This window comes from Ixodes scapularis, unplaced genomic scaffold (genome assembly GCF_016920785.2).
Source record: "Ixodes scapularis isolate PalLabHiFi unplaced genomic scaffold, ASM1692078v2 PGA_scaffold6__148_contigs__length_123643588, whole genome shotgun sequence".
In the NCBI taxonomy this organism is placed as follows: Eukaryota; Metazoa; Arthropoda; class Arachnida; order Ixodida; family Ixodidae; genus Ixodes; species Ixodes scapularis.
In genome coordinates this window covers 108,327,813-108,453,611 of record NW_024609881.1, presented here as the reverse complement: position 1 = coordinate 108,453,611, position 125,799 = coordinate 108,327,813, and the positions used below count along the sequence as shown (strand labels likewise).

The 125,799-nt window shown below is 46.9% G+C and overlaps 3 protein-coding genes across 3 annotated transcripts; all 3 read right to left on the bottom strand.

Annotated features, from left to right (window-relative positions):
* Positions 1–36,940: 36,940 nt before the first annotated feature.
* On the bottom strand, positions 36,941–62,662 carry LOC120842652. The gene is made up of 13 exons (XM_040213802.3): positions 62,573–62,662; positions 58,743–58,810; positions 55,040–55,155; positions 52,996–53,013; positions 52,497–52,520; positions 50,951–51,004; positions 48,519–48,689; positions 46,809–47,011; positions 46,078–46,172; positions 43,371–43,488; positions 41,345–41,503; positions 38,989–39,105; positions 36,941–37,152 (listed from the first exon to the last, which is right to left on the bottom strand). The coding sequence occupies exons 2-13, from the start codon at positions 58,769–58,771 to the stop codon at positions 37,003–37,005; spliced, it is 1,254 nt and encodes a 417-aa protein (XP_040069736.2). The 5' UTR covers positions 58,772–58,810; positions 62,573–62,662; the 3' UTR covers positions 36,941–37,002.
* Positions 62,663–70,000: 7,338 nt separating this feature from the next.
* Positions 70,001–77,273, bottom strand: LOC120842653 (calcium-activated chloride channel regulator 2). The gene is made up of 3 exons (XM_040213803.3): positions 77,083–77,273; positions 74,875–74,998; positions 70,001–70,680 (listed from the first exon to the last, which is right to left on the bottom strand). The coding sequence occupies exons 1-3, from the start codon at positions 77,207–77,209 to the stop codon at positions 70,311–70,313; spliced, it is 621 nt and encodes a 206-aa protein (XP_040069737.1). The 5' UTR covers positions 77,210–77,273; the 3' UTR covers positions 70,001–70,310.
* A 1,338-nt stretch (positions 77,274–78,611) lies between these two features.
* Positions 78,612–122,523, bottom strand: LOC115308212. The gene is made up of 9 exons (XM_040502186.2): positions 122,385–122,523; positions 115,454–115,690; positions 107,164–107,463; positions 98,166–98,378; positions 88,652–88,916; positions 84,763–85,224; positions 81,529–81,626; positions 79,129–79,431; positions 78,612–79,001 (listed from the first exon to the last, which is right to left on the bottom strand). Exons 1-9 carry the CDS (start codon positions 122,391–122,393, stop codon positions 78,612–78,614), a joined length of 2,277 nt encoding a protein of 758 aa, XP_040358120.1. The 5' UTR covers positions 122,394–122,523.
* Positions 122,524–125,799: the final 3,276 nt, after the last annotated feature.

Below are 125,799 nucleotides of genomic sequence, written 5' to 3'. Positions count from 1 at the left end.
CAGGCAGCGTGCGCCATCTGTTGGCAGAGGCCAAGAGTCTTTACTGGCAACGCTGACAATGTGACGTCATTTTATATAATATGGAGCAATATGGAGGCAGTGCAGCTTGTTCGTGACGGGTTACGAAATGTTCGATGTGGTAAAATGAGTGCAGAATTAAGCTTATGCCCTTCTTCGAAGATGTAACGTATACACGTGAGAAAACACGAAAATCCTTTCGACCAGTCGTTATGTAACACCCAGATGTTTCGGCCACTAAGTGCGTGTCGCTTGTGTGGGTAGCGAGCTTGCCAGGGATTTTTCTCCGCACTGACACCAGTCGTGACGTCTTTTTGTTTAACCTTTTTGAAGATACCAAGAGTGCGCGTGGATAGCTTTAATAGGCGCTGAAGATGCGCGAAAGAGGCGATTCTGAAAACTGTGAGTATGATTTCACGCTCCGTTAAGCGGTACTTTGAAAATAATGTTCTGCAGTCCTTGCGCAGAAAGTTGAAAACAATAATCTCGATGTTCATGATACTGGAATTCAAATAAAATCAATTTATGTTTTTTTTTTTTTAAATACAGAACCGCTTTAGTTTTTCTTTAATATGTACCTTACCTTCATTGATGTACTTGCGGACGATGATCTTAAACACCTCGTTGGTCTCCTCAAACCATTTCTTGAAGAAAGCCATCTCTGTCACGGTGAACAGGCGGTACCTATTTTTCATCAGCTCTCCGCAGACGGACTCCAGAATATCCTTCGCAACTGCAAAACGGGGACGACATTGTTTTGCGCACGTTTTGAGAGTTCGTAAGTATACTGAATTCTCCTGTCAATAAATCGCGCTTCTGTATGCCGTAATATTCCGACAGATAGCCCACCCGAAAGCGAGAACAAATAAGGTGAAAATGAGGAGCATGCCAACAAGGTAAAAATGTTACAAAAAAATGTTTAAAAAATTAGATTTTTTGTATTCCGTGACTCGCTAAACTTGTTTTCACATTAAGGGGAAATGGAGCATCGACAACTGTCTTTTCCAATCAGTAATGTTTGCTTATCTCCCCGCCATATCTAACTAACGCCATTTCGGCGGTGGTCACCATTGGCCATGGGGTACTGCAATTACTAAAAACAAGCTATATTTCCGTGTTTTTTTGGTTTTTTTTTTTTTTTACGATGATATAAATATGTGAAAAAGGGGTGATTTGTGTTTCGTTGGTGGATCACCTTTCGGGATATTATGGTGTGTCGCATGCCAGCCTATAAAAAGCCGTCTTCAAAAAAAAAAAACACACACACACAAAAAAAAACTTGTATTTATTAGGCTAGGTGGCGCAAGCTGCCGCCCATTACAAAGGGTATGGCCATTACCATACATCTATCCATCCATAAGTCATACTTACATATTTGTAAGTAAGCATCGAACAACATCGGTGATCGCCAATGTTGCTCGATGTACTTTTGAAAGAGGGTCTATTGAACTGGTGCAACGCAAACCGGAATACCCGTGTGAAAGATTCCACAAGCGCGCCCCCTCCTGTAAGTTACGCGATACTAGATAGAGCGAATAATAAAAAAAAAAAAAACGAATAAGATCCGCATAGCGAACACGAAACGGCCAATAAGACACTCACGCAGGTAGTTCTCTTGAAAGCGCCTCGTCCAGCCGATGTCAAGGTGCGTGTGAGCGACGAAGTGGAGGTTGGTCACTCCGGGCCGCGGCTTTGGACACATCTACAACATGGAACGGGACACTCGTTTTGAAGTCGAAAACAAAAATAAGCGGCACCGTTGCAAGACTCTCAAAATAAATGTCCGCTTTCCTTCCAGCGCTCGCTAGTTCTACCATGCGGCGAGACAGAGTACCATGTAAAATAATACGTCCTTGGCACATCGGAAGAGCGCAAAAAGCTCGGCATGCGCCAATCAGAGGGCGACCTAGGGGACCCGTAGAGATCAGTCAATGATTGGGCAGCCATTCAATGGTCCAGGTTGAGGGAAAACAAACGCACGTAGGCGCATTTGAACCGGGGGGGGGGGGGGGGGGGTTTAAAGAAACGCCCGATGTCCGAAAGGAGCAGGCAAACTTGCCCGCCGTGTAGTCTACCAAGCACAATCTTATCGTGTCGCAGCCAATCAGGTTGCGGTATTAGCCAACAAGAACATCAAAGAAACAATAACGAATTAGGATTAAGCGTGACCATTAATTAAGCCACGTTCAGTGCTTCTTAAATCGTTTTTTTTTAACAAATTGATATGGTAATTTCGCAGATAGGTGCGAGACTGTATGATACCTATATTGCAGTAGGAATGGGAAATGGCTTCTTCACCCGAGTCAGGAATTACGAAGACAAATGTTTTTTTTTTTCTTTCTTCTATATTACCTAAGCCTATAGGTTTTCGTTCAAACATCGAATGACACGGGGGCCCGTCACTGCGAAATTTATTTTGGCAAAGTGGTATAAAATATAACTCAGTTTTGTTTTTCTATATACCCCTTCCCCCCATTCTTCTCTTCACAGTGAGCATGGTAAAACGTCATGCACAATGCCACAGCTCAGACTTTTTTTTTTATCTTTGAACTGTCATTTGCTGAGTTCCGTCTGTAAATCGCCAAAAAAAGATTATGTGCTTTGCGGAGAAGTAAACACGGCGAACTTTTGGACTGCCGATTTATGAACGCCACCACGGTCCACAATGCTATCTGATTATTTGAATATCTTTCATTCCCTGTTCCAAACTGGTTTTCTATTTTGTTTTCTTACCTCAAAAGTGCAGTGGGGCTTTGGGCCCCGGGTTTTGGCATACAGGGTGTCGACGTCGTCTTGAGGAGACGCCACCACGCGTGTTGCGACGCATGCCAGAAACTGTACCACTTGGCCGAATCTCATTCTTTCGGCGGCTTTGACCTGAATGCGATGAAATAATAAAAAAGAAAAACACTCGTTAAAATTAAAATAATGCTTATCTTCTCTGCCAATGGATTTTTGCAAAAATCGTTATGAAGTTATACATTCTAAAAATGTATGTAAGTTCACATCTTTGGACAACACGGAGACAGCCGATCACGGTGAACAATAGAAGAATGCCAGCGAATGACGGAACTGCGATTGCGAGGAGAGCTTAAAAATGCAAGTTTGCGCAAGGGCAATGAGAAAGTATAATACCACGTCACTATAATCCACGTCATTCACTATACTCAACATTCATTCCTTCGTGCTACATTGTCAAGGCTAGCCAAGCATCCGTAGTGAATAGCTCCAACTCTGTCGAAGCTATTCTCGGCGTCAGCTATTTTACGCTGCGTCACCATGGCTAGCGTAGCTCCCAAAGGAATCCAACTTTGTCAAAGCTAAACCTCGTTTCAGCTGTAGTCCAGATGCAAACGACGCTACACAGGTCACTAGGACTTTCTTGCCTAAAATTGGTTCAGCGATGACAAAACAGGTGCAGGAACATGACGGACAGCATGATGGTCGGCTTTTGACACTGACTGTTCCCCCCAACCCGTAGCGTGGGCCGCGTCTGCACTCAAAAGCCGGTTCTCACATGCAGCGAAGCCCTGATGCAGCGAATCCCGGAGAAAAGCTCACCGGAGAAAAGCTCACCGGAGAAAGGCTCACCGGAGATAAGCTCACCGGAGATAAGCTCACCGCAAAACCGGCGGATGCGGAGAATAGCTCACCGATTTTTTTCTTCTTTTTACATGGAGGCTGTTGAATCATGCGTAACATATAACAATTTATTATCATCAAAATTCGTCAGCTTTGCAAAAAAGAAAATGTATTTTTTTGAATTATTTGTTCATCTTATTGGGTATATGGCCCCCAAATTAATAATTGCGGGCGAGTGTTTTCTGTGGCTTACTCTCTATAGAGAGTAAGCCACAGAGAGTAAGCCAACGAAAGCCGAACTGAAAACTTTCTGAACTTCAAGAGCAATAAAAAGTTTGAAAACTTAATGATGTCTGCCTAAAACCTAAACACCAAAACTGTAAATGCCGAAAATCCGAAAGTGTATGAGCAAGAACGCAATGCCTGAAATTCTCTTTGAAGCTTTTATTAACCTTTGAAAACAGGATAAAACAGTCAGTATAGGATATCGAGGCTTCTTTCTTCCACGGACATGCACTTTTCCCAGCCGTTCGTGCTGGTGTTTTCTCGCGTTGTCTTGTTGTGATAGTGCTCTTCTACGGTGAGCCACCCATGACCTTCAGAGCTGCACACTGACACCTTTGTTCCTTGCGACCTATATAGGAACTAGTCTTCTGTAAGGTAGCGAATAGAGCGAGTTGGTAAACGTTATACATGATGAAAACGGCTCAAACGACGACGAGGGAGTGAAGACAACAAACGCGACAGGACGAAGCTGTTTTCGCAACTAAAGTTTTGTTAGTGAAATTAACAAAAAGAGAAAAGTGTAGGCGACACTGACTACATCAACAAATACCTACTTTAACCATTAGGCACTACAGAATATTTGGAGCTGAAACGGTTCACACACCGCTAGGCCATCCTCTCGACGTCAGCCTCGCCGTAGCTTTACTCGTCCTGAGACGACCTTCGTCACGATTGCGTTGGATGTCACGTGGTCTCCGCTGGGCCTTCTCCGAGCGCTTGCCAGAGTGGGCCGTTTATAACGAAAAATACAGCCACCAGGCCCAAAATACAAACGTGCGATTGTCATTTACGGATATTCTGGATCATATTCAACCTATTTTTGAACACGACGGATATATTTCAAATTTCGTTGAAGTATCCCTTTAATGGGTAGACATAAAGCTATAGTTGCCTATCTCTACTCACACATCGAACTCGCTGGACTGCCAAACGCCGCGGTCCAGCGTTCCGCGTTCAAACGCGTTCTTGAAATGAAAAAGAAAACAGCCACGTCTTGTGTCAACGACACAAGCGAGTTTAGAAACTTGCCGGTGTCGTTCGACGTTTTCGGTCTACGATCTATGTCGACGTGTTTGATCTACGACATGTACTTCGAAAATAACACCCCCAATGTTTTAAAGGAACTTACTAGTTCGACAGGAGAAGAGTTTGAAATAATATCGCATGGAAGGTCACAGTACTTATTTTTGGGGCGAAAGAAAAGAGCTTTCGGTTTATTGTCCCTTATTTTTAGATTATTTGAACTAGCCCAAGTTTCTAAGTTTTTTATGGTGTCATTAGCTATGCCCACGACTTCCCTGCCGAGACTTCATACTTTAGGAGCTTCTGGACGCGGATGGCCCTTCGACGCAAATAATCATGTACTCAGAGTAGCAGAGAGCGAAACGAAGGAGGGGGGCTAAACAGTGCCATCCCACGCCAAATTTCTGTTCACAAGGACATCGGGCTTACAGGATGGCGACCCCGCCTCGACACTTGAGAAGCGGTCCCGTCGCCCGAGGAGGGACGCTTTTGTGTGCGCAGCCTCTCCTGCTCTGTTCGGAAATTCGCGACTCCAGCGAACTATAGGGGGCGCCACCACCAAACAAACATGGCGGCTGAGTCCAGGTCGCGGCGGCTGGGCCGGGCCGCCTGAACAGGTGGCGCGTTCAATTTAACAGATTTTCTTTTGTTTAATGCCCAATTTTATAGGTATTTGAACTGAGACGGTTTAGTGTAGCCGGTGCAGATAAACTTGCAAAGCATAGTTTTGTTTTGCCGGTGTTTTTTTGTTATTTTCGTGTCAAACTTTCGTTTCGGAGATTTCGTTCAAAACCGAAACTATGGGCTCCGGAGAGATGGTAATATACTAATCAGTTTTGATCATCTAAGGAAAGCGGCGATGACTATAGAATTGTTCCACAGAGGGTAACTTTTCAGCTAACACGCATGCCTCGACCATGCGACTTATCTGTCCGCGAAATCGAGCTTTTGTGCGTATCCGCGTTTACGAAACAGCTCCAGTCGTCTGCTCGGCCAACAACACAGGCTGCAGGAAAATTACGAAAATTAAGCAACCGCTTCTTGAGCCAAGGACCATGTTAACCCGCCGGCGCCCCACTAAGCAGCTGATACTCGTATTTCGATTCAGGTTTTAGTAGCAATCGAGAAGTCATTTTGACGAGCGGGTTATGTATTATATTACGTACTATGGAGTCCCACTAAAGCGATATTAGTATATCCTTCGGGTTGAAATATGAGCTTAGTTGACTAGCTATTAGGTGAGCTGCTGAATAAAAGTATATTTGACAGACGGAGATATACTGCTTAAACTTAGCCAAATGGTTCTATAGCCGGCAGCACGGAGACAAACTGAAGAGAGTCTTCATTGAAGATCCACGCAGAACCTCTCTGAATTGAACTTTGCTTCGAATCCTGAACGGAGAAAATTAGTATTTTTTTGTGGCCGGTCAACCTGACGAATGTAGACGTATATTGCTGCTGGCTTCGACGACCTCGTAATATAAATATTGGAGGCGCGATAGGTCAAAATGCCGTGACAGCATCTAACGTTGCAAGACTTGTCTCCCACCTTTTGAAAACAGATAATTTCCCTCATTCATCATTTGCAGCGAGCAAGTTTTCCTGAATCAAGTAATTGCGAAATCAGCCCAACTCCTTCAGTGCGGTCCAGAGGCTTTTTCGGCGAAAAGCAGCCAAGATGAATACCCAACGCACCGACCGGCGTGGGTGGCTCAAACTTGAAGCTAACCGAACACAACCAAACTCAAGAAAAGCAGCTATCGAACCTTCGTATTCACTTGACTGCAACATTGATGTTCCCTCCAGTATCAGTTACCAAGCAGTCGTCACTTTGAATGTGATTCGAGACAGACAAGAAATCAAAAAGTTTTTCAGTGATTCCTCTCCATCCAAGAAATCGAAAGCACGCGACCGTGTGCTGTGGAGTAAACGGGCTTTCAAACACGTAATAGAAGAAAACAATCTACTGAGGCTTCACCACACTAATGATCACTCAGGCAAACTTAAGAAATATTCGGACCTTCGTCAAATTACATTGTTCGCCACCGCGCCGACAACACGTCTCTGCGAAAGCCACCAGAGACGCGGAGGGGCGCGGAGCGACCTGGACCGGCTGGTTCCCGGTTTTCCCGCTTGGCGGCGTCCGTTTTGCTGGAGTCGCGAATACCACTGGGAGTGAAATTCGCTTCGTCGGTTCTCTTCGCAGCCTTGGCCCGACGGACGGTGTACGCTAAGCGGATTTGTTTTCCCGATACCCTATTCACGCCGTAGGCTGAAAATGGGGTGGAAGATACGCGCTTGTTAAACCACTCATACCGTCATCTCTTTGCCACGTGATCACGTTCTCACGCACAGAGAGGGGAGTCAGGTGAGGAAAGAAAGGCGGGTGATTGATTCTACAAGCCCGTCGCTTCTACCGTACTGTCAGCTTAAGGGTCAACAGAGTAGAACCCAGGTAGTACGCGGATTTTTAAGCTTTAGAGCTTACGTTGACATAATCTTCTGCTTTATTGTGCTTACTCCCTATTGTGAATTATCTATTATTGACTGTACAATACGCGTGTCCACAATCGGGGGAAGTTTACTATAACCGAAGGGAGAAAAGGTAACAAAAAAAAAATAACTAACGAAGCAGCCAGTCTGCTTTCTGCTCTTGCAAGCAGTTTGGAGCGGATGCACATTTTTCTCTGCACCCTTCCCGGATGCTCTGAACTGCTGTAGTAAAAACGAGAACACTGTGGATTGGTAGCTCCTCTGAGACTCATTCGCCGTAGGACGTGTATTTAGTCATTTCAATGCATATAGATTTGATGTGAACTTCTTGGAGCGGTGTTTAGGCGCACAAACTATTAATTTCACAATGAGTGCGCCAAGTACATTTTATTTTTATTCATTGTCTTTCTTCCCACCACCGATTTTTATCACGATGTAACAATATTACATTGTTTTATTCAGAGTTTTCAAAATAAACGCCCGGAAATACATATTTATTAAAAAAAAAAAAGAAATAACAACAACAAAAGACAAGATATGAGGACCTTATAAGTTGCAAGGATACCGAGGTTGTGAGCGACGCTCACAAAACTGCTTGGCAAAGGGTCGCCCGCGGTTCGAACCATCCATGTTGAGTTCAGGAGAACGACACTGAGCATGAACGTCACTGAGCCGATCGGAACAAAAAGAAACTCAAGCTAAACACAAGACGTGCCATGGATGATGGCACACTAAATATTATATCAGTAGGCATTTACTTAAGGTAACAAAATGACGAGAAAAACAAATAATATGCGCATTTTTCACCGCTTATATTGAAGGCACATTTCCTGTTCGATTTACAAGTTCATACGCGGAGTAAATAAACTCTTCCACGTGGTATCATCAAGGCCTTCGCGTGAAAATATTTGTTACGACTTGTGAGGGCTAATGACGGGCTGAGCGGCCATTTTGCTTCGGCGGCGGTGATCCGAGCACATCATGTATGCGACATTAGAACTAGAGATTCCGTGAACTTTTTGCGAAGCTTCGAAAGGATTGCAAAGGCTTTTTTGCGCGGAGGTTTCCGATTGTTTTCAACCTTCCAATTTTTCGCGCTATTAAATTCGACAGTTTTGAATTTACTACGCTCAGAAATTCGACGATTTTCGAACTTTCGACCCTGCTAAATTCAAAAGTTCAACGAACTTCGAACTTTTAAACAAAAGTTCGAGAAAGTTCCAACCCAGTTCACCACTATATATAGGGGCGAACTGTTGCCTCGAACGTACACGTTCGAGGCAACAAATATCAATAATGCGAGGTGTCAATGTATGAAGTGAAGTTGAAATTGCACTCAGATTCTTACCGTTAACTGATCCTGCCACTAACGAAATGCTTGTAAAAAATTGGTTTGCTCTTTATGTTTATACAGCCTTGATGGAGATGCGCCTCAACGGGTAATCGGTCTCTTAGCTGTAGATGAGAAATTTGGCCAGTGCGGTACAACCGCTAACCCGGGGTTTTTAACGTGCATCACGCAGTGGTCATCACACGAACGCGTGCCGGTACGAAACTCATCCAGATCGAAACGGGCGGGGGTGGCGGGGACTCGAACCCAGGAGGTTCCCAGCGCGAGCTTTCGCTCCACGCTCCGAGCTGAGACGCGTTAGCCCACTCGGCCACTTCCTCCCCAATGCTTGTAAAGCACCGATTCATCACTTTAGGGTGGCCTCGTACCCCGCACCTTCTTCTTTTGACTTCCGCGCAGAGCCTCTCGCGCGCACAACTCCGTAGGTTGCCCCGAGGTAACCTGTAGGCCAACAGATCCTTTATCTGCATGCTCAAAATTCAACCGGGGCGCTTCGCTGGGAGCGTCCTTCGTAGCATTAGTTGTTTTTGAACGCGAGTCCCTCGATTCCCTCGCGTCAAGGGAAGACGCGCGCGGAGAGTGTCACCGATGCGCTGCAGTGAACGCTGAACCGGCGCTTACTTCATTATCATTAGTGACCGGCTACATTTTAGGGCGTCCAATACTTCCATTCGTCGAATAAGAAAAGTTTCAGGGAGCGGCATTATGGTTTGGTCGAGAACAACCGATCGTGACCTGATCAGTTGTATTAGTCCTGGGGATCCCTAATGGAGCCTGGTTGCCTCCTATACCCTGAGTAGTGTAGAGTGCTGTGCCTGTGTTCAATGTTTTCTCCATCCCACGGGTCATCCTGCCGAAAATAAACGCCCAGTGCAACTGAAAATATTTGAGAAGCCTGGATGCCTTCATGTGACTGCGTTGTACCGCATATTTAGTTGTCTTATGCCAGCGTTGCATTTAGGCGACGTTTCAACAGATTGCTATTAGTTCGCAAGTAGGAAGTACGTTCACCCGACCGCGTCGGGTTTTTTCGATGAACCGCTCAACCAGTTCAACGCTTGTTTCATAAGTTTCGAAAAATAACGAGCAATACAGATAATACCGTCAGTACCACAGCACTGAGAAGGAATGAGTATTTTATAACACAACGTGGAGGGCGCGAGTGAGCTGATGTAAGCTTATAATAATCTGGGCAACGTTTTTAGTAAAATTGGGAACACATTTCGCTAACTTTCTAGATGAATTCATGAAAACTTAGTTCGTGCAGAATTCGATTTTCATTCGTGAAATTCAGACTTGGAACTTGAAATCAAACCTTTTAAAATTTTCGACTTTGCAGTTAGAAAAAAATTCGAAATATTACATTTTTTTTTTTCGAACTTCAATATCAAATAAATTGAAATTTGTATGTGTAAACGAATTTCTCACGGCTAGGCATTTACGTAAACCTGACAAAATTGGTGTCGAAGATGACTACGTCATAATTGCGCGATGCACACGCCTTTGAAATTAAAGCGCCCTTTGGAGCCTGGTTGGAAATTCCGAGGTTAAATATCTGTTTTCATGCTCTAAGCTACCTTTTACTACGGCAGATACCCAGATTTGAAATGCTACGACCGGCTATATGAAAACAATATATTGGGGCCCATGGTAGTCGCCTAAACATATTCAAAAATTGCCTTTCGTTTTTTTTTTTTTTTTTTATGTTATTACACGGGAACACTACCGGTCGTTGCTTAGGACTAGCATATGATCGAACTTGTCTCATGCAAAATGTAATAATTAATTTAGAGTTAGTCTTCATTTGATACGTCATGGAGCTGCGAGCTCAGTTTTTCCGGTAATTCGTGCAAGCGCGTCCGGCCTTCACGATAGGAAGTTTCTCCTGGGTTCGCGTCGTCGTAGAGCCGTCCAGGCGCCTATTTACTCAATCAAGCGCATGGACGTAATCAATAAAAGCTGTGCGTCGGAGGTCATAGCTAGTTATCGTTATCGTTAGTTAACGTTATTCAAATAACGTTGATTCCGACCCGCCGCGTGCGGCAAACACGCTTGACGAGAGCGACCGCAAAGCGGCACACGCGTCCGTCTTGGCGTCACTGCGTGATAGCGTCGCGCTCCTTGGAAACGCTGCAAGACGCGCTAACGACCATTCTGACGCAAGGAGATGGGGCTGCCTGGATCCATCACCAATGACCCATGAGACGGGGGCGTAAGCCTTGTCTTCTAGGTGGTGCACACGTTTTTCTCAATTCCCGAGGAATCAAGGAGCATGCTGCGAAAGTATAGACCTTTCCAGCGGCAGTCTTGAACGAAGCGATTTACAGCGCGCGTCCCTGGTTCTGAGAGTGTACGTCAGTGTTGCCCGACTGCGCTGAGCTGTGGAGTTTCTCGTCAGTGGGCTATAGCAGCCTGCGTAGGCGCAATTCCGGACACTGGTGGCGGTTGAATTGCCGCGTTTTCTTTTTTATTTTGAGTTCTGTGGCGATTATAATTTATAGAGGTCTTTAAGAAAGCAGTGCTCTATTTTTGGAAACAAAAACAAAGAAATGAAAGCTGTTTTGGTGAGTCCGTGCGCGACAGAACAAATGCAACTGGAATGTTTGTTACATTTTATGTTCATTGTTTTACGGCACCGTAAAGTCAGCCGTGTCAATCTATAAAGGTCAAAATATTTGACCGCACAGGATATCCGTACTGCATGGATATTCCCCGCCCACAACATAAAATTAAATGAGTCTCATCAATCGAACAAAAAATATATTGTACGTATCCCACGGTACCGCGTTATCCGAACAGGATTTGAGAAAGGTCTCAAATAACACAGCATATCCAATATACAGTGTCGACGATAGTCACTTCACGACGATCGGACGGAATCCGGCGTGTTTTGGGGAACATGTAGAGGAGAGCTCCTTTTATGCACAGCTCCAAAGCAAATGAACGAATGTGCTTATTCCGTCGCCACACCCCGGACCCGACCCTATCCGCTAGTTTTTGCGAAGACCCGGAACACAGCCTGGAAGGCTTTTTGGAGATTATCTCGACGGAAATAATCCTCCAAGCACGTCGAACTGCCTGCGTCGCGGGCTGCTTGACGTTCGCTCTCTTCGTTCACTTCCTGCGAAGGCCGAGCGGGCTACGAGCCCTGGTATTCCCTGGTTCTCACAGTGGAAGATAACATACAAAGGGTAAGCATCCTAAACAGGCGAATAAGTGAAAACTTCCAAGGAAAGCCGCCGAACTCGAATGCAAAATGCAGGTGGGGAGTCACGCTGACCGGGTTTCCACAGCTCAGGCGGGTGCCAGAAATATCTGGCTGATAGGGGTCGCTCGATTCGCAAAATGGCGGCGGCCAGAGCGCTCTTTTTGCAAAGGTCTATACTCTCTCAGGAGTTGTGTGCAGCAAACGCAAAGGCATTGGCGCGGGCACGTGGCTTTCAGATCTGCTTTCTCTTCGCGAGTGCTCGTGAAAGGAAAGCAAATATGAAAGCCAGGCCCTCGCGTCTGTGCTTTTGCCTCTGCTGCACGTAACTCATGAGATGGAGTATGGTTACACGCACTGCACGTGCTGGCCTCCTCAACGGTAGCTTGTTCTTGCGTTTACTCATCACAGAGCATGGCCCGTGTCTCATTGTGCTTCGGCAATTCTTTTCAACCATGATTTAGTGAAGATTGACTCTGAGTCTGTGGCCATGTGGCTATGCACAACCACGAACGCAGCACTGCATTGAAGATGTAGCGAGTTTTTTTGTAAAAATTTGAATAAAAGCGCATGATCGAACGCCAGATATTGACGGTTCATAAACCAGAGAGTGGCGAAATAAAGCGTCTAGTACAACGTAAAATTACAGTGGTGGTTGCCAGAGTAATCTACGTAAAGCAATATCTATTTTAATGCGTATTAATTTATGAAACCGGACTGAAGCGGTCCCGAACTCGTTCGAACAACCACGCGATGTGGCTTTCTGGATCTCGACAATCTAAAAAGAGTGCGAAGGGCACTGCCACGGCGCATCTTCGAATTTTACTCTGAAAGGGTATTGTGTGGGGCGTCACACTGTATCCCTTACCGCTCATTCCCACTGGAAGCGGATCCGCGTTCGCAAAGCGGTTGCAAACGCGGTCGTACAAAGATCCAGTACAATTGCACGCTCACTTGATGTCATCGAGTGCGCGTGCAATTGTACTGGATCTTTATACAACCGCGTTCGCAACTGCTTTGCGAACGCGGATCCGCTTCCAGGGTGAATAAGCGGTTAGTGTAGTGCCCAAATGCGCACAGCTACATATACGGCTCTGCAGGTGCGCACTAACATATTTGATGACATTTTTCGAGCTCGGAGAGAAAAAATAAAACGGCAATGTTTATTTGCGTTGAGAGCCTCGCGCATAGCACACTTCGGCTTCTGTGTTGGTGTATATCCAGCATGGGCGAAAATGATTGAACTCACTTTAAACTGACCGCATAAATAGGTTTCTTAACCTATCGCGCTGGGATTTACTAAAGAGATGCCTTAAGTTGGTTGAGGCTTTCGGTAAAATCGTGAAAAGATTGTATCACCCGAGTAAGTAAAAAAATTAAAAAAAACTATGTTTTCAATATACTTTGCAGGTGCACCAAAAGTAAGTTTTATTGTGGCGCTTGTTTCAGCAAAACGAAGTGAAGAATAGGTAAGTCAGTAATATTTTCTTTCCACTTGACAAATTTTTCAATCGTAGTAAACGCCAGAATAGCCCACAACGATGGTCTTATGATTTTGAGATAAAAGGCTTCGCGATAAATTGTTCATAGACAAACCCAGTTTCTATTTTCTTTCTTTTGACTCCGGAGATTTCATGCATCCATACTCTCAATTATTGAATACACCAGCTTCGAGCACGTCTCTAGTAAATCCCAACGCGACAAGTTAACCAATTTATGCAGTCAGTCTGAAGTGCTTTGAATCCATTTCGCCCAGGATGTATATGTCTGAGATTTGCTTTTTTCATTATTTTACGTGATGACGGGTTAACGAAATACGCGGCTTGGGATGAGTCCAACGTGCATTATTCGAGTACACGCCCTGCTGCCTAACAATACGTTTTTTTCTCCTTGTGCCCTTGTGTTTAGGATTAGTTTCGTTTGAGACCAGGTGGCTCAGCTCAAAAAAGCTGAAGCCTGACCTTGGCGAGGCCGGCGGCGAACATGACCGCTTGCCCCAGAAACAGAGAGCGACTGATGTAGTCTCTGCGACCTCGTAACCCCCCCCCCCCCCCCCCCCCCTACACACACACTCCTTACATTCTTTCTTGAACGGACCTGCGCCCGGCGTCCGGCATCCGCGTGCGTGCGTATGTGCGTCCGCGTTTGTGAGTATGTACGCGTGTTCCCAGCGCCTGCTTCAGAGCATACATCGAAGTGGCAGCGCGAGCTCTCGCTACAAATCGTGTGGCCTGAAAACGCGATCTACTAATGGGTTTGACCGCATTTACGACATTAAAAGTGTAGAGATATAGTCTGTCAGTACACCTTTATTGGTAGAGATATAGCAAAAAAAAAAGAAAACTAAAAGGGAGAGTAGTAACCAAGAAATGTATTGGGTTGAATCCCTGCCATCCTGCATTGACGAGGTCACGTTTATGAGAGGGTGCAAAACTATTGCACTGAGAGGGGGGGTGGGGGCGGATTTAACGGATGTTGTAGTTTATGGTGAAAAGATTAATTTTGTTTTGTTTTGGTTATTTGTCTTTCCGTGATTCCACTCAGATATCTACGTGTGTGTATGTCCATCAACAATCCCGTCTTTGAATATGCATGTGAGTGTGTGTGTGTGCCTGCGTGTGTATGCACGTGTGCGTTTCTGTGTGTGCGTATATTTGTCTCCGAGGATATAAGCGATATTAAAGCCATTCGTGATTTCGCATCGCCGACCTTGAGCAAGCTGAACGTGTGCTAACTTTAGCGAACTCCCGCGCCTCCCACGCGTCCTCAAATTTCCTGATCTAGGGATTTTCAATGACTCTCACAAAGTCTCTAATAGAAAACAAACGTTCAAAGTGTCGGTGCAACAATTTTTGTACTTTCTGTGAACTACACATAGAACGAATCCCTAACGTTTATGATCGATGAAACATGCGCTCGTTTTTCTCCGCACGTAATAAACGTCGCAGAAAAAATAAAGAAGAACAAGCAGCGTTGACCCCCTCAACTGCCAGCTAGAACAAGCGGCCACGTGATCTGGAGCCGATTATATGCCGCCAATGTTGATCATAGCCACGCGCTGGAGTCGACAAAGCAGGAGACAAGTGTTGAGTTCCAGACATTGCTATGGTTCGCCTATTGTCGCCTTTGCAGCGATTGGACATGGACCATAACCCGAATGCTTGTCGAGCTATCGACTATAGAGCCCAAATGAAGTGCTGACGCAGTGATCGGGTCCCATCTATGAGCCGCATTCGACTACCGTCTCTGGGGGATACTGCGATCCCCCAGCTACGTCGTCAAGTTTTGCGAAGGAGAGATTGAAAGAATACGCTCGCTTTTACCCTTGAAGTTACACCATAACAAGGAAGTTTCTTAGACAATGGCGTTGAGTGCGGGTATTACTGAGTCCCCCTAGTGCCAGTAAGCTAATCTAAAGTGAAAAATATTTCAAATGAATACCGCTGCACCGCCCCTTTAATCTCACTTATTAGATAGCCAATCGGGAAAAAAATTAGTTTGCTAATTAGTATGTTTTTTTGTATGCAATTTTTAATGTCCGCTGTGGCTTCAGTTAGTTTCCCCGAAAAGAGTTTATTATCTTCCTAACTTCACAAGATTTCAAGCTTTCTAAATTATTTGCAGAAACATCCGATATAAGAGGCTATGATTTAAGTTAAATAGTGAGTAGAGCCGGAGTATGAATTTTTTCTAATTTGTTTTTATCGTGATAAGGAATATGCAGATCTTATCAGAGCGTTACTGCGGGCTACAGTGGCCACTGGCCTCGGTACGGTTTCTGGCGCGTGCAGGAGGGCCCGCTCCAAAGTCACAGTGCGTGCTAACGGCAGCAATACCTCGAGGGAGGCAATGCTATTCTAAATCCCCCTTTTATCACAATAAAATTACTAGCAAACTAACCCGTTCATCGAAATCTTCTTTTTTTTAAATAATCTTCTGCATTTATTTGGGTTCCAGTTCAATATTGGTTCTAGAGCGTTCAGGGCTTTGGGCCCCAGTTCAATATTGGTTCTAGAGCGCGACCCCTTTGACAAAAGTTTTGGGCGCCAGGTTTGCTATCATATTTGAGAGTTTAGAGTACGCTGAGGTTTGAACCCTAGGTGCCTCAGCGCGGCGCCTTTGCCCATATTTTCGGACCACGCCCCCTTTTTGGCCGTTTTTGATGGGAGAGAGTATGTTCTAATTATAATAACTCGCGAAGTAATCCGATTCCCGAAATGCTCCACTGGATTCTAAAACTAGACCAAGTCTGCTATCATATGTGTGGAGTTAGAGTACTCTGAGGTTTGAACCCTAGGTGCCTCAGTGCGGCGCCTTTGCCCAAATTTTCGGACCACGCCCCCTTTTTGGCCCTTTTTGAAGGGAGAGAGTATGTTCTAATTAAAATAACTCGCGAAGTAATCCGATTCCCGAAATGCTCCCTTGGATTCTAAAACTAGACCATGTCTGCTCTCATATGTGTGGGGCTAGAGTACTCTGAGGGTTGAACCCTAGGTGCCTGAGCGCGGCGCCTTTGCCCAAATTTTCGGACCACGCCCCCTTTTTCGCCGTTTTTGAAGGGAGAGAGTATGTTCTAATTAAAATAACTCGCGAAGTAATCCGATTCCCGAAATGCTCCCTTGGATTCTAAAACTAGACCATGTTTGCTCTCATATGTGTGGGGCTAGAGTACCCTGAGGGTTGAACCCTAGGTGCCTGAGCGCGGCGCCTTTGCCCAAATTTTCGGACCACGCCCCCTTTTTCGCCGTTTTTGAAGGGAGAGAGTATGTTCTAATTAAAATAACTCGCGAAGTAATCCGATTCCCGAAATGCTCCCTTGGATTCTAAAACTAGACCATGTCTGCTCTCATATGTGTGGGGCTAGAGTACCCTGAGGGTTGAACCCTAGGTGCCTGAGCGCGGCGCCTTTGCCCATATTTTCGGACCACGCCCCCTTTTTGGCCGTTTTTGATGGGAGAGAGTATGTTCTAATTATAATAACTCGCGAAGTAATCCGATTCCCGAAATGCTCCCTTGGATTCTAAAACTAGACCATGTCTGCTCTCATATGTGTGGGGCTAGAGTACTCTGAGGGTTGAACCCTAGGTGCCTGAGCGCGGCGCCTTTGCCCAAATTTTCGGACCACGCCCCCTTTTTCGCCGTTTTTGAAGGGAGAGAGTATGTTCTAATTAAAATAACTCGCGAAGTAATCCGATTCCCGAAATGCTCCCTTGGATTCTAAAACTAGACCATGTCTGCTCTCATATGTGTGGGGCTAGAGTACCCTGAGGGTTGAACCCTAGGTGCCTGAGCGCGGCGCCTTTGCCCAAATTTTCGGACCACGCCCCCTTTTTGGCCCTTTTTGAAGGGAGAGAGTATGTTCTAATTAAAATAACTCGCGAAGTAATCCGATTCCCGAAATGCTCCCTTGGATTCTAAAACTAGACCATGTCTGCTCTCATATGTGTGGGGCTAGAGTACTCTGAGGGTTGAACCCTAGGTGCCTGAGCGCGGCGCCTTTGCCCAAATTTTCGGACCACGCCCCCTTTTTCGCCGTTTTTGAAGGGAGAGAGTATGTTCTAATTAAAATAACTCGCGAAGTAATCCGATTCCCGAAATGCTCCCTTGGATTCTAAAACTAGACAATGTCTGCTCTCATATGTGTGGGGCTAGAGTACTCTGAGGGTTGAACCCTAGGTGCCTGAGCGCGGCGCCTTTGCCCAAATTTTCGGACCACGCCCCCTTTTTCGCCGTTTTTGAAGGGAGAGAGTATGTTCTAATTAAAATAACTCGCGAAGTAATCCGATTCCCGAAATGCTCCCTTGGATTCTAAAACTAGACCATGTCTGCTCTCATATGTGTGGGGCTAGAGTACTCTGAGGGTTGAACCCTAGGTGCCTGAGCGCGGCGCCTTTGCCCAAATTTTCGGACCACGCCCCCTTTTTGGCCCTTTTTGAAGGGAGAGAGTATGTTCTAATTAAAATAACTCGCGAAGTAATCCGATTCCCGAAATGCTCCCTTGGATTCTAAAACTAGACCATGTCTGCTCTCATATGTGTGGGGCTAGAGTACTCTGAGGGTTGAACCCTAGGTGCCTGAGCGCGGCGCCTTTGCCCAAATTTTCGGACCACGCCCCCTTTTTCGCCGTTTTTGAAGGGAGAGAGTATGTTCTAATTAAAATAACTCGCGAAGTAATCCGATTCCCGAAATGCTCCCTTGGATTCTAAAACTAGACCATGTTTGCTCTCATATGTGTGGGGCTAGAGTACCCTGAGGGTTGAACCCTAGGTGCCTGAGCGCGGCGCCTTTGCCCAAATTTTCGGACCACGCCCCCTTTTTCGCCGTTTTTGAAGGGAGAGAGTATGTTCTAATTAAAATAACTCGCGAAGTAATCCGATTCCCGAAATGCTCCCTTGGATTCTAAAACTAGACCATGTCTGCTCTCATATGTGTGGGGCTAGAGTACTCTGAGGGTTGAACCCTAGGTGCCTGAGCGCGGCGCCTTTGCCCAAATTTTCGGACCACGCCCCCTTTTTGGCCCTTTTTGAAGGGAGAGAGTATGTTCTAATTAAAATAACTCGCGAAGTAATCCGATTCCCGAAATGCTCCCTTGGATTCTAAAACTAGACCATGTCTGCTCTCATATGTGTGGGGCTAGAGTACTCTGAGGGTTGAACCCTAGGTGCCTGAGCGCGGCGCCTTTGCCCAAATTTTCGGACCACGCCCCCTTTTTCGCCGTTTTTGAAGGGAGAGAGTATGTTCTAATTAAAATAACTCGCGAAGTAATCCGATTCCCGAAATGCTCCCTTGGATTCTAAAACTAGACCATGTTTGCTCTCATATGTGTGGGGCTAGAGTACCCTGAGGGTTGAACCCTAGGTGCCTGAGCGCGGCGCCTTTGCCCAAATTTTCGGACCACGCCCCCTTTTTCGCCGTTTTTGAAGGGAGAGAGTATGTTCTAATTAAAATAACTCGCGAAGTAATCCGATTCCCGAAATGCTCCCTTGGATTCTAAAACTAGACCATGTCTGCTCTCATATGTGTGGGGCTAGAGTACCCTGAGGGTTGAACCCTAGGTGCCTGAGCGCGGCGCCTTTGCCCATATTTTCGGACCACGCCCCCTTTTTGGCCGTTTTTGATGGGAGAGAGTATGTTCTAATTATAATAACTCGCGAAGTAATCCGATTCCCGAAATGCTCCCTTGGATTCTAAAACTAGACCATGTCTGCTCTCATATGTGTGGGGCTAGAGTACTCTGAGGGTTGAACCCTAGGTGCCTGAGCGCGGCGCCTTTGCCCAAATTTTCGGACCACGCCCCCTTTTTCGCCGTTTTTGAAGGGAGAGAGTATGTTCTAATTAAAATAACTCGCGAAGTAATCCGATTCCCGAAATACTCCCTTGGATTCTAAAACTAGACCATGTCTGCTCTCATATGTGTGGGGCTAGAGTACCCTGAGGGTTGAACCCTAGGTGCCTGAGCGCGGCGCCTTTGCCCAAATTTTCGGACCACGCCCCCTTTTTGGCCCTTTTTGAAGGGAGAGAGTATGTTCTAATTAAAATAACTCGCGAAGTAATCCGATTCCCGAAATGCTCCCTTGGATTCTAAAACTAGACCATGTCTGCTCTCATATGTGTGGGGCTAGAGTACTCTGAGGGTTGAACCCTAGGTGCCTGAGCGCGGCGCCTTTGCCCAAATTTTCGGACCACGCCCCCTTTTTCGCCGTTTTTGAAGGGAGAGAGTATGTTCTAATTAAAATAACTCGCGAAGTAATCCGATTCCCGAAATGCTCCCTTGGATTCTAAAACTAGACAATGTCTGCTCTCATATGTGTGGGGCTAGAGTACTCTGAGGGTTGAACCCTAGGTGCCTGAGCGCGGCGCCTTTGCCCAAATTTTCGGACCACGCCCCCTTTTTCGCCGTTTTTGAAGGGAGAGAGTATGTTCTAATTAAAATAACTCGCGAAGTAATCCGATTCCCGAAATGCTCCCTTGGATTCTAAAACTAGACCATGTCTGCTCTCATATGTGTGGGGCTAGAGTACTCTGAGGGTTGAACCCTAGGTGCCAGAGCGCGGCGCCTTTGCCCAAATTTTCGGACCACGCCCCCTTTTTCGCCGTTTTTGAAGGGAGAGAGTATGTTCTAATTAAAATAACTCGCGAAGTAATCCGATTCCCGAAATGCTCCCTTGGATTCTAAAACTAGACCATGTCTGCTCTCATATGTGTGGGGCTAGAGTACTCTGAGGGTTGAACCCTAGGTGCCTGAGCGCGGCGCCTTTGCCCAAATTTTCGGACCACGCCCCCTTTTTCGCCGTTTTTGAAGGGAGAGAGTATGTTCTAATTAAAATAACTCGCGAAGTAATCCGATTCCCGAAATGCTCCCTTGGATTCTAAAGCTAGACCATGTCTGCTCTCATATGTGTGGGGCTAGAGTACTCTGAAGGTTGAACCCTAGGTGCCTGAGCGCGGCGCCTTTGCCCAAATTTTCGGACCACGCCCCCTTTTTCGCCGTTTTTGAAGAGAGAGAGTATGTTCTAATTAAAATAACTCGCGAAGTAATCCAATTCCCGAAATGCTCCCTTGGATTTTAAAACTAGACCATGTCTGCTCTCATATGTGTGGGGCTAGAGTACTCTGAGGGTTGAACCCTAGGTGCCTGAGCGCGGCGCCTTTGCCCAAATTTTCGGACCACGCCCCCTTTTTCGCCGTTTTTGAAGGGAGAGAGTATGTTCTAATTAAAATAACTCGCGAAGTAATCCGATTCCCGAAATGCTCCCTTGGATTTTAAAACTAGACCATGTCTGCTCTCATATGTGTGGGGCTAGAGTACTCTGAGGGTTGAACCCTCGGTGCCTGAGCGCGGCGCCTTTGCCCAAATTTTCGGACCACGCCCCCTTTTTCGCCGTTTTTGAAGGGAGAGAGTATGTTCTAATTAAAATAACTCGCGAAGTAATCCGATTCCCGAAATGCTCCCTTGGATTCTAAAACTAGACCATGTCTGCTCTCATATGTGTGGGGCTAGAGTACTCTGAGGGTTGAACCCTAGGTGCCTGAGCGCGGCGCCTTTGCCCAAATTTTCGGACCACGCCCCCTTTTTCGCCGTTTTTGAAGGGAGAGAGTATGTTCTAATTAAAATAACTCGCGAAGTAATCCGATTCCCGAAATGCTCCCTTGGATTTTAAAACTAGACCATGTCTGCTCTCATATGTGTGGGGCTAGAGTACTCTGAGGGTTGAACCCTAGGTGCCTGAGCGCGGCGCCTTTGCCCAAATTTTCGGACCACGCCCCCTTTTTCGCCGTTTTTGAAGGGAGAGAGTATGTTCTAATTAAAATAACTCGCGAAGTAATCCGATTCCCGAAATGCTCCCTTGGATTCTAAAACTAGACCATGTCTGCTCTCATATGTGTGGGGCTAGAGTACTCTGAGGGTTGAACCCTAGGTGCCTGAGCGCGGCGCCTTTGCCCAAATTTTCGGACCACGCCCCCTTTTTCGCCGTTTTTGAAGGGAGAGAGTATGTTCTAATTAAAATAACTCGCGAAGTAATCCGATTCCCGAAATGCTCCCTTGGATTCTAAAACTAGACCATGTCTGCTCTCATATGTGTGGGGCTAGAGTACTCTGAGGGTTGAACCCTAGGTGCCTGAGCGCGGCGCCTTTGCCCAAATTTTCGGACCACGCCCCCTTTTTCGCCGTTTTTGAAGGGAGAGAGTATGTTCTAATTAAAATAACTCGCGAAGTAATCCGATTCCCGAAATGCTCCCTTGGATTCTAAAACTAGACCATGTCTGCTCTCATATGTGTGGGGCTAGAGTACTCTGAGGGTTGAACCCTAGGTGCCTGAGCGCGGCGCCTTTGCCCAAATTTTCGGACCACGCCCCCTTTTTCGCCGTTTTTGAAGGGAGAGAGTATGTTCTAATTAAAATAACTCGCGAAGTAATCCGATTCCCGAAATGCTCCCTTGGATTCTAAAACTAGACCATGTCTGCTCTCATATGTGTGGGGCTAGAGTACTCTGAGGGTTGAACCCTAGGTGCCTGAGCGCGGCGCCTTTGCCCAAATTTTCGGACCACGCCCCCTTTTTCGCCGTTTTTGAAGGGAGAGAGTATGTTCTAATTATAATAACTCGCGAAGTAATCCGATTCCCGAAATGCTCCCTTGGATTCTAAAACTAGACCATGTCTGCTCTCATATGTGTGGGGCTAGAGTACTCTGAGGGTTGAACCCTAGGTGCCTGAGCGCGGCGCCTTTGCCCAAATTTTCGGACCACGCCCCCTTTTTCGCCGTTTTTGAAGGGAGAGAGTATGTTCTAATTAAAATAACTCGCGAAGTAATCCGATTCCCGAAATGCTCCCTTGGATTCTAAAACTAGACCATGTCTGCTCTCATATGTGTGGGGCTAGAGTACTCTGAGGGTTGAACCCTAGGTGCCTGAGCGCGGCGCCTTTGCCCAAATTTTCGGACCACGCCCCCTTTTTCGCCGTTTTTGAAGGGAGAGAGTATGTTCTAATTAAAATAACTCGCGAAGTAATCCGATTCCCGAAATGCTCCCTTGGATTCTAAAACTAGACCATGTCTGCTCTCATATGTGTGGGGCTAGAGTACTCTGAGGGTTGAACCCTAGGTGCCTGAGCGCGGCGCCTTTGCCCAAATTTTCGGACCACGCCCCCTTTTTCGCCGTTTTTGAAGGGAGAGAGTATGTTCTAATTAAAATAACTCGCGAAGTAATCCGATTCCCGAAATGCTCCCTTGGATTCTAAAGCTAGACCATGTCTGCTCTCATATGTGTGGGGCTAGAGTACTCTGAAGGTTGAACCCTAGGTGCCTGAGCGCGGCGCCTTTGCCCAAATTTTCGGACCACGCCCCCTTTTTCGCCGTTTTTGAAGAGAGAGAGTATGTTCTAATTAAAATAACTCGCGAAGTAATCCAATTCCCGAAATGCTCCCTTGGATTTTAAAACTAGACCATGTCTGCTCTCATATGTGTGGGGCTAGAGTACTCTGAGGGTTGAACCCTAGGTGCCTGAGCGCGGCGCCTTTGCCCAAATTTTCGGACCACGCCCCCTTTTTCGCCGTTTTTGAAGGGAGAGAGTATGTTCTAATTAAAATAACTCGCGAAGTAATCCGATTCCCGAAATGCTCCCTTGGATTCTAAAACTAGACCATGTCTGCTCTCATATGTGTGGGGCTAGAGTACCCTGAGGGTTGAACCCTCGGTGCCTGAGCGCGGCGCCTTTGCCCAAATTTTCGGACCACGCCCCCTTTTTCGCCGTTTTTGAAGGGAGAGAGTATGTTCTAATTAAAATAACTCGCGAAGTAATCCGATTCCCGAAATGCTCCCTTGGATTCTAAAACTAGACCATGTCTGCTCTCATATGTGTGGGGCTAGAGTACTCTGAGGGTTGAACCCTAGGTGCCTGAGCGCGGCGCCTTTGCCCAAATTTTCGGACCACGCCCCCTTTTTCGCCGTTTTTGAAGGGAGAGAGTATGTTCTAATTAAAATAACTCGCGAAGTAATCCGATTCCCGAAATGCTCCCTTGGATTCTAAAACTAGACCATGTCTGCTCTCATATGTGTGGGGCTAGAGTACTCTGAGGGTTGAACCCTAGGTGCCTGAGCGCGGCGCCTTTGCCCAAATTTTCGGACCACGCCCCCTTTTTCGCCGTTTTTGAAGGGAGAGAGTATGTTCTAATTAAAATAACTCGCGAAGTAATCCGATTCCCGAAATGCTCCCTTGGATTCTAAAACTAGACCATGTCTGCTCTCATATGTGTGGGGCTAGAGTACTCTGAGGGTTGAACCCTAGGTGCCTGAGCGCGGCGCCTTTGCCCAAATTTTCGGACCACGCCCCCTTTTTCGCCGTTTTTGAAGGGAGAGAGTATGTTCTAATTAAAATAACTCGCGAAGTAATCCGATTCCCGAAATGCTCCCTTGGATTCTAAAACTAGACCATGTCTGCTCTCATATGTGTGGGGCTAGAGTACTCTGAGGGTTGAACCCTAGGTGCCTGAGCGCGGCGCCTTTGCCCAAATTTTCGGACCACGCCCCCTTTTTCGCCGTTTTTGAAGGGAGAGAGTATGTTCTAATTATAATAACTCGCGAAGTAATCCGATTCCCGAAATGCTCCCTTGGATTCTAAAACTAGACCATGTCTGCTCTCATATGTGTGGGGCTAGAGTACTCTGAGGGTTGAACCCTAGGTGCCTGAGCGCGGCGCCTTTGCCCAAATTTTCGGACCACGCCCCCTTTTTCGCCGTTTTTGAAGGGAGAGAGTATGTTCTAATTAAAATAACTCGCGAAGTAATCCGATTCCCGAAATGCTCCCTTGGATTCTAAAACTAGACCATGTCTGCTCTCATATGTGTGGGGCTAGAGTACTCTGAGGGTTGAACCCTAGGTGCCTGAGCGCGGCGCCTTTGCCCAAATTTTCGGACCACGCCCCCTTTTTCGCCGTTTTTGAAGGGAGAGAGTATGTTCTAATTAAAATAACTCGCGAAGTAATCCGATTCCCGAAATGCTCCCTTGGATTCTAAAACTAGACCATGTCTGCTCTCATATGTGTGGGGCTAGAGTACTCTGAGGGTTGAACCCTAGGTGCCTGAGCGCGGCGCCTTTGCCCAAATTTTCGGACCACGCCCCCTTTTTCGCCGTTTTTGAAGGGAGAGAGTATGTTCTAATTAAAATAACTCGCGAAGTAATCCGATTCCCGAAATGCTCCCTCGGATTCTAAAACTAGACCATGTCTGCTCTCATATGTGTGGGGCTAGAGTACCCTGAGGGTTGAACCCTAGGTGCCTGAGCGCGGCGCCTTTGCCCAAATTTTCGGACCACGCCCCCTTTTTGGCCCTTTTTGAAGGGAGAGAGTATGTTCTAATTAAAATAACTCGCGAAGTAATCCGATTCCCGAAATGCTCCCTTGGATTCTAAAACTAGACCATGTCTGCTCTCATATGTGTGGGGCTAGAGTACTCTGAGGGTTGAACCCTAGGTGCCTGAGCGCGGCGCCTTTGCCCAAATTTTCGGACCACGCCCCCTTTTTCGCCGTTTTTGAAGGGAGAGAGTATGTTCTAATTAAAATAACTCGCGAAGTAATCCGATTCCCGAAATGCTCCCTTGGATTCTAAAACTAGACAATGTCTGCTCTCATATGTGTGGGGCTAGAGTACTCTGAGGGTTGAACCCTAGGTGCCTGAGCGCGGCGCCTTTGCCCAAATTTTCGGACCACGCCCCCTTTTTCGCCGTTTTTGAAGGGAGAGAGTATGTTCTAATTAAAATAACTCGCGAAGTAATCCGATTCCCGAAATGCTCCCTTGGATTCTAAAACTAGACCATGTCTGCTCTCATATGTGTGGGGCTAGAGTACTCTGAGGGTTGAACCCTAGGTGCCAGAGCGCGGCGCCTTTGCCCAAATTTTCGGACCACGCCCCCTTTTTCGCCGTTTTTGAAGGGAGAGAGTATGTTCTAATTAAAATAACTCGCGAAGTAATCCGATTCCCGAAATGCTCCCTTGGATTCTAAAACTAGACCATGTCTGCTCTCATATGTGTGGGGCTAGAGTACTCTGAGGGTTGAACCCTAGGTGCCTGAGCGCGGCGCCTTTGCCCAAATTTTCGGACCACGCCCCCTTTTTCGCCGTTTTTGAAGGGAGAGAGTATGTTCTAATTAAAATAACTCGCGAAGTAATCCGATTCCCGAAATGCTCCCTCGGATTCTAAAACTAGACCATGTCTGCTCTCATATGTGTGGGGCTAGAGTACCCTGAGGGTTGAACCCTAGGTGCCTGAGCGCGGCGCCTTTGCCCAAATTTTCGGACCACGCCCCCTTTTTGGCCCTTTTTGAAGGGAGAGAGTATGTTCTAATTAAAATAACTCGCGAAGTAATCCGATTCCCGAAATGCTCCCTTGGATTCTAAAACTAGACCATGTCTGCTCTCATATGTGTGGGGCTAGAGTACTCTGAGGGTTGAACCCTAGGTGCCTGAGCGCGGCGCCTTTGCCCAAATTTTCGGACCACGCCCCCTTTTTCGCCGTTTTTGAAGGGAGAGAGTATGTTCTAATTAAAATAACTCGCGAAGTAATCCGATTCCCGAAATGCTCCCTTGGATTCTAAAACTAGACAATGTCTGCTCTCATATGTGTGGGGCTAGAGTACTCTGAGGGTTGAACCCTAGGTGCCTGAGCGCGGCGCCTTTGCCCAAATTTTCGGACCACGCCCCCTTTTTCGCCGTTTTTGAAGGGAGAGAGTATGTTCTAATTAAAATAACTCGCGAAGTAATCCGATTCCCGAAATGCTCCCTTGGATTCTAAAACTAGACCATGTCTGCTCTCATATGTGTGGGGCTAGAGTACTCTGAGGGTTGAACCCTAGGTGCCAGAGCGCGGCGCCTTTGCCCAAATTTTCGGACCACGCCCCCTTTTTCGCCGTTTTTGAAGGGAGAGAGTATGTTCTAATTAAAATAACTCGCGAAGTAATCCGATTCCCGAAATGCTCCCTTGGATTCTAAAACTAGACCATGTCTGCTCTCATATGTGTGGGGCTAGAGTACTCTGAGGGTTGAACCCTAGGTGCCTGAGCGCGGCGCCTTTGCCCAAATTTTCGGACCACGCCCCCTTTTTCGCCGTTTTTGAAGGGAGAGAGTATGTTCTAATTAAAATAACTCGCGAAGTAATCCGATTCCCGAAATGCTCCCTTGGATTCTAAAACTAGACCATGTCTGCTCTCATATGTGTGGGGCTAGAGTACCCTGAGGGTTGAACCCTAGGTGCCTGAGCGCGGCGCCTTTGCCCAAATTTTCGGACCACGCCCCCTTTTTGGCCCTTTTTGAAGGGAGAGAGTATGTTCTAATTAAAATAACTCGCGAAGTAATCCGATTCCCGAAATGCTCCCTTGGATTCTAAAACAAGACCATGTCTGCTCTCATATGTGTGGGGCTAGAGTACTCTGAGGGTTGAACCCTAGGTGCCTGAGCGCGGCGCCTTTGCCCAAATTTTCGGACCACGCCCCCTTTTTCGCCGTTTTTGAAGGGAGAGAGTATGTTCTAATTAAACTAACTCGCGAAGTAATCCGATTCCCGAAATGCTCCCTTGGATTCTAAAACTAGACAATGTCTGCTCTCATATGTGTGGGGCTAGAGTACTCTGAGGGTTGAACCCTAGGTGCTTGAGCGCGGCGCCTTTGCCCAAATTTTCGGACCACGCCCCCTTTTTCGCCGTTTTTGAAGGGAGAGAGTATGTTCTAATTAAAATAACTCGCGAAGTAATCCGATTCCCGAAATGCTCCCTTGGATTCTAAAACTAGACAATGTCTGCTCTCATATGTGTGGGGCTAGAGTACTCTGAGGGTTGAACCCTAGGTGCCTGAGCGCGGCGCCTTTGCCCAAATTTTCGGACCACGCCCCCTTTTTCGCCGTTTTTGAAGGGAGAGAGTATGTTCTAATTAAAATAACTCGCGAAGTAATCCGATTCCCGAAATGCTCCCTTGGATTCTAAAACTAGACAATGTCTGCTCTCATATGTGTGGGGCTAGAGTACTCTGAGGGTTGAACCCTAGGTGCCAGAGCGCGGCGCCTTTGCCCAAATTTTCGGACCACGCCCCCTTTTTCGCCGTTTTTGAAGGGAGAGAGTATGTTCTAATTAAAATAACTCGCGAAGTAATCCGATTCCCGAAATGCTCCCTTGGATTCTAAAACTAGACCATGTCTGCTCTCATATGTGTGGGGCTAGAGTACTCTGAGGGTTGAACCCTAGGTGCCTGAGCGCGGCGCCTTTGCCCAAATTTTCGGACCACGCCCCCTTTTTCGCCGTTTTTGAAGGGAGAGAGTATGTTCTAATTAAAATAACTCGCGAAGTAATCCGATTCCCGAAATGCTCCCTTGGATTCTAAAGCTAGACCATGTCTGCTCTCATATGTGTGGGGCTAGAGTACTCTGAAGGTTGAACCCTAGGTGCCTGAGCGCGGCGCCTTTGCCCAAATTTTCGGACCACGCCCCCTTTTTCGCCGTTTTTGAAGAGAGAGAGTATGTTCTAATTAAAATAACTCGCGAAGTAATCCGATTCCCGAAATGCTCCCTTGGATTCTAAAGCTAGACCATGTCTGCTCTCATATGTGTGGGGCTAGAGTACTCTGAGGGTTGAACCCTAGGTGCCTGAGCGCGGCGCCTTTGCCCAAATTTTCGGACCACGCCCCCTTTTTCGCCGTTTTTGAAGAGAGAGAGTATGTTCTAATTAAAATAACTCGCGAAGTAATCCGATTCCCGAAATGCTCCCTTGGATTCTAAAGCTAGACCATGTCTGCTCTCATATGTGTGGGGCTAGAGTACTCTGAAGGTTGAACCCTAGGTGCCTGAGCGCGGCGCCTTTGCCCAAATTTTCGGACCACGCCCCCTTTTTCGCCGTTTTTGAAGAGAGAGAGTATGTTCTAATTAAAATAACTCGCGAAGTAATCCGATTCCCGAAATGCTCCCTTGGATTCTAAAACTAGACCATGTCTGCTCTCATATGTGTGGGGCTAGAGTACTCTGAGGGTTGAACCCTAGGTGCCTGAGCGCGGCGCCTTTGCCCAAATTTTCGGACCACGCCCCCTTTTTCGCCGTTTTTGAAGAGAGAGAGTATGTTCTAATTAAAATAACTCGCGAAGTAATCCGATTCCCGAAATGCTCCCTTGGATTCTAAAGCTAGACCATGTCTGCTCTCATATGTGTGGGGCTAGAGTACTCTGAAGGTTGAACCCTAGGTGCCTGAGCGCGGCGCCTTTGCCCAAATTTTCGGACCACGCCCCCTTTTTCGCCGTTTTTGAAGGGAGAGAGTATGTTCTAATTAAAATAACTCGCGAAGTAATCCGATTCCCGAAATGCTCCCTTGGATTCTAAAGCTAGACCATGTCTGCTCTCATATGTGTGGGGCTAGAGTACTCTGAAGGTTGAACCCTAGGTGCCTGAGCGCGGCGCCTTTGCCCAAATTTTCGGACCACGCCCCCTTTTTCGCCGTTTTTGAAGAGAGAGAGTATGTTCTAATTAAAATAACTCGCGAAGTAATCCGATTCCCGAAATGCTCCCTTGGATTTTAAAACTAGACCATGTCTGCTCTCATATGTGTGGGGCTAGAGTACTCTGAGGGTTGAACCCTAGGTGCCTGAGCGCGGCGCCTTTGCCCAAATTTTCGGACCACGCCCCCTTTTTCGCCGTTTTTGAAGGGAGAGAGTATGTTCTAATTAAAATAACTCGCGAAGTAATCCGATTCCCGAAATGCTCCCTTGGATTCTAAAACTAGACAATGTCTGCTCTCATATGTGTGGGGCTAGAGTACTCTGAGGGTTGAACCCTAGGTGCCAGAGCGCGGCGCCTTTGCCCAAATTTTCGGACCACGCCCCCTTTTTCGCCGTTTTTGAAGGGAGAGAGTATGTTCTAATTAAAATAACTCGCGAAGTAATCCGATTCCCGAAATGCTCCCTTGGATTCTAAAACTAGACCATGTCTGCTCTCATATGTGTGGGGCTAGAGTACTCTGAGGGTTGAACCCTCGGTGCCTGAGCGCGGCGCCTTTGCCCAAATTTTCGGACCACGCCCCCTTTTTCGCCGTTTTTGAAGGGAGAGAGTATGTTCTAATTAAAATAACTCGCGAAGTAATCCGATTCCCGAAATGCTCCCTTGGATTCTAAAACTAGACCATGTCTGCTCTCATATGTGTGGGGCTAGAGTACTCTGAGGGTTGAACCCTAGGTGCCTGAGCGCGGCGCCTTTGCCCAAATTTTCGGACCACGCCCCCTTTTTCGCCGTTTTTGAAGGGAGAGAGTATGTTCTAATTAAAATAACTCGCGAAGTAATCCGATTCCCGAAATGCTCCCTTGGATTCTAAAACTAGACCATGTCTGCTCTCATATGTGTGGGGCTAGAGTACTCTGAGGGTTGAACCCTAGGTGCCTGAGCGCGGCGCCTTTGCCCAAATTTTCGGACCACGCCCCCTTTTTCGCCGTTTTTGAAGGGAGAGAGTATGTTCTAATTAAAATAACTCGCGAAGTAATCCGATTCCCGAAATGCTCCCTTGGATTCTAAAACTAGACCATGTCTGCTCTCATATGTGTGGGGCTAGAGTACTCTGAGGGTTGAACCCTAGGTGCCTGAGCGCGGCGCCTTTGCCCAAATTTTCGGACCACGCCCCCTTTTTCGCCGTTTTTGAAGGGAGAGAGTATGTTCTAATTAAAATAACTCGCGAAGTAATCCGATTCCCGAAATGCTCCCTTGGATTCTAAAACTAGACCATGTCTGCTCTCATATGTGTGGGGCTAGAGTACCCTGAGGGTTGAACCCTAGGTGCCTGAGCGCGGCGCCTTTGCCCAAATTTTCGGACCACGCCCCCTTTTTGGCCCTTTTTGAAGGGAGAGAGTATGTTCTAATTAAAATAGCTCGCGAAGTAATCCGATTCCCGAAATGCTCCCTTGGATTCTAAAACTAGACCATGTCTGCTCTCATATGTGTGGGGCTAGAGTACTCTGAGGGTTGAACCCTAGGTGCCTGAGCGCGCCGCCTTTGCCCAAATTTTCGGACCACGCCCCCTTTTTCGCCGTTTTTGAAGGGAGAGAGTATGTTCTAATTAAAATAGCTCGCGAAGTAATCCGATTCCCGAAATGCTCCCTTGGATTCGAAAACTAGACCATGTCTGCTCTCATATGTGTGGGGCTAGAGTACTCTGAGGGTTGAACCCTAGGTGCCTGAGCGCGGCGCCTTTGCCCAAATTTTCGGACCACGCCCCCTTTTTGGCCCTTTTTGAAGGGAGAGAGTATGTTCTAATTAAAATAGCTCGCGAAGTAATCCGATTCCCGAAATGCTCCCTTGGATTCTAAAACTAGACCATGTCTGCTCTCATATGTGTGGGGCTAGAGTACTCTGAGGGTTGAACCCTAGGTGCCTGAGCGCGCCGCCTTTGCCCAAATTTTCGGACCACGCCCCCTTTTTCGCCGTTTTTGAAGGGAGAGAGTATGTTCTAATTAAAATAGCTCGCGAAGTAATCCGATTCCCGAAATGCTCCCTTGGATTCTAAAACTAGACCATGTCTGCTCTCATATGTGTGGGGCTAGAGTACTCTGAGGGTTGAACCCTAGGTGCCTGAGCGCGGCGCCTTTGCCCAAATTTTCGGACCACGCCCCCTTTTTCGCCGTTTTTGAAGGGAGAGAGTATGTTCTAATTAAAATAACTCGCGAAGTAATCCGATTCCCGAAATGCTCCCTTGGATTCTAAAACTAGACGAAGTCTGCTATCATCTGTGTGGGGTTACAGTAATCTGAGCGTTGAGCCCTAGGTGCCTGTAAGCGGCGCCTTTGCCCATATTTTTTAACTACGCACTTTTTTGACCGTTTCTGATGTGAGAGACCATGTTCCGATTAAAGTAACTCAAGAAATAAAGCAATTGCGAAAATGCTCTCCGGGATTCTAAAATTTGACGAAGCCTGCTATCATCTGTGGGGAGTTAGAGTGCACTGAGGGTAGGACCCTAGGTTCCTGAAAGCGGTACCTTTTCCCAATATTTGCGGACCACGCCCCCTTTTCTACCGTTATTTACTGCTGGGGTCGAGCGGCACCACCGTCAACTATTGCTTCACACAAGGGAATGCATGAAACTTTACGGGAAAAACGGGGAAAACTTCTACTTCTTACCTTAGTAAGCTGTTCTCGACGATGAGACTTTTATGTTATGTGGGAATGAAAGTTAATATTCTCGTCGCAATTATCAAAAGCGATACAATACTAATATATTTTAATAACTGATTTGTGGTTTAGGGTAGAGGGTTGCGGCTTTGTTGGGTGTAAACTGTGATGTGGTTCAATAAGACAAGAGTTGCCGACAGACAATGTGGAGCCGTTCATGATCTGGACGTCGTCAGAGGCTAGCAAGCGGTAAGTTGGCCTTTGCTGAGGACATTTGCATCGTTTCGGGAGCTTGCACAGACTATTGCTGGGGCGAGCCTTTGCTTTAAACTTCAGTGAGGGCTTCTTTGACGATTTAAAGCTCGGAGCGTGCCGTTCATTTGCTGAACGTGTCATTTATTTAGCAACTGAAGCAAGCGACGCCGGCACAATCGGTGGTGCTCTGGCGCTTTTTTTGTAATCTGCGTTCGAATACTTGAATTCTACCGATTCGATCTCCAAACACCTGATATAATGATCGCAGCACATCATAAAATACTTGCCTTCGAGCACCGCGTACAAGCTTCAATATTCCCCTTCTTTGTGTTTCTCCCTTAGACTTGTGTGTATCACCTGGGGTCAATCAATGTCCACCTGTGGCGCCACCGAAGTTCCCATGATCCGCATTCCAGCCTACCATACGCCGTTTAAGCTGAGACTAGAAGCTCCACCTTCCGCGCGAGCTTACTGCCCTTGCTAACACAAGTGTGAACGCGCAACGCGCAACTAAAGCTCTGTGGAAGCGAGCGAGCTCGTGCTGAAGGCGGAGATTCTAGGGTATCCACACGAAGGAGAACTCCGCGGACGGATGTCGTGACGTCAACCACCCGGGAAACTCCGTCCCCGGCTCTGCCGCGTGCACATGTGGAATAATAATTGGGTTCTGTGTGTGTTTATACAGCCTAGAACTTGGTCTGCCTCACGGGGGCGACGAGTCTCCCAGCTGTAGATGAGAAATTTAGCCAGTGCGGTACAGCCGCTAGCCTGGGGTCTTTAACGTGCATCACGCAGTAGTGATACACGACCGCACGCCGGTAGCTTTCGTGCTGACAGCACGAAGCCTCCGCGCCTTCGCCACGGAGGAAAACGGGAGAACGGCGACGCGAGGCGTCAAAAAGGGATGACGTATGTCTCACGTGATGCGCGATCCTCGGGGAAAGTGGGGGATTTCTCCTTCGTGTGGATACCCCAGGGGTGAACGGAGTACACAATAGAGATCTGTATTGCCACTACTGCCAAGAAGCTGACATGCAAAGCGACCATCTTGCGCATGTCACGAGCGCGGAGCGTTTTCGCCGAGAACATATTCAAAGGCAACACCTCCCGCGGCTCGCGCGATTTCGCGTTTAGGCGGTCAATTTTATACGTGTAATCCCGCTGTGCTCAGAAAGCGTGACAAGTTGTCACGAGAACCGCCTCTAAAAACCGTCAAACGCCCACAAAATATAGCTAATTAGGTCCCGCTATGTAAAAGTTACAGAATGCATTGCAGAAATGCTAAATCACCCGCCAAATTTAGCGCACGATCGTCACGTGACATTATAAGCGAGGTGTGACCCCGTTACTTCATCAGCATAACGTCGTCCCGTGATACTAACCATCTGACAACGTCACGCAATACTACACAATGCACGTGACTTGACACCAAGGCGTGACACTAAAAATCACGATGTCAAGATGTCAAGATACTATGACATAACTCTACATTGTGTCACGTGACGTGACGTTATGACGCGACACTGTGACATCACGTGCCCCAACCACGTGATCATCGGACATATTGTACCTACGAAAGGTTTTAAAAAATCTCAAACAAATACCCAGCGCAGCTCATAACACGCTGCTCATTTTCTGTCTTGAGTATGCCCAAAGGATTAAGATGAATTTTAATTAATTATATTAAGATCATATTTAAATAACTCGTTCAAGAACGGCAAGTCAAAAATGTATTCTCAAGTGCACTTAAAATCACATCATTATTATAACTGCGTGGTTGAAGTCCGCGTAATAATTTTCCTATTCGTGTGCGTGGCGTTAGTGCTGCTTGGTAAATATATATTTTTTACCTTGATTTGAGAAATTAGATGTAATATCGTATCTTCCTTACAGAGAAATGCTTTTACCTTCCGGAGAAACGTTCTTGCCCCACCGTAAAACTAATTCAAATTTCATTTATATTTTTTTTTATTCAGAAACTCCAGGTTCAAACCCCGGGGTTTGGTAAATATGTGCTTGGAATGAATGATGCACATTTATCATGTAGTATACATGGTAAGATTAATTTATTTAATTTGTCATTATGCGCGAGAAACAGCTTTTTACTGCTCTAAACGGCCCTGAATTCATTTGGAGAGCCCTGCCTTTTGTTCTTTTAATGACGAGGGCACTTCGTAGAATTATCGCATCGCAAAGAAAATAGTACCATGATGTAGCTGGGGAACTGGAGCTTATATAACCGTAGAGAGCAACTCGCGATACGGAGTGGTTAGTTTGTAAATCAAGTTTGAACTCAAATATTTCTCTGTAAATCACAGTACCCCCATAAGGATAATGCATTTTTTTCCGATTGCCAGTTGGCTCTATTTATGATAGACATACAGCCCTTAAATTTAGCACAATGAACAAAAATGGTATCTACTAAAAAAGGTCGCTGAGAGCAAAATAATGCGACGCTTAGAATTTCGTGAAATAAAAAATATATAGTTCGTCCCATTGAGTTACGGGCCGTCCCGCCACCGCTGCCGATAGATGGCGCAAGTAGTGTCGGCGCGCTCGTGTCTTCGAATCCTGGGTATGGTGACGTTATGATCCTATCGACCTGCTAAATTTAGCAGAAAAATTTCCGTTCGATTCGGCGGGAAAAGTTTCTGCTAAGTTTGGAAGCAACAATTTTCGACTATATTTGGCGGCAAAAATTTTCGTTAAATTTGGCGGGTACGTTTTCTGCTATATTTTCCCCCATACTTAGCGGGTCAATAGGATCATGACGTCACAGCCACGTGTGACGTCGCACGTGGCTGTGCGCGTTGCATTATGGGATTTTCTTGGTCTCTTTAACGCCGACGCCAGATTTTATACGACACGAACTCCTAAACGCAAACACATTATTTTTTAACGCGAAAGCATTAACTGTCTCGTGGAGCGAGCTGACGTCATCAGTTTGAAGCGCGAAAACGGCTCCTAGTTTCCGCCGCGATCCCAATTGGAGCGATTCGCCTTCGGTTCCATTGGCTGGCGCATGTCGACGGGACTCCCAGTGGCCGCTGCGCCATGGTGTGATGATGCGGACGGGACATAGAAGAAAAGGAAGACAACATCGCAGATGTGACGGCTCAGTCAGGCTCGTGCAGTGCGGTTTCGGGGTTGGAGCGTTGGACACATGAGGAAGGAATGCTTGTTGCACGAATAATAATAAAAAAAAAAAAAAGAATACAGCTCAACGCCGTGGGCCCCAGCAGTCATGGGCACGTTACTGCTGAAATGTAAGTGTTACAGGTACAGTTACTCAGGCAAAAAAAGTAACCCTGTAACAGTTACAAAATTGAAAGAGTAACTTGTTAGTTACTTCGTCGTTACTTTACAACAAGAAAACACGAGAAAACATTCAAAAGGGACCTTTCTTAATATGCCTTTAAAGGAGCATAAATTTCTGATGAGGCATTGTGTTGTTCACAGTAGTGAATCTGATTATTTTGGCAAACTAATATTTTCTGAGTCAATATTAACATATTTAATTCTTCCTATGATAAAATATACCCCGTTTGCTCTACTCACGTCTAACCCCTGGTTAGCTCAGTTGGTAGAGTGCTCCACCAACATTAAAGGTGCCGCGCTTTGTTACATCTGCGTGCGTTGTGGGCGATGCCCACAACGCACGCAGACGCACGATACATGGCTGGTACGGACACAAACGTCCCCCTCCTTCCAGTTGGCGGGACCAGCTTGGCCATGCAGGATCACCCAAAAATTAGTTTCTTTATATTTTTATTTTTTCCCCTCCTGCTCCAGACTTTTTCTGCAGCAGTTTTTGCTGTGCCCTTCCTGCACCAGGACTTGAGACACTCTCACGGGTGGCGACGTGGTTTGGTGGTCGTGCTTGCAATATTTTTGCACATAAATCTGAGAAGTAGCTGTAACGACGTTACGTTTTACAGTTACTTTCGAAAAATAGTAACTCTGTTACAGTTACAAGTTCTTTTCTCTAAGCAGTAACGAGTTACAGTTACTGAAAAAAGTAACTAGTTGCCAGTAACGCGTTACTAGTAACTATAGTTACTGCCCAAAACTGGGCCCCAGCAGCCAAGTAATGTCTCAGACGGACGTCTGAGGCCCCTGGGGGCACCAACCAGGCTTGCCGGGGAACCACCGCCGGCACCGAACATCGAGCTCTCGCCATCCGGAAAACGTCTAGGTCATCCGAGGTTCCGACAACACCAGAAGTGCGGCGGCGAGTGAGCAGTACACCCCAGACTTGACTTTGTGTATATATATTTCGTGGTTACAATAACGTTATTCCGATTCTTTTCAAACAATACATTTTTCCTCACATCCACCGCGTCAGAATCCCGAGTTCATACTTCTTACCATCACACATGGCCTCCGAGATCCCGAAGCGCGCGCGAGCTGGTACGCAGCAGACAACAAAGGGTGCGGACGAGCAGACGACAAAAGGAGCGGACGAGCGGCTTGCACGCTTTCGCATTCACAACTCATAAGAAGTGCTTAGGTGTACCTCGAGCTTTTTTGTTTTCTTTTCGCTAGTTGTTGCACTTAAGCAGTAGCTGCTTCTCAAAGTTTCCATCGGTTATGCTTCCCCTCGCTTCCTTGAGAATACATCTCCGGCGACGCTGAAGAGTCTTTCCGCTGACGCGCTCGAAGGAACGGAACTGTTGTGCTTTAGGAAGAGCTGGTGAACCTGGGATTCCCATCTCTCTCTTTTGTTCTCACTGCTTCTAAAGTTCAAAGTTAGCAATTGGATCTGTAACTTCCCGTGTTGGCAGCCTCAGGGTTTACTTTCGGTCTGCACACGTTTTTAGAAAGGTTCAACCAACGTACATTATTGCGTTCATTGGGTCAAGGACATTTTCAGCTGTAGAGTTCGACTGATGTGTTCAGCGATAAACCTTAGCAGACTCTCATACTGTTTATTTGTTTTTCGGGTTGCCCATCTTCCCTTTGTCGCAATAGACGTATACTCAGGTTAGAATTAAACAACTGGCACGGAAAGCGTCGGCCATTAAATTGCAAACGCTCTTCACGGTTTGACTTACTTCGTCTCCTAAATCTAGGCTCTCTAGAGTTGCGAATACCCGAGGTTTGTTCAGCTTGTTAACAAAATCGTATCGTTCATCTTTATTTGGAGGAGGTGCATCTATAGAAGAAAGGCGCGGCTATTGGGGAAAGACCATGGAGTGCAGGACTCCGATGAGGGGCGCGCCGACGTCGTGGCCCGAGGCCCTGAAGTAGCCGTCCACGTCGTCGCGCTCCACGTCGTACGCGGCCAAGCACATGCCGGGGAACTCGTGCAGGAGGCGGGACATCTGCGGGCAAAAAGCGCGCTATATGGCCACTCGCAGGGCGAGAGCGGCAGGATATCGCCACTTTCGGGTCCGCGACCTCCAGCCTCACGCTCGTTGCTTTCCGTCGTGCTTGGGCGGAGGCTTTCACGCTCGAAGCTCGCGCGACGCCGGCTCGTTGTAGAAGCTGTGGTAATCGACAGGGATAAGAACGGCAGGAAGGAGTTTCAGTGGTCCCATCTCCGGTAACACTTCGGAGACTCTGGAACTTCGAGCTCCAGTCTCCGAATGGTTCCGGAGGCAGAATGCAAAGCCAAAGCACGACAGAAAACATCGAGCGCGTGCTGGAAACCGGGCGTCAGAAACAACAACAATAATAATAATATTATTATTATTATTAGCGTAAGTAGTGGTACTCTGTGTGGCTCACGGTGGGCCGGCGTAGGCACAGACCTCACGCGAGCACCGCGACGACGTCCACAGCTGAGCCCGTGTCCCGTGAGTGGGATGAATACGAGTCCCTGCCCATGGCCGTTCTCATCCTTTCGGTGACTATAGGAAGCCCGCGTCGGAGATGGGAAATCTAAAGACCTCCCCTGTCGTTCTCGCCCTGTCAGTGGCTTTAATATTGAGCCTCTCGGCCATTGTTGGCACGTTCCAAGCGAGGCACCTCGCGCCAGCAGCCGGACGCGTGCAGCCCTTGGCGCCACATGCGTGCCGCTGGTGCGAACTGACGTACTTATTCTAGGGGTCGCCAGTGTCTGGTGTCGAGCTGCAGGGCTGTTAAAGAGCAAGAAGTCCAGCTCTGCTGATCTAGTACCCCTGTCAGACGGCCTTCTAAAGCTCCTTTCCACTAAGCTCTGTTATGAAATCAGCCATTCAGCTCGCGATGTTGAGTGCTTACGTGCTAAGGCGTGCGCTGGTTCGCCGTAGAAGGGTATGCACTTGGGCTAGTTGGTGATCCATGTTTTTGAGGGTGAAAGCGCTAAAAACAACGGACAAGCAAAAGAAACGAACAACACAAAGAGCTACTTGCAACTGAAGTTTATTCTTCAGTTGCAATTAGCGCTCTGTGTTGTTCGTTTCTTTTACATGTCCGTTGTTTTTAGCGCTTTCCCCCTTAAAAAGCTGGTTCGCCGATTTTATAAAGGAGCTTGTTCTAAAAGCCTTTAAAATGCCCGTCTGACAGGGGGTATTAGACGCCTTCCATCACTGAACGCAAGAAATCGAGTATCTTATTTATTCGTGGCTATTAGGATTAATTTTGACGATGACCTTAAATGTGCTCGGGGCTATTCCACGGCACGTTCCTCCATAGTCCCGTTTAGGTATCAAGATAATTGACAATTCCCTTTTTTTTTTTTGCCCGATCGGTGGAGGAGTGGAACGAGCTTCCTCCTCAGTTGGACCGGGGTCGCTATATATGTTTGTTCCGCAACTGGTTTAAACTGTTTGCGTGTTTAACTTTTGGAACGGTGGTTCAGATGTTTTTGCCTATGACATAATTCTTTGTGAATTTGTGATTTATTTTGTGCATTACCTCGTGAAATTGGCAATATTGTTATGATGCCTGTGACGCGTTTCTGACTGGAGTGTTTAGCGCGTCGTCAGTTTCCCTTAGTTTTCGCCTAATGACTCCATAGAGGTGGCATGTTGTCCTCTGCCGCGATCCTAGCGGTGCCTTCCAATGCTTACGTATACACTTCCGCTGCTCCTATTGGCGAGATCTTGGATCCAAGTAACATATGTCTTTCAGTCTAGAGTACCTTGTGTATAACTGGTGAAACATTTGTCCCAAAACGCCGAAGGGACCTCCGCGATATCCTTGACACGAAGAGCGCAAATGCAATCCGAGGTTACCTTGTGAACAAGACTGTGTCGGTCTTCGAATCCGTAGAAGACGTAGTCCGTGTTCAGGAAGCGAGACATGGATCGAGGGTTGGACTTGACCTCTCCGTTGTTGAGCAACCCGCAGACCTGGGAACAGAACGAGGATAGGACATTGAAGAGTTTTGGTGCAAGTTCATAGGGTTAGGGCAGCACCTTCTAGACAGCAAGGTCATAGTGCTGAATATTCTACCTCACCTGAAGGATCCAACGCGAGGTACGGATTGGACACTCGTTGCGTCAGCGTATGGCTAAGCCTCGTGCTTGATCAGTGGGAAGTCCGCGGCCTCAGTGGCACGCTCGCCGACAAACGACCAGCAACGTTCGGTGACCAAACAGACTACCCTAGGGACTCTTGTGCCTTTGCATGGTCGCCGAGCATTGTGTTGGTCCCCTTTCATGCCAATAAAGGCTCTGACGGACCGTTGACGCACCTTTCCCCTCTGATACAAACACTTTCGATGGCTTAACATTTAGCTCAACTTCAACTGCCTGTGTAGCACGGTTGACTCTAATCGGGAACCGCAACGAGACAGGGTTTAGAGACAATTTGAAACGAACCCAACGGTTCTTTTCATATGAAAGTGGGGTACGCATGCAAACACTTTGTGGTCCTTCAAATCTCGCGAAGCAGATATATAAGTTGTAGAGCCATAGAAAAGTCAACGCGGCGTGGAAGTTCGTCTGCTTCATTTGCAGGGGTTGAGATGGCGTCAGAAAGCCGAGCTCTGATTGGCTCCGACTAAAGGATAGTGGGTAGACCTCAAGGCAGCTTGCTTTGAAGTCTACCCACTATTCTTCAATCATAGCCAATAAGAGCTCGGCGTTCTGACGCCACCACAACCCCTGCAAAAGATGCAGACGAATTTGCGCCGGCACATTTAGCGCACCCTTGGTATCCAGATCAGTGAGACAAATCATATGATTTTCGTGCTTAACTTTTATCTCCTGATGGAGTATAAATGTTTAGAGCAATTTGGAAACTGTGCACATTTTCGACATCTATTAAGGCGAAAAAAAAAAAAACAAAAGCTGAGTCACCCTACGCGATGTCTGATATTTTGCATATAAAAGCGGATGTTCAAGCTAGAGTACTGCATGGGCCCGGGCCATCCCGAAAACCCGAGCCCGGCCCGGCCCGGCCTGCGGGCCGGGCTCGGGCCGGGTAGCACGCATTTTCTCGGCCTCAAACCAAACTTAAAATTAAAAAAAAAAAAAAATAATAACGACGTTTTGTACTTGGAAATTCTTCACGTGGATACAAGGAAACGTATGTGATTCAACCAGCATGGTGGGAAAGTGCGGTCAAGAAACGAGGGCAAAAAGTGATCTTGACTTTGCACTTTGTGGAGGGGGCCTTACTATGGCCACCAAAGATGAGCTAACTACCATAGATAATTTTATGCTTATACAGCCGTTTGAAGATGCACTAGCGTGATTGTGATTGTTTCTTCACAAAAAAACATGTAAAGAGGAAATTTTTCTTTGAAACGAATAGACCTATTGCTATATTACCCAAGCATCAAGGAGAATGCAGGGATTGGTGTTCCACGCGCCGCACGTGATGGCCGCAGCGATAGTAAATTTTCTAAAGCAAAAACCTAAAAAAAATTTATCTTGCACGCGCGTTCGTCAACGCTTTATTTTGGTTGCTTACTTCGAATATTTTATACGGGGAAGGCGTGTGGCGCGTGGAACACCAATCCCTGCATTCTCCTTGATGCTTGAGTAATATAGAAAATTGTCTATTGAACGACGAAAAGTCCAATATCTCTCCAAGAAATGCCTACACTAAACAAAACATCGCCCACTCTTTTTTTCTCAAAATCACTTGTGATGTGCATATTTCGCCCAAATTCTCGAATATACATCGTCAAAGTCAGAATATTTATCGTGTAAAAAAAAAAAAAAAAGATCGGTCCAAGTTTAAAATAAATTTAAATAAAATATGCTCGCTTTATGCTTAGAAAGTTTGTAGACTAAAGCCTGCAAACTTTTTCGGGCTCATGTACATAATCTGTCAAACTCGGGCCGGGCTTAAACTTATATTAAAAAAAAAAAATTGTCTAGCTCGGGCTGGGCTTAAGCTTCTGTCTAAAAACGCTGCCGGGCCCGGGCCGGGATCGGGCAGTGTCTCTTCCGGGCCGGGATCGGGCAGTGCCTCTTCCGGGTCGGGTCGGGCCGGGCCTAGCAATTCTGGCCCGTGCAGTGCTGTAGTGTAAGCTCGGAGCACGTTCCATAGACGGCAAAAATGGCTGCGCGCCATTGGTCATTATGTTTATTAGGCTGCTCGTGCGTTAATGCAGCCTCGGGCACCTGGAATACTTGCCTCATGCAGGCTCGTGTAATCGTATCGGGTGATCCGGGCGAGGTGCATGTACAGGCTGTCCCTGATGTTCTTGATCACCCCCAGGGACAGGCTGAGGCACCAGCCGTCCGCTCTTTCCAGAGACTGGCGCAAGGCCCATACCTTGGACAGCTGCTGCTTCTGGAAATACGGGATATGATGACGTAGCGTCGAAGAGCGACTTTCAGTTAGTCTTGCCGCTGAGAGTGTATTGCGTTAAATGTTCTAACCTGTTGACCCGCTGTGAGGGGCACCTACTGGACTAGTAAAAGGCAGTTTAGTGGCAAATAATTGTGACTACAAGGTTTAAGGATTTCTGTTTGTGGAAACTATTTTCGGGCTATTAGGAATTGTTTCAAAAGGACCCGAGAAAAACGTTCTCGAATAGTTCGTTTTCGTTCCACCTAAAGCCCTCGTGATCGGTTGCATAGCTCGTTAAGTATCCATCCTAGTTTCCCTCCAGACCACGGTGAACAAATCAGGAGCAAGTCCTGTGCACTGCCGGAGCATACACAGCCTTCACCTCCATTACAGGGGGTCATTCGTGGACAGTGATGCAGCTATACCGATGAAGATTAGAATGAGGAACCATCGCGGCCTTAAACTTCGAAAGAAACATTTAAAAGGGGTACTCCGGCGTTTTCTTCATAATTTGTCTGACAATTTAGTAATCGAAATATTGGGCCAAAGTGTTTTTTTTTTTTTTTTTTGCGCGAAGTTATTGAATTTACAATTTTGGTCCTCGTCGTGTTTTTTCAAAGTGAAAGCCTCCACGGACAACAATTGAGAAGTGACCTCAGAATAATGCAGGGGTTCACTCTTTGGAGTGTAGACTTCGTCTCCAACTGATTGCAAGCAGTTTCATGGTGTTAAATGAATGCTTTGGAAGCTCGCTCAAGCATCCTCCCCGCAGCACGAAGCAAATGCTCGGCGGAGTAAATTTTTAGACTGACTGCTCGACTAGCGCCACTGTGAGCATACACAATGGCGGTAAGCTCGACCTTCCAGCCTGCCTTCTCCTGACGTCACGGCACTGAAAAGTGCGGGTATATTTGAATATTGGTTTTGGTATCATTTTCACTTGCCGATTTCACAATAACTATTACGAATTTCGTGACACTAAGTGGCATAGCGGAAAGGGTAAAGGCCACCTATAGTTAGTAGGGGTAGCTAAGAAAATCGCCGGGTGCCTTTTTAACGCGGTACTCCGGCGATTTCTAGAGCTACCCCAACCAACTATATTTTCGGAATCACTGGAATTCACCCTTTGCGGTATGCTATTTAGTATCGCGAAATTCATAGTTGTTATTGCGAAGGCGGCAAACGAAAGTGACGCAGAAATCAGTATTCAAATAAACCCGCACTTTTCAGTGCCAGGGCGTCAGTGGCAAGCAGACTTGCAAGTCGAGCAAGTTGTCTAGAAAATTGAATATGCCAAGCATTTGTTCCGCGCTGGTGCGCGGGTACTGAAGCGAGCTTCCAAAGCACTCATTTGACACCCTGCTTCGAATCAGTTGGGAACAAATTCTAGAGTCCAAAGAGTGAACCCCTGTCTCCGTTTGGCGTCACCTTTTCGTTGATGAACCCGGAGACGGGAGAAAGATGAGGATGATGGAGAGGAAGAACAGGAGTCTTACTCTCCCTCATCGTCATCTTTCTCCCTAGTCTCAAGGTTATACTTCATCATGTGTAATCATCACCAGCTCGTCTGCGCTCTAACATTCTGTTCACTTCTTCGTTGTTGCCAGTAGAGACTTTCAGCTTAAAAAAACACGGTTCTGACCAAAATCGAAGGTGCGAAAACTTCGCGAAAAATAAATATTTTTATCTAATATCTGGGATACTATTTCAGTGTGATGTTTGTTGGTGTGTAGTGCCTAATCAGGAGGCTATTACCTAACACTCTCTGAAGTCGTTTAGCACTGCAAGGTCTGTTCGCTCAAGGAGCAGAGACCACCCACACGGTCGGAGGAATGCTTTAAACCGTTTCGCAGAGGAGGCTACTCACGAGGAAGGTGCCATTGGTGACCGCCTTTCCCGACGGCTGGTACGGATTGGGAAACCGAATCGAATGCTGGTGGTCCGCTTCAAGCTCCTGGCTCTCGAATATAATGTGCTCCAGGTGCCTGGGACATTGTGGCAGAGGCAGAATGTTCAAGGCTTCCATACTACATTATCTCAGAAATTGGGGGTGTACTACTTACACCCTTTGTCCCATATATAACATCCATCACCCCCCAAAAAAAAACTACAGTTCGACGTTCAGTCGACTGACTTCGAACCGACGATGCTAACTTTCACGAGCGGCTTGGTAGCCGAGTGATATAACTTATTAAAATAGCTAATGGACTCATTAAATACTACATGAAAACACTTAAGGTTTTGATGGCCCTGCAGCAAAACTTCAGCGTTTTTTTTTTCTCTAGTTTTTGACACGTACTACATTAGCTATTTAGAAAGTTATATCTAGGTTCCGTGCTTTCGGATAAATCAGATAAAATGCAAAAAATACAAGCCGGTAGCTTTTTTTTTTTTTTTTTTTGAAATTCAGTTTTTTTTTAATGACTCTAATTTGGAGGGAAATGAAACAAAAACAAGGAGTTTTTCACAAATTAAGTTTCGCCTCAGACAGGTCCAGGGACCAGCGGTCATTAGGAGGCCTCCCCATAGATTCCTTTAAAATATCGTAGTATCGACCAAAGAATTTTCACCGCTTATCCAGTCGGGGTTCGTTCAACGTAACGGGGCATTGTAAACGTTTCTGAGCCCAAAATAGCGTTATCAGTTTATTCTGCTGTTGTGCGCCGCCATTCGTGTCCTAAAACCGACACCGTTGCGCAGCCGGCATCCCAAAGAGCGTCGATACTTGCATGAAGCGTGAAGTGCGTTTTTTTACTGAGGAAATTTCAGCACACTCAGATATATAAACCGAAGCCCGCTCACAAAAGTTTGGCTAGACCCAGAACAGTGCAATCGAAACAATCCCTGCCGCCCGCGGCATAGCCAGAGGGGAATTCAGCCCCCCCCCCCCCTTTTCCCCCCTCAAGAAAAAAAAAAAAGAAGAAAAATTTAGCCGATTTTATAATACACACATGCAATTGACCCCCCCCCCCCCCCCCCCCCCCTCCCCCGGAAAAAAAGTTATCGCTACGCCACTGTCCGTCATCATATTTTTTCTATACTGACGTAATTTCGTCCACCATTTTGTTGTTGTGAGCTGTCAGGTACGTGTGTGCCAAACTCGAGCATTCGAAGGATTTGCATGCCCCCTCAAATGCGTAGAGCACAGAAGCTTATGTCTTACCACGTGGATATCATCTCAACCGGTTACGATGTAATCTTTCAATGTAGTGAATTTGTTTGAAAACACAAACTAACAACAAAATGGCGGATTGACGTCATGTGCAAACAACCTATTGTGAGACTTGACTGACTGAGCGTTTGACCCACACTTCTTTCATAATACAGCGGTGAAATTACTCTAAGCAGATTGGCTGAGCGCGAGAATGCATAACGATATGTCAAATATGAAAGTTGGTGCTTCGTAATGACTGTCAGCGAAGCAAAGAGCGCTAAGTTTGACTCGAGCCCCTGTAAACGAAAAAGTGGCGTGATTCCTCCTCTCCCAGCCACTTCCACCCCTGGCTGCTTGACACCATTCTTGAACTAAGGCGCCAGCGAGAAGGAACATTTGGAACAATGAAGCGCGTTATTTTTTTTTTTTATACGGGATGTTTTTGCGAATATTTTTAGAAATCCCTGCAAACAAGATGTGTAAAAAAAGAAAGAAGAAAGATACTCTTTTGCATGGAGAATAGAAGGGTAGGAGAGGGCATGACGTCGGCCGCGTAGCCTCCACAAGCCATGCTCCCTTGACGCCTCGCCTCTTTCTCATTTCCCTCCTCACGCTCACCACATCACGTGACCGTAGCTAGCCTTCGTCTAGCCTTCGATCTGATAAAAACTACCGGACGGAGCGCGTGCAAGCCTGCAAGGAATCCTCCTGCAATCAACCATCCATCTTACACGTGACATGTCACGCGCACCAATCGCCAGAGAGATCTGCGGTCACGCTGGGCACAAAATCGTTTAAACTTTTTATGACTATGCTTCAGCAATATTGCAACGTGCCCCCTCCTAGTACTTATAACCTCCTTGCTCTTTTGGGAAACAAGCTGCCCGTCATGGCGGGCGTCATAAATAGCAAAATTAAACACGCAAATTATGATAAAAAATATACTAGTTGCCTTTATAAAGTGAAAATAAACGTATGCGGTTTCAAATAGAAACTTGCCTAGCGTCATCGAAAACCCCTTGTGCAAGTCAATTTTAGGAAAACTCGAATCACGTGGGCAGGCACCAAGGTCCGCTGAAAATTCAAGCTCATGCAGCAGGTGGAAGGCTCCAGCAACCCGAAAACAATGACGAGTTTCTCATCATCCGCGTTTTCACGTTCATCCTTCGGCGCTCTTATTGGCTAATGCTGCACTGTGATTGGCTGCGCAGCTAAAAGAAGGTACCCGGACCTCACCATATTCTGCGTTTTTTTTAGAGTGATTATAGTTGATTGGCTTCACCCGCACAAGTATCGACACAAATCACCAGGTTTCAACATTAACTTGGATTAATTGTCAATTTCCTTGTATGTATAAAAAAGAAACAGTTCCAATCGGACCATGGACTGAGGTCGGGCAAAACTCCTGCCGAGTCCTTACATCGACACGTCCTCGAAGAACTTCTTATCGGGTAGGAGCGCCGATGAGATCCTCAATATTAGGTACAGGTCAGTCGGGTGGATCCGGTGGAATGTCTACGAAGAAACGAAGCAGGCACACGCACTTTGAGGCTCGCGTCGTCCCGTTCATTATACTGAACGCAAATACAATACTTCAACACCAGTTCAGAACTTGGTAGAATCGTGGACTTTTCACCGCGAAGACAATTCTTTTCACGTTTCTTAGCGTTTCAATGCATGTAAAGTTGCTAAATTGGCATTCCTACCGATATTAATTGAAAGTTGTCACAATGCTGCGACATTTACCAATATGTCACGTTCAGTTATTTCTCTTATTAGGGAGTTTTCGTAGATAATTTTTGCCGTCCCGCAACGCTGTCCGCGACCCTCTAAGATACCCGGAACTCCACAGTCAAGGCCATCGGCGCGCAGGCGCAGTAGCGGCATCTTCGTTGCGGAGGGTTTAGCGGAGGGGGAAACGCCGGTCTACGAAAACTCCCTAATCTCATTGAAACCTCCCTAACTCATTATACAATCCTAGCGCTCATTCAGGCGGCACTCTAGCGCTAAATTATATGACAGGCAGGTGACGTGAGGAGTCCAGCACAACGGCCTTGAACTCTAGGAGGTTCTTGATGGCCCCAGGAGGCGACATAGAAGGCCCAGCAGTGCTGCCCCTTCCATCGAGGTGTTGGTATGTGTCGGCCTTACCCTTAAGAGGAGGACGGCCGCGTCCAGGTCCTCTTGGGAGCCCGCCCTGAGCTCAACCCCCGACAGCTCGTGCTTGCTGAGGAAGCGAGAGACTGCTCCCACCAGGGCGGCGCTGCCGTTGTCGCGGAACATGGAGCAGCCCACGGACACGTAGCGCTTCACGTGGTCCCTGACCTTCAGGAACTCCGACAGGGCCTCTTTGTCTGGCCCGGGCCAGAGGGAAGAAAACACGTTACACTTGCACCCGACAAAAACGCTGGAACCACAAGGAAGAAAATAGTTTGTTTCGTAAAACACTCGCTTAACCTAACCTTTTCGTACTTCATCTAAAGTAACGTATCCTGGCCTAACCTAACTTAACCTGAGTTAATCTAACCTAACCTGATACCACCTAACTTAATCCTTTGTGACTTGACCTAACCTGAGCTAACTTAACCTGGCCTAGCCTCGCCTAACATAGTCTAGCCTGGTTTAAGTTAACCTGACCTGATCTGAACTCAACTGAACTGACCTGACCTGAACTTAACTGAAGTACTTGACATGACATTACCGGACCTAAATTAACACTCGATGCCCTCGAGCCCGCGATACGGAACCTCGTTTCGGACTCGCGTTTTCTGCGCTTTCGTTACTTTAGTCGTTACGTTACGTTACGGATGTTACCTTACGCTTTCGGCGAGAGTAGCTTTTTGAAAGCGTAATATAATATGTCACCGACACACCGTGAAGCGCAGCCTTGCGCTGCACGCCGGCCACTCCCAGTGGCCGGCGTTAGCGACCGTGTGACTGTAGCGATAACATAATGTCGTCCCGGTTCGAACATATATTCTTCTAAATGTAGAAGAGGTGAAAGTGCAATGTTGACCTTTTCGTTTACCCTCGTCCCCAGCCACATGGTTGACGAACCCGGTATGCGGGATGAAGAAAAAGCGAGGCATAACAGCCTGGAATCAATAAAAGAATCTGGAAGAGCCAAAACAAGGATGCCAGACAGTCGCGACTGAAAGTGAGTTTCTCCCACTAAAATGACGACAGCAAAACGTTATTTTTCCGCTTACCGGAAGCTTTCCGATTCAAAATGGCGGCGCCCGCGTAGAAAATGTATACACATGCGCAATGCCCATTGCGTCCGAAGTCTGGCTATGAATCTCGGTACGTAGACGATTTCGTCGAGATTGACCGACCCCAAAACGGATTCTACATGTGCAAAGAACTGCCTGGAGCATTTGCTCGTCTCGATGAGTAATCGACGCAATTTCTTTCATTTAGTGTTACGGTATCTTTGTGGTAACATATCACAAGCAAGGGGACGGATGTTACAATAGAAGATGAAATAAGAGAAGCAGTATAATTATTTCCGTCGTTCGCAATCTTTGTCTTATTTTCTCTATTTTTTTATTTTTGCTTGTTTAACTCTTACCTAGTGCCACTGCTTGTAGTAACACTTTGTCGCAGACGCAACCACAACCCTAGAAGACAACGGGCGCGTGCTGGAGGCGAAACATCAATGGGGTTCTTAATTAATCGTGGCAAATGAACGCCCTGGTTTGAGATTGTTGTTTCACCTTGTGGTGTCTTGGCCATCTATTTGTGAACCAGCATCTTTAGTGCCCAGAGGCGAAGGTACGACGCATATTTACCGGTTACAGTTGCAACCCCCTCCCTCCCACATCCACACACGCACATGAGCGTAACCGTGGCAAGGCATACCCGGCACGTGGAAGTAGTAGGCGCCGTAGTCGTCCTCATCTACGATCAGTTCCCCCGTAAAGATGGCGTGGGAACAGTAGGTGCTGATGGCGCGGGGAAGTTCGCCGCTGCCCACGCCGCTCGTGCCGCAGATCAGGACCTCGGGGACGGCAGGGATCACTGGCACGTCCTCTGCAACCCGTGGTATACCAACCGGAAATATGGCCAACATCGCTCAGACATTGGCTTTGCAAGCTGTTGCTAGCAGCCGCGCCTCAAAAAGTCAAAAGCTTTGGTCTGGCCACCGTGAGTGAAAAAAAACAACAAAAAACGCATTGTTGGAGCGCGGTCTGGCAGCTCTGGAAACACTATGGCAAGGCTTGACCATCTATACGTAATCCAACGGCAAGATGACGGCGCCCGGTAACGCTCAGCGTGTCCTTGTGCTCTGAAATGACGGGCATCGTATGGGCGTTCGCAGGATCGCGTCAAGAAATCTTTAGTGACGGAGCACAAAAGAACCCATAGAAAGCCCGAGGAAAGTCACGCGAAATGCGATAAAAGCAAACGGGGTGCGCTCAAGGCGTCCGCTACAGAGGTTCAACTCACTTCGCGATTTTGCGGTGATAAACGAGAGCCTAGAAAATCGTCGAAATTCAAAAATGTCAAAAGCAATGCAAAAAAAAAAAAAAACAATAGAAAGAAAGAAAAAAATGAGCGAAAGCGAAGCATGGGCCATGATGCTTGCTTGGTCGATGGAAATTTTCCGATCGCACGTGTCCTCGAGACGGCGCGACCATTACCGATATCCGGAACATTACTCTTATGTGGTTAATTTATACTTAGTATAATAGATAAAACACAATCCGCATAGTGTACAGGATTTGATTTGATTTAAATTCTTTATTTGCATCACATATTAAGTACATTATACCGAGGGGTGTGCAAAAAAAAAAAAATCTATCACGAGGACGCACAAGAAAATCTTACACATTCTTTTTTTTTTTTTTTCGTACAGCAAAAGTCGCATGGGAGTTAATATAGCTCCTTAGTGATTTGAATGTTGTATCTTGAAGCTCAATATCTCCTCAGTATCTAATCAATATAGTAGTCTGGGCGGTTTATTTTGCGGCATCTCTGCATGGCCACCTGTTTTCTACTGATTCGTACGATCCGGCGTTTATTGATCGGTATTTTCCGGCAGATCATGAAAGCAACAAATTCCTAATTGAAAACTGGGGACATCCGCCTCGTCTTGGTTTCAACGCGGGAAATGACGGCCACACGCGTGTGATGACCGCAAACGTACGATGCTGGAGAATAGGATCCAGACATCTACGCGTTACTGAAATAGAGTGACTATAAATACCGTTATTCATTACTCACTCATAAAGTAACTATGTACATTACAACGTTACAGCAATTCAAAAGAAACGTGTTATTTCAACTTGAAATTCGTTTTTCAATTTGAAATTCGTTTTTATGAAGCTTCCAATATTTGTTATTAATCTTTTCCTTTTTTTTTTTTTGCTTTCTGACGCGTTTGTTTGGGGATAACTGTGGCTATACCCCCATATTGTGTGCACATCCCTGTAAGGTTCACGTAGCGTTTTATTATCACGCAAATTACAGGCTCGAGCTGTGGTGAGAACTAAGTTGGGTACTTGTGCTGTACATGTTCCCCTCCAGATGGCACTAATTACCGCTCCTTGCGAGTTCATCATAAGGTAACGGAAATACCGTTATAGTTCCTTCTACTAAAAAGAAACGAAGCCGTTACTTCGTTACTAAAAAAAGTAACCGAGTACAAATAACGGGCTACTTGTAGCACGTTATGCACAAGTCTGATGGGGCCTCACCAAACTCTCTGTATGGCACGAACTTCATTGCTGAAATAAACAGAAGAGTAATAAAGTCGTGAGAATAATCGTTTTTGCAATAACTCTAGATCAGCTGTACAAAGAGTATTTGATCTGCGCTCCATTCGTTGTTCACAGGCAAACCCCCCAAAGAGCGCTGCTTGCAAAAAAATATGATGAGAGAAATGGTTGCTATAATCAAGAGTGCGGATAGATATTTAAATCGTATCAAATGGGCTGAAACACTATTTAATCTCAAGTAAAGGGAAATAAGACATATGGCTAGGTGGCGCAAGTCAGCGCCCGACTCAGAACGAACAGCCATCATGCATCTATCCATTCATTCTTCCAAGTCCTTTGCGCCCTCATCGTGGCCACAGCCCCACAGGCTCGTTCGATTTGCTTGCACCTCCTGCTCAGGTGCAGAAAAGTGTAGGGCGGTGCACTTCCGGTCGTATCTCAATGCATATACAGGAAGTACACCGCCCCGTACGTTTATGCACCGGTGCAGGAGGTGCATGCCAATCGAACGAGCCTTTGGTGAAAAGTTCTCGCGGCACCTTACAATAAAGAATTTCTCAGTACTATAGTCACCTCGTTTGGAAACCTTGGCTGGCACCGTCACGGTGGTCGTCGTGTTGGGAGTTCCTGCAAACAGAAGCTTCGATGGGCACTTCCGGCGCTCAACTGTTCTAACTTCTAACCGGAAACGGCGAGTATTTGGACAGACGAACCATCATCCACCCAGTGGGATGGATGATGGTTACTTGGCCTGCACTGACGTCACACCGGCTGCCATTGTGGTAGCCTAGGGGATGAATACGTGCCTCTTTGCCGCCTAGATTTTGCATCAATGAATTTGTTTTTTCTTTGCAAGAATAAGCAGAAATGACCACCAGCTTGGTGCATTGACGGTGCATGCAAAGTGTTAAAATTGAACTGACCGTAAAGCCGTAAGTCGTAAAGGCGCCTCGGACGGCATTCTAAGATGAAGCGAAATTGGGTGTCATACTTCCGTCGTCACAACTTCAGTGCAGCTCCAACAACGTACGTCCGTTATCTTAACCTTAGTGACTTCATTCATAGCCTCCTCTATACTCACACAGTTTGCACTTCGACAACGGAGCCATAGAGTGCCCGGTCGCAAAGTTGGAGCGCGAGGATCTGGTAGCACAGAGCATCAAAGAGCCATTTCTCGGGGAACCTGGACGTCAGCGCACAGCTTTTGCAGCGGCGATTAAGAACCCGAAACACGCTTGTTCGCTCGGGATAAGTGTGTTTCGGCGTCTTGCCGCAGCGGGGCGCCAGTCACGTGGCTCTCCTCTCATTCGTTGTCTTCCGCTCCACCTTTTTCATTTCGGCGGCCGCTTCTCATGGCGATCCGCCAGGCTTTGTCAGTAATATAGGAGGCTATGCTTCATCTTAACAGAGAATGAGCCGGATGGTGTGCGTCATCACGGTGTACGCCTGCTCGGATGACGCGTTCGAAAGTATTCGCCTGTTCTCACTAAATGCAAAAGAAAAAAAGTCATTTGAACGACGCCAATAGGCGAAAGCTTGAACTACCGTTGGCGTCCGGGAGGTAAGCTTCGATACCCATTCTGCCTCCCCCGCGGCTTATCTGAGTCGCGGAGGAGGCAGGAGAAGTAGCGCAGCTCCCCCTTCGGACGCCAAACGTAGTTCGACCTTTCGCCGCTACGTGAGGAGGGCGGGCGCATGCGCAGAACTCTTGCAAAAAGTTTCATTCTGACGAAGATGTTACAGTGTGTTTAGGGTCAACATATGGAATGGATGCAACGTTCTGTAATGTGTTGTCGAATGCGTGCTGCGGGTGAGAGGACGCAAAGTTGCTTTGAAGATTGGGTGAGGAACCAAATATTAAACATCGCCGATTATTCAGTCAACGTCACCTCTGACTCGAACTTCCTCAGCTTTTGATATACTGAAGGGCAATCTCGGATAGGGAAATGCAGTGCTGACTGCTGACGCGTGGCATTTCTAGCTTGCTTCCATATAACAGTAGCTAAATAGCATATACAGTTCCTCTAGCATGCATAACTCCTCCCCTCTGGAATGGCCTCAGCTCAAAAGATTACGTTAAAAGTAAAAAAATACGCGAAAAAAAAGACTATTTACTGGCCTGTGGTTGTGGCGCCTGTAGTTACTGAAATAAAGTAAATATTGACATACATTAAATTTTTCTCAAGATGAACCGACTCAACTTGTCCGGACACATGGATGGTTAAATCGAATCACTGATAAACATTGTGAGATAATTAAATGTCAACCATTTATTAATTACTTAAAGGCCCTTTTTGCAAGGGAATTACATAATTGCCCAACTGCCGCTTTGTGTTTAGCTATAAATGCAAAAGTGGCACTACGGCTTATATCTGATTGACTTCGTTATCGATGCATTCTACAAGTTCAGAGTTTGATTTGAAATGGTTGAGCACCGGTACAGCATTATAATTAAAGCGCGGCTGTGAAACGGTAATTGTAATTTGGTTCACAATCCACTGCCAGGATTTTCTATTAGACTTCAAAGCATGGAAACACCCAATCTGTGCAGGTTTTTTTATATTTTATTTTGACCAAGCTACAGGATTAAGTTATGTCTAAGAGCAATGCTTTCTTACCTGTAGTTGGAGTAACGTCTGTGAAGAGAAATGTAATAAAGCTAGTTAAGAAAAGTGGTGTAAGATTAGCTGTCATGGTCAACATCCATGAGCATATCGTAACAGGGGGTTCGCTTGAGCCGAAGTAAAATGGCGCAAGCGCGGAACTGACAAGTATATTTCCTGCACGTAAATAAACAAAGATCGAGTGCTATGGTCGCTGATGACAGTCCGACTAAAACGAGAAAAAAAAAAAAAAAAAAAAAAAAAGTCGACACCGACAAGCCGCACGCACGTGCAGCAAGGACGGGAAGGTACCTTTGGCAGGCTTGCAATCACTCGAGCTCAGTTCACGGGCATCGAGAGACCCCAAACCCGCCAAAGGCACATTCGCGTTCATACTGCGCGTGTTTGAGACTTGTTGGCGTCGGTTGTTTGTTTGTCGCCCTAGTGGAACTCAGGCATGAAAGGATGAGAATGACAGTGCGTTTCTGTGCCCGGCACCAAGCATGCGCTCGCTGCATGCCTTCCGACTTGCTTCGGATGCGCTTGAACGCTCGCGATTCACTTCGAATTTATTTCATTCACAACTGCACTCCGAGTGACTAGCGTGCGCTTGATTGAAGACTCGTCATAAGTGGCATGGAGCAGCTCTCATCTGACGCCCTTTGAGAGATAGCGTTAGCGTCAGGGTCCATGGGGCGATTAACATGGCCGCCTGGAAGTGCCACGAAGCGCATTCGGGAAACCTTCAGAAGCAAATTTTGACACTCTGGTTGGCGCGTTTTCGTGAACGTCACATCGTCTGGTTTACGATGTGGGGAAGGGGGGGGGGGAGGGGAAGGGGAGGAGGAGGGGAGGAGATGAAGGGAGGCATCGGTAAACACGCCTCAGTGATCCATGCCTTTAGCCGGCTCACATGTTCCTTACCGTTTAGATTTTTTTATATTTTTTTGTATGGGCGCCGTTATTTTAAAAATTGCGGCGCCTACGACGTTGTCTAGCGACTTAAAACTTCTGGTTCTGGCAGCACAGCTACCTGGGTAGGCAACGGTGTGAGCATGGGAGGGACTTGGCTTGGCTGTGGGCTAGAATAACTTGTCTGGGACTTGTCAGGTTCGAATCCAGCTGGCTAACGACAGACCATCACAATGCCTCCCCGAAAGAACGAGGATGAAGACGGTGTGTTTTGGATTGAGTTTCCACAACGAAGGCATATATGTGCAGTGTAATGCAGTCTATACCATGGAGCAATAGCGTACCTTGCAGTGATGACCCATATAATCGGAGCACCTGCACCGGGTTAGAATCGGTCCTCTTGTCGCGTAGACGAAGTATTCGTGAGCATAAAAGTGACGATGAGTTTTACACAAAGCCCTCCCAATTCACGCTCGCAATCTAATGACTTTATGAAATAAGGGTCCTCGGGGAAAATGCGAAGCTCAATAACATTGCAGTCATACTCGTGCTTCAGCTTCTTGTGCTTATCGCACACTTTCCGTGAGTGTTCATATGATTATTAAAATTATTTGTGCATCCGACGACGACGCATGATAGCCAGACAACCGTAGATTTTCGTAAATTGTAACACGGTAAAAAGAAGCACTCGCAACTAACTCACGCACGGCGTCCATTTCTAAGCCTTTTCGCCCATACCTTTGGCAACTGCATACCCTCTGTCAGTGGGCATTCCAAGAATGCACCAGGTCCAGGGTACGCCAGTCGCGCGCTGGTGTGAGATTATGCTAAAAAGGTCTCGCTTAAAAGCCGACTACCATGACTCAAGATTCTGCAAGGCAGAAGATCCTCCTCACCATGGGAGAGGAGCAACAGGCAACGGTGGACAGGGTAGAAGGGGGAGAGGAGGAAGGGAGGAAAAAGTGGAAAGTGCGAACTGGTTGCCGATCTTTAAACTTATAAGGCCCCCTCCCTTCTCTCCTCTCTGTTCCCCCGTTAACCAGGTGATCTGACGTCCATAAGAATGGACCAATCAGAGTGCCGGAATCGGCCTGTTGACATATTCTACGAGCTTTTCCGAATAGGCCACGGGGAAAGAGTGGCCCACCTGAGGAGAGCAGATGGGAAATTAAGAGTATCAGGAGCATGATGACGAGGAGCACCGCCGCCACGGCGTCCCAGGACATCGTCTTTTGCCAGGGCTGGTCGTGGTGGAAGGACCTCCTGCGAATTCGGCACAAACAAACCAAATGCAAAAAAAACAAAAACAACAACAACAACAACAACCACAGGTTGCGAGTGCATCACGCAGTGAATTATGAGAAAACCCTGTAAGCTTAATCTTTATTCCGCATCACGTGTCACGTGACACTGAAGGGGTGGAGAAAGAGAGGAGGAGCACGCTGTTGCTCGCATGCTTTTGCCAACTCGACGGCGTTGCCTCCGACGCCTCCGTTGTCGGCTACATCCCGTTTCATACATCCAGTTCCCAGAATTTGTTTCGGCGCCGCGAGGGGCGCTGCACGTTTTGCAACACACAAATTGTCGAGCGCATATAAGGTCTTTTAGTAATATAGTCTTAAAAGCAGTATCTTTTTTTTTTTCTTCCTCTTGTGAACGTTTTAGCGTTTGGTATTCGACAAATACAGCACCACCAGTAAGTGTAGCTGGGGAACGATGGACTTTAAATACAAGTATGCATATGTACATTTATTGTTCTGGTCTGATCAGAAAACGGGCCTAGTGAACCACAAATAAATATACTGGCCTGTACTCACGCCAGGCCTCTATGTATGGCTAAGGCAGTCTAAGTAACTTTCTACTGCTAGAAAGCAGGGATGTGTAAATCAAAATTGATTAACCGTATTTTTTATTGTATGAATCTAATTTTATTAGGTTAATTAAGGTTTCTATTCACTGCCATTTTTTTTTTGGAATTCTCAGCAGAGCAAATAAATGAGACGATTTGACAACAGATTGAGTAATTCAATCTGTTGAAACGTGTTTTGCTCAACTACGTTCTTTATAGATTTCAAAGATTCGGTAACAGTTCCCACATCTTACGTCCGTGGAGCTAAAATATGCAGACTCAATCGGGCTATTTGGTCGGGTACCTCAGGACTTGACGGGATTGTCAAGAGTGGTCATGCATGCAATAGCATTTTAATTCTGGCAGCGTTAAACTTACGAAAGAAAATTGAAGACGCGTGCGAAGCAAGAGCTAGGTTATTTCACAGTAAAACCAGACCATATGCCTCTAAAGTATGAAGTCTTGCGAGCTGTTACCTCTTCATAATTCATAGCCCAGGCTACGGGCTGCAGAGTCACGCTCTTATGTTCGCAATCACGTTTATGTCAGGGCCTCCAACCGCAAACTTAATGCCATTCAATTGGTGCCTAGTTACGCTGAAATGCAATTGGGGTAAATTATGTTAATTAACGCACCAATCCAATTATTATGCACCGTTTGTAACTCATAAAAGTATGCGGAGAGCAAGTCGTCTGCTTCTTGCGCAGGATCTGCGGTGACGTCAGAACGACGCAGAGCTCTGATTGGCTCTGACTGAAGGATAGTGGGTGGGCCATGGTAGACCTCAATGCTAGATGCCTTGAGGTCTTCCCACCATTTTGTTTTTTATCAGCCAATAAGAGCTTGGCGTTCTGAGATCATCGCAACCCCTGTGCTAGAATCAGACGAACTTGCGTTCCGTATACTCACTGATCTACTGCTTTTACCCGGCACTGGCCAAGTTGCGCCCGTCCTGTTGTCTTTGTGCCTTTATTGGCCTTGTTTTGTTTGCGCTGTTTAACCTTTTAAATCAGTATGAACCAACTCGCCCAAACCCAAGTTTTGATCCAAATATTGAGATTCGTGTATTTTTTGGGCCCAAGATAAAGATGCTGAAATACATCTGCCTTTTGTTTAACGGGATTTCCCTGAGATCAGTGCTTACAGTCAGGGAGGTCCCGCGGGATCTCAGACTCCTCGAGGGGAGTCGATCCAACTGTCGCGCCCCTAGAGACGAAGTTAAGAACTAACCCCATGGACACTACATTAATTATTTGGCCATGCTTCTGGCGCGACGTTCGACTGTGTCAGCATTTGGATGCATGTTGATGTTATTAGTTTAAAGACAAGCTGCTTGTCAAAATATGCCCCACCAACCCCTCCCTTTCTCCCGCCCCCCCCCCCCCCCCCCCCTTTCCACCCGTTGAGGTGAGCACAACAGAAACCCCCTACCACCGGTGGGAGACTTTAATTAAGCACCGCCTGAGATACTCTGCAACAAAGTAAAAAAAAAAGTATTCCGGAATACAGATACACAAAGAAATAATGTTCCCCCCAAACAGTGGTTGGTGCAGAGGGTGCAGTTCGTGGCAAATGCAAGTGGCCAGGGCTTGTATTTCTCACTTTATGGCAGTTTATTTTATGCACCTTCCCTTACCTTACACTCTTCATCCATTAACAAATATGCCATCACGGATGCCACTAATAAAACATTGTCACCCCCAGTGACCCACTGGAGACCACGACGGCTTGCCATGCTTGAGAAAGGGCGTCTGCCCGATATGACCCTTGATTAGCCGTGACGTTGTGTTTCAACATGAGAAAAACCTTCACGGCAAAACAGCAATTTTTGCCCACGTCTGATATCATTCCACCGCGGCGCTCGGTTCGTAAGAGACGATCTACTTTTTTTTTATTATCGATTATAAGACTGGTTTTTAGAGTTGCTTACCCTCCTTGCAAGCGTCCGTTCTTAGAACCACTTTTGTTTTAGTAAAACATAAAATAGCGCAACAGAAACAAGGACAAGAAGTAAACAGGACAGGCGCTATTTCTTGTCCTTGTTTCTGTTGCGCTATTTTATGTTTTACTAAGATGAACCAACTAGCCCAACAACGTACCTCACTTTTGTTTTGTTTTAGCCATTATATTTCCTATTTTCACTTTTGGATTCCTTGCACCAAAATGGTGATATTCAGTTTATCACTTTACAACCGACAGTTAACATTCGACAACAAATGTAGCGAGATCCCAAAGCCTGGCAGAACCTATCGATACAAGCGATCCAATGCAAATATGGTTTGCGTTGTATAGCTGAAATGCAATTTTTTTTAAAAGTATTTCGATGCAGAAATAGAAACACCCGAACTACTTTTAAGATATACTATCGCGATACATTTGTATCGCGATACTGCCCAGCCTTGAGTGAGGCAGAAACTCCAGCAATACTGCCCCTAGAACTACATTGAAACTTTTCATAAAGGTGCCTTTAGGTAAATCTTTAACGAAAAAAAAAATTAACTAAACAAAAGTTTATTTTCCTTTGCACAGAAAGAAACACGGTAAAAACCGCCTTGGTCACGCTGCTAGTAACAAATTGCGGCCGGCACATATGCTTGAATCTATCGGATCTGCTCTAAAATAAGTTTTCACTTTTCTTTTTTTAATTCATGTTATGCCATTTGTTTTCTATTTTGTCTATTCCTTCTGTTTAAAAGAAAAACAAGTACTTTTGGGCTTAACTTTTTTTTCCCTTGAACTTTCACCCATAAGTTTTGAATATGATAAATGCACCACCTAAGAACACCTTCGTGGAAAGTTTCATTACACTTAGTTCATCCGTCTATTCATACGATTTTCGTTTGCGCCCAAACAGCGTTCTGAAACACCCTGGATAAGGTGTTAGCCAAGGGGACACAAATCTCTTTCTCGGGTCGTTGCGGGGTCGTTGCGTGAGACGTCCAGACGTCCGTGAGACGTCTGCGCGACATCCTGCCGCCTGGAATGGGCAGCGTATACGCACCTTACGATGAGCAGTGAATCGACGGGCATGGCGGCTGGACCCAAGGCGTACCTGCAGGCTGCAAAAGACTACGGCGAGTCAGGCGGGGCACACAACAATACAGTACAATACAATACAATAAGCTTTATTTTTCCAGAAGTACTGAAGGGGACCCCAGACAAAAAGCTGCTAAAAGCAGCTTGACTGGGTCTGGGTTTCAAACGGCAGCATCAACAAACGTATAAAACACGTAATCAGGAAGGTAAGAAAAATAAAAACAAAATCTGTATAACACTGAAGTAGCAGAAAACCAAAATTAGTTATCGATAGGTAAAACACGTAGGTCTTTTTTGGCCAAATGTGTACATTTTTATGTTGTTCGTGAAACATGTATTTACCACGTACGGCCCTTTGTACTGCAATGACTGTCAATCAATCAATCAATCAATCAGTTTATTTTTTCTTTCAAGGGGTACACACTCCTCGAAATGGTACCTTGGTGCAAAAGGCGATCGTGTCGCCTGACTGGGCACCAAGGTCCAATGGGGGGGAAGGGGGGCAAAATCCAGCAGCAACAGCAATTAAGGTAAAACTTCGACAAGAGAAAAAAAATACTTATACAAGATATAACGGATACACACATACATACACTCAAGAGAAAATGGATGCATACATAAAATTGTAAAGAATGAATACTAGCACACATTGATGTTGTTTAACATTGTCATAAAAACAAAGATTAAAAAGTAATACAAGACATCAAGCAAAAACGAAATAAATAAAAGTGAGAAAAGCACTTCGGTATAAACCATAAAAGTGAAGAAGCTAGAATACATTCCTAAATTCCCGGCACATATAAAAATAGCAATCTGGCATTGTCCACACAATAAAATTAAAATATAAACGTGATCACAAGGTATACAAGATTTTTAATAAAAGCGGATGCACAAAAAATGCGGGTTAAAATTTAAAAAAAAATGTATTTCAACATATCTATAGAATTATCAATTCAGTGGCAATCAAAAAGGAGCGTAGACTTTTTTTAAATGTAGTTCGGTTTGTAGTAATTATGAAATTATTACCAACAGCATTTAGAAGCTGGGAAACCTGAAAATTGATCATTTGTTTTCCGTAGTTAGTCCTAATAGATGGTAGTCTGTATGTCCTTGTTGTCCTTAAGTTATATTCAGACAAATTTGCAGGAATGAGGTCAAAGCCGCTTATTCCGTTTCTATGAATAAGCTGCCCAAGCTTATAATGGTAAAGTTTAGAAAGTGGAAGGATATTTAATCTGTCAAATAGGCTTTCGGCTTCACTATAGTGATTCGAGTTGGTCATTATTCTTAACATACGTTTTTGTAAACTTGCAAGTCCATTATAATTTGTTTTAACCGTGGTGCCCCAAACTAGTAAGCAGTAGTAAAGTTTTTGATAAAAGAGGGTGTAGTATATCTGTACCTTCAACCATGTCGGTAGGAGGTCTTTTGTCTTATAAATTATTCCTATTGTTCTAGAGAGGTCACTTTTTATATGCTCAGTTTGCGTTGTCCAGGATAGTTTGTCATTAAACCATACCCCTAAGAATTTGCAATCAGTTATACGGTCTATAATGCAATTGTTTATTGTCAAACATGGCAGTTTATTGATCTTTTTATTTTTTGGCGTAAATAACATATACTTTGTTTATGAAGCATTTAATTGCATTTTATTTATGTCGAGCCACCTGTTTAAATCGCATAGGTAGTTATTAGCTTCTTGTTCTATTTCATCTACGGAAGTACCAGAAAAAAAGAGACTAGTATCATCAGCATACATGACTAAGTTTGGAGAAACCGAGATGTTTACAATGTCGTCTAAATAGATTATAAAAAGCAGAGGTCCTAATACTGATCCCTGAGGGACCCCTTATTTAACAGTAGGTTGTAATTTGTGCGGCTCCGAGGAATGAGCCAAGTGTCTACACGGCGTGTGTTTATGTTACTTTGCTTCTCAAGTTCAGAAATAAAATATATATATATATAAAAAAAAAAAGTCAGCCTTTCCACTCTGGGGTAAAAGGAAGAGCAGCGGAGCTGTACTATGTGCCGCCATCTATGAGCGACGGCGGCAACCAGAAAACCGCAAGCCGATTGTCTGGTTTCCGCCGTCGCTCATAGATGGCGGTAGCTGTCCAGAGGGTTATGTCGAGATTCATTTGCCCACGGACACGAAACTGGGAAAACTAGCCCTAACCAGCTCCGCTGTAAAAATTATGAACGCTGGTGATGAGAAACGAAGGGTACAGAGTAAACGATAATTGTATACGCATTCTAGGGGAAGTATTTGACACCAAGAAAATAGTGGCTCTTTACGGTCCGCAAAAAGACACCCGCAATATAACGTAAAACTTTTCTGGCAATAGTAGATTTTGAAGGTTTGTCTTAGTTGTGGTAGCTGATACAACATGACAATAGTTTAGATTTGACTCAAATAGTAAAATTTTAACCTAATAGGGTCTGGTACAACATTGCGACCGCGGGCAATAATGCCAACACCTCCAGAATCCCACGCGGAGCTGTTGAAGGCACGGATGCAGGCATGGAACTCTATAGAAAATGCTCTCCTTGCCCAAGTTCAACCGGTGAATCAAGCAGAAAGCAGTTGACGGTCTCGCGGTTCTCTAATACTCTACGATAAAAAAACAACAACACTGAAGCGTTTACTTTCCCGCAAATCACTCGGTAGGCCGAGTCAATCACCGCGATCTACGGTGGGAAATCGGCGAATGGGCGCTTTTACAAAAGCCCCCACAATCGCCTGCCCGACATTGCTTGATCACGTGCTTTGACGTGATTGGACGCGAGGGTCGCGTCAGCGTTCGGGCGTGAACTCGGCTCAACTGGCATTGGATACGAGCGTGACGTCAGCGTTCGGAGATGACTCGGATCCAATCACACGCTACGTGTCCCAACCAACGGCGAACGTCATTGTTGCTCCATGGACTTTTGAAAAGTGTCTATTGCGAGGCTAAAATTGTAATGGGACTGAAAACGAACTACATTGTTGTGACACTGAGCATGCGCATTGTGACGGTTTTTCTATGTCTTATCTCAAATTCAACCTTACCATCTGCCAATGTCCCAGCGTAATAGAACAAACAATACGGTTTTGTATTATCCCCCCCCCCTCCCTTTCTCAAAAACAAACAAACAAACAAAAACTACGGATCGCGGGACGCTCCACCCAAATGTAGCCCTCGCGGTCCGAAAAATATTTCAAGAGTTTCAGACCCAACCCTTCATTTATTCGAAAGTTATTCGTATTTTTTGTGAAATGTTCAATGGGAAAATGACGGCCGACGGAGCTGAATCTGAATGGCGTCATTTGTCGAAAACGCACGAAAATTACTTCACTTTCCCTTTAGAATTTTTATAAAATGAACTTTAAATTTTACCGAAATAACGGATAGTTATGAAACTTTAGCATCCGGTTCGAACCGCTAGCGCTACATTTGGGCGCAAAAAGGAGCGTTCGGCAATGCGTAATTTATTTTTGAAAAAAACACAAAAAAAAACACAAAAAAAAAAAATCATTTTTTTGGGGGGGGGGGGGGGATGACACGATGAGGTGCAGAGAAGGCGTATCTCGCGGCTTACACACTTCTAAATACAGACATCAGGGAGTATGTATTAAGAAGTATGTAAACCGGAAAATCTATAGAGTTAAAGAGAAGAGGAACACAAGATGTCAAGGTACTCATTCCGGTGGAGATTTTACGCCGGGTCCACCGTTCATGTGCTGAACGTTCCTGATAAATAATTTGCAGCTGCCGAATAGACACTATTACTATTCTAAAGATTGCCATGGCTTACCAAATTGCTGCTAAGGTGAGCTGAACGAGCTGAGAAGGTTAGACACTTTTTCGTCTTCTACTTTCATTGACAGGGCAGCAGCGGAAACAAGCGCGAGCTGCTCGCGCCCAAAATAAGTCGTTCATACGTTTATACTGTGTTTCACCTTGTGTTGTACCACAGGAAAGGCTACAAGCGCGAGCTCCTTGCTCTGGGGCAGATCTCGGCGGCACAAGCTCTCGTGCAGTAAGGGCAGCTGTCAACGCTATGAGCTCGCGCTTCCAGCCTTCGCTGCGGTACAACATAAGGTGAAACGGAGTATAGACAGCGCAAGTAGTTTATAGACGCTTTCAGCGCGCGCATGATTGTGCCGCCATAGCTGCCCTTCTCTCGTCTTGCCGAAATGCCGAGCCACTGAAGCGGACATTGGCGAGTCTCCAGAGGGGCCTATTCTCGGTAAAAGGACGCAGTAGCATATAAAGTGGCAATAACCTGTCCTGCTGTGGTAATGATGAAGTGAAGCGAACGGAATAAGAGGGAACAAAAACTGACGGTCGGTTATGGCGGCGCCCATGCACAGCTGCCTGAAAGCGTCTATACTGCTTTCACTGTAAGGAGTAGGGTGCCTCAATGTCCCATGAAGGCACCCTAGTAAGGAGTATTCACTGGCGGCCATAGCTGTGTGCGCGAATGCTGAGCGCGTGCTGATGGCGAGCTTCCACAGTTCTTTTGCAGCGTGCATTCCGCACCATCAAGAGTGCCGGTCTTAGCAGCCTATTGATGTGAGCTCGTTCTGAGCATGCGCTGTAAGCAGCACCCACAAATATGGCGTCCAGCGAATACTCCCTGTACTCCGTTTCACCTTATGTTGTACCGCAGCGAAGGCTAGCAGCGCGAGATCATAGCGTTGGCAGCTGCCCTTGATACACGAGAGCTTGTGCCGCCGAGGTGTGCCATAGAGCAAGGAGCTCTCGATTGTAGCCTTTCCTGCGGTACAACACAAGGTGAAAGAGAGTATAGGAGGATCGGTGGCCGAGCGGTCTAGCGCACACCGACTCGGAGCACGTGGAGCGAAAGCTCGCGCTGCAGAACCCAGCGATTCTGGGCTCAATCCCCGCCCTTGCCCGTTTCGATCTGGGTAAGCGTCGTACCCTCGTGCGGTCGTGTATCACTACAGCGTGGTGCACGTTAAAGACACCAGGCTAGCGGTTGTACGGCGCTGGCTAAATTACTCAGCTAGAGCTGAGACACCAGACGCCCACTAAGGCAGACTAACTTGCCGGCTGTATGAACATACATAACCAATTTAATATTAAACTGAGATTGCAGCCAATGCCACAAGCACGAGAGCTCGAGGTCGTTGTTGAAGCTTTCTTCCGGAGAACTAGCACTCCCGCTAAAAATGCACGTCTCAAAGCCAGGAGCGTGGGCTAGCTCGCGCTTGTACACTTTGAGAAAAGAAGGGCGTATTCTTACACCCTTTGTCCCATAGAATACACCCCAAATTTTCAGTTCGACGTACAACGGTACCAACTTTCACGAGAGGCTTGATAGCCGTGTGGTACAGCTTATTAAAATAGCCAATGTTCATGTTATTGACTACAAAAAAGAAAACAAATATCAAACTTTTTTTTGCCTTACTGCCAAGCCTTGGTGTTTTTTTTCTGTGGTCTTTGGTATACGTAAGTCCTTTTAGCTATTTTATAAGTTATATCGCACCGTTATCAAACCCCTCGTAAAATTTGGGGCCGTCTGTTCAACTATTGTGCGCTGTACGTCGAAATCAAGTTTTGGGCTGCATTATATGGGACAAAAGGGTGTAAGGTGGCACCTTTTTTTTTTCTGGCTGTATAGTCTCAGCGTAACGTTGGTCTCAGCTTAAGATGCAACCCCACCCTTGGTTAGTGTGATTCTGAACCAATAGATGGCGGTGGGATCGCCATCCAGGCTTGTACATCAATGCGAGAAATCGTGCATGGTGGCGCTTCAATACAGTGGGATATTTTTCTATCTTCTAAATTTGACATCCCTGGTCCTTCGCTTGTTTTATGCTGCACGAGCTTTCTTTGGAACGCGCACGGCTGCGCTAGTTCTCGTGCAAGGGGGCCAGTGACCTATAAAGTCACTGGATCCTGGGAAAATAACGCCAAGCTCCGCGTGTGGTCGCCATCTTGGTCCATGAAATGAGCAATTTCTCCTTGACCCCTCCCTTCTTGGTGAGCCTATCTAGATTCGCTGGTGACGGGTAGCTTTATTGAGTCGTTTTTTGTACACCGAGATTTTGCTAACCACACACCGGCGAAACAGGCGCACACGTTCGTACCACCACCAGATGCTGTGTCGGTGCTTGGGGGCACTGAGAAATACGTTTACTATCTTGAAATGCGCAAGAAGAACAATATAATTGTAAGAGATCTATGGAGATGGGCCTGATTATTAAGTTGATCGGATACGAAGTGCCAGAGACTCTTATATTGAAGAGGAACGTTTCCAGTACGATGATGCTCCATGGTGATCTTGGCGCGACTGGTTTAGAACGACCCCCTGGAAGCTTCGAAGATTTAAATGGACCAAGATGGCGATTTCCGTGGCAACTAGGCCGATTAGCCAATCGCCTTGCGAGGTTTGGGTCGTCTGTTAGCATTCGTTTGTGTCCGGCTAGCAGGTAGGGAAGGCAATGGCGCTACTTTCTTTAGTTCCCTACGCTCCGAGCTCACGTCTCCAGCAAATGTGGTCAGAACAAAACGCGAAAATCGTCCTGAGCCAAATGGCGAAATACATGCACAACAAACAACCGTCGCGTTGAAAAATATAAAATTGCCTGTGCGCCGTTAGCACCCCGCGGAGATTTCGGAGGACAATTAGACATACTTCAATGGGACCAGATTTCTATGTCGGCCCGGCCCTTTTGTCGTTCATGTGTTTGGCTCTTTGTGGAATTTCCCGGAAAACATGATGACGTGATAGACTCGGGTTTCCGAAATTCTGGCTTGAGGAATTAAATATCTCGAAAATCAAAACAAGTGAACTATTTTCTGACCGGACACGTATCTTATTTAGGTAGCTGGGTGTTTATTTTGACCAAAACCACAAGAGTGAAAACGCACAAAAAAAAAAAGACACTCAGATTTAGGCAGGATTTAGATATGGAGGTTGGTCAACCCAAAGTATGACTGGTGCGGGAGTTATAATAAAAAACAATGACAAGGTTAAAAATTAACTTGCAGTAATAAATAATACGAATTAATTTTAATACGAGTTCAGTGATAAATTCAATAACTGGCCAGGCAATGATTCTGGGTATGTGGATAGCTTTTCCACAGAGTTTAAGCAATCTACCACTCTTTATTTGGCGATTTATGAGCGCAAGTATTGGTGTCCAAAAATGAAAAATATGCAAACGGGTAGAGTTTGACGTTGTATAAAATATATAGTGTAAGCATGCACATGGTACGCTGATTAAGGCTGAAACGGCGCTACATTTTACACTAGCGTTGAGCGTATCGAAAGTTAAGGCATAATTACGAACCAGCGCACAGGTAGACAGTTACTCAAAATCTGTTCGGTTTCTTAGCCTATCGCGCTACGACTTTGTGCAGCGTTGCCCACAGATGGTGCATTTTTTTTTTTTTGTAAAATTTGCGAAGAGCGAACTTACCTGAGGAAAAAGTAAAGAAAGAAAAAGGCTTAGCTCCTATGGAAATGCAGCGACGCCACCAGTTTTCAAACAACACGGCGCCGTTTCGCACGGGAGGCAAGAGATGGCGCAACAAACGCCGCCAACGAACGAGCATACGGCGCCGAGAGCAGGCCTTTTTAGCAGACGATCTTTTCGACTCAAAAGCGGAGTGCGTTCCGCGGGCGGCGAGAGTCCCAGAAACAAAAACAGGCGCGGTAACAACAAGGAACTGCAGTTCCTTGTCTGCTAAAGGGCCGGCTCTCGGTGCCGTATGCTCGCTCGTTGGCGGCGTTCGTTGCGCCATCTCTTATGTCCCGTGCGAAACGGCGCCGTTTTGTTTGAAGACCGATGGCGTCGCTGCATTTCCATAGGAGCTAAGCCTTTTTCTTTCTTTACTTTTTCCTCAGGTAAGTTCGCTCTTTGCAAATTTTACAAGAAAAAAACAACAATGCACCATCTGTGGGCAACGCTGCACACAGTCGTAGCGTGATAGGTTAAGAAACCGAATTTTCCGGTCGATTTAAAGAGCCTGCCGTCTCCTTGTTTCACCCTCTATATATATATATATAACTCGAGAAATATCTTTTTCAATATTAGCGACTGTGGTCTATTAAAGGCTGAATAATTAACAAACAACTAAAGATAATCGTAATATCGAAACATTAAAATATCGTTGAAAAACAGCTCTTTAGTTTGACATTAAAGGGGTCATGAAACGAATATTGGGCTAGGATGAAGGATTTTAAATTGGGACTTTACTAATCGCATATCGTTTAGTTGGCCAAAAGAAAGAGGGTAGAAAGTCAAAAGCCAGCTTTTCGGTTCGAACATTTGAAAATATAGCGGACTATTTTGTACCTTCTTGCCTTCAAAAGCTCTCCGCCTTTTCACTATGATACATCCGCGATTCCAAAAGCGCGTCACCGGCGCCAAACTGACGTCAGCAGAGCCCAGCTCACGCATTGGACACGAGAACTGCGTCACTCGGACGTATGCGCTCGTCAACAATCAATCCGTCGACGAATATTCGGATTGGCGTTCGTGGCCAATGAGAGCCCTGACGGAACTTATCGTCACTGGGGAATGACAAGTTCTATGGTGTGCATAAAAAGCACGCTGGAAGCTAGGAGTCATCGCACCGGTGCCGATGAATATCACGGCGACGGGACTTCACAATTTGCATTTGAGCTGAGGATTAAAGCTAAGTAGGAAGAAGTAGGAAAACGTTTCATGGACCCCTTTAACTTTATAATCGTAGGATGCACAGAAAGAAAGTTATAAACCGTCAAAAAACACCAAAACGTCATGCACGGTGGGGTTGCACCATAATTAAAGAGCTTGATGAGAGCCTGAGCTTGAGTGTCGAACGAGGGAGATTTAAAGGTAGTAGGGAGAAGGTTGTCTTTATTTTTGGTTGGTCTGGCGGATCGGGGGAGGAAAGAGAAGCACTTGTCGGTGCTGCAATCGCGGCTTGCTGTGTTTGTCTCGCCAATGCCTTCCTCTTGTGACCTGAGTTGAGGTTTGTAGAAGGGTATGCACTTGGGATAGTTGGTGATCCATTTTTGTGAAGGTAAAAGCGCTAAGAACAACGGACAAGTAAAAGAACCAAGCAACACAGAGCGCGACTTGCAACTGAAGTTTATTCCCAGAAAACACACATATACACCGTGATATCGCGACATGTACCACAGAAATGCGACATCACCCAATCAGTGTTCGCCTGTCCGCTATCTACTTTACTAAAGATTTTAAAAACGTCACCTCAGAGCCAAACAGGGGTTTAGATGGAGCGCTAACACACGTTCCTTCAACGCACTCGGAAATGAAAAAAAGCTTCGGATATCTCCCTTGTCATTTTGTTCCGGCTTCGGGCCAGGATAATGGTGTTGTCAAACTTCGGGACACACCCACATCTGTCACAGTGCACAGCCAGATTTCCTGAGGGTGACGATCGAACTGACAGTGCATGCTCCGTGAGCCTATCATTTATACAACGTCCCGATTGGCCTATGTATACTTTGCCACATGATAAATGAATCTTGTAAACCACGCCCTCGCTACAATCAACCTACCTGATCTTATGTTTCTTCTGACAGACACCGACGCGTGTTTCCTCTCGTCCCACTTTTCCACACAATCTGCTCAGTTTTTGAGGAGCTGAGAGTAATACCCAACAACTGGTCGCGCAACCAATGCGACTTTGAAAAGGGGCATCCGTGGCGTCCACGCAAACGTCGTATTTTTCTTTCCGTCCACTTTCTTTTTTTTTTTTGTGTAACACAAATATATATATATGCTGCAATTAAGTGTTCTACTCGCTGATCTATAGCCTCCTTCCGAATTCTCTCGATTTCTCGTGCCGACTTCCGCCGCTTGGCATCGGGCGCTCGCGCGAGCGCAGAACGCTTCTCGGAAAAGGTCCATTGTGGTTCCGGCCGCCGGCCGCCTCAGAGTTGCTAACATTCCTCATATAGACGAGGCCACCCGTCGAACCAAACTTATTGCCCAGTAAAGCCCCTAGACACGAGCTTCCTACAAGTAGCGACATGCTTCGGAGCGCCGACTGCGTGACGGTGCGGGTCTTAGGAATCTAGTGACGGCGCACAGCGGAAGACTAAACTGAACGTCGCCATTTTGTTTCAGTGGAAGGTGCTTTGTCATTTGTATTGGTTGTCGTTACTGAAGTCCCTAGATAAGAGCTTCCTACAAGTGGCGACATTCTTCGAAGCGCCGACTGCGTGACGGTGCAGGTTTTAGGAAGCGAATGGCGGCGCACAGCAGAGGTTCGAACTGAATGCCGCCATTTTGTTCCAGCGGAATGTGCTTTGTCATATGTATTGCTTGTCGTTACTTGTAAAAGAAGTATCAAGGGACTTTAGTCGTTACTCGTAAAAAGAAGTATCAATGTGCTTTAGGTATAGGCCTTTGCATCGCTTATCACCCGGGAGAAAAACGCTGAGTCACTGAGCTGTGGATGCATGCGCAGCGTCTGATATCCCGCACAGCAGAGGAACAGCGCATCAAGCAAAGGTGGCAGCGCGCAGAAAGACGATTTTTGCAAAGGTAGCAAACTCCGAAGATAGCACCTGCCAACTCTTCATTGAATACCACATTCAGCACAACGTCACTAACTGAGGATCCTCTTCACTTCCTTAAAGAAAGCCTTACTACTTGTAAACTTCGAAGATACATTTTTTTAAAGATTTAATTGATTACAAAAAAGATAGGCGTAACTGGAGAAAAATGCCGTCTGGACAAACGAAAACAATTATTAGACACCTCGCTATACTTCGTTTCACGTTAAGTTCGACCGCAGCCTACGCTACGCGGAGCGCAAGCTCGTCTGCTTCTTTTGCCAGGGGCTGGTAGACGTCAGAATGGCGAGCTCTGATTAGCTCTCATTGAAGAACAGTGGGCAGACTTCAAGGCAGCTTGCTTTGAGGTCTACCCGCCATCCTTCAATCAGAGCGAATCAGAGCTCGGCGTTCTGACGTCACCACAACACTGCAAAAGAAGCAGACGAACTTGCGTTCCGCATACGACCCGATGGAGCCAATCAAGCAGCGTCAAAAGTGCATAGTCACGGTGCTCGTCGTCTTCATAAGTTTGTTAAATCGTCGGCGAAACCAATCACGCAGGAAACAAAAGCATACGATCAAGGCTTATTCACTGCGCGTGATCGGTTTACTCGGCGATAGTAAACCCATAAAGAGGACGAGCACCTTGACGATTCATTTTTTGGCGTTGATTGGCTCCATCGGATCGAAGCATCGGCTGCAATCGGACTCAAAGTGAAACGGAGTATAGACGTTTGCAAGTACGGCCCCCATGGGCGCCGCCATCTTCCTGCCGGTGTGGGTATATCGTCTGATATTTAGTCCAGCATTGCTGAGGCGTACTTGCGGCCTCGGCTATGCTTGACTGTTAGACGATCTATTCACACCAGCAGCAAGATGGCGCCGCCCAGATGCCACAGACTTGAAAACGTCTCTTTCCTTGGTCTCGATCACAATAACGTCCACGATGTCACTCCCTGTGTTCCTTCGAAGACAGTTCCGGTTCCCACGAGCGTGTAGAGACCTATGGCCAAGACGGTATAGCCACCAGGAACGCTCCCAGAAGACCCAGCAAGAGCGGAACGTAAGACGTCTTTTTCTTCTCGGACATGGACACCGTATCGGGAGTCTCGTCTGAGGTCTCCTGACCCGGTGGCGGGACGGCCGTCTTGCCTTCCGGCGGGTGAGGTCTGGGTTTCCACGTGAGATGCGGAGGACGAACCGTCGGCGGGGCCGGCTTTGGCGACTTGATATTCGTCACCGGGACGATGTTGGACACCGAGGAAGCGCGACCCTTGTCATTCAGCGTGCGCATGCCGAGATAAATGCTGTTCGGCCTGCCTTGGGCCCGTGAGACCAACTCTTCAGGAAGCTTGACCTTCACCTTCTGTGGCCTTGCGCCGCGCGACATGCGTGTGGGGAGAGAGATGGTTCATATATCTACACATGCCTTGAATTGGCAGCCATTGCGGCCTTGCTGCTGAGGGTGCACTACCGTGGACACAGCTGGTTATTGGCCACAAGATGTCTCGGTGGTTCCCTTTATCTGACGTCACGACGAGGATTGTTAATTGCCAACGACATTTTCGATGGTGATTAAAAAGCACGGTGCAAGCTCGCAGTCATCGCGTCCTTGAACAGTCAAAGTTTACAGTCTAACGTTTTTCTTACTTCCGTTGGTGAAGGCAGAAATAATCCCACTCAGCACTATTCGTGCATAGTGAACGTGTGGCGGTCAATCGTGGAAGGCCTACCACAGCGTTGTTTTTGGTTGTGCTCGTCGCCATTAGCATTGGCAAGTGCATGGCGTCGTCTGCTACGCGCCCATCAGATGGGGTAGTTGTCGAAAACGGGAGGCGCATTTGATCACCAAGAGGACTACGGCGAGTAACTTTAGAAAAATGAGTCTTTTGCGCATCAGTCTGCAAAGATGGCCAAGCCAATCAAGGGGCAGCAAAGAGGACATGTAGCGAACACTCGACGACGAGGCAGCCAATCTCGAGTCATCATTGGTTGAGGTCGGGGGGAAACAAACGCACGTGATGCTCGAGGAGCAGACAGACTTGCACGACGTATTGCCCAGTGTGATTCCTCTTTCGGGGCCCTATACTACTGGGCGGGACAAAAGCGGGACCGGGACATGGCCGTCTGCTGCCATTGGTGAGTGGCAGTAGGCCAGCTCCGCTGATAGCACATGAAAAGCCACCGCTCGAGCGCCATAGCCAGCTGTGTTCACGATAGTACCTTCTGCAGCATGAATGTTTTGTTTGTTTGTTTGTTTGTTTGTTTGTTTGTCTTCTTGACAAGAACGAATGACCACCAGCATAGTGCCACGACATCACGTGCTAGTAACGTACTATTCGTATCTCCGAGAGAAGAGAACGCGATCTAGCGGGAAAGACGCGAAATAAAGGTACGGGGAGCTACCGCCTATTCAAGCGAAAACGCGAAACGAGGGAACACGGACTCCCAACAACGGAACACTGTTGCTGGAGCGGCTAATACTCCAACTCACTATTTGTGAAAAGTTATCGTTTACAGCAAGTGGGCACCGCACACGCGCAGAAGCACGCGTTCTTTCGAAAATCGAGGCATCTGCGCATGCCCGCGGTTTTCCTGCCACCATCGCCACCTCCGCATGACGTGAGAAATGCGAGTGGAGATCAGAGTACGCGGAAGAGGCAGATTCTTTACCGTGCTATTCTATGCAATGTATCAATAGAAATGTAAAAGTACGAAGACGCCGTTGTACAAATGACCACGCTTGCCGCCTTTAGACGAATTGGGAAAACTCATGGCGACACTCTAATCACTTTTTTTTTCTATTCGTGTCTCTGTCGGGCGTTACAGGGCGCAATGAAAAATACCGAGCTACGAGAAAAAGATAGCCAAAAAAATATGCAATCATTAAAGGGACGATGCAGCAATTTTTGTACTTTCAGTAAATACCGCTTACTACCATTCCTTGACGTATTTATAACTTACAATACACGCGTTTTTACAGCGGAGCTGTTAAGGGATAGCTTCTTCAGTATCGTGTCCGTCAGTAAACAAATGATGACACGAAACTCTGGACTGCTACCGCCATTTATGAGCGACGACGGCAACCAGACAAACGGCTTGACGGTTGTCTCGTTGCCACTATCGTTCATAGATGGTGCAACCTTTTCAGCCTTTCCAGTCTGACTTGCCGACGTGCGGCCGGCCATTACTTCATTCCCACCAGAATACAGCTTCGCTGGTCTGCTTCACCAAATTAGAAAGGCCGAAAAGTTTTTTTTTTTTTTGTTTTTTTGTTTTTCTTTTCACGCAATGGCAGTTGCAGGAAAATTCAGAGAAAAACAAACAGCGTTTACCCCCTCAATTTGCAGCCAGGACAAGCGGTCACGTGGCGTGGAGCCGATTAAACGCCGCCAATGAACGTGCCACGCGCTTGGGATGGCCAAGCACAGGGCGCGCTCTAAGTTCCACGCATTGTTATAATTTACAATTGAAAACGAGCGTGTTGGTTAAGCGGTATTCACACGAGGGAGAAATCCCGGGGATTTCTCCCCGGCACGCGCGCATCACGAGATGAAAACGCGAGGCTTTTGCACATCGCAAAGCCTGGCGTTTTCGTCGTGGGATGCGCGTGCCGGGGAGAAATCCCCGGGATTTCTCCCTCGTGTGAATACCCCTTTAATAGATACAAAACTTGAAAGTATAAAACAGAGAGGACGAGGACGGGAACAGGACATCTTTCAACGAAAAGATGTCCTGTTCCCGTCCTCGTCCTCTCTGTTGTATTCTTTCAAGTTTTTTACATTGTTATAATGTTCGGCCATTCCCGTCGTCGCCGCGATTGGGCACGAATCACCATACCCGATTACACGTCGACGCATCGATTGTCACGAGCCCAAATCGAATGCCCTCGCAGCGCTCGTGATCATTGCATATGAGCCGTGTTTAGATATTGCCACAGCGGGGATTGCAAAAAGCTTGATGACGAAGTTCCCGAGGACCGCATTAGCGTTGTCACCGCAACTTTCTCATCAAGTTTTGCGAAGGGGAGACTAGAAGATACAGACCGGTTTTATCCTTCGAATTGCACGGCGATGAAGACACTTCATCGTCAGTGGTGTTACGGCAGGGATCGCAGCGGCGGGGTGAGTTGTCACGAAGCCGACATGGAGGGGGCCGGACAGCAAGTAACGAAGTGGGAAGGGTGGAGGGCAGGCGAGTAAAAGGCTTAAAGGAAGTGAAGGCGTTATCTGCCCAAGTATAAGGATACCGGGCAGTGCCAGTTGGAAGTGCTCCTGGTTGGAGGTCAAAACTGTCGTGTGGTCCTTGAGTCTATGCTGTGAGGATGCGGCAAAGGGAGAGGGGGGTGCTTTTCTGGTGTGTGCGGGGGCCGCATGAAACTGCCTTGCGGGCCGCGGGTTTTTGACCCATGCGTTACGGTTAGAGCATTCTCGGGTCCCGCTAGTGCCAGTAAGCTTGTGTAATATCAGGAAGATTCCTACCCAATATCATTGCACGGCCCCTTCAAGCAACAGTGAGCGAGCAGCTAGCAAAAGTAGTCAAAATTGAATGGCGCGGTCAGTGACTGACGCAATTGTCTGCAGTTCTCATGTCGGGCCCCACGTTGAACACCAATACGGCACTCAAGATCGAACTAATTACCACCTCGTGTCACACCCCTTGCTCGCCCTCGAGCCTCCCTTATTCTCTCGCTCTGTTCCCCACTATATGTAGGCGGGGAGATGCCAGACATTAGAAGGCCCACAATATGTCGGGGGGATGCTATTCGTGTGAAGCTCGAAAGTTTTTATATTCGCGGTGAGAAGTTCGCGAGGGTGCGCTTCTGTTTTTCTCACATATGGATAGTGCACGTGCTACCCACGCGGTTATGTTTTAAATTTCATACTGCACAGAACATTGGCCATTGCACGTGCTTGCACCAGCAAAGGAAGTTGATCTTTCTTCACTCTGGGTTGTGAAAAAAATTTCACCAGGCGGCTATTCGCGACTCCAGCAAAACGAACGGCACCTAGCGGGAAAACACTGAACTGGTCGGAACAGGTCCTTTCGCGATTTCTGCTCGTCTCTTCTGGCATCCGTGTTTAGATATTGTCGGTGGTTTGCGCGACAGAACAGTTCGACCGGTGACTGTGTCGTAACCGTAGTACTGCCTTGTGACCCAGGTTGCTCTACACGCGACCTATGCAGCCGCGTGAGCCAGACATTCTGCGTTTCTCAACGTTCATCAGCACCGTGGAAGGACAGTGGGCAGTCCTTTCCTCGTTTCCTCGAAAAAAGTCAAGCGTCTGGAAGTTGGCTTACCCCAGCACATCACCGCAGGTTCGAAACGTGGAAGATAAAACGCGTGGGAACCAATTTTGAGTCCAATGCTTACTTGCTGGTGCCCCAGCGTTGTGCGTTCAGCTGGATGATGGCACGGCAAGACCTGGATTCGACCGCCATATTTGCCCAATAGTGGCGTCCCCTATAAGTCGCTGGAGTCGCAAATACGCAAACTTCTCGCCGCCGCGAATAAGAAGAAGAGCGCGTAGATCTGTCTCAGCGAGCCGATTCCCCCGTTTCCTCACTTGTAAGGCTCCAGGGGCTCCAGCGATCCTTCTAGAACGTCCTCCTCGGAAATCGGCGTCGCGTTGTTGAACGTGAAGAGCAGGACGCGGGGGTGCGAACCCGCCCTTATATCCACGGCTTGAGCTGCAAAGGCGGCGATTTGTTCACTTCCGTGAGTTGCGTTTCAGTTCCAGCAGTATATAGACCAGGGGTGTGGCCAGGCTGACCCGGCCTAAGAGCCGCAAACAAATTCACAAAACTTCCAAGAGCCGGGGGAGGGGGGGCCAAGAGCCGCGGGGAGCAATAATCAAAACTCAAACTACTTTAAACCTATCCGAGCCAGAAGCAGTCCAACTGTACGCAATGTAGCAGTAGCACAAGACTACCAAACCGCAACCTGTCTCTCGATTTAAAACGCATTCCATTTCTCTTTTTGGGGAAGTGAGGGGGGGGGAGGGGTTGGGGAAGAGCCGCGAGCCGCACTTTTACACGCGAAGTGGCTCGCGAGCCGCAGCTTGGCCACCCCTGATATAGACGCTTTACACACGGGCCAGGTTACGGCAGCCATCGCTGACCTTCTCTCGTTTTAGCGAGATACCGAGGCACTGAAACGGTCATTGACGAGCCTCCACAGAGGCCAGTGCTGGGAAGAAAAACTCATTAGAACCTCAAATGAAAGTAACCTGGCCTGCTATGGCAGTGATGAAGTGAACTAAACCGAATATGAGGGAAAAAAACTGAAGGTTGGTTATGGCGGCTAACACGCAGAGCTGCTGCACAGCGTCTATATATCGATTAGTTTTCAGCCTTCGCATTAAACAAACGACCATGCGTGTACACCTGAGTCTACACCAATAAGAGAGTCCCTCCCGTGGCCAAGGCGGCGGATGGCCATGCTCGCGGTTATGGAAATGTAGTGTGCCTAGATATGAGAGTGTTTCCAACTGCTCAACTTGGGTCACTTGGTTCATGGGCCGCGTTTGCAATACAATATTAGTATTACCAAGCTGGCTCTGTTATTTCAGCCTCCCATGCTATAGTTACTGTATTGTCCATGTACACTTCCTGCAAACACCTCACCAATTTCATATTTAAAGCTGGTTCCTTTAGCTGTGTCCACAGAATTTCCTGATTTACGTTATCGTATACGTTCCCTGAATGTCTAAAAATGCCACCCAAAACGGTCGTTGAATTGTCCGGGCTATTTCCAAACATTTCGGGACCGCATACTAATTATCTTCTTGTATCTTATCCTTGCGAAATCCATTCCGGAGTTCTCCCAACATTTCTTCTCTAGTACGCTTTTGCTCCTTGGATGCCACTAGTCTCTTATGTAGGTTTGCTTTGGCTTCTTTATCCCACCAGCTTTTTTACCTGTGTTTGCATTTGTTCCCAAATCTGGCTTTGTTTCGTTCCAACTCCGTTTTGAATATCTTTCTACAAATTCTTTCTCTGTTCGTGCGGCTACTGTGTCCTCAATTCGTAGTGATATTTCCTTCAGTTGTGTGTCACTGAAACCTATCCTGTCTACTTGCAGCTGTGCTTCTCGTTCTTGCTGTGTCTTTCCAAAATAAACTTTAATTCGTTTACGGTCACTCCCTAAGTTTTTCATTCCTTCTTCGTCTTTTAATTTCTTCTTCAGCAACGATAGCTTCTTCACAAGCTATGGTTGCCCGAAATAAAGTGTAGAATTTGGCTAAAATTCATATATAAAGCAAAGGTTTTAGGTGTACATGTACATAGCGCTTGAAATGGTTAAGTCTAGACACATCAGACACTACAAGCTGATTGGTCCAATCAGACGCTGTTCCGTCAAGTTTCTGTTCATGTTTTATCATCGCTGAACCAATCATAAACAGAAAAGGCCCAGTGCACAACGCGTACTTCAACATTGCTTGATTTGTCCCATCAGCTCGCAGCGTAGGAACTAAAGCTGAAACAAGGTATAGAGCTCTACATATGTTTGCTTTCCGAAATTTACTTTACTTTTAAGAACATTTTTTTCTTTCGTTTTAACCCGGACATAAAAATCGACTGAGCTGCTCGTTTCGAGCCCTTCCTTTAGGTGGCGGAACAAACCAGGCAAAATGAAGTTTTCTCATCCGCAGTCACAAGCATATAAAAATCCAGTTTTCGGCAACCTTTGTTTCATAATTGTCGAGTTTTCCAGAAGACATAAAACAGACGGACAGCTTCTTCCCTTCGTGAAAGTAACTAATAAAGTTTACCTTGGCCACTGTCAAGGTAGGCACCCATAGAGGTCCAGGACAGCGTCGCCGTCATCTCTTCGTCGTTCAGTTCTGCCTCCGAGACAACCAGGTCGCGGATCGGCGCCGGTGGTAGGTCTTCTCGCATGATGTCGCTTTTAACTTGTACGGACCCGGCGTAAGAAACCAGGCTTAGTTCTTCGTTTACACGCTCTTCCTAAAAGTGAACGACAAACCCGGAAAGTAAGAAGGTATAGCTTTAGGAGACAGACGGTCGACAAGAGTATACTTTCACACCGTCAAGTTGCTCGCAGTCAAGTTACTTTTAATTATTAACAGCGATGATAAAACATTTCGTATGACGAAAAGGCGTCACAGCCTTTGCCGTGACATCCTTACGTCCCTTGACATCGTGACGTTACGTGACTTTGTGATGTCACTGTGTGACGGGCTCACGCCGCGAAGACGGACGTCCTACATAACTTCGAGTGGGGGGAAGAGCCCTTAACAGATCTCGCTGTGAAATGCGTTAGTTTTTTCCCACCAAAATTGCACGACCCGTAGTAACCCTGCCCACCCCTTCTCACCGACTGACCTGAGTGCAAGAAACCAGGCTGCAAGTGAATCAGCAACAGCATTCGCGTAAGCGTTTGTGAGAACACATAACCCACTGTAATGATGATGTTCTTCCTGTGAGATTGCGCCGGGACCCGACGACCGAGGCAGCCGATGGTCGCTGCCCGAAAAGGAAAACAGCCGGGACTCCGCGGATAGGAGAAAGGAGAAGACGTCTATTTACAAATCAAGCTGTCCTCCCGAATCCCTCTAAAAAATCCCCCTCACGTGCCATCCTCCTCTGTCGTCCTCGTCCAGAAATGGATCTTGCTCCAGCCCGCACGAGCGCCGTCGGTCTACTTATACACAGGGACACACGAGCAAACAAAAATACGCATGGAAAAGAAAACGAAACTCAGTCCTGTTCTTGTGTCCATTCACGGCGATGGCGGGGTCGATTCTCACACCTCCCGACTAAGTATATTTTTTAGACCCAAAATGTCAAAAATAATATATAATATCTAAACATAAAACACAAACACGTACCCGTCAGACTCGAAGAGAGTTTGTGACCCCAGTACGTAAGAAACAAAAGCAAAAAACAAAAACAAAAAAACTTTCACATCACCGATTTATATGGTACACTAGTGAGGTGAATCCAACTCTGCCCCCCCCCCCAAGGCTCCAAAGAAGTGACAAATCTTGTGTTGCGCAACACCTAGCGCAACATCTAGCCTCCTAGTCTAGGTCTCTTCGCGGACAGCTTACTAAGCCATCCAGATCTCGACAGGGCTTCCATCGGTATAGCTGGTTCCGGAACATCTCCGCGCAAAAGCGCCGACACTTTACACTCTGTCCCGACTTACGAATCAGGAATGGGCCTCGCAGGCGGTCGTCGTTGTCTAGGTCTTCTGCACTCGCAGGTCTCTCACACGTGGAGGGCTGGCAGGTGGTTGAGTGTTCATCGGCTTCCCTAGCTATATCCTGGGACGACTTCACCTCAAGACGGCGTCCTCGTCGCTGCTCCCGCTTTCCCCGACATCTTCACCGGCCCGCTGTGACGTACGCCGCCCTAAGAGGATGTCCGACTTCTTGTCGACACCCACGTTTTTGCTGTGGTCGTCATCAACTTTCCAGAACGTCTGCCACCCAAGCAAGATATTCGGTTCTTTCTCGTCGTCGGCGTTCACGTTCTCGTCGTGGCCATCGTCGGCCCGCCGAAACGCCTGCCGCCTAGGCGATAAGTTCGGTCCTTCGCCGTCGTTCACGTTCTCGCAGTCGTCGTCCACGGCTTGCCGGAACGTCTGCCCCCCAGGCGTTACCCACGGTTCTTCCTTGTAACCAACGCCCAAGTTTTCAGTATAATCGTCGTTGGCTTGCCGGAACTTGCAACCCAGGTAAGTTGTCGGGATCGGCCTCAACGTTGTCAAAGTTCACACATTGGTCGTCCTCAGATCACCGGGACGTCTGCCGCCCAGGCAAAGTGTACGGCCCTTCGTCGTCGACGTTCACCTGCTCGTCGTGGTCATCCTCGGCTCGCTGGGACGTACTCCACGCACGCGAGACGTTCAACTCATTTTTGTTGGCAACGCCAGCATGCACAGGCACGCAGCTGTTATTGTTCTTCGACGACCGCTTCGTGTCGTCGGCCTGTAAAATAATCTGAGGCGCCTCGTAAATTGATGGCTTAGACCTCTTCTGACCTCGGTGGTCCAAGCTGTTATCGCCGGTCGTGCCCACATCGGTCGTCACCTTGTCGGGCTCACGGCTGGAGTCCTCCTCCACCGTGACTTTCTCGGCGTCTACTCTTTTTTTCTGAAACAGAAGTTCATCGTCTGGTGTCTTCGTCCGTGGACATTTGCAGGAAAGGTGCCCCAATACCTTGCATTTAAAAAACTTCACCCAAAAATTTTCAGTTATGATGACCCGCATTGGGTTCTCGTATTTTTCCTTGAAAGAAGTGGTGGTGTCCATAAAGGGCTTCCAAAACTGAGCTTGCGGAAGTCTGAGGTCTATACAACACCCGTTCTTTGACCGCCACCATACCCACTTCTCTCACCCACGTTCAGCCTATTCACTAGTGCACGCATGCTCTCCGTAAGGTCGGAAAAAATATCCTATGAGCCCCTCAGGGACGATATACCGCTCGAATACATTCTCCACCGAGTCGAACCAGCTTGGTGCTAACGTATCGGACGACGGCATGGGAGTCAGTACTCGCTTCATCAATCTTGAAAAGCTTAAAACTTAATCTCGGAGGTTGAACTCCATGCCGCCTCCACTGGCTCGCGTTCGGTTCCCTGAGCGTAGATGTTCTCGCTCTAGCTCAAGACGTAGCAGCCGTTCTTTCTCCCTCACTAGTTCTATCTCCTTTTCGAGTGAGCTGCCTGATCAGACTCCTCCATTCCCGTCCCTTTGTGTCTGCGAGTTTGTCACTAATCTACTCGAAGGTGACGATTCACCTGGCCCGTCAACATTCCTATTCCGAACCCTATCCTGCTCTGGAGTTAGAACCGGCATCTGCCGCTCTGCGCTGTCTATATCCGTGACGGGCACACGTCAAAGAATCACCTTACCGCAAGGTCAACGACTGCCGCTGGATCACAGATGCAGCCAGCTGCTCAGAACAGTCAGGCACGAAAATAATGTTCGAGCTGTAGATTCAGGCGTTTCTCGCTGGAGTGGGGCGGCATCGGATCCGAGATAGCCCTGTCAACCACGAAGCAGCTCGGTGGTCCAGTCTTCTCTTTAGAAGACTCCACCAGTGCCGCGTCAAGTGGCTGTCCGCCGATTCCGCTGAGGAGATCACGCTGCCGGGGTCCGCTGACGCAATACTGTTGACTGCGCCAGTAATGATGATGTTCTTTGAAATTGCGCCGGGATCTTACGACGGAGGCAGCCGATGGTTGCTGATTTAGGATGCACAATACTGTACCGCGCGCGCGCTTCATATCATGGAAAGTGGCAGTGGCGCTACCTTTGCGAACATGTGTCCACGAAAACACCGTCTTCAAAGACTCCGCCGAGAGTGGAACATGCTTTCTCAACCCGCTCACTTCGTCAACTACGCTCAGTCCCAGAGTGAGCCGCGCATGCGTACTAGAAACTCCGCTTTCCCTAGAGCGGAGCGGATATAGAAAAACGGTCTACTGAAATTCTCTGATGATACACGGTCGCGGTTAAAACGCGAGCTTCCCCTAGCGGTGTGGCGGGTGCAAGACAATGCTTTTCCGCGTACCGGAAGTTTCGCGATTCAAGATGGCGGCGCACGCGAACACCTCCTATTGCATGACAAAGACGCAAGGTTTTCTACGTCACCCTAGGGTGGCCAGAGCGGGGCACAGATTGGGCCCTGCGCCAACATTAGACGGGGACTCGCGTTTCCGGTCAGTGAGCACACAAACCGAACGCCGACTCTGCACCCCCTGTCCAATCTCTGTCGGCGCTTGATTCCACTGTAACGACGTCAAAATACTAGTGCACGGGCTTTAAACACTCTCGATGGCGTTGAGCAGGGTCGCGGCGCGTTCCACAGCACTTCCCAAATCTGGCGTAACTACATAGAAATTTGAGGGAGAGAGTAATGGTTCAAGCACTCCACTTTCAGATAGGGTATAATCGAAGTAAACTGAAAGTTTGCTACGATATATAAGGTTCAGTGATCGTCTACTGTCCCCGTGCACGCTTTGGGGCCGAACCAATCGTCGGCGTCGAAGACCGACGACCAGCTCGCGCTTTCCACTTTTCCCCCTCTTCCTTCTCTCCCGATTCTACCCTGTCCACCGTTGCCTGTTTCCTCCTCCCCCATGTGGAGGACGATCTTCTGCCTTGCAGAATCTCGAGTCTGGCCGCCGGCCTTTCAATTAGCCGGAAACTCCTTAAAAATGGACACCGGATGTCGAATGAGCTCACCGTCTGCCGGGCGTGAGGAGCGGGTCCAGAGTTCGATGCCACGTGGTGACCTTTCCTCTTCTTGCACTCCGCGGATGGCCCACAAGCCATGGCATCACCTTTTCGAAACCGATCGAAACATGAACGTGTATAATGCTGTTGCATGGGTCTGGCATCGGCGAGGAGATCGAACCATAGGGGGCGCTTTGTCAGGCTAGTTTTTCCGGTGCTTACTCAACACAAGCCATGTAAACTGGGTTTTTTTGTTTTCCTCCTTCATCGAGCGCTATGCCGCAGAATGGACACCAGTGCTACATCAGTGTTCGACCGGTACTTTGGAGAGGAGCCCCAATCGAACGACGACACATCGTTCGACTACGTGAGCCGAGCGCTGCGTCAGATACATGGTCACATAGTTCACGTTGTTATCCCCACGGGTATAGTCTAAATGGAACCGCCATGGACGCGGTGGTTAGATCTCCTCCCCAATAGAAAGTTTGTTCAGACCTACAACAGCTTTTACAACTCGACAAAAGCTCGACGGTCTGCTTACGTAGCCGGAAACAAACTCGCCATATGTGAAGGGTCCATCGTCATACGCTTCGAACGATATTTTAACGGTCGTTGTTCTAAACGTAACGTTGGCACTATACACGTGCTTTAGTCCGAGCGATTCACAGCATAAAACATTTGTTTAGACCATTGACGGTTTTAGCTCCTAGTGTTATTCCACAATTCAGCACCAACCGTTCCATGTGTGCATATTAAAGCTTTGCTAACAGGCCTAACCCGAGTATACTAACACATGTACCCACGAAGAATAGAGAAGAATTAAACATTTCTCAGGGGCGTTCGAACCTGGGGCCAAAAACAATAAGAGCAAGTACGTTTCGGTCCCGGTAGAAGTATTATGACTGAGAAAGGCCTACATACCGGAATCGAAACGTTTCTAACCTATTCGCCTTTCCCTAACCCCCCCCCCCCTCCCCCCAAAAAAAAAAATTTAAATAAAAAAAAATATATACAGCTCAAGGAGCAGCGGCGGTGGTTTACCCTGTAGACGAGAAATTTAGCCAGCACAGTACAACCGCTTGCCTGGCGTCTTTAACGTGCACCACGCAGTAACGATACGAGCGCAAGCCGCTACAATAGAGAGTTTTAGTAGATCGTGTTTTCGGGTCACGCTATTTGTAGTGGGAGCTCGCGCTGCCACTCTGAAGCCTGGTTCAGACAGTTGCGTTTGACTGCGTTTGACTGCGTTGCGGCAGCGAGAAACCAGGACATCCCTGCTGCTTATATCGTTTGCCAAGATGACTCCTTGAATTGGATTCCACGCTTCATACGAAGCATAGTTGTGCCGGTGACTCGCTTTCGGTCCTCGACGCAACGCAGTCAAACGCTCTCAAACGCAAGTGTCTGAACCGGCCTTAATGCATGCTCTGAAGCGCGTGACCGTAGCGGTAGCAGGCCTTTGAAAACGATCTACTAGAACCTCCTAATAACTATCCAGATCGAAGCGGGGAGCGGTGGGGATTGATCCCAGGATTGCTGGGTTATGCAGCGCGAGCTCTCGCTCGACGCGCTCTGAGCTGTGGTGTCCTAACACACTGGCGGCCACCGATCCCCCAATTTTGAAGTAGGAAGGAAGGACCGGAAGTGATAAAGAGCGCAATCCTTCGATGTCCTTAAAGGAGCTGTGCAACAATTTCATTGCTTTGCTTAAATAATTTGGGACTTAGTGTCTCGACCTTTCTGAAGTAAGGAACAAAAAAACAGCTTTTGCCCACATGTCCTAGTTTTATTTTAAAAATCGACACAGTCTGATGTTTTCGGCACCTCTCAACTGCTTCACCATCTTCCGAGTCAAGTGCACTGTGACGTCAATGGGAGACGCCCGGGGTTCCGGTGGAGCTCCCTCTCTAGAGCCATCAGTGAGAAGCGAGAACTCACCCGCTCGTCGCCACGTGACCACGAGCTTACGCAGCGCGATCAACATGGCGAAAGGAGGAAAGTGCCAAGGTCCGGGTCCGGCCATCCCCCTCCGGCTCTGTCCCCTCTCCCCTCCGGCTTCTGGCGGCTGTTCGTGGTAGCTAATAGAGCTGACGGTCTTGTGGGCCTAGGATGTATGGTGCCACTAAAACTCCGTATAATAAAGATTTAGTCGATGATACCAGACTTTTGACGCATTTATATTTATGTTGGAACTACAAGATTTATAGAAAAATGATCCTTTATCGAGCAAGTATTTTTACAACTTGCTATCGTTTTATAAGTCCCCCATTGACGTCATGCCGCGTGGTTCTCATGGCCGCCACTCGCGGCTGCAGGTCGGGAAATATTCTAATTTTCGCCTCGCGATTATACGGCGGATTCGCAACATTTTGAAGGAAGGAGATGTGTTTTCTGTCCTTTGTGACAAGGTAAGCAATGTCAGAAGTAGAAGATGCAATTTCTTTCAACGTTAAAAGCGTTGCACAGTTCCTTTAATGGCTCGACTGGGTGGCTCTTGTGCATATACGAGTGATCTACTTTCTGGCGTTTCATTTCAGCGACGTGGTTTTGGCTTCGGGGATTTAGTAGAAACTACTCGATCCTCTGCCGTTGGGACAGACGGCTCATTGCAACAAACTTGACGTCTGTTTTCGGCGAAAAAACAAACAAACAAAAAAAAAAAAAAAAACAGCATTTTTGAGAGCTGATCGTTCGTTGCCCTGTATGTTCGTGCAACTCCGCATGCACAACGCTTGTGCTTCCGCGTGACTTGCGTTGACTGCGTTTTGTGACGTGTGACTTTCGTTGACTTGTGTTTTGCCAACTGCCTCGTGTTGTAGTGACTGTTAATGTGACTGCTAATGTAGCTGACTGTTAATGTAGCGTTATATTATTAGGGAGTTTTTCGTTTTCGCCGTCCCTAAATGTTCTCTGCAACCGGCTACGACACCCTGAACTCTATAGTCAACGCCATGGGCGCGCAGGCGCAGTAGCGGCTTCTTCGTTGCGGAGGGCTTAGCTGAGGAGGAAACGCGGTCTACGAAAACTCCCTATTGCCAACTGCCTCGTGTTGCGTGACTGTTAATGTAGCGTTATTTTTGTTTCGGCATCCTGCTTGGACCTTTAAAGGTCCGCAGTATGAAATAAATAAAATAAATAAAGAGGCGCCCGTCATTAAATTGCAAACGCTCTCTATGCTCTGAGTTGTTCCAGGCTTTCTAAGAAGTTCGTGCAAATACGACGCAACACGTGGGCATGTCTAACCTGGGTTGAAGAGCTTGGTAACGAATTGATATGGAGGCGAGGTACCGGAAGCAGATGTTATGAGGGATCCGGACGACCCGGATGTTCCGGGCCCTCCAAAAGGTCCAGGAGGTCCGGATGGTGTAGAAGGTCCGGAAGCGGATGTTACGAGGTATCCAGATGACCCGGATGTTCCGGGCCCTCCAGAAGGTCCAGGAGGTCCGGATGATGTAGAAGGTCCGAAAGCGGATGTTACAAGGTATCCAGATGACCCGGATGTTCCGGACCCTCCAGGAGGTCCAGGAGGTCCAGAACGTCCAGATGGTGTAGACGGTTCGGCAGGTTGGGGCTTGGCTCCCTTGTACGGGCCTAATCGCGTGTTCTTCGTTACTCTAACGTCGGTACGGACGCTGTACCTTCCGGCGCCCTTGAGTTGCGTGAAGAACGCAGAGTAGTCGCCGTCATCTTTCAAGTTGTCTGCCCCTGCGCCCAAGGAGCACGTCCAGATCCTAACTTTTGAAGACACAGTGAACATCCACGCCTTTAGATCAGGACACAAACAAAAAACGGGAATCTGTTGTTTATTTTCTTTCGAGAAAAGAGAAATTTGTTTCTAAACACTAAGTGAAAGAAACGACTCTATGCGCTGGTCTAAGCCAAGTATGAAAAACGCAGAGAGGGCTTGCAGACTACGTTCCAGAGCCAATAAACACAAGTTAATCCATTGATATCGAAGAAATCAATTCCAGACCTTAATTAATAAGGTCACACCGCGAAGAAAGATAAAACTTGAGTTAAAAAGCCCAGTTAACCATGCCCTAGAATTTGCATTTTGAGCAACGCATGACTATCGCGGACACATTATATTTGCTGGCGATGGAACCTTCGGCTTCATCCTTGCGGCAAGACCGCCATGTTCTCCAACGTCGGTTACGTCATCCATCCACGTAGACCTGCTTGACGTGTAGTCACATGATGCGTTCACAGCAGACTTATACGTAGCGCTCTACTTGTTTCTTTCTTTTTTTTATTGGTAACGAAGTGACTACCGTAGTTGCTTTTTTAAGAAAAGGAATTCGAGTAATATATTTTCGTTACTTTTTGATGAAGTAACGATTAACGATGTTTAGTTATTTCTAAAAGGAAACGTGCGCAACGCAAGCACCGCACCTAGTTCTCACCCAAGCTCACGCGTGTAATTTTCACTACGAGAAAACGCTAGATAGGGACAAAATCTATGTACTCAATGTAGGTCAGTACAGCCCCAGTTATCCATAAAAATGAACGCGTTAAAAAGCGAGGGATTATTAACGACGGCAAATATTTGAAGCCTGGGCTACAGCTTCATAAAAACGACACATTCGGGTGCAAAAGTAGTCCAAAAGACGTCCGTAGACGTTTCGCACTGCGTATGGGAAGCGAAACGTCCACTGGAGTTGTTTTTCTTCTGTTATGTGTAGTAGCTAGGTGTCCTTATTTTAATAACGACATATTTGAAGTAATGAGGAAATAGTGCGTTAATTTCGGGCTGAGGTACCGCGTTCCTTGAAAATCGCAGTGACGAGTAATATACGTGCTACTTAGCAGATATGGCAGTAATGACATTACTGTAATGAAATTGCTGCATTTAAGTTACTTTTTGCTGTAATGAGTAACGTAATGAATTGCTTTTCTCTGCTTGTAATTTAGTAATGTAATGAAATACTTTCAGGCCGTAATTTTTGGGAAACACCCATTACTCTCGTAATTCCTTTTTTCCGAGGCCCATCTGAGATCAAAATCTGTGAAAGTGACCCGGGAGTCGAGAGCAAGGCAACACACACAAAGGCGGGGTCGAAAGGCGAAGTGGACAAAGAAAAAGGTTTCCAGTAACGTCGGTCTTCCGCCACTTGATGATGCCTCCCCCCCCCCCCCCCCCCCACTCCAATACCCACGCGCAGACAGCGAAGTCAAACCATGAAAGGGAAGCGATTGACTGGTCTGACAGGCGCGTAGCTACCCTCGCACTGTGAGCTTAGGCGTGAACGTAATGTAGTCGAAAACGGCAAAACGCGAGCAAAACAGGCTCATCTTGGGAAGTTACATCAGGAAGGAGCAAACCCGCTGGCAGAGCCGCTGGTTCGTTGGCGAATGACACAGTTCAGGCGGCACCCGCCCCCCCCCCCCCCCCCCCCCCCCCCTTTCCTTCTATGGTGGCGTTTCTCCCCAGAAAACACCCGGCCTCTTTTTCGTGACAACGCGCGACAATTCGCACACTTGTGGTGTTATGAAGCAAGACTCTCCGAGAAAGATGTCCGGGAGTGGGTCGACCAGTGCTTTTGAGAGAAAACGATTCGACTGCGTTGGAGTCGGAAGAAAGAGGTTATAGGCATTTCCTCAACCTTTTGCCAAGTGGATTTGGGAAGCCACAGAAGGGGCAGTTCGCCAAAAGCTGCATAAGAGGAAGTTTAGCAGACCTCATAACAGTCGTTACGACTTCATGTAAAAACGACCTGCTATGGCCCGATCAATCGAAGGGAACGAATTCTCCAAAATCGGGAGGACGGAATCACATCCGCCATTGAACGATCAACTGAACCGTTGAATGAAGAGCAAAAGCCGGTCAGCTATCTGTTTTAGTCCAATTTTAAGAAACTCTACGTTATGTTTAACACTTCCGTCGTCACGGGCACGAATTTCTACCTGAAGGAATTGTAAAGTAAGTTCGAAGTAATTTCATTACTTGTCAAAATTAATTGTTAAGTAATTAGTTACTTTTAGTCTTCGGTAATTTGTAACGTAATTTAAATACATTCGCCTATTTCTGAGAAAAGTAATGAGTAATGTAATTTAATTACTTTTGAACATTAATTTTGCCATCTCTGGTAATTAGTTAAGTACAAAACGAGCGTGTTGGTAAACCGCAATGTTGCTAGAGCACTCAGTTGGGAAACTCACCGTTGAAACCTGGGCCGCTGACGTCCACCGAGACAGAGCTAAATACGATAACAGCGACACCGTTTAGCAACGAGTTGAAACATGAAAAGTTTCCTGATATGGCTACTGCAAGAGTCACTGAATGTTCCCAGAGTACCGAAACTCCCAGGCTCGAGGTGCGAAGATGGCTGCTCAATCTTTTTTCTTTACTGTAGTTCCCTTGAGCTTTTAGAATATCATGTTTTTGCGTAAACACCAACGAAAAAAAAAAAAAAAAAACCTGTTTTTGTAGGAACTTTTATTGGAGATTAATACAAAATAACAGGCGCGTGTTGTTTTCTAAAATATTTAGTTTACAAGGTTTTGCGGCAGGATTAATATTGATTTTATGCAAGCGTGTCTCACCGGTGATTTCCGGTAGCCCGTTCCGACCTGGGTTCGTCCAATTTCGTTAGTAATTCGCGCCGCGTCCGCTTAAGAGACGCGGGTCAGCATCCCTAAAACCCCTCCCACCGTATATGTTTCGGCGCCCAAATGGCCGATTAATGCCAAAATTGAAGTCACAGCGGATGCTATCGAATGCTGTTCTCCCGAACCAACACAAACAGCCGTGCAGTTCCCCGAGTGGCCGCTACGGGAGAAATGGTGGCGTTGCGGTCGCCATTAGCTCGGTTCTCGAGTACGGATCGGTGCCACTTTTTCAGAGCAGGCTCCATGGCAGTTTCCCAGCTGAGTTGTTCTAGTAACGTTGGTAAACAGTATCAACCACGATGAAAGTGCCACAGAGAAGGGGACAAGCAACAATGATGTTGTCCGTCCCCTTCTCTGTGTTATCTTCCTCATGTTTTGCACTTAATTACTTTTGACGAGCTTCCTCTCTCTCCCAGTTACTTTTTGAGTAACGGTGTTTAGTTATTTTACTTCAGTTAAGCGTACATCATAAGGTGTCGCTGCTGTCAACACGGCGTATGCTCAGACGCTGCATCAGCCGTACCTATTCCGTTGTCCAGAAGTTGAAGCGTCTCGCCAGTTCCACCAGGTTCGCCAAAGGTGACCGTGGCGGTGACCAAGGCACCCAGGACCGCAGCGGTACCTTTGGTGACCTTGGTGTAGATGCGAGTCTGCTGGTTGTTGTGCTCGACACTGCTTTCGGCTCGGATGGGGTCTTGACCAGGAACCCGCTGCTTGGAAAGCACCACGACCGTGATGTCGGCGATGCTAGCCGCTTTAGGCGTTACGACCAATCTCCAGGTGTTGGTCTGAAAGACATCACCCGGTACTCTTAAATAATGGCGTAGAACATGCATATAGCCTCCTACGCAGGGTGAAACCTTGCGTTTTCGGCGCCAAAACAGTAAGCGGCCAGACTACAGGTAAAAGAGCGAGGACCAGCGGCACGCGAGGAGGAAATCACCTTGAAGGCAGCGCCGCAGAGTTGTCGTAAGGCGAACAACTCCACTTTTCTTTTTGTATTTTGTAAGAGAAAAGAAGGAGAAAAAAATGAAAGCCGCTTACAACTCCCTGTAACGCCGAATTAGAGCGCAGCTCTTGAGGAGGAGGAGGGAAGGGCACTGGGGGGGGTTAAACTAACCAGGGGGGGGTCACGTTACCTTGGGGGTCACGTGACCCCCAATGCCGATGATGTCATCACTGACGTCACTGATGACGTCATCAGTGACGATGACGATGCGGGTACCGATGACGTCATTAGTGACGTCACTGATGACTTCACCAGTGATGATGACGATGACGATGCGAATGTCGGTGACGTCATCAGTGACGTCGCTGATGACGTCATCAGTGATGATGACGATGACGATGCGGATGCCGGTGACGACATCAGTGACGTCACTGATGACGTCATCAGTGATGATGACGATGACAATGCGGATGTCGGTGACGTCATCAGTGATGATGACGATGACGATGTGGATGCCGGTGACGTCATCAGTGATGATGACGATGACGATGTGGATGCCGGTGACGTCATCAGTGATGATGACGATGACGATGTGGATGCCGGTGACGTCATCAGTGATGATGACGATGACGATGCGGATGCCGGTGACGTCATCAGTGATGATGACGATGACGATGTGGATGCCGGTGACGTCATCAGTGATGATGACGATGACGATGTGGATGCCGGTGACGTCATCAGTGATGATGACGATGACGATGCGGATGCCGGTGACGTCATCAGTGATGACGATGACGATGTGGATGCCGGTGACGTCATCAGTGATGATGACGATGACAATGTGGATGCCGGTGACGTCATCAGTGATGATGACGATGACGATGTGGATGCCGGTGACGTCATCAGTGACGATGACGTCATCGGGGGGTCACGCGACATCGGCGGGGGTCACGTGACCTCGAGGAGGGGGCCACGTGACCTCAGGGGAGTCACGTGACTTCGGGGGGTCACGTGACCCCCCACGAGGTCACGTGACCTTGGTGGGGGGCTCGCGCGGTGCATTAAGGGACATTTCCCATGATGCACCGCGCGGTTACGCCGACGCCGACGCCGACGGCGACGCCGCTCAAGCCGGAAACGGGCCCCTAAGAGCTGCGCTCTAAAAAGACTCGCTGCTTACTGCCTTTCCTAACTCCGTTTCATGATAACTTCGCGAACTGTGGATGCTGCGGCCTCCGGGACCAAATAAGGGCGCTGGAGCAAGGCATGTGATAACACTCCATTGTCGAGGCCACCGGGGGCTCGTTACTGCCAAAGCAACAAAGCCCTCCGCGACAAAAAATAATTCTAGGTGTTTTTTTTTTTTTTCTTTCAACGGCAATTCAACTCGCGCGATTCCCTTTATAACGAGAAGATATGAAAAATAAAGAGTGAGTAGTCACAAATTTATGAGTTTCAACTATATGGAGATTTATGAGTTTCAACTATGGGGATTCGCGGCCCAAGCTCTATACTAATCGCCCCGAATTTGCAGACTTCTTCAACGGACGCCACACGCCCCCTCCTATCACGAACCACGTCACCACTCGCCTGCATTGATCTGCGCAAGCGGCCTCTACCGTCCGGTGTGCCGGACAACATCGCAAGAGCATCGGAGCACAGCGGGATAGCGGCGCGGCCTTCAAAAGAAGCCAGCACCGGAGTATCTGCGGGATTCGCGGCCCAAGCTCTGTGCTAATCACTCCGAATTTGCAGGTAAGCCCAAAACAGGGCATTTTCTGCTTCGTTTTGTAACGTTAGGAGGGAACAGCGCAAAAAAGGACGAAAGACGAGGTCGAAGAAACACACAGACAGGGCGCGTTTTGTAACGCCGTGAATCCCCTGAGTGCTTAGATGGGCGTTGATGTTGCAACCTACAGAGCCCGGGTTGGCTGTTTTCATCCGAGGAAAACCAGAGATAAACACTTTCCGATGTTCAAATGCCTGTACCTTCAGCGTTTCTGTGATGCGGGTTGTCTGAAGCTACTTGTCGTTACATCTGTCATGCTTATGCTCTTGTCAAATGCGGGCGACGTCGAGTCAAACCCCGGGCCCCCGACTAACTCGGAAAAGATTGACCAACATAGGGTATCAATCGATGCCCTGATTGCTAACTCTGCCCAAAATCAGCTTGAGAACTCAAAAAAGCTAGACGAAATAAAGGGTAGTATCGCCGGTCTGGGAGTCCGCGTTGGTAATTTGGAGAAAAAAGTGGAAGAGATTAGAGTCATCAAACGAGAACTTAACCACGGTGAAGTCAACTCTGGGCGAGCTTCAACAAAACACTTCTTCCTTGCAAATTCAGTCAGAGTCTCTCGAAAATGCTGTCAATCACTTAAACAATCGGTTAAGGAGGAACAACCTTATATTCAAGGGACTACCAGAGAGCGATAATGAAACTTGGAACCAAGCGGAGACAATCATACGTGAGTTCGTAACAAGAAATTTGGGGGTGAACTTGGGCGAGGTGGAAAGATAGCATGGCATCGGTCGCAAGAGAGACGGTTTCCAGAGGCCGATTATTGTGAAACTTTTGAACTTCAAAAGTAAAGAGGAGATACTTCGTAACGCTTCCAAACTGAAAAACGTAACTTCACCAAAAGTGTCGATCTCGGAAGATTATTCCGATAAAACCAGGCTGGCGCGACAAAAACTGTGGGAGTGCGCTTCTGTGTACCGAGATGAAGGAACAAGTTACAATATTAAGTTTGATAAGCTATACGTAAACAACGAGATCTATGTTTACTTCCATTCCAGCCAAACCGTCTTTCAGCTCGGAGGGCGTTCCCCTGTTAGCGCTTCCAACGAATGACTTGCTCAAAGTTCTAGTACTGACATTGCACACTTACCCCGATTATCATTTTTACTAGCCAACTTTCGAAGCATCATTTCAAAACAAGTAGAATTTGAAAACATCACCGTAAGCTGTCAACCAGATATCATATTTGAAACGGAGACTTGGTTATGCCCCGATATCAACAGTGCCGAACTTATCTTATCTAATACTTATAACCTTTATAGAAAAGACCGAACGACACAAAGAGGAGGCGGCGTTCTTATCGCTGTTAGAAAGGATATTACTTGCTCGGCCATTGAAAACATTTCGCCTCTAGAAATGTTATGGGTACGCTTGCAACTGGACTTCCGATTTCTGCTCCTCGGTGTTTGTTATCGTCCTCCGAATTCGCAGAATGATGAATTCAATGAATGCTTCTATAATTCCGTAGGCACCATAACTAAATCATTTCCTAATCACCCACTTGTCGTCGCTGGGGATTTTAGTTTTCCCGGTATCAATTGGTCGAGTCTTCAACTCCATAACAACTGTCTTAACCCACTTCAGTTCTGTGCTTTTCTTCGGGTGTATCTCAAAACGTCCCATTCGCGTTTGTACCTTGCGCATTTAGTCCCATTCTCATTTGGTCCTTCTCGTTTGGACCTTCTCATAAAATCCGAATCAGGTTTTTCTCAACTGGGCCCATTCTCATTTTGCCCGTTATCTGAAAACGTCCCATTCGCATTTGGACGTTGCGTATTTCGTCCTATTCTCACTTGGTCCGCGTCGGTGGAACATTCTCATAAGATCCAATTCGGTTGTTTGTTTGTTTTGTTTTTGTTTGTTTTTGTTTTTGCAACTGGGCTTATTTTCATACTGCCCGTTCGCGCTACGACCGAATCGGACTAGCTTGGCAAGCTTCTCCCGTCATTATACCTTCCCGGCTTTGTACGTGAGTCTTACCTTGCTTGGGCACCCAACATATATACCATCAGATATAGAGTCGAAATATAGCTAACCCCACCCCTTAGCTTGGTCGAATCCATTTTTCTGCATTCGAAGAAAGGGATACTATTTTTTACCGACGAACATCTCTCGTAACCCCCCCCCCCCCCCCCCCCCCCCCCCAACGCGCACACAAATACACTTCTCAGCTCCCAAAAATACAAACACTACAAGATAACGTAATACGCTTGTACAATGACGCCTAGCTGCTTTCCTTTCTCGAAACGAACGCAAAGAAAAGAAAGAACGATGAACACTTAACTTAGAAACTCTGTTTGAACAGAAATAGATCATGTATGTTCAAGATAGAAGTGGTTGCATTGTCACAAGTCGAGCCACCTCAAAGACGATGACATTTCGGAATGTGATCTGTCTGCGATAAGTAGTTGGTCTGTTGTTTTGTCAGGCAGTATCTTTTCTCGACGATCACGGCGCACGACTAAAATCATTGGCAGAGAGAGTAGGCCGGTAGCGTGGCACACACACAAAAGAAAATATTAGTGAATTTATGAATATATATTACTCGAAAAACCCAAATTTTCGGTAGAAAGAGTCAAATGTGCTGGGTTAAAGCGAGATATTTATGAGAATATCTGTTTTGAGAAGGGCCAAGTGAGGAGGGCGAAAAGAACGGGCTCAATTGAGGGTGGTTGAAATACGAAGGACGAAACGCGAAAGGGCCAAATGCGACAGGTCAAAGTGATAAGGTATTTTTGAGAATGATTGTTTTGAGAAGGACCAAGCGAGAAGGGCGAAACGAGAACGGGCTCAAATGATAATCACCCCTTTTCTTCAAACTCTACGTATCAACGGCCTTCACCAGATGGTTTCTGAACCCACAAGAAATAACGCCATCTTAGACCTATTTCTAACTACAGATCCTCAGTGCGTGCAGGGCGTCAACATTATTGACCAGATTAGTGACCACAAGATTATTTCTGTTAATACAGCCTTCCCTGTTCAACGCTCCACCAAGGCTCGGAAAAATATTCACAACTATTCACGTGCAAACACCGTAGACATAAACACAACTATGGCTCAATTGGTTATAGACTACACGCGCAACCACGCATCACGCTCTGTCGATGAAAACTGGAACTTGATCAGAAGTCAACTTCAAGAAGTGTTGTCACGTCACATTCCTACTTTTTCAATAGCATCGAATCCGGCCTCTCCATGGTTCACCCGATCTATAAAGACACTCCTGAATAAAAAAAAAAAAAAAAAGGCTCTTTCAGAATGCTACGAAGTTTAATACATTCCTACATTGGACAAATTACCACACTGTTTCAAATACGTGCAAGCATGAAGTATAAAACGCCAAGAGGAAATTTTATGGCCAGACACTACCAGATACTTTGCGATCCGACCCCCAAAAGTTTTGGCGTGTCGTTAATCCGAAGGAAAGGGACGCCCACCCAGATCTAACTGATGAGAATGGTGTGCCACTTTCGGATGGCGATGCAGCCAACGCGTTCAATAACTTTTTTTCCAGTGTCTTTACAGATGAACGCTTTCCGTGGCCTTCTTTCGTTTTGCGTTCAGACAGCATTGAGCCTATGCCCCCTTTAATTTTTACACCTCAAGGTATTTCCCAACTCATTGAAAACCTTCGAGTCGGTATCTGTCCCGGAGAAGATCAAATTTCTTCAAAACTCTTAAAAGTAACAAGGGACTTGATATCTCCCGTTCTTTCACTATTTCTTTCAGCAGAGCCTCGACTCTATCATTGTTCCTGCCGATTGGAGTCATGCCCAAATAACACCTATCCTTAAAGCTGGTCCATCATCAAATCCTACCAACTATAGACCAATATCCCTCACTAGTGTGCCTTGCAAACTCATGGAACACGTCATATACACGCACCTTCTCGCTCACCTCGATCAATTCAACTTTTTGTTTCCAAACCAACATGGCTTTAGGAAACATCACTCATGTGTCACCCAGCTATTCGAGTTCATTACTGACTTTCATGTCAACACTCATGACAATCACCAGACCGATATCATCTTCATCGACTTTGCCAAAGCTTTTGATACTGTCCCACATAGTCGCCTCCTCCTAAAGCTATCACGACTCCACATCGAACCGTGCATTCTTAACTGGATCGCTTCCTTCCTTTCTAAAAGAACTCAGTCCGTAAAAATAAACGCTTCTCTTTCTTGTCAATGTTCAGTATCGTCTGGTGTACCGCAGAGGAGCGTTCTTGGGCCTCTTTTGTTTTTAATATATGTAAATGACCTTCCTTCTTCATTAACGTCCACCATTAGACTTTTCGCTGATGATTGTGTCATATACAGAAGGATATCCGATACATCCGATCATTTAATATTGCAAAATGAGCTTGACAGGATCGGAACTTGGTGCACCGACTGGCTCTTGAATATTAATGTCTCAAAAAGTAAACACATGAACATTTCCGCATCGCCAAGCAGATCGTCTACCCAGTATTTCCTTCAAGGACGCAACATTGACAGGGTGTCCGTTTACAAGTACCTTGGTGTCCACTTTTCAGAAACGTTAAACTGGTCTTATGAGGTAGATTGCATAGTAGCAAGTGCTCATAAAACCCTCGGCTTCTTGAAAAGAAATATATCTCTCGCACCTCCGTCCACTAAATTGCTTGCCTATATACAATTCGCTGATACTTCCAAAACTAGAATACGCTAGCGCTGTCTTGAGTCCTCATCAGGCATACCTTGTTGATAGACTGGAGTCCGTCCAGAATAAGGCAGCCCGATTTATTACCTCTGACTATTCATCATTCACTAGCGTCACGTCACTAAAAAACAACCTCGGTCTACATTCTCTTGAGAATGTAGACTTGGTGTGCATCTAACCAATGACCTTTCCTGGAATTTACATGTCGAATATGTCACTAATAGCGCATATCGCTTACTAGGTTACCTCAAAAGAAACCTTTCGCTTACTCCTGTTTCATTAAAGCTTCTAATCTATAAGACTTTCGTCCGTACTAAACTGGAATATGCAGCCTCTATCTGGGACCCCGGTATCACCCTTTCATCCGCTGTTGAGTCCATACAAAATCGTTCCGCTCGTTTTATCCTCTCGAACTATCATTGCACATCCAGCGCCACATCTATGAAAGCATCCCTTTCCTTGCCTAACCTCTCTCTTCGCAGGAAAATACCCCGGCTTTGTCTTTTTCAGAAGATTTTTCACTCTAATCCAACACTTCGTCAAACATTATTCTTAGAACCATCTTACATTTCGCTACGAACTAATCACCATCTAAAAGTGGGCGTCCCCCAGAGTAACACCTCATCTTTCAATGCGTCCCTTCTCCCTCAGACCTCAATAGATTGGAATCGCCTTCCTGCACCCATAGTCTAGATAACTGATGCTACTGATTTTAAAATTGCCATTACTAAGTTTTTTGATGTTCAATAACTTTTGTTTTATGTCTTGCCTTATGTATCGTTATACTCATATGTTTCCGTTTAAAAAAAAACCCACTCCTCTCTGTAATGCCTTCGGGCCCTGAGAGAACAATAAATGAAATGAAATGAAAACGTCGACGGCTGTCACGACTATATCTGTTTCATACCATTTTCAATAGCGCATCAACATTTAGGCAAACCTACTGCAAACCGCCCTCCTATATATCACCCAGAACGGATCACCAACTTAAGATTCAGCCGCCCAAATCACGCACACTATTATTTTCCTCATCGCCTGTTGTCATGTGCATTAGAGATTGGAACGATATGCCATACGAAGTTGTATCGGAGGCTAACCTAGCAGCATATAAGTTAAAATGTGAACACTACATTGGAATGAGCAGTTAGTAAGCGGTCTCTACCTTGATATTTATTTGCCTTGCACGCTGTTGTATATTTGTGCATTTTCATCTTGATCTTTTTTACGTTAATTTTTGTTTACACCCATTCAATTATGTCGCAATATATGAAATTGCAATGTTATATCATGTATGTGTTCTTTTTCCTGCTCTTTTGTGTGCAAGCTTTCCCCAGTGCATTTTTGTGCGTATGATTTTAAGATGTAAATAGCATATACGCGAAAATACTGTTTTGAAGTTCTAATTGTATGTTATGAATTTCCTCCTGATGTAATGCGCTCGCAAGTCGAGTGCCTTTGAGGTAATAAAATGAAATGAAATGAAATGAAATATTTATGCCAAAAAAAGTGAGGCCACATTCGTATCCGCTCGATTGTTTTTTTGCCTTGCAGCGCCGTGGCCTTGGCCTGGCATGAGCACGCGTCACAGATTCGCGGCTAGATTGAGCGTATGGCTGCCTCATGAACTGTTCCCGATGTGCTCGCGATTCTTGCGGAAGGATACGTTGCTTCGGTGGACGTTCATTCGAAGTTGGTTGGTTTCGGAGCAGACGACAGTCGGTTCCTCTGGGCCTCGCATTTCGCGTGGTGACACAAGTGCTGCCTTGACGTCGTGTCACGTGCCTCGCTCCGACGCTCTTATTGGTTCGCGGGCCCCAGCCTCCACAGTGCGCCAAGTTGTCGTGAAACGAGCAAAGGTACGAGGATCGATACGTTCTGCGCTTGCGTCGCACTGCTGACGTCACTCGCGGCGTGGTCACGTGGAGCCGGCGCAAGACGCAAGAGTCAATATTACACGCGCTCTTTGCCGGTTTAGTTTCGGTTTGAAGCACCGGTTTATAAGGAGGACATTTCCCGCCCCTTAGCGCCCACTATCGCACACACTTGACGGTTAGACTCAACGAGATCCAGCGTCAATTTTCCAAGTACAAGTTGCCCACTAAACTATATTTAGAACGTTAATGTAAAAAGATAGAGCGTTTTAAAACTCTAGTTATAAAATATAGTGCTTTTTCATACCTAAATGCATAATTAAACGCAGATTGATAAATCCGTCTAATCAACGAAAACAATGCGGAAGAAAGAATTACTGCAAATGTAAAGTAGTTACATATTTATATTTTTAGTTAGTGGAAAAGATTTATTTTGGTTTTTTCTTTTCCTTTTCCTTCTGATTTTTTTTTTTTGCAATAATTAAAACGTTACTTAGCTAGCGTTGCTTTTTTCTCGTTTTTTTTCGCGTTTTTAACTTACATGCGTTACGTAACCTAGCCGAAATGCAAAAAAATATTTCCAGTTATTGTCTTTTCTTTCAGTTTTCATCACTGCTTATCGCTGTTTTAATTGATTTTCTTGGATCTTTTTTATTCTTTTCGCGGACGGATGTTTGTTGGTGTTTAAGACCGGAATATGCACTGCCTATCTACGACAGATATTTTTTTTTCCTACCGTGCTCGTTCGTGGCATGTCTATGTTGGTGGACTGTTTTCCCAGGGTCACGTTACACGCAGTGCAGACTTTGCCGTTCGAGTCCTCCACTTTGAGGTCGTAGTCTTCGTCATTCGGGGTGGTCACGAGAATCTTGGTCTCGTGGCCGAGCTCCTTCGGGATGGTGAAGGGGAATTCTTTCCGTCCGCTGACCGCTTCTGTCTCGTCGAGCAGCTGGAGTAGTAGAAAGGAACGAACGCCACCACATTAAAGACGGTCGAGACGAGGAGACAAAAGGATGTCATTCACGGCACTGCCTTCCTTCCACACATTCTAAGGAGTGCCAAGGTGACATCCCCCTTCTTAGCTTTGTGCCCCCTGTACTGTACTTGTTGAACGTTAAAGGGGCACTAAAGTGGGTTTTGAGATGGTCTTTCTGAATGGCGCAAACTCAACCAAAGCAACGTAAACATCGCAGGCACAGTAAGAGTCGGCTGCGTCTGGACATAGCCTCCTCTAGGGTGCCTTCATGTGCGCTTGGCTTAGGGTGGAGACATCTGGCCATTTTCTCACACTTTTATTTTTATTTTTTGTTCAAAAGCGCGTGAAGGAACGTGTCCCTGCACGTGCTCGTGGCGCTGACTGTGCTACGGCGACATTTTGTTTTCGCCGATTTCTTTGTATTTTACCCGTGAGCGCGTGCTGTCGGCATCGGGTACTACAAAGGGTGGCATCACCCTTAACAGAAGGACATTGAAGCACCCTAGCCTCCTCTATACTCACAAAACCTGGCAGTTTGACGACGGAGCCGCAAAGTGCCCTGTCGCAGAGTTCGAGCGCGAGGATCTGGTAGCACAGGGCATCAAAGAGCCATTTCTCGGGGAACCTGGACGTCAGCGCACACCGATTGCAGCGGCGAGGGCCCGAAACACACTTGTTCGCTTGGGAGAGGTGTGTTTCGGCGTCTCTCCGCTGCTTGGCGCCAGTCACGTGGCTCTCCTGTCGTCCGTTGTCTGCCGCTCCACCTTTTCCGTTTCGGCGGCCGCTTCTTGCGGCGATCTGCCAGGCGTTGTCTGTGTATAGGAGGCTATATGGTCTGTACTTAAGCCTAAATGAAGTGTATAATCAGCGTCTATGGCAAGTTCCACAACTGAGTTGACTTACTATTTTGGCGCTGCCACAGCGTTCAGTTGCGGGTCGAGTTTAATCGGATCTTTACTTACGGTATACGGTGACTGTTCAGCGGGTGGAAACCAGTGTGGTAGGCGTTACCGTAAAAATGTATTGAAATACGTTACTTGCAACTATGTAGAAGGAACGCGATGCCGAACTACGTTACCCTAAAATGCAGGGTGTTCCTCGTAACTTAAGCCAAGGTTTAAAAGTATTTTGGTCCATCTTAGGAAGACGAAACCAATGGAATAACTTTGTTATTGTTGGGAGCCAAGTCAGGTTACTTTTCGTACTTTGACCAATTAACTAATTAATCAAGGTCAACTACTGAACTTCTGAAATATTCAATTTAGAGCTAAAGTTTCAATGGCGAAGTTGTAGAGCGTCCATCAGAAACATCCAATTCAATGGCTTTTATGAGGAAACCTCTGACAAGGATAGTTTTCCGGGACATAAAAAAAATTGCAAATCATATAAAGAAAAAACGCGAATATTTTAACAGCGTTCGGCCAACAGTGTTCTATTCAGCATGCGGGCCTAGTTTATTCAAGCTGCGGCTGAGAGCGCTGCAATACAAGACTCTCAAGCGCAAAGTCACGTGTTTTTTATCGTAATACGCGAGCCTTTTCTGAAGTCCAGAAAAACGAAGTTTTAGAGGTTTGTTGATAAAAGCCACAAAACTGGATATTTCTAAGGGCGCTCTACAATTTTGTCATTGGAACTTTTGGTCTAAACTGAATATTTGAAAAGTGCATTAATTAATTTTAAAAAAATAATTCACTGGGAAAATACAAAAAAAAGGTAGCATGACTTGCTCCGAACAACAAATAAACTAATTCTTTTAGTTTCGTGTTTCTAAAATGCACCAAAACTTTTTTAAAGCTTGGCTAAAGTTACGTGGAACACCCTGCAGAAGCAACGCGTTGCCGTTACCGATAAAAAGTAACGGGTAGCCGTTACTGAAAAAAACTAACGCACGTCACTTCTGCGCAACTTTTTATTTATAAAACGACAGCGTGCTTCAAAGCTTGGACGAAGGGCGTGAGCGTCGGGATTTTTCTAAAGCAGGTGTGTTTGCGTGGCTACAACAGAGGCGAAATTTCGAAGGTACATGGCGAGAGTAGAAGAATTTGTATGATTTCACTATAAAAAAAACATGGAAAAAAACAAACGAAGTGTAATATTTTTTTAAGTTTTGGGTAGATGTAATAACTATGGTAACGACGCTCCTTGTAACAGAATCATATGGCGGGCTAGTTGGTTGAACATTGTAACATGAATAGCGGAAAGACGAGGACAAGCAGAACAGGAACACAGGACAGGCGCTAACTTACAGGAGGCGTTTTAATGATTATGTAAAGGAAGACAAAAAGCAAGTGTGGAACGAATTGAAGTTAAAAAGGGAAAGAAAAAGAAAGGAAAAATCAAGTATAGGGCAACACTCAGGTTATTTTTTTTTTTTACGAGCTTGGTATTAGAAATCAAAATAAAAACATAAACAAAGAAGATTCGGTAGTCCACCGTCAAGAGCCATAAGGAAGGGTGCACCGTTTCCGGATGGACGTCACGGAGGGAGGATCTTGGCAGAAATCGATGCGAAGTTTTCTACTTCGTCAACTGTCTAGCCTCCAAATAGCAGACCCTTTCCTATATGTACCAAGTTCTGAAACACTGATCTATTACCTGCGACAAAACTCTACGACGGTCGTCCGTTTTGTGTTCTCACTTGATATAGATGATTTGTTTTAGTTCGTCCCGCATAATAACTTGTTCGCAGCAATATCTGAGTGTCTTGAGGCCAATGAATCTATTCCCATTCAAAACCAGTGTGGTATGGCAGTGGGACCCTTCATAAAGCTTTTGAGGTATTACCTTTCCGCCACGGTTGTAAAGTTTGAATTACACCAAGAAGAAAGGAATATGTATAGGTTCGTGCGTGACCCCAGTCTTATGTGACATTGTGACCGGGCCATACAGCCAAGACACTTTCCACCAACCAAATATCTCGTATCTTTTACTATGTATATAAGTAGAACTGGTTCGCCTTATAATCGACCTGGGGAAAACGACACGCATCAAATTAACAAAATATCATCTAGTGCGGCTATAAATAAATATTGTGACCATTGAGCCGAGGAGACCTTTATATTGATGCTCAGGTACTAAGACTCAAAGCCTCTGGATACCCAATTCTATCCTATTCATTGTCGCAGATGTCTATAAAAGTCACATCTGGCAGAGAAGGAGAAATAAAAATATTGTAGAGCCCCTCCACTTCACGTGAAGATGGAGGACAAGCGAAGCTGTTATTTTTACGGCGTCTAGGACAATAGCTAGAGGACGTCTAGGACGACCTCGAGGACGACGCCTAGAGGGCGACACCCAGGACAACCTCGAAGACGTTGCCTAGAGATGATAACAAGGGATCAGGACCCCACTATGTAATAATTCCAAGAAAGGCTGACTGCTTCTTATCTTCCTTCCTTCCTTCTCTTCTCCTCCTTGTCATTGTCTGTCACTGCCTCTCTCGTTTTTTTTTACTAAAATGGTTGCCCCCTCTTTACATTTTTATTTATTCACACTTGCCACGACCAATGGGGAGCTTTCTGTCAACGTTTGCGGACGCATTTCCCCAGTTCCTTGCCGACTCTTTTAACAGCTTCCCAGTAAAAACGCCTGAAACACATAGGGACGGACGCACACAGACCGGACAGTTCTGTCTGTGTGTCCTGTTTGCGTGTGCGTCTGTGTCCTGTCCTGTCTGTCCTGTCTGTGTGCGTCCGCCCCATGTGCTTTATTCTTTCGTGCTTCGAGTCATCTGTGCCAACCTGCTCTGTGTTCACGTTCAGTAAAAACTTTCAGTCTTTCCACTCTGGTGAAGAAGGAAGTCCAGCGGAGCTGTACAATGGAAAGTAATGGCCGGTCGCTAGTGGTAAGCCAGAGTGGAAAGGCTGCCGCCATCTATGAGTGACGGCGGCAACCAGATACGAGGCTTGCCGCCATCGCTCATAGATGGCGGTAGGTGTCCAGAGTTCGGTGTCTTCCTTTCTCTGCGGGGAACACGATCCTGGGGAAACTAGCCCTTAACAGCTCCGCTGTAAAAGAGTCGACGAGGAATCCGGCGGCCGTGACTAGCCGGGGCCTCGTTTGACCTTGTCACCGGCCAATCACGGCAGTCGAATAGACCTTTTCCGGGAAATTCCAGGAGGCGTATTTTGCGACGACGGGAATTGTCAGGCTGTTCGGATGTACGCTCGTGACGGCTCGAACGCTTTGTACGTCCTGGTAGCGTCACGATTCGTTCTTTCTTATCATTAGGGAACAGACGACACAAAAAACTAAAGCGAACGGAAAAGAAGGTCATCACAAACTCCGTGTTGCTTTCCTCGTGCTTTCTCTGTATTCTGAAATTACAAACTGTTTAATCAACGTCAGTTTCGTTTCCCCTCTTTGCATCATTTCACGTGCCGTACATCTGAAAGTCACAATGCGCAAAGCAGATGCTGGGAAAGGTATATTCCTCGCCGACATTTTCGCCAAGTGTCCAGATTTAAAGCCCCCGAAGGACAAGGTTTCGGATTGTGGTGTAAAACATTAAGACAAGTATGTCGACTGCTACGGTGGGATGGTATACGAAATACCGATTTCTTGTCAAAAAGTGTACGTGGGACAAACCGGGCGATCTGTCAATGACAGATCAGAAAACATGCCCTTGCGTTCAAGTCGTTACCGGCGGTACATCTTGCGATGCATGGAAGGGACTGTCAGTGCACGCCCTTGTTTAAATCACACCATGGCCACTGTAACAGTGACTATGCAAGTCGAGAACTTTTCGAGGTCAGTCATTCTATCCAAACGTGATCGTGACGCTTGCGTCAGCACCTCGTCGGTGACCTTGTCGGAAAAATAATTCCACTATCTCCACGGTTCTTCCTGAAACTATACTAACGTATTGTTATTCTTGGTCAATAACTTCTTTTAGTTATGATTTATTTCTTAGCTTTTGGATTACTTATTATATATATATATATATATATAATTCCTAGTAGCAAGCTCACAAAAAAAAAAAAGAATCATCAGTGTAGCCATACTTTGGTTTTCTGTTTATTCTTCCTCTTCTTAACTCTAATTGGTTCCACATCTTTTTTGTGTGTCCGTGTCTTTCTTAACTACAGTATTGTTAAAAAGGATGTTGTAAATTAGCACATCTCCTGTGTCCCTTCTCTTCTTGTCATCGTCTTCCCTCTATGTCACTACCCATTACTCCAAAGAAGCAACGTAAGTAGGTTATTCGTCACTGGTCTGGAAAGTAACAAGCACGTTACTGCGTTACATAAAAAAGGAACGCGTTACCAGTAACGGCATTAGCGCCGAAATTGATAAAAACCGAGGAATAGGAGAAGATCAGAAAGCACGGGGACGCCAGAGGGCCCAGCGCGAAGCTAGCTGCCTTTGTTTCTATTCGCTGTTCGAACGCCAGACGCCGACGTTTGAACAGTAGGTGGAGACGAAGGCAGCTATAGGAAGTATTCACTGGACGCCATATTTGTGGGTACGGTTTAGAGCGCATGCTCAGAACGAGCTCACATCAATAGGCTGCTAAGACCGACACTCTTGATGGTGCGGATTGCACGTTGCAAAAGAACCGTAGAAGCTCGCCGTCAGCACGTGCTCAGCATTGGCGCACACAGCTATGGCCGCCAGTAAATACTCCCTATAGGGAGTATTCACTGGCGGCCATATCCGTGTGCGCTGCTGCTGAGCGCATGCTGACGGCGAGCTTCCGCAGTCCTTTTGGAGCGTACATTTAGCACCATCAAGGTTGCCGGTCTTAGCAGGCTATTAATGTGAGCTCGTTCTGAGCATGCGCTCTAAACATCACCCTCAAATATGGCGTCCAGTGAATTCCTCCTATAGCTTTGACTCTGTCTGCCCAGTGCCCACTAATCATTCCAACCAGAGCTCGGTGCTATTGGCGACGTGCGCGATCGAGAGCGTCGCTGTGGTCGGCCTTGCACGATTGGCCGAATGCTGCCTATGACGTCAGCAAAGGAATTCTCACAGGCGGAAATAAGAGGAACGTAAGAACTTCCATGTTGACGGTGTTGGCAGTGTTGGTTGCAGAGCGCTAAGATTTCAAGCTTCCACCATGCTCATTTTAAACACAATCGAAGTTGTTGTTCGCGAGGTAATGACGTCACGAAAGGTAACCGTTCGATGGTGCCGCCAAAACATCTCGCCGCTATGGCGCTGGTGTCGGCACGACACATGCGCACACGCTTGACTTCACGCGAATCTGACTTCTGCGCACGCGCAGTGCCCACACCTCGTGTGGGAAAACGCGAACTTATTTGTAAACAGCGTGTTGGTCTATCGACGTTTGCCAGTACGGCCTCTGGGCGCCGCCATCTTGCTTTGCTGCTGGTGTGGGTAGATTCACGGCTCTGGGTAGATGTTTAGAGCCACAAAATGGGCTGCGCTTAAAGTATTGGCACTCTGTTTCCCGATATTCTTGTGGGCGCCGCCATTTTGCTTTGCTGCTGGTGTGGGTAGATCCACGGCTCTGGGTAGATGTTTAGAGCCACAAAATGGACTGCGCTTAGAGTATCGGCACTCTGTTTCCCGATATTCTTGTGGGCGCCGCCATCTTGGTGCTTAGTACAAAGCAGACGCAACTGCCGATCGTCATGGTTCAAAAGTGCGACTTCCGCAGCATTAGATTCGGTGCTAGGAAGCTCGTGTGTTATTGCTTTGCTCGGTGGCGAACTGTTCAAACATTTGTGGAAGACGAAAAAGCGTTTCTTGTGATTTCAAATAAAGCTTCAGATAACTGGCAACCATGATTTTTTGAGCCACAAGACGGGTAAGTGTCGTTACTCTGAAGCGTAACTTATTTAGTGGCATTAAGTAGGTTGTCTTGTAGTCAAGGCTTTGCTGATGGGTCAAACATTGCTGTGGCGTGCTTACGGCCTCAGTAATACTTAACTATTCAACGATATAGCCAGATAGTGGCGCCCAGAAGTTGTACTTCTGAACGTCTATAGAAGCGGCAGTCTAGAACCAGGCGATTTAGAGAGGTCGTCCATCGCTCCAAAAGGGGTATGTCAGTGTTGCCCGCGTGCGCTGGGCCATGGGTTTTCTCGTCAGTGGGCTGTGGGCAGCCTGCGTAGCCGCAATCCCTAACACTGGTGGCGCCTAAATTGATGGTTTTTTGTTGTTTTTGGCGCGTTTTATTGCGAACGGAATTTGACGGTGCCTTTGAGAAAGCATTCTACTATCTCTGGGAACAAAGATAAACGAATTAAAGCTATTTCTAATGATTCTGTACGCCACAAAACGAATGCAACGGGAATGTTTGCTTCATTTTACGTATTCTTTTACGCCACCAAACACCCAGCTTTGCCAATCTACTTAAAGGTGCACTCAAGCGAATTTCAAGATCGTTTATTTATGGGTATAACTCAATACATGGGCTCTAAAGGTATTAGCAAACCGAAATTACACTCATGGGCGGCCGATTTCCCGACCAAAAATCGAATCAAAGATCGTGACCTGCCCCTCTTTCTGCGCTTTGGAGCAGAGACCAAAAAGCGTCGCCGGACGGCGTTTCCAAGAAATAATTGCTGTATTACGTCTCCTACACCCAGATATTTGAAGTTTTCATTAAAATAAATGCACAACGCGCCCAGAAAGACCAGTCATTGTAAGGTTCAGAATCTCCACGCAATTAACTATATTCATTCGGGAAATTTTATTGCTGTGAACGTACTACAACGTCTTGCCATCTACAAGTGGTCTTTTTTTTTTACTAAAGCACAACTTACAGTATTCTATAAAAAAGAAGCTTCTATGAAAAGCAATTCAGTATCTTTGAACTATTTTCACTTTCCACAACAATTTTATGTTGTGAACTCCGCTCACAACATGAAATGCAACCCGTCTCATCAATCGATCAACATATTGGTCGTATCCCATAGTGCCGCGTTTTCCGAACCGGGCCGGGTTTATTTAAAAAAAGATTTCAAATAACACAGCATATCCAATCTTCAGTGTCGATGACAGTCACTTCACGACAATCGGAAGGAATCCGGACTTGTTTTAGGGTACGTTTTGAAGAGAGGTTTCTTATCACGCAGCACCGAAGCAAGCGAACGGACGTGTCTCAACTGTTCCCTGCCTCTTATACGTACCTCATTAGCTCTTTGTTCGCGAAGACCGCGAACGTTTAAGGAGATTAGAATTCTAGTAGGCTGCGGAAAGTGGGGCCAGAGGGCGCGTGCTCAGCCCTTGCTTCAAAGTGATAACAGGAGCTCTAACCTGTACGGTTTACTAAAAGTTCCTACCAGGAAGTTTTAGGGTACTGTTTTTTTTTTTGTTGTTTTTTTCACATCCAATATGGTACGATAAGCCCTAGCTCCGACACGAACTGCGCATGTGCTACCGAAGAAGACTTGCGCATGCGCAGTTCGTACCGGAGAGCTTATCGCACCGTATCGGACATGCAAAAACGGTTCCCCAAAACTCTGTAGCACCTCAGCAATACAAACGTCGAGGAACGTCGAACGGCCCGCGGCGTGGGCCGTTCGACGTTCTTCGGCGCTTGTTTTGCTGAGGTCAACGCGGGCCATGTCGCCTCTAGAGTCTTAAGCGCCGTTCACACTCTTGCGACCGACTAAGACCGAGAGAGACCAGACCGGTTTTTGAGCCTTTTGCGACTGCTTAGCACCAGCTCCGCTGTAGCGCATCCGGTCCTAAGAGGTCGCAAGAGGCTTAAAAACCGGTCTGGTCTCTCTCGGTCGTACTCGGTTGCAAGAGTGTGAACGGGCCTTTAGCCGAGGAAACTTACAACGACGTATTGCTCCTCTTTCGGCATCGCTGCGGTCGTCGACAGCAGAAAAGAGACGGTCAAGCCGGCGATAGGGTGGGCCTTGAGGTTCCCGAATGCGTAAGCTGTTCCTCCGGTCTGGAGGGCCACGTCTTCCAGCTTCTTTTCGGCAAGAGTTCCGAGGGCAAAGGTGCTGACCTTGACTCCACTGGAGACGAGGATCGGCAGTTGTTCGACGATCCACGGTTTGTAATTCTCGTCGCCGTCGGTGACCAGAAAGACCAGCCCTCCCCTTGCCGAAGTGCCGTTGCCTTCGAGCATCTATCCAAGGACCAGGAAGAAAAAAATTACAATTACGGATAAAGCGGGTACTGGAATTGTGAGGTGTGCTTTACCCGTATTCACAAGAACACAAGCTGGGCTAATTTAGTAGTGTCGCGTCACCTCACGGGGTGTCTTGGCGTCGTGTCAGGGCTAAGAGACACCGCTACGTCACATCGCGCTGATGAAGTCCCATGAGCACTGTCCGTTAAATTTAGCAGGAAGGTAGTCTGCTAAATTTGGCGGGCAAAAAGCCTGCACGCCGCTGCGTCCTTCTCGCGCGGAGGAACAGTTAGCTTACACGCGAGGAATTTTCCATCCTTCAGGGTATAAAAGTCCTGCTACAGAGACTTACACACATGGCTACATTTTTCAACATCCTCATTTCGAGTGATACACCCATCGCAAAATGGCTGCTATTGCATAAAACATCATTCGTATTTTAAAGGGTGTGAAAGAGGCGTGGGAAAAGTGTAAAATGACCAGAACACACTTTTTGAAGGGCGTTCGCTCATCATAAAGAGGGCCTTAAAAGGCCCCTATAAAGAAAAGTATGTTTTTTTTTAACAGTCTGGTTGGGACGCGCGTGTCAAAAAATCAATTTTACGCGAAAAAAAGTTACATTAATATTATTATTGACGACGCGATTTAGTCGGTAGTCACCTCCTTTCCACTTGTTTTCTCTCTCTGCATTTAGGGCGCGGGGAGGAGTGGTGGATCGGCTTGGCCATCACGTTGAGGTGGGAGAAGGTATGCCTTCTTGTTGAGGTGGAAATAGTGTATGACCATTCCTGACGCCATGGACATTGCGCGCAGAATTTAAAATAAAGCTCGCCCGTCAATACTGCTCTAAATTTTTTTCGCGTAACATTATTATTATTATTTTTTTTTGACACGAGTGTCCACCAGACATATATATATATAAATGTTCAGGGGCCCTTTAAGTAAGTCAGTTGTTCAAGATCTGTTTTTATTTTAAAGCAAGTTGTTAATTTATAAAATATTTATTCAAGCAAGGGTCTCAAAGGTTCCAAAGAAAACTGTTGAAGGAACCGCTTGGTAATAGAGGGTTAGTTAGCGATCATGCGATATGCCAGCATTTAACATCAAAGAAACATTGTAAATAATCGAGAAACAAAAAGAGTTTACATGCGTGATAAGAAAAGATAAAACCAAATAAAAAGCAGGAAAAGAACAGTATACAATTGTAACGTGGAACCAGAAACCGAAAAAAACCTGCCGGAAAAGATTTCCGGAGTTACAAGAAAGAAGAAAAAAATACAGAAAAGTCACGATAATAATCCTTGGACAAGGAGAACAAAAAGGTTAGAGGACAAACGCAAAGCTCCAAATAGAGTTAGGTGACTCGTGCGGGATCGTAAAGATCTGCCTGGTCTTGGTATCGAACCAGGGACCTCTCCATTTCCAGTAAAGCGCTCTACCAACTGAACTTTTTTTTTTCATTAAAACCTTTTGATTCTGTATACATGTTAAAAGCCCCATTTCACGTGAGCGAAGGCGGAGTGCACTTGACGTTCAAACAGTCCTCAGAGAGTACGGGACCATGATCAGGTTACATCCACATACAGAAGCGACCCCGATGGGCACCCTGAAAGTCTTTAAAGCTCTACCAAGACAAATGCTTTTGGAACGCCTTCCCGTCGTCATATCCTGCACACTATTTTGCATTGAGGACTGAAGAAACATACTGGAAGGCATCAACAAAATGTCACCACGCAGGTTTCCCACTTACTGCCACATGAGGTGATCTGTCCTTGAGCGCCAGATAGCGCGGAGGCCAAGGAGGGCTAGCGTCTCGAGACAGCTTCTGTCCGTGCAGTTGCCAGACTCCAAAAAATTACAAATTTCCCATTCTGGGTAGAGCTGGACTTGAAGCGTTTGTCTTAGCTGGGCCCAGAACAATTTAGCATTAGTGCAATCAACTCAGGTCCTCCCAGTAGAAGCATAGTGCAGAATTCGTTGACCATGGCACAAAGAAGCCCTTCTTGTCCAGCCAGGTTTTGACGGATAAAACATCAGTATTCAACTTAAAAAAAAAAAGTCCCTTGTGCCAGTCTGAACGGGATAGCGTGAAAGCCTTTTTAAAACACTGGATAATGTGTCACGAAGGTACACGCGGAACATGGGCACAGTGGTTAGCAGCTCCAGGGCATCCCAGTACAATCTGCGACGTTTCACCTTTGCCAGGTATTCTTCCGAAAACATCTCGTGAAAGTTTTTCAATGCTCGCTCAATTTATTTGTAGAATCTGAGCGTGCAAACTCTCTCGGACCATTCATTAGGCACCAGCATCCACGGAGCTGTGCATTTTCCTCAATGCTTTTGAATTGCTTTCTGTAAATGCTCGTTTCGTTAACTGCTAAAAAAAAAAAAAAATCTTTGCACTTGGAGTTTTAGTTTAACATTGACTAGACCGAGACCACCCTTCTTCCGTCAGAGGAACAAATTGGTGCGCCGCATGCGCTCAAACTTAGAGCCTCATATGTAAACAGCGCTGAACCGGTTTACTTTCTGTACATCAGTCCTCTTACAAGGCTTCGGTTGTCCCGCGTATCAAACTGTAGGAAAAAGTACTGAATTGGAGACCCTACTGCGGTGAAAGAAAGACAAATATCTTCCATACCAGTCTTGTGCTTTGGTATGCAAACTTTTCAGATGGATACCTGCGGCACCAGCCCTGAGGAACTCGGGGTCCAAGCTTATGCCCAGATTGTTTGTCACTGAGCAGCTACATGGGATATCCAGGAAACTCTCTGGGCGAGCGTCCCATGCTTCCAACCACGCAGCGGTCGATTCCGTTTCGTTCAGTTGAGCACCCAAAACACTGCAGAGATCCGACTTGGCGCCCAGTTGAATCCTCAGATGGCACTGTCATTGATGATGCGCCGGCACCATGGTTCAAGATAGAGTGAGAACAACACTGGCGACATAGGGCAGCCCTGACGAACCGATGAGTCAACAGGGATAGATTTGGGGATGCCTCTGTTGACTTTGATGTTGGTCGATATATTATTGTAGCAGATCCTGACATATCTGCCGAGCGTCTCACCTATGCCACAATCATCCAGCAGCCGGAAGAGGAATTTATGAGAGACACGATCAAAGGCCTTCCTGAGATCCACTTGGAATACGGCCTGGGGGCTGCCCTCTATTAATGCGTCCCCGCACATGACTCTCATCGTGTGCAGGTTGTCCTGGATTCTTCTACCACGAATCCCATACGCTCGATGGTCCCCAACCACGCAGCGAATACCCCGGTCAAGTCTCTTCGCTTAGATCTTCGCTAGCATTTTATAGTCCGTCGTGAGGATGCTAATTGGCCGGAAGTCTTCGACGCCCTGACAACTGTGAGGAAAGCGCTTCTTGGGAATGCGAACAACTATCGTCTGCCGCAACTTTTTGTAGAACGCCGCTCCAAGGCCAATTACGCCGGGAGATTTCCGAGGAGACAGATCCTTTATTTTGCTGGCGATCTCTGCTTCGGTGATGTCCTCATTCATGGCATCCCGAACGTTCGCCGGGATCTGTTCCAAGAAGCTTTGTAAGAATTCACCATCTTGGAAACTGTCTACTCCCAGCAGCTTTTCAAACGCCGTATAGAGCACTTGTTGTATGGCGTCCCCCTCTGTGACTGTCTCTGGGCCTACTTCAAGTTGCGAAATCTGGTTACATTGAGCACGGTGCCGTTGTTTCGTTTTGAAAATCTTTCCATGTATTTCATTTTTCTCAACGGCGAAGACGCTCGACCGAATCATTGCTCCCCTCACAGTACTTTTTCATGATGGCCAGGAGGCGCTCTTTGAAGTTGCAATATCCTCCGTAAAGAGCCGAGGGGACCCGTTTTCTTCTTCAATTAAACGCATAAGTCATTTTGTAAGTGAGCTTCGATCTTCTGTTTCTTCACCCGCCTTTATTTGGCTGTATTGCATAAATCCATTTTTAGGCTTATTTTCATCTGTTCCCAACTAGCAGCGTCAACAGGTTGTAATGCGGATGCTTGCGTAATAACATAATTGATTTTGTTGTTCAGCTCCTCATCCTCAGTCAAGGTGTAGTTCATTTTCCAGTTTTTCTAGTCGGTCTTTGTTTGCCGTGATTTGGTGTATTTTCCCAGACGTATAGTTACTTTCGCGTGAACGGAAAAGGCAACGGTCAGCACTTCGTAACTATCCAATGAAGCTTCCAATTCGCTGGAAAGATAGACCCGGTCGATCCTTGCGTGCGAGCTCGCCTGCCAATGGGTGAAGCCCGGCATGGTTCCGTCGTGGACTCTGTTGCGTCGTGCAAGTCATAATCACGCAGCAGCTTGCGCAGATCCGCTCTGCTGGAGTCCGGCACAAAACCATTTGATGAGTCTTTACCATTCAGAACACACTTAAAGACGCCTGCCAGAATGGTGGGGCTTTGTGTATCTCAATATTGCCTCAGGTTCTTGAAAAAATCCTCGCGGTTTTAATCTTCATTTGGCGCATGCACTGCTACTAGTTTTACAAGCACCTCGTCATGTATCATATCGATGGAGCAGAGATGGTCACATTGGTCGGTCTCTCATTCCGGGGCTACTTTGAAGCCCTTATATTTTTTGAAGAAGCAACGCTGTGCCAGCTCTGTATCCGATGGATTTTGAATAAAAAAAAAGAAGCCGCTCGAAAAAAAGATAGCATATCTTCAATGTGCTTTCTGCCTAATAGTTTAGTCTCTTGTAAGAACACAATGTCCACCCTTTCCTTCAAGAGTATGTTTAGCAGCCTTTGCTTGCGTTTCCGTGATATCAAGCTGTCACAATTGAATTTCGCTACTTTGGGCGGTCCTCGCATTGTAAGCTACGGCGAGGTAAAATAATAAAGGAGAAAGGCTTGCTGTTTCAAGTGACCTCGCCTACGGTCGTCAGCGGGTTTTCAGGGCAAAGCGGTGTCTTTCCACTTCAACTCACAGCGTGATGTTTCGTCGGAGATTAGACTGCTGGCAGACCAGTCGCAGAGCTCTGGTCCGTGGAGGCCGTCCCTTGCGTCTGCTTGGGATGGTTCCTCAGCACTGGCAGGGCAGTCTTTTCGCTCTGAGGTAGCAGTGCTTTCTGGTGCAGTTGTCTCCTCGTTTACCGCCAAATTTCCTGAGCACTGTTTTATGCTTCTAGGGTGCCTTGTATTATCACTCGTGAGACTGGGCACTCGGTAATCGTCCTGTCGTGCTTTTCCTTGTTTGATGCTACTGGTGATTGCTCTGCCGTGCCAGCCGCTGTCAGTGGCAGAGGGTCAGCTGAAGTACCTGAACTGTCGGTGCCATAGGATTCCTCTGCTTCCTCAGCTTCCATGATGCGGTCGCTGACTTCTTCCAGTACCTCCGCATTGGTGACTGACGCATACTTGTGCACACAGTCGCAGGCTTCGTGCCCGTAGCGATTACACTTCAGGCAGCATGGAACTCGGCAGTCCTTACGAATCAGCACAGTCTTTTGGCATCTGAGGCGCAACGGCGCTCGACCAGGTACCAGGACAGGCGCTTTCGCTCCGGATATTTTCAGCTGATGCGGGAGGCTCTCCTTGGTCATGCCGGCGTTCAACGTCTTGCGAAAGAGCCTCGTCTTCGTCTTTATCCCCGCAAAAAACTCCGCGAGTACTTTATCTCGCGCGACTTCTACTACTTTCCCGTACGGCCCGAGAGCCCTGCGGACAAAATCATCAGGCACATGGAACGGCACCCAGTGAAGTTTGAGGCTCCCGTCGCTGGTGTCCGCGTCGATGACGGGGCAGAGTTTACCCTTAATTTGGAGCTGTCTTTCCTTTACGAGCTTCTGTTTTGCAGCTGAAGAGTGAAGCGTAAGCATCCACACAAGGTTTACGTGAAAAGCGCCGAACGCTGCAATGTCCTTGAACACGGCGAGCCGCTCTATCTCGTTACGAAAATCGTCGAGTCGATATGGCCGTTCCGACACATCACAGTAGGAAAACAGAATTTAAAGCAACGGTACCTGAAGTCAGGGGTGGCAGAAGAATCTTGTTGTCTTGGGGAACGTTATAAGCAGAAGAACCGCAACCGAAAACGGCCGTTGACAACGCTCCGACGGAGCTCATGATTCCACCGTCCGCACCGAACCAGCTCCGGAAGAGCGCTCTACCAACTGTGCTAACCAAGAGTTAGACGTCAGTGGAGCAAACCGGTTTTATCAGCTTCCACCGATCTAACACCAACAAGGGTGAACGGCCTGCATTTTAGGGTTATGAAGTAATTGATGCAAATTTGCAGGCGAGCTAGACAAAATAATGGTAATAATCCCTGGAAAAGGTGAACAAAGGAGGCAAAGGACAAACACAAAGCTCCAAACACACCTAGGTGACTGGTGCGCGACCGTAAGAATTCGCCTGGGCCTGGTATCAAACCAAGGACCTTTCCACTTCCAGTGAACCGCTCTACCACCTGAGCTATCCAGAAGTTACACGTCAGTAGAGCAAACGGGTTTTATTAGCTGCCACCAGTCTAACACCAACAAGGGTGAGCGGCCTGCATTTTTAAGGTTACGATGTAATGAATGGAAATGTGGAGGCGAGTTGGACAGTATAACAATAATAATCCCAGGAGAAAGGGAACAAAGAGGACAAATGACAAACACAAAGCTCCAAACACAGCTAGTTGACTGGTCGCGCGCTGAACAAATCCGCCTGGTCCTGTTTTCGAACCAGGGACCTTTCCATTTCCAGTGGAGCGCTCTACCAACTGAGCTAACCAGAAGATAGCTAGGCGTCAGTAGAGCAGTAGGTTTTATCAGCTGCCACCAGTCTAACATCAACAAGGGTAAGCCGCCTGCATTTTTAAGGTTATGATTAATTAATGGAAATGTGCAGGTGAGCTGGACAGAATAACGATTATAATCCCCTGAGAAGGGGACAAAGGACAAACACAAAGCTTCAAACACAGCTAAGTGACTTGTGCGCGCTGAAAAAATGCGCCTGGTCCTGGTATCTAACTAGGGACTTCTCCATTTCCAGTGGAGCGCTTTACCAACTGATCTAACCACGAGTTGAACGTCAGTAGAGCAATAGGGTTTTATCACCTGCCACCAGTCTAACACCAACAGGAGTGAACGGCGTGCATTTTTCACCAGTCACCTAGCTGCGTTTGGAGCTTTGTGTTTGTCCTTTGTCCCTTTTGTTTCCCTTCTCCAGGCATTTGTATCATTATTCCGTCCAGCACGCCTGCACATTTGCATTAAAAAATATCACGTTGCTGTACATGCATGTCTATTGTGTATATGCGTGAAATAGATGATAGTGTGTGTAAACCAGCATGACAGAAAGACAGACACAAAACATGTGAATGAGTCATACAGACTGTATTTGTACACGTATCGCTGCTTTGGACGGATGGAAAGATGACAAGCCTTTGCGGAAGGAAGTTTTATGATTTGGTTGCGAAGTAAGTGAATGTGAAGGCGACATATAGTTAGTTTTTATGCATGGTTGTTTTAACGGAGGTTGCTTTACCGATGATGTGGAATAAGCTTTACTTTTACGAAATATGCTCTTGCTTGGAGAGAGATTCCTTGGAGTTAGATATATATATTATGTTGATAAATTGGTGGGAACCCAGCAGCATAGATTGCGACAACGGTCACCTGCGAAAGGGTGACTTTAAATTGTCAAGTATACAATGGGACACTCAGCAGGGAGGTGATTCCTCTGTCATGTGTTATTTACTGCGTCTGTATTGGCAGTTTTAGTCCGTGCGAGAGCTGTCCGTTTCTTTTCGCTCGTAAAAAAAAAAAAATCGATCCGCAGAGGGCTGCTAAGATTGCCAGCATGCTATATTTTTGGTGTTCACCGTCACTCTAAAAGTGTTCTTGTAGCCCCCCCCCCCCCCCCCCCCCCCTCAGGGTGTTACTAGAACTCCCTTAGACAGCGGGTGAATCAGCTCGTTGTGTCACAGGGCAAGCTGATATACGCCCTTCAGGATGCAAAAAGTTTGTCGCACTTACCTCGGTAGCTTTGGAAAGTCCGCAACCAATCGAGGTGCCCGATCCCACCACTAAACCGTCGATGACTTTGGCGATTCCATCGCGAGCGTCGGTTGTGTTCAGTACCACGAGTGGATGCGCGACTTGGCACCGGCCGCTGAAAGTGACGATCCCGAGAGCCTGGTAGTCGTGCAGCATATGGCGGATCATGTGGTTCATTGCGCACTGGAGGAACGCTAGCCGATCATCTCCAACTCTCTGTAAAATAATAAATTGCCATGTCTTCATTATGTCCAATCACCTGGGCACATGCTGCGTGTGACATCACGTGACTGTGACGCCACGGCGTCACGTGACACCCTAAAGAATGGAACATATGAGCGGTGAAACTGGGCGTCGCGCGCCGTTCGCCGCTAGGCGCACCACAGGCGCACCGCGCGGCGTTATCTGTATCTACCAGATGCAAAGCGACGCGGCGCCTCCCGGAAGTGACGTAGGGACGCCAGCACCGGTTGCTATGCTACTGCCGCGCGGCGCCCGTTTTCATCGCTCCCCGCTGCGGTTGGTGCTGCTGACGGTATGCAACACGTGCGCAGAGCTTACGACTCAGCGATCCTGATTTCTGCGCATGCGCCAGTGGGGGCAAACGCGGACTCGTTTGTAGCGCTATACTGCTTACATGGCCTTGACCCCTGCGTGTCGGCCGTCTGGTTCACACACTAAAGGCCCGTTCACACTCTTGCGACCTCTTAAACCTGGGCTCCTTAAAACTTCTTAAACCAGAGAACACACTGGCGCCATCTATTGGGAAGCAGTGTAAACTCGGCGGTCCGGCATATCTTTTTTTTATTTCTCGCGCATTATCCTTTCTTTCTTGGCTCGAAAAACTTTTGTCAATGTTATAAACGAGTCTTTCTATGGGTATTACGCACATTTGACCTCGGAAATCACGCAAAACCTTCGCTCTTGTGAAATGCAGTTGCAGGGTCACAGCATAGATGGCGCCACAATGCCAGTGTGTTCCCTGATACTAAAAACATTTAAGAAGTTTTAAGAGATCTCGTCTCTCTCAGTCGTACTCGGTCGCAAGAGTGTGAACGGGCCTTTACGCTTACAACCGCGTGCGTCAAAACCCTTTGCGATCTCTTACGACGATATGGCTGCTTTATGGCAGTCGAGGTCGCCGAGATCCGCGCAACCGCGCACAGCCAGTCGGAAGCAGTTTTTAGGCCTCTCCGGTCCTAAGCAGCCGTAATTGTCTGAACCGGACTTTACGTGTTGCATCTCTCACGAAAACCAGTCCTAGAGGACACCAGAGAGCCTAAACGCAGACTAGCACGCTGGTGCCATCTGTGAGTCAACTTTGGAACTGCATTTCACTAGAGCAAAGATTATGCGGCATTGCACGAGATGAAATACTATATGTACGAGAAATTGTCGGGTATAATATTGACAAAATTTTGTAAAGCCGAAGAAAGAAAGAATGATGCGCGGAAAAATATGAAATACGGAAGCTGAACCGATAGATGGCATCAGTATAGCGATACTACAACGAAATTTCGGCGCTTATTTCTTGGTCAATTCCTGTTCAAGGGAGCGGTATCACATCAGGCACAACATCCTCTTGTTAAAAAAGGCACGAAAGGGAATTTTAAAAATAATTAAACGATTAGCAAAGAGCACCTGGTGGATGTCGCGAAAGCCTCGTTTGGAATACCCGTCTAGGAACCTTGACAGGTAGTGACGATGCCTGTCTCGCCTTCGGCCACCACGAGAGAAAAGGGGAAGGAGAAACTCCTTCCCTTTTTTGATGCGTAGACATCGATATTCTCCCTCTACGAAATTACCAGAGGGTTAACCCGTCACTAAAAATTCGCGCAAAAGCAGCATTGGGGTTAGTCGCGGTGGCCCGATCGCTGGCGTGCTTCGGCCGTTTCGCCGGCTGGAACTGTTAGGACATCCTGTTCACGTCAGCCTCGCCAGAGCTTTGCTCGTCCCGAGACAATCTACGTCACGAAGCGCCGGATTTCACGTGCTCTCCGCTAGCTACTCTCCGAGCGCTTGCCAGAGTGGGCCGCTTATAACAAAATATACAGCCACCAGGTTCAAGATACAAACGTGCGACCGTCATTTACGGATTTTGTGGATCATATTCAGCCTATTTATGAACACGACAGGTATATTTTGAATTTCGTTGAAGTATCCCTTTCGGAGGTTTTGGTGCACACGGTCTTACAGGGGCAACTCCGCTGAATTCCGAATATTTCAAGATAATGAGTGATATCACATTAAAAAAACACTAATAAAAGACACTACGTCATTAGCTTCGCGAAAAATGGGATATATATTGATAAATCTCACTTTAAACACGAGCAGAAATCGAAACCGAAACTTCGGCTCCGTCCGGCAACACTGTCCTCGGGCCGCCAACAATATGGCTACCACGTGGTACGAGATGTCACGTGATCCCCGACGGAACGATGGGCGGGATTGTGGCGGACTAGAGCCACTCTATATGGCAGCGTAGCTGCCAGAGTAGCGACACGAAGCAAAATTTTCTAGATGCACGACGTCAGAAACGCCAATAGTGATCTCCATTTTGGGCCTTGGAGGTTGCCATGGTAACCGTGCTGCTAGCGACGCCGGACGGCAATTTTTCGCTAGTTGATATCTCCATTCGTCCATTGAAAAGTGGTAAAAGACGCTTGGCACGGCGGTACGGCAAGGGCCTCTGAAGGAACGGTTTCTGTTTCTTTTGTTTAGTGAGACGATTTGCAGCCCGGGGTCTGTCGGGCGACGAGAGCTGCTAGGTATCGTAGGTGCACGGAAAACTCCAGTGGTTTTTCGCGCCCCCGGGATGGCAGCCGCTTGCTGGGACGTACGTACCGTCCTTGTACTTTTGGACTTCGCTCCTGTGAAACAAAATCCGAAAACGCCGGCCACGACAGGACGATTGCCTCGGGACATGACTGTTGCTCGACCGCCCCATAGTAAGCAAATGTATGCTTAGCATCATATTTCTTCAAGACCCAATCATTCATTCAAGATGAGATCATCTCACCGACTGGCGAGGAGCGACGTTGACGACGGTCTCACCCTCGTTTGGGCGATGAACAGTCGACAAGGTTAAACTAAGAAGGACAGCACGGTGGTCTCCAGAGGATTGTTAACGCCATCAAAAGAAACGGACGCCGGATATGAGGTGTTCTTGCCGACAGGTCAAGTGGTCGTCCGGAAGTTTACTGGCATTCAAAATGTCAATATTTTTATATGGCGTAGCACACATATCCGTGTTAATGGAACCATGAAATGATTTTTTAACTTATTCTTTCTTAGCTGTAATCCTCAACTCAAAAGCGAACTGTGAAATCATGCGGCCATGACATGCTAGGCAGGGCCGGCCTTTGGGGTGAGCTAGAGTTGCTGTATAGGCTCCCTACGGGAGCCAGAGTTGCGCATTTGTTTTCCCCGCGCCGCCACGCCGCTATTCGCCGAGATCCATCACGTGAGGAGCAAAGCATCCGGTGGCGTGCAAGAAAGCCACCTTTACGGTCGCTCCGCCGACGTTTCTCTTGCCCGGCGTATGTTTCCCTGCTTTCCGCCTCCTTTTCCTCCTCTCCTTTTTTCCATGCGCGGCGGCGCGCGCGGCGCCGCTATTCGCCAAATTTAGTCACGTGAGGAGCAAAGCATCCATCTCGTGCGGGAAAGCCGGCTTTACGGCCACGCGCTGAGGCTGAATGCGCAACTCTGCTACCGTAGGTAGCATATACAGGAGCTCTAGGGTGGGCTAGAGTTGCTGTATAGGCTACCGTAGGTAGCATATACAGGAACTCTAGGGTGGGCGACCTGCGCAGCCGCACAGGGCGCATTCATAGGGGGGCGCCGGAAGTGCCGCCAGGTCATGCAGGACTCAAACCTCAAGGTGATAAAAACAATTGCGACCTGATATTGCGCCGGCAATATCAGGTCGCAATTCACGAGGGTTCTGTTTGGATGATGCTAGGCGAAGCTTGAGGACCGCAATCAATGCGTCGGTGGCGGTGGGTTGGCAGAAAGGACCTTCACAACAGGGATGGTGCTATATCGTTTTTTCAACCATAGCAGAAGATAAGACATGTGTTCCAGGATGCTTCAGGTGGTCTACTATTCTTGAAAGTTCTAAATGACACTGCGTGCACGATTTCAACGAGCTAACCTACAACGAAAGTACCCATTGTCCTTTCATACAGAAGCTTGGTAAAGTTTCATGTTCAAGGCCACAGATATACCAGTTCATTCCACCCTGACGTCATATGATCTATGCTGACATGGGCGTCCTTATTGGACAAGGGCGTGGTGATATTTTGATGGGATTCAGGGTGACATAAAATTTATATAGAGGTAGAAGTATTTTCGCATCTTTCGTTAGACAGATGGGGTGTCAGGGAATGAACCGTGGTCAGTCCTTGATGGAACATTTTTTGAGCCCATTGAAAACTCCTTGTCGTCCGCAACCACTACCTTCAACGCAAAGTGAAACGACTACAGGAAAGTAAATTCGGGATCAAAAACTTCTACTTTAAGCTTTTTCGTAGATGGCGTCTCAAACAAATTTGAAAAGTGTATTGAAGTATCACTATTTCTTTATTTGTATTTCTGCCCTCCCGAAAATGTATTTCTGTATTTGTACTTCCAAAGACATTTTGCCTCTATTTAAATTGTATATCCGACACGTATCGTGATACATTTTACAGATATATTTCAGTATCAGTATTTAGCTACTATTTTATTGTATCCCAGTATTTGTATTTCCAAGTACATTTTTGGGTATTTCTGCCGAACCCTGACTTGTGCTTTCGTTTTCTCTGTCCATCAGACGTTAGCTTGCAATGGGAGACCCACTGCTGAAATTCGGTTAATCTGAGAAATAAATGTATTTTGGACAATTAGATCACGGTGCCTACAAAACGCTCAAATGCTCGGGAACGTCGTTCATTTTTAGGATGTGCTTCTCGACTGACAACGACAAAATCGCGACCATTCGCGCTGGGTCACTCTGGCATGTTTACTAACAACGTGATGTTGGGTGCGAAAATAGGCGGGGGGGGGGGGGGGGGGGGGGGGCGCCACGGCCGCAGTTTGTCCAGGGCGCTTGCTGCTCTAAGGCCGGCCCTGATACTAGGGCACCGGTGCGATGACCCCAAGCTTCCACCGTGTTTTTTAAGCACACCGTAGAACTTGGCATTTGCCAGTGATGATAAGTTCCGTAAGTGCACTCATTGGCCACGAACGCGAATTCGAATATTCGTCGACGAATTGATCGTTGACGAGCGCATACGTCCGAGTGACGCAGTTTTCCTGTCCAATGCGTGAGCGGGGGTCGGCTGACGTCATTTTTGCCTTTGCAGGCATTGCAAAGAGGACATTTAGAACCATACACACATGATGATAACATCAGAACACACTGACATTAATGAGCACAAAACGAGCCCAGCTACAGAAAATAAACATTACACGTAAAAAAAATTGTCTGTAACTCGTTAATTACAAAGACGAACACATCTCTGAGCATCTAAGTTTAATAGTATGTGTTGATGCATTGTTATATAACAGTTAATTTCATATACGTCGTTTGAGCAAACGCCAGCTTGTCACTTGAAAAAAATAAACCAAACAACACTGGGATCAAATGCAATCCATTGCAACGAAACCACGTTATATCAAAATCTTCAGAACTGACAATTGGTAAAATCGTCGATTACAACAAAAGGGTAAAGATCGCAGGCGCTTCCTCGCTAAACGTTGCTGTGGTTATTCGGTGACCCAGGGCTGAAACAATCTCACCTAAGCCCTACACGCGAGGTATACCGTTCGTTTCGATTTTCAGAAATTCAAACTTTCAAAGGAAGCTATAAAAATGCGAATCTTCTATCCTAAAAGCTATATTGTACAATCGTTGATTAGTACAAAACGTAAAGATCGCAGGAGCTTCCACGATAAACGTTTCTGTGATTATGCGGTTACCTGGGGCTGAAACAACTTCCCCAAGGCCCAACTTGCGACTCATACATTTCGCATCGGTTCTCAGACACTCTAACGTTAGAACAAAGCCAAGAGTATGCGAAAATTGCATGCTAAAAGCCTTATCGATCCTCGAACATATCGGGAATCCTAGCACCACTACGGCGATATGACTGATTCTGTCACACAGGTGGTAATATCCAGAGCGATCTTGCACAGAAAATGTGTAGAGTCGCATTCTTTCAGATCTTCACGTTATATCTGCATCAGAGAGCACAAAGAAGTTCGAAATCGTCGGCGAGCAGCTGCACATCGCGACTCCGCACACAGAACAAACTCGCATCTACCAGCTCTGGGCGCTGCCATCTTACCAGTGACATCACGGCTCTTGCGAGGTCACGTGACGAGTAGTCACTCGGTTGCTATGGGCACGGTGCCAGCTCGGCTCGTTGTTATGGTACCGCGTGTGACGAATCGCAGCGAGAGGCAGCACAGGGAAAAGCGTGGCGCTACTCTGGCAGCTACGCTGCCACATAGAGTGGCTCTAGGGCGGACGTGTGCCAGGCGCCTTCACCGCACTCTTCCCATGTTTTGGTGTCTACGACATGCGACGTCTGCACAACTGCGGCATAAGTCTGCGCACGTGGCGTCCGTAGTGCGAACAAAACTCCGAGAGACAATAAGCACGAACTGTGAGACGACGACGGCGGTTGTGACGCGGCAGACAACGGTACCGGCGGGACGGCTGCCAAGAAGCGCGCTGTGAGAGGAAACAAGTACCCCGCACTTGTACCTTATAAAACCACGATATTCCGTCCAATAAAATTTCAGCTGTGTTTGAGACTCTCTGTTGTGTTGTCCTTCTTTTCCCCCCAGTCTCGGGGTTTTGTCTAAAATGTTAAACCTCTACTTTTTTTTTCTTTTCAAGGTCCAACGGCGCGGGGAGACTCACCGGTCTCATGCTGTGCGACACGTCGAGAACCAGGACCACGCGCTGACTTTTCTCGTCCGAGCGCTGAAACAACCTGAAGGTCGTGAACACGGTCCTGTTGGTCGGGAACGTGACAGTTCTGCAGAGGCAGGGGACAGGGTACGTGGTCAGCGTTAGGCCAGACAGGTGCAGACAGCTTACTACAAGGAAGATACTGTTGCTCGCTATACTCCCTCGACAGTATACAAATCCCGGCACAGTCGTTATTGTACATATTTTTACAATTCAAGCGTGTTTCAAGCATCGGTGCACACGTGTGCCAGTGTGCACCGATGCGAGCACTTAATGTCATGTTCCACACCAAGGCTAACTGGCGATCGCTTACTGCCCGTACAGGCAGCGTCACAAAGCAGCGGCCGCGGCGGGTCTCTGGCCCTGCTGTGCACCTCGTCGCGCACAAAGCGCCGCCGTTGCCACCACTCAAGAACACCACCAGCAGGGAGCGGATCACTACTATGTGCCCACCCCAGCATAGCATCAATTGCATTCAAAATACGTTCACAGAAATGGTACATACAGCGAAGCCGTTATGTGCTAGAATCTGAAAAGAAAAAAAAAAAGAAAAAAAGAAAAGCGTTCATGGATGTTAACAAAAAAACTTCCGTTTAAACGGCGCTCCTTCGCTCTGATTGGTCGTGGCAAGTATAAATAAAACGAGGGGGCAACCCGCGTGAGTCAGCCTTCCTTGGCATTTTTAGATAGTGAGGTCCTGATCCCTTGTTATCTACGGTCACCAACTTATCGGAACTAAGACTGCGCTGTGACAAAACGCGCCGATCTAACCTTCTTTTCTTTCGCTTCCGCGATGCTGATAGACTTGGGCTCAATCGAAAAAAAAAATCTGTCCTCGAGGTGTGCCTCGAAAAATTGGGTTTAGAACTTGTCCGCATGTGACCATAAGGCAATGATCACTTTAGTCACAGTAATGATTCTAGTCGATCGGGGAGTGCTGCGCTGGCTGGAGGGTGGCTCGTTCCCGGTGCTCACAGGGATGCTCAGGACTCGTTGATGAGTAAATAAATATATATTTACAAACGAAGAACAACTTTTTACAGGACAAACAGGAAAACGTCACGCTTGGCGTACTGTCGCTCGCGACAGTCCAACGCCAACAATGGCGCCTCAGCGCCAAATCCGTTGCCGCGCACGGCAAGTTCTTTGCCCCGCAGGACAAAGTACGCGGAGCCCTCGGGACCGCGGGAGAATAACGTCTTGCTCCGCGCACGGGCTCGTTCAGACTCAACTTTTTCCAAAAAGAGACACGCCGACATTCCGAAGACAGGCCGGATCTCCCTCTCTCCGCGGAATCGCCGACATGGCCCTGACAAGGTCGCTTCCCCAATTACCACGGCGGCAAGGGCGACCACCCACTCCTGCCTGGAAGGTTTCGTTTACTTCCCACGCGGGGAAATCTGCTTCCACTTTCGGGAGCTGGCCGCCGCTTGCCGCCAAGGGGAAAACGTGAGACATCGGGCGCCTCCGAAGGACGCTTCGGGTGACCGCGCCGCCAATTCACCGAGCTCTTTCGGCAAAGCCCCTTCGGCCATCCCTACAGTCACTAAGAATTAAATAACGAGAAACACCGTAGTCGTGTACGTGTCTTCATTGCAATCATATGCAAGTCACATAGATGTCGTATACTTGTCGTAAAGATCACCTCTTCACCGATCCTCCATCTTGACGTGAAGTGGATGGAGCTGTACGGTTTTTTGAAAATGGTCAAAACGAGATAGTATGTTTCGAGAATGTTTGAAAGGAGAAAGGTTAAAACGAGAAATGTCGCTTTGAGAGGGGTCTAAACCCGAAAGTTTGTTTTGAGAACGGTTTAAATGAGAAAGGGAGAAAGGGAAAAAGTTGCTTTGTGCTGGGTTGAAATGAGAAGGTGAAAACGAGAAGGTAAATGTGCGAACGGGCTCAAATGAGAACCACCCATTTCGTGATTCACTTATAATCAAACAGGTTCCGTGAGATCAAAGTACGAACGGCATTAAGAAATGTTTTTTTTTTTCTCGCAAAGGTGTATTTATTTGGAGCGTTCATATCTCAATGAAGCTTATGCCTTTTTACTTTATCATGTGCCATTTGTAAGTAGCAGTTTCCACCAGAAGGTTTTTAGTCTTCCCTTTTGTGAATGAAAGAGAAGTTTTAGAGTGCAGCAACTTAGGCGCCCTTTTCCGTGTTTCGCGGCGTCGGCGTAGCCGCGCTAAATTTAGCGGGAAAATTGACGTCACTTGGCCTCAAAACCAATGTAATTCCCCACTACGTGACCTCTACACAAATCCAATTACCCGCTTACTTTAGCGGAGAATTTAGTTGCTGTTGAGGTCACGTGACGTCGATTTTCCCGCCAAATCTAGCGGAGAAATTGAATTTGTTCATGGGTGACGTGACACCAAGTCATGTGACGTCATTTTCCCCGCTAAATTTAGCGAGGAAACTGAAATCGAGGAGGAGGAGAGGGTACGGAAAAGGAGGGAAATACCCTCCTCTCCTTTTGCTCAAGTGCTGCGCTCTAATTTCGCAAAACAGAAATTTGTATACGACTTTCATTTTTTTTTTTGCTTAACTATTGTACTAAAACCCGCACTCATAAAATTTGAATATGATGAATGCACAACCTAAGTATATATCTCGATGAAAAGTTTAACTGCACTCAATTCATTAGTTTATTTTTTTTTTTTAAAGTCTCGAAGAGCGCCTGCTGAGATACACTAGTATTTGCAGAAAACAGAAACAATCACTTGCTTCTTGGAGTCCTCGTGTTGCAAAATGACATCCCAGGTCGAGATCTGTTTGTGTGTATTATGGAGACTGGTGGCCTCGTAGTTGTGGGTGTCTTGTTCGCAAAATTCGAACACCTGCCGAACAGAGCGGAAAAGCGCGGGAGTTAATTCCCTGCTGGTTATTTAGGATTAGGAGATGCCGCGAAGCTAACGAGGGGGATACGAAATAAATCCAATGCCATTTTTTTTTTCAAATTTTTAGCGCTAAGTTTGACGAAAGTTCGGCTTTTACGCGTGCGCGTGATTGGATACCCAATTCGTTTCGCTGCATTCATAAGACAGATATAGGAAACGCCAAAAGACAATACGGTGTTGTGCAATGAGAACGATGTAATAGATATTTTTTTAATACTAGAATGCTATTTTTGTGCTATTAAAAAAAAAAAAGAAAAACTTCCCTTGATCGTTTTGATAAACCCGAGAATCACAAAATGTGTTGTGTGTACGTGTATTATGCGTGCGTTATGATTTGCACTGCTTGGTTGCAGAGGGCTTTAGGTGGTTTCGGATGCACTGCACAGACGACACTGTTGTGATCTTCAGGTTCATCAGAATTGTTAAGATAATCGTAATTTTCTTCGGAAGTAGTGCGT

What these genes read in the sequence shown, in the direction of transcription:
- LOC120842652 (XM_040213802.3), bottom strand. Translation starts at nt 58,771, where the DNA reads ATGCCCGTCGATTCACTGCTCATCGTAAG. An exon ending in GATTCACTGCTCATCGTAAG is followed by an intron (nt 55,156 to 58,742) that starts GTGCGTATACGC and finishes CCGAATTCGCAG; the next exon opens with GAGGTCCTTCCACCACGACC. An exon ending in GACACAGTCTTGTTCACAAG is followed by an intron (nt 37,153 to 38,988) that starts GTAACCTCGGAT and finishes TTTTGCCCGCAG; the next exon opens with ATGTCCCGCCTCCTGCACGA.
- LOC120842653 (XM_040213803.3), bottom strand. Translation starts at nt 77,209, where the DNA reads ATGCGAGAAGACCTACCACCGGCGCCGATCCGCGACCTGGTTGTCTCG. An exon ending in CTACCTTGACAGTGGCCAAG is followed by an intron (nt 74,999 to 77,082) that starts GTAAACTTTATT and finishes CCGCCTTTGCAG; the next exon opens with CTCAAGCCGTGGATATAAGG. An exon ending in GAGCCCCTGGAGCCTTACAA is followed by an intron (nt 70,681 to 74,874) that starts GTGAGGAAACGG and finishes GCGCGGCGCAAG; the next exon opens with GCCACAGAAGGTGAAGGTCA.
- LOC115308212 (XM_040502186.2), bottom strand. An exon ending in ACATGCCACGAACGAGCACG is followed by an intron (nt 88,917 to 98,165) that starts GTAGGAAAAAAA and finishes GATGTCTTTCAG; the next exon opens with ACCAACACCTGGAGATTGGT. An exon ending in ACTTCTGGACAACGGAATAG is followed by an intron (nt 85,225 to 88,651) that starts GTACGGCTGATG and finishes CCTTGGGCGCAG; the next exon opens with GGGCAGACAACTTGAAAGAT.